Source organism: Cyprinus carpio, chromosome A21 (genome assembly GCF_018340385.1).
Source record: "Cyprinus carpio isolate SPL01 chromosome A21, ASM1834038v1, whole genome shotgun sequence".
Taxonomy (NCBI): domain Eukaryota; kingdom Metazoa; phylum Chordata; class Actinopteri; order Cypriniformes; family Cyprinidae; genus Cyprinus; species Cyprinus carpio.
This window is the reverse complement of record NC_056592.1, coordinates 11,553,338-11,681,670: the sequence shown is the minus strand read 5'-3', so window position 1 is coordinate 11,681,670 and position 128,333 is coordinate 11,553,338. Positions and strand designations below refer to the sequence as shown.

The 128,333-nt window shown below is 34.8% G+C and overlaps 14 protein-coding genes, 1 long non-coding RNA gene and 2 pseudogenes across 21 annotated transcripts; 10 read left to right on the top strand and 7 right to left on the bottom strand.

The window, feature by feature from the left end:
• Positions 1 to 716: 716 nt before the first annotated feature.
• Positions 717 to 5,336, bottom strand: alg8 (ALG8 alpha-1,3-glucosyltransferase). The gene is made up of 13 exons (XM_042710868.1): positions 5,204 to 5,336; positions 4,937 to 5,015; positions 4,663 to 4,856; positions 4,410 to 4,516; positions 4,237 to 4,304; positions 3,923 to 4,049; positions 3,200 to 3,303; positions 2,287 to 2,407; positions 1,985 to 2,124; positions 1,684 to 1,821; positions 1,509 to 1,608; positions 1,351 to 1,423; positions 717 to 1,259 (listed from the first exon to the last, which is right to left on the bottom strand). Exons 1-13 carry the CDS (start codon positions 5,290 to 5,292, stop codon positions 1,025 to 1,027), a joined length of 1,575 nt encoding a protein of 524 aa, XP_042566802.1. The 5' UTR covers positions 5,293 to 5,336; the 3' UTR covers positions 717 to 1,024.
• A 1,420-nt stretch (positions 5,337 to 6,756) lies between these two features.
• Positions 6,757 to 7,905, top strand: ccdc90b (coiled-coil domain containing 90B). The gene is given in 5 exon segments (XM_042711535.1): positions 6,757 to 6,854; positions 7,037 to 7,088; positions 7,199 to 7,269; positions 7,355 to 7,408; positions 7,565 to 7,905. Coding segments are annotated over 5 exon segments (474 nt in total). The 5' UTR covers positions 6,757 to 6,773; the 3' UTR covers positions 7,781 to 7,905.
• Positions 7,906 to 9,387: 1,482 nt separating this feature from the next.
• Positions 9,388 to 18,435, bottom strand: pcf11 (PCF11 cleavage and polyadenylation factor subunit). The gene is given in 18 exon segments (XM_042710866.1): positions 9,388 to 10,185; positions 10,357 to 10,392; positions 10,483 to 10,575; positions 10,667 to 10,822; positions 10,971 to 11,154; positions 11,284 to 11,398; positions 11,531 to 11,647; positions 11,773 to 11,824; positions 11,921 to 12,096; positions 12,099 to 12,799; positions 12,801 to 13,275; positions 13,478 to 13,712; positions 13,813 to 13,996; positions 14,090 to 15,093; positions 15,322 to 15,483; positions 15,597 to 15,779; positions 16,033 to 16,158; positions 18,067 to 18,435. Coding segments are annotated over 18 exon segments (4,380 nt in total). The 5' UTR covers positions 18,235 to 18,435; the 3' UTR covers positions 9,388 to 9,972.
• Positions 18,436 to 18,713: 278 nt separating this feature from the next.
• Positions 18,714 to 21,850, bottom strand: ddias (DNA damage-induced apoptosis suppressor). Its single transcript, XM_042710865.1, has 4 exons — positions 21,502 to 21,850; positions 21,149 to 21,310; positions 20,956 to 21,061; positions 18,714 to 20,864 (listed from the first exon to the last, which is right to left on the bottom strand). Exons 1-4 carry the CDS (start codon positions 21,612 to 21,614, stop codon positions 19,152 to 19,154), a joined length of 2,094 nt encoding a protein of 697 aa, XP_042566799.1. The 5' UTR covers positions 21,615 to 21,850; the 3' UTR covers positions 18,714 to 19,151.
• Positions 21,851 to 24,059: 2,209 nt separating this feature from the next.
• Positions 24,060 to 25,547, top strand: LOC109084579. Its single transcript, XR_006153086.1, has 3 exons — positions 24,060 to 24,603; positions 25,079 to 25,261; positions 25,460 to 25,547. It is a non-coding gene; the product is annotated as an uncharacterized LOC109084579 (long non-coding RNA).
• Positions 25,548 to 28,632: 3,085 nt separating this feature from the next.
• On the bottom strand, positions 28,633 to 31,761 carry birc2 (baculoviral IAP repeat containing 2). Its single transcript, XM_042710864.1, is given in 7 exon segments — positions 28,633 to 28,937; positions 29,079 to 29,120; positions 29,359 to 29,615; positions 29,703 to 29,943; positions 30,348 to 30,451; positions 30,528 to 30,627; positions 30,723 to 31,761. Coding segments are annotated over 7 exon segments (1,863 nt in total). The 5' UTR covers positions 31,648 to 31,761; the 3' UTR covers positions 28,633 to 28,743.
• Positions 31,762 to 36,122: 4,361 nt separating this feature from the next.
• On the bottom strand, positions 36,123 to 40,187 carry cfap300 (cilia and flagella associated protein 300). Its single transcript, XM_042711457.1, is given in 8 exon segments — positions 36,123 to 36,345; positions 36,574 to 36,613; positions 36,694 to 36,875; positions 36,982 to 37,135; positions 37,250 to 37,326; positions 37,404 to 37,485; positions 38,886 to 38,992; positions 40,167 to 40,187. Coding segments are annotated over 8 exon segments (771 nt in total). The 3' UTR covers positions 36,123 to 36,237.
• A 387-nt stretch (positions 40,188 to 40,574) lies between these two features.
• angptl5 (angiopoietin-like 5) lies at positions 40,575 to 44,127 on the top strand. The gene is made up of 9 exons (XM_042711456.1): positions 40,575 to 40,610; positions 41,045 to 41,205; positions 41,573 to 41,739; positions 41,873 to 41,976; positions 42,057 to 42,150; positions 42,236 to 42,339; positions 42,459 to 42,579; positions 42,958 to 43,143; positions 43,649 to 44,127. Exons 1-9 carry the CDS (start codon positions 40,575 to 40,577, stop codon positions 43,966 to 43,968), a joined length of 1,293 nt encoding a protein of 430 aa, XP_042567390.1. The 3' UTR covers positions 43,969 to 44,127.
• Positions 44,128 to 47,535: 3,408 nt separating this feature from the next.
• On the top strand, positions 47,536 to 55,275 carry trpc6a (transient receptor potential cation channel, subfamily C, member 6a). Its single transcript, XM_042710863.1, has 12 exons — positions 47,536 to 48,414; positions 49,550 to 50,297; positions 50,616 to 50,795; positions 50,884 to 51,048; positions 51,386 to 51,602; positions 51,753 to 51,980; positions 52,062 to 52,326; positions 52,744 to 52,939; positions 53,289 to 53,489; positions 53,600 to 53,656; positions 53,773 to 53,848; positions 54,893 to 55,275. The coding sequence occupies exons 1-12, from the start codon at positions 48,272 to 48,274 to the stop codon at positions 55,039 to 55,041; spliced, it is 2,625 nt and encodes an 874-aa protein (XP_042566797.1). The 5' UTR covers positions 47,536 to 48,271; the 3' UTR covers positions 55,042 to 55,275.
• A 1,742-nt stretch (positions 55,276 to 57,017) lies between these two features.
• Positions 57,018 to 81,975, bottom strand: arhgap42a (Rho GTPase activating protein 42a). The gene is given in 24 exon segments (XM_042710862.1): positions 57,018 to 58,024; positions 58,161 to 58,240; positions 58,951 to 59,014; positions 59,121 to 59,273; positions 59,983 to 60,378; positions 60,448 to 60,598; positions 61,646 to 61,805; positions 61,934 to 62,039; positions 62,141 to 62,199; positions 62,284 to 62,368; positions 63,478 to 63,552; positions 64,094 to 64,156; positions 64,317 to 64,356; positions 64,933 to 65,037; positions 66,667 to 66,771; positions 67,373 to 67,473; positions 67,862 to 67,991; positions 68,224 to 68,328; positions 68,620 to 68,730; positions 68,843 to 68,945; positions 72,492 to 72,562; positions 78,445 to 78,506; positions 80,627 to 80,722; positions 81,598 to 81,975. Coding segments are annotated over 24 exon segments (2,664 nt in total). The 5' UTR covers positions 81,752 to 81,975; the 3' UTR covers positions 57,018 to 57,935.
• Positions 81,976 to 84,478: 2,503 nt separating this feature from the next.
• LOC109069287 lies at positions 84,479 to 86,553 on the top strand (annotated as a pseudogene).
• Positions 86,554 to 87,139: 586 nt separating this feature from the next.
• Positions 87,140 to 90,101, top strand: LOC109069310 (annotated as a pseudogene).
• A 364-nt stretch (positions 90,102 to 90,465) lies between these two features.
• Positions 90,466 to 91,881, top strand: c1qa (complement component 1, q subcomponent, A chain). The gene is made up of 3 exons (XM_019085940.2): positions 90,466 to 90,624; positions 90,771 to 90,934; positions 91,082 to 91,881. Exons 2-3 carry the CDS (start codon positions 90,781 to 90,783, stop codon positions 91,666 to 91,668), a joined length of 741 nt encoding a protein of 246 aa, XP_018941485.1. The 5' UTR covers positions 90,466 to 90,624; positions 90,771 to 90,780; the 3' UTR covers positions 91,669 to 91,881.
• A 544-nt stretch (positions 91,882 to 92,425) lies between these two features.
• Positions 92,426 to 94,139, top strand: c1qc (complement component 1, q subcomponent, C chain). The gene is made up of 2 exons (XM_019085941.2): positions 92,426 to 92,703; positions 93,441 to 94,139. The coding sequence occupies exons 1-2, from the start codon at positions 92,535 to 92,537 to the stop codon at positions 94,004 to 94,006; spliced, it is 735 nt and encodes a 244-aa protein (XP_018941486.2). The 5' UTR covers positions 92,426 to 92,534; the 3' UTR covers positions 94,007 to 94,139.
• A 567-nt stretch (positions 94,140 to 94,706) lies between these two features.
• c1qb (complement component 1, q subcomponent, B chain) lies at positions 94,707 to 96,998 on the top strand. The gene is made up of 3 exons (XM_042710860.1): positions 94,707 to 94,862; positions 95,049 to 95,223; positions 96,337 to 96,998. The coding sequence occupies exons 1-3, from the start codon at positions 94,749 to 94,751 to the stop codon at positions 96,885 to 96,887; spliced, it is 840 nt and encodes a 279-aa protein (XP_042566794.1). The 5' UTR covers positions 94,707 to 94,748; the 3' UTR covers positions 96,888 to 96,998.
• A 2,263-nt stretch (positions 96,999 to 99,261) lies between these two features.
• On the top strand, positions 99,262 to 110,073 carry si:dkeyp-69c1.9. Of its 6 annotated transcripts, XM_042710856.1 has the most exons (6): positions 99,262 to 99,351; positions 99,584 to 99,765; positions 99,951 to 100,073; positions 100,715 to 100,940; positions 101,029 to 101,056; positions 109,592 to 110,073. In XM_042710856.1, exons 1-6 carry the CDS (start codon positions 99,347 to 99,349, stop codon positions 109,667 to 109,669), a joined length of 642 nt encoding a protein of 213 aa, XP_042566790.1. In that variant the 5' UTR covers positions 99,262 to 99,346; the 3' UTR covers positions 109,670 to 110,073. The 6 variants fall into 6 exon arrangements, with proteins under 6 accessions (XP_042566790.1, XP_018941478.2, XP_042566792.1 ...); XM_019085933.2 differs by lacking the exon at positions 109,592 to 110,073 and having other exon boundaries at positions 101,029 to 101,611; XM_042710857.1 differs by lacking the exon at positions 109,592 to 110,073 and having other exon boundaries at positions 99,267 to 99,351; positions 99,618 to 99,765; positions 101,029 to 101,611.
• bud13 (BUD13 homolog) lies at positions 103,574 to 116,712 on the bottom strand. 2 transcript variants are annotated; one of them, XM_019085942.2, is made up of 11 exons: positions 116,515 to 116,711; positions 116,195 to 116,285; positions 115,857 to 115,938; positions 114,089 to 114,137; positions 113,717 to 113,997; positions 113,349 to 113,638; positions 112,810 to 112,918; positions 112,571 to 112,709; positions 112,263 to 112,453; positions 112,062 to 112,143; positions 103,574 to 103,883 (listed from the first exon to the last, which is right to left on the bottom strand). In XM_019085942.2, the coding sequence occupies exons 1-11, from the start codon at positions 116,655 to 116,657 to the stop codon at positions 103,790 to 103,792; spliced, it is 1,551 nt and encodes a 516-aa protein (XP_018941487.2). In that variant the 5' UTR covers positions 116,658 to 116,711; the 3' UTR covers positions 103,574 to 103,789. The 2 variants fall into 2 exon arrangements, with proteins under 2 accessions (XP_018941487.2, XP_042566789.1); XM_042710855.1 differs by lacking the exon at positions 103,574 to 103,883 and adding an exon at positions 111,851 to 111,961 and having other exon boundaries at positions 116,515 to 116,712.
• Positions 116,713 to 128,333: the final 11,621 nt, after the last annotated feature.

The following is a 128,333-nucleotide window of genomic DNA, read 5'->3' as shown; positions in this document are numbered from 1 at the left end:
AAACATACACACAAAAAAGTGCATACACCTGTTTAGAACCTGAAGTGACACTAAGCACTTTTCCACATCAATGATCCATTTTATAAAATTTGAACGTTGGCATGGATTTTGTTTTATAAATGTGGCCCCAGAACTGAGGCAGTAGGATGGAATTTATTTAGCATGATGTGACTTCCACCACTGTTTTTGTAATGTTGAGTTGGACAAGTGTGAACTGTTTTTCATTTTTTTGTTTTCTAAATAATGTTTTTGATGGAAGACACAAATGCTCTATATGAAGCTTTGAGATTATTGTTTTCATACCCTGAACTGTAAACTTGCCTCCGGTGATGAATCTCTGTATTTGATGATTTTCACTCTAGAAATATTTCAGGAAAAACAATGAGGTATCCTACTCTACTTGGAATCAGCTAATATGTCAAGTGGTATGGAATATTTATGTTGCCTTATTAATAAAATGGTTTAAACAAACCAATGTTTAAAAGCAGGTCATTTTAGTTTTATTTGCATACTATTATTCTATTTATTAATATTTGAAATTAGCTTTAATTTTATATATTTATACAGTATTTTTTTTTAATGTTAATTAGTTTTGGTATGTGCTTTCATCATTTTTATTAGCTTTTGTAATTATATTTTTATTTCATTTTTAGTAATTGTAGTACTTACATTTATTTCAGCAATTTTTATTTATTTTTATGTTTTTCAGTCTAATATTCAGATTTACATTATTTCAGCTTTATTTCAAAATATGTTTTAACAGTTTCAGTTGATAATAACAACACTGCAGGCCATAGGCAGGTTTACTAAGAAACACCTTTAAAAATAAACATTTGTATCCATACACTACATTATATCATTATTTAAAGAAATGAACAACTGAGAACCAAAATACTCATATCCCACAAACCATCCCCAAACAAATCCCAAGATCTCTGCTACAAATCATTCATTTTGGTCCAGTGAAAATGTTTCTGTCCAACTCATCAGAAATGAGCAGTCTCCAGCACATGAATAACACGATTCACTGCGTTTTAATCTTTTTAGTGCTGTCTGAACATGTCAGCAATGAAATGTATAGTCTGATGAAGGCATATGTCACTCCCAGCGCACAGTAAACTGAGGTGAGCATGAGAGGGAGGAAGGGAAAAGTCTTCTGCCAGACTGTCAGCGGGTAAACAAACTCACAGATCAGCTCAAGAGGAATCAGGCCCAAGAGATACGTCGCTTCCAGCGGGTTCAACAAAGCACCGCCCTTCCTGAAAAAAACAAATGAAGAATCACATTACCAATACTGTGCTCAAACATAAAGACAATAATGGCCCAATAATCCCATTTTAATGTACAGACCTGAACAGCGTTTTTAGAGAAGTGAGACTGAAGATTGTAAATAGCAACAAGAGAAGTATTTTGATGGGCAACTCTGGAATTAAAAATGGAAATGTTTAAGAATTACAATCAGTGGTGATGCAAAACACTTGTTGTGAGTTTTTCTGAACGGAACGTACCTTGGGTTGTGAAGAGGAGTGGAAATAGGGAATAATGACCGGTTATACTGAGGATTAGAAAAATCCTGGCATCCTCTCTACTCTCTACAGCGAGCAAACTGAAAAACAAGAAACCGTGTTTAGTAGGCGGTGGGCAGAACGTGCTTATGTAAGAATACCATCAGATGAACACCTTCAAAGGAAGTATGGCCATCAGAATGGCTTTCTCATGCACATGCCAACCAAACATAAAGGATCCAAGGGCACAAATGACAAGGCAGCGCAAGAACCCTCTCGCTCCATTAGGTCGATGCCATATCCTGAAAAGTGCAGGCTGCAAGAGACAAAGTGACAAAAATGGTATATGCATCAGAGCTTTGTAAATCTAGAAATCAATTTTCTCTTTTTTTGTATTGATCATTATTCATGTCAATGAATGAAATTATGCCCATCTATTTTAATATTCAATTTAGCAATGCAAATCAAAAAGAACTCACCAGTATTGACAGTACCGTACAAACAAGGGTTGCTAAAGGAGAGACTGAAGGAAGCACAGAGTGCTGAAACTCCTGAACCAGGCCACCAGTCATTGAGGCCTTAGGAAGTTTGTTGATATCAAGCAGTTTGAATTTCACACCTAAAAAAGTGAATTAGCAATGATCAGGATTAAATCATTTGAACAGTGACATCATTATGTGACAACGCTCATAATAAGAACATACAATTAAATGATTCTATCTTTTTTTTTTCTATTTAACCTATAGCAACTCAACACAAATGTTTGAGTTATTGAACATACCCAGGATGGAAAAAGCTTTATCTGCTATATTGTAAAGTGCCCAGATGTTAGGTGCCCAGTACGCATGACACAGACCACGCTTGAAAGGGAAGAGTCGTGACAGGACTTGTGGAAGCTGACCCTTGATGAATAAAGATGAATAAAATTTATCAATGAATCTCTGTGATAGAATAAAACAAAAAAAAATTTTTTTACGTTTTTTATTTTAATATATTTTGTCAGCGGAATAATAATAATAATAATATTTATATATATATTTTAAAGGGATACTCCACCCCAAAATGAAAATTTTGTCATTAATCACTTACTCCCACTTACAGTGCATGCTTGTGGAGCAGATGACACAGAAAAGCATACAGTGATATGGAGAGACACAGAGGTGACCGTTGACAAAGGTATTATTGAATAAAGTCGTTATTTTTGTTTTCTTCGCTTATAAAAAGTGTTCCCGTCGCTTCATATAAACCAGTATTGCACGTCTGATGACAGATGGAGTATTCTGACGACGACTTTCATACCTTTTATGGACCTTGACACTGTTATGTACTTGGCAGTCTATGGGACAGTCACAAGCCTCCAGGTTTTCATCCAAAATATCTTAAATTGTGTTCCGAAGACGAATGAAGCTTTTACGGGTTTGTAACGACATGGGGGTAAGTGATTAATGACAAAATTTTAATTTTGGGGTGGAGTATCCCTTTAATGTTATTTATTTCTGTGATGGCAAAGCTGAATTTTCAGCAGCCATTACTCCAGTTCAGTCACATGATCCTTCAGAAATCATACTAATGCTTTACTCCCACTTTTGATCAATTTAATGCATCCTTGCTGAATAAAAATGTATTTAAACTGACTTTACAGTTGAACAGTATGTGATCATATAAAGAGCTTTGTTCATATATTGATAACAAACCAGTGCTATAAAGGGTCCAAATGACACTGAGAAAGTAGACAAGACAATAGTTCCTAGAGTTACAAGCCGCACAACACTGAAACTTCTCCACTGCAAAGATCCATCTGAAAAACAAGATTTTTATATAGAATTTTACACAAACAGACACATATACATACATACATATATACATGTATGTATGTATATACACACACACACATACATATATATATATATATGTGTGTGTGTGTGTGTGTATATATATATATTTTTTTTTATGTGACCCTGGACAACAAAACCAGTCTTAAGTCGCTGGGGTATATTTGTAACAATAGCCAAAAAACATTGTATGGGTCAAAATTATCGATTTTTCTTTTATGCCAAAAATCATTAGGATATTAAGTAAAAATCATGTCCCATGAAGATATTATGTAAATTTCCTACTGTAAATATATCAAAGCTTAATGTTTGATTAGTAATATGCATTACTAAGAACTTTCTTTGGACAACTTTAAAGGCGATTATCTCAATATTTAGATTTTTTGGTAACTTCGTATTCCAGATTTTCAAATAGTTGTAACTTGACCAAATATTGTCCTATCCTAACAAACCATACATCAATGGAAAGCTTATTTATTCTGCTTTCGGGTGATGCATAAATCTCAATTTTGAAAAAAACCTGACACTTAAGACTGGTTTTGTGGTCCAGGGTCACATACATTTATGTGATAAAGATTTTATTACCTGCATTGCTCTGGGTGAAACAAAAACATCTCAGCAGGTAGATACCGTATGCAGGTGCGATGTATAGATATATATGCTTCAAGTTTAAAAGTATTGAAAACAGCAAGGCCCCCTCAAAGTGTCTATTCTGTTAACACAAAATCATTTAAGATAGAAACTCATATTCCAACAAATTTTGCAGAAAGTCAAATAAAACTTAATATAATGAAATTCTATTTAAAAACATGTATAATACAAATGTATTTCAAATTTCAGAATATTAGTTATGTCTTAGTTATGAAACTCACTAAATAACAGAAATTACATCTTAATACCTGGAAATGTCTTGCTATTGATAAAAGAAGAACTCCAAAAAGGAATCCATTATACTGGAAATGAATATCTGCAGGAAGTCAGTCAAGCAAAATTAATTTCAGGTGTGTTGATGTTTATGTAAGCAGAATCAGGGCATGCATGACTTAGTAGCGTGCCAGATCTCCAAGGATACGATCAACAATTATAAGGCCAAAGTTCCACAGCAACAACACTGTCAGGATAAAAGATGGCTTTCCCAGGAGGTACTTTCCTTTGTCTTCTCGCAAACATTTGCAGCATCTAGAATAATACAAATGTTCTTCATCTCAGATTCAACATAAGCAAGCCTTTAACATTGTTTTTCCTTAAAAGTATCTTTCAAACCTAAAAAGACAAAGGCACAAAAACCACTTTGGATCAAATTGTGGCATGCAGAAGCTACATACTCTTTCACCGCATAAAAGAAGACCACATCAGCCACGATGACTGACAGTCTTTGGAACAGGATTGTGGCTGGACTTGCATAATTCAGGTTCTGAACAACCAGCATCTCCTTATCAAAAAAACTGGCAATATGAGAAAGTCCATATTCAAACCAAGCAAACAGGGGAGGATAATCCAGTGTCCACTCAGACGTAGCCTGAAAATATAAAAAACAACCACACAATGAAAACCTGTGTATGTAATTGTTTGAAAACTGTATGTAATCCACGTAACTACCTCATAATACCACTGTGCTGCTGGCAGACTGTGAGTCAGGGCAAGCCAGTTCCTATGCACTTCAAAGTCGGTAGAATGGCTGAAATACAATAAATGTTAAATTGCTTGGCATTAGGTGATGTGAAACAATCATTTCCTCTTCGTAAAAGGAAGACAGAATGAATGAGGCTCGAGTATTTGGTCGCTCTTCTAACATAGCAATGGGTTTTCCGTTTTAATGTGATCACATGAAAGAAAAACTATATTATGTGAGATAAATTCACTTACTAGGCATTTATCAAAAGACATTTGAGAAATGAAACTCCGAGAGCCAGAGCATAAAACCAGCTCTGATCGTTAGTCATGGGCGCAGCCATGACAGTTTCTTAGAGAAAGGAAAACTTTATTAATAAATGGCGAATTACAACTTTTGGCTGGCGCAATGTTGCTGATATAAACATGTTCTCCTGCCTGAGAATGTCGCTTGAGATAGCCTATTTGAACACAAAAACTGCATAATTTTCGAAATTTGAAAATTAAAAAGTTGGTTACTAATATGCAATAAGAAACCCGCACCAGAAATCCCTATAAATGGATGTTTGAACGCTTATACAGGCATCACAAACTGCTGTGATTGGTCATACAAAAGCGCTAAAGCAACATATATCACATCATATCGTCATTTTACGTGACTCTTCAGTAGCGCTCTGGAATGGATAATAATTAATTTATACATCAATTATCGCAATAATAAACTTTCATAAAATCGTCATTTTACGTGACTCTTCAGTAGCGCTCTGGAATGGATAATAATTAATTTATACATTCCCTGGGAATAGAGTGGTTTAGTTGTGACGACAAAACCTGACTAAAAAAAAACTAATTCTCCACGCTTCCCTCAAGATCTTTCCTATATTTTATCTAAATTACCATAATGAGGTAAAAAAATGTAAACAACTTGACGATGCTTGACATTTTGCTCTACAATGCAAATTACACACACCCATGCAGAAAACACAAATTTTTAAACAGTTATTTATTTTTTCATAAATGTTAATACATAGGAATGTTTGGGGTGTGAGCATTTTATGTTGTACAACAAAATTTCAAAGTATAGTTATGTTTACCACAGACCAGAATATGAGATGCTTAGCCTCAAAAAAAAATTCTATTAATCAAAATTAATAATCATTATTACAAAAACTGCACAACAATACTAAACAATGATTTTGTCATGATATTGAAGCTTGACTCACTAATGAGTTCCTGTGTTTTTCATTTCTAGGCTATTTACATTATGCAGTTTTTGTGTAAATACACATACAGTACATGATCAGCATTAAACAGCCTGTGTAAATCATTTTATAGTCTATATTATTGCGATTGACTGAAGAAACTGATTATATTTAAATATTTGACAACAACGACAGAAACATTTAATAAGGTAATTATATGAAATTATATAGTTATACAAATTACCCTTACAAAGGTAAAAAATGCTCTTCTGAAAAAAGAGAGAAACATTTAATAAGGTAATTATATGAAATTATATAGTTATACAAATTAATATAGATAACAGGCTTTCTTCAGCTTTCCTTGTCCTATTTTGCAATTAGCTATATAAAAAGGTTTAAATTAAGCTGTTTCATAATGCATAATGTGACCAGGGTTCCAGAGACAGGCAGTGCAATTAGCTAAAAAGGCTAATTAAGCTGTCAACATAATGCTTAAAATGACCAAAAACATCCAGAACCAACTGTTGTAGATTCTTTCTGTCAGGAGAAACGACTATTAATGAAACCCATTGAATCCAATATGGTTTCTTCATCTGGTGTAGGAAATAGCTCTACAGCAAATCATGGCTCATCTAGACGCTATCAGGAAAGACATGGTCATCCTGGAGAAGAGTGAATTTGCCAATTTACGCTCTGAAAATGCTGTAAGAATAAAGTTTAAACCTGTATTTCATCCTTTGTTTTTGGCTCCTTGATATGAAGACACAAAATAAAGTAAAAAACTGTTTGTCCACAAAGTGTTAATACATATTTAACACATATTGAAATGTGTCAGACAGTATGCCAGTTATTCAGTTCTTTATCTTCCTTATTATTTTACATGCAGAAAATGAAAACAGAGCTGGAGCAAATAAAGAACAGACTACTGGTGAGTAGAAGTAGATAGAAGAATTTTGTGTGAATTTCAGTAATCATTCTGCACATTACCATTGTTTCTATTTAACATACACTTTATTTGTCTTTTTATGTTTACATCGAAGGAAGAAAGCCAAATAAATCAGAGCAGATGCAAAGTTACACTTTAATTTGGAGCGAAGTAGAGTTACAGACATGTTTTGTGTACATTACTTGTTAACATTTTGTGTAAGTTTGTATTATTTAATTTTTTTTAACATTCAATTAATCCAATATTTTTTTATTGTAGTTTACAGAACAAGAGAAGAAACTTATGGAAGTTAGAACAGAGTTCCGAAAAATGGTAAGGTTTACAAATAGTTATTTCCAGCAACCCAATCATTTGAACTGTGATTACAAGAAAGATTTTCTAATTAGTGTAATTACATAATACTGCTTCATAATTCATGTAAAAAGTATAATATATTATTATAGTCAGGTTCTTTTTTTCTTTTCTCAGAATGCAGATATAGAAAGTGAAGCCGTGGAAACTTCAAAGAAAATAGACACAGTTGCCTCTTTGAAAACCCTCCTGGAATCACTAAAGCTAGAGAAGATTAGATATCTTGCAGGTATGTACTCAAGATGCTTTTCAAACAGATGTCATGTATCTCTAAATATATTTGACTTCACAGTGACTTGTTTGCAAGTCCTTCAGATAAGACTCCGAATTTGATAACACACAAATATCATTGTTAGTGGCTCTTCAGTTTGTTGATGCAATATCAATTTTGTTTTATGGGCGCTAAGAACATTGTCAAATGATCGTTTTTTGATTATTATTTTGTTTCACAGCGATGCAATATCAATTTTGTTTTATGGGCGCTAAGAACATTGTCAAATGATCGTTTTTTGATTATCAAGCGTTTTTTTATTTTGCCATGAAACAGGAGAGAAATTATGTCTAGCGTTTTTATTTTATTTTATTATATTTTTACATTTCAATATTGCGTTTTTTATGTGAGTAAAAAATGTTGTTTTAAGTTTTTTTTTTTTTATTATAGTGCCCAAAAAAAACAACAACAAAAAAACTTTTAACTATGAAGGGCCAAAAACTGAACTTGTTTGAAGTCAGTGGGTCGAAAAGTAAACGTTGCATTATGTCCAAATATATTATATTAAAATAAAAATAAAAGATTTATGTTCTCTACATTTAAATGCAATAATAGTATTAAAAAGGTTCAAACAAAAAGATCTATTAAAATGGAAAATATTGTTTAAAGGAATGAGTTTTTCCTTTATATATATATTTGTTATATATATATAATATATATCAGTTTGGGCATAAAAGACTAAATGCCACTTTTTCTGTCCTTTTTAATAATAGGGGTTATTCGACCTTAAAATAAAATAAAAAAAAATTTAAATGAAGATGTCTTTGTGTTAAAAGATTTTGTTATTTTTTTTTTATGAATTTGGACAATTATTTTTTATATTTTATATTATTGTTATTTATATTTGTGTTTTTGATGTTTCTGATGTATAGCAGTCATTTCACTTAATATGTTGAAAAACATAGCTTAGCATGTGAGAAGTATTATATTTTTAATTTATTAGGATAAACATTTTCTCCATGTGTTAAACTATATACTTACAAGGTAGCACAAACATAATTGCTTGAATTATTGTTGTAATCATCAGGTTTTAGCCGTGACGTGGTATGCATGAATGTTTTCTTTTTATTTGTATATGAATATGAATTGTGTATATTTTGGTTTTACTATAACAAGACTAATAATATTATTTTATTTTTTTATTTTTTTTGTTATATCCCTGTAGTATATCTTTCAAGAAAAGTCATGTGGAAGTATGAACAGCTGTTTACCATGTTAGTTGATGTTGGTTTTGCTTTTTTGTTTTTTTTAATTAATGTATTTTAGTTTGTTTAAGTTTTTTGACTAAGGAAATTATGCTTAATTTTAACATAATTAAGTTTTACATGTTTTATAAATATTACAAATATTAAAATACAGATGAACGAAAAATATGGTTGTAACTAATTTTATGGTACACCTGTTTGTTTTTTTATTAAAAATATATTTTTAACAAATTATTTGACAGAGAAGGTTCCACATTAGCACTGAAACTTTATTTAGGATTATGCATAAAACTGACAACTGTAAATCGGTCAAAAAGCACACAATAATCACTTTACACACAAGACACTATTTCTTCCTCAATTTTTTTTTATTGAATATTCTGAATAAACCAAAATTACTCTTTGAATCTCTGCAAAAAGAGAAAAAAACCCACCCTGATGTTTTTTTTTTATTTTTTCCCCCCATTTTCAACTGAACACATTACTCTGAATCAAATACAGTAGTAAACTGGAATAACTTTACATATTGAGGTCAGGGAAATTCTCATAGTAAATTATGTTCCATCAACTATTAATAATTTACAATCAGCCCCAAACCTGTATTTAGGGAATTATCAATGATCTTTTTTTTTTTTTTTTTTTTTGTAGGCAAAACAAAAAATCATTCATAAATTAGTATTCATTCACCATTCTCCAAAAGCCAGAACAAATGTCTCAAGAACAAAAAAACAACTTCAAATTCTTTTTTTTTCTTTTTTTTTTTTTTTATCAATACTACACAAAGAATACCAAAAATATCTTTATTTATAAATTAAATTATACATATACATTTACCCCAAACGTACATGTTTCACAGTACATTTCATTGGGCATTCACATGGCAAAAAATTACCTGAAATGTGCAGGCAAATACAAATACAAAAATGTATTTAAAGTGCTAGCTGAGGTCCCGGCCCCAGAGCTCTGCAATATAAAAAATATCCTTCTTTACAAAACACAAAAGACCAGCTAAAGTAACCACAAAAAGAGGTGGCTAAGGAGCAGCATAGTTAGAAAATAATTGCACTGGTTTGTGATTCTCCTTCTAACTTAACCTGAACCTCCTCTTTTACCGTTGGTGCATCCGTATTGTCCTCGGAGGGCTCTTCTTTAATACTGGAGCATGACACCTCATCACCCTGCTCTTGTTTTATGAAAGCTGTTAAAGGGTTTTCTGTAAGCATTTTATTGGGTGAGGGTGTGCAGTCCACAAAGGAGGATGTCTACGGAAAAAAGGGGAAGTATTTAAATTGACTAAAGGAAAATTAAGATGTAAAGTTTTTTCTTCACATCAGTCTTTACACAAGAGCAGATTACTAAATACAGCATGTTTCAGCCATGTGACTTCAATATGTGATGCATGATAAGATGCCATTATCCAAATCAACACTTACATTTTTGTAGTCTTCATAACATGAGGGATGATATGTCTAAAAGAGAAGGGGGAAACAATTTAAGCGTTTTATCAAACACCAAAGCCACAACATTTGATCTGCTCTTTTAATTAGTGGATTTCTTACCTTTTCTTCGACTCTGATAGCATTCTTCAGATGCCACTCTTCCTCTTCCTCCTCCCAGTACATCTCAAACTGCTCCTGGCAAATCTCACACAGCTGAGGAGAGAGAGAGAAAGAAATCTTTAATTTAGCATATAATTTTTTCTAATACTATGAATTATCACACAGTCTGTGTACATTGTCTAACCTCATGAACGACGTCTGCGGCAGCCTTTACGCTCTGGAACTCTTTCTCTTTGGCTGCTTCCTGAGTTTTTTGTACAACCTCCTCATGAACTTTTTCAAAGAACTGACTCTTTGCCCTCTCTTCAAGATCAGCGATTTCCTCAAATTCAATCCAATCCTAAAAAAAAGAAAGAAGAGAACTTCATGTTAGATTTTTAAAAGTCCTTTTTTTTTTTCTTCCATTTTCAAGTGGTCATTTACGCTTTCTGACAATATACAAAATGAAATAATAAAAAAGAAATGACATAGGATTGTTTCCAGCTTACCGTCAGACTGTAGTACCACCGACGGTGTGTAACTTTCTTACTGATGTCCTTCTCTGAACGATTCTGTCTGTAGTGCCAGTCCAAATGATCTGCATACACATCTGTCTGAGATGCAGTGAAACGCATGCCGCAGGAATAGCACTGGATTCCTGTATACAGTTTGGTGATAATGCTGTCGTGTCTCCTAAATTACACAAATTGCACAAAACATCTAATGTCATTAAGTCTATTTTAACTGTTACACAATAATAAAAGTATTTGTCAGATTCACTTGTGTCTTAATTCCAGAGAGTAAGATGCTAAATGTGCATACAGTTTCATGTCCTCCAAAACAAAGCCAGTCAGATCTGGGACATTTTCATCTTCCTCTTGTTCCTCCTCCTCTTCCTCTTCAGGCACAGTTAAAGTCTGACTTGCTGAGGTGGAGTCTAAAATAGATTTATAAATCTTTAATTAGGCTCATTTGAAATATAAGACTGCAACTGAAGCAAATCAATTGTCCAACAGTAAGAAATTAGTAATTAGAAATAAATATTATTAATATAATACAGTATGCATACCAGTCGTTGAGTCTGTTTGTGCAGGTTTTATTATTCCAGTGGATAAAAGTTTTGATAACAGATCGTTCACATCTATTTGCCTCAATGGCTCGGGCTCAGGCTGCTGAAACTGTGAACCTGAATCAATAATCAAATAAATTATTTTATTATAATTCTAATGAACCTGAATCAATAATCAATTAAATTATTGTATTATTATTCTTTAGTGGTTGTGTGAACAAATAAAATAAAGACATTCTTACCAGGCTGGAAAGATATTTGGTTTGGTGGCATGAAGGGTTGAGCTCCCATAATCTAAAAAAAAACACAAGACAAAAACTAAACTTTAAATTTCCATGCTTAACAAAAAAAAACCTCTTTAACTTTCAAAAGTGAGTAAGGAATACTTACAGGCTGAGGAACATTCCCAACACCTGGACCAGGGAATGGAGCAGGTCTAAATGAACCTTGGAAATCCGATGATGTAGGGACTGTCACACTGAAGTTAGATGCTTGAGAAACATTTTGCTGCATGGGAAACTGTTGGGCTGGGCCACCATACGTGTTCATGGGTGGAATGTTGAATTAGGTAGTGGTACAGCAGGGTTCATCACAGGAGCCTGACCTTGAGTTTGATCGTATATTGTTGGCTCCTGTGGTCTGAGCTGGTTTGGAATATTTGGACCGCAGTATCTTGGAGGACCTTGTGGGTCATATCTTGGCATGACGGGGGGTGCATCAAATCTTAAGGGTTCAGGCTGCACCGGGTTCTTAAAGCGCATCCCACCTGATGGACTATCAAATCTAACTGCACCCTGCTGTTTATCATAATTCATTAGTCTAGCTGGGAACCGTGGTTCCTCGTATCCTGGTGGACCGTGTTGCATGTGAGGATTATCGAACCTTGGTGGATTAGCAAATCTGTTTTGGTGGATTGGGTGGTCAAAATGAACTGGGGTTTGAGGGTCAAATCTCACCACGTTACGAGGCTCTGTGTACCTCATTGGCCTGTGTGATCCTGGTGGGTTGTTAAATCTCACAGGTCTTTCATGGGTTTTGGGAAATCTTTCAAACCGGTGAGGGGCATCGAAGCGATGTCCAGGATACCTTACAGGTCCACCAGACCCATCAAATCCCCCTGTGCTGCCTTCATACCGCGGAGGAGCAGCATAAGGTCTCGGAGGACCATCTAACCTTGGCTCTCTCATGTGGCTAGGTGGCTCATCAAAGGGAGCTTGAGAACTCTTATATCTATCAAATCGTTGAGGAATATTTGGTCCATCATGCCGTGGTGTTCACCAGTGCCATAGATCCTTCTGATGAGTGAGTCGGTGTATTTCCAGGAGATTCCCCATGGTTTTGTCCACTTGTTCCCTGTTCCAAGAAATTATTATGCCCTGGAAGAACTTCTACACTTACAGGACCATCATCTGGACCTGTGCCAGAGTGCACGCTGTTGGGACTTTCAAAACGTGGGCTGATGTCTCCTGGTTGTTGATCCATTTCAACTGGAGATGATGAGCGTTCAAATGGCGGTCCTGTGGATTTTCCACAGGTCCCGTCTAAGTTGACTGGGCTTGGTGAATTTCTGAATGTGGAACTTGTACATGATGGAGGCGTGTTGGTTCTTCTAGGATCTTCGTGGTCAGGCTTTATGGCATCACCAGACATTTTATGCACTTCTGAGATTTCACTGTATTGTTCTGTCATTTCGTGTTGAGGCTGATAGAACATTTCATGCAAAGGTGACTGGTCCTCTTTTTGCACTGTTGAGATAGAAAATAATTCAAATTTAGACTATCTATAAAATGCCAACAACATCAACAACCTAGCGCGCGTTTAAATATTACATGCCAAGGTGAAATTGTACAAATAAATAAGTAAAAAAATAAAAAATCTAAACCTTTAGTTAATATTTAAAATGTGTTACAACTCACATACAGTATTTACAAACAGGACAAATCTCACCTGGACGCTGAAGCTGAGTTCTTCTTAACTTAGATTTATGCTCAAGATAAGAAAGCTCTGCATCAGATATTCCTTGTTGTTTCTTTTTTGACTGATATACTCCCTCATCACACGATTCATCCCAAGAGTCAGACCGCTGTCTTTCCTCTTGATACTGAAAAAGTTGGTTTATTTGATGGGCTACATTGAGGAATTCGTCATTGGATATTTCACCATCAGCATGTCTTTTGCTAGCCTGAAATGAAAAAATGTCCAGTTTAGCAATATTTAAATTAATAATGTATTAGATTAAGAAAAATTGATTACAAAACAACAAAAATATGAAACGGCCATACCTTCCTTAAAAGATCCCGTTTACTTGCAGAGTTAAGTGCTTCTGGTATTTGTATGTTACTGTCAACACTCAAGCGATGCTGTTTAGGTGTACGAGGTGTGGATGGTCTTTGATTAGTGTTCCAAGTCTTGTGTCTCTGGTTGCCTAGTCGTCCGTGTGAGAGATCTGAATCTGACTGTTTGGGACTGTAAAGGCAGTTTATTAATTTGAATGTGGTTATAAGTTCAATAATAGAAAGACAAATGATGTTTAAGAATTGACATTTAAAAGTCACTTACTTTTTATTTTCTTCCCATCCACTCCTCCATCTCTTGCCATCTTTTGTGTCTTTATGCTCTGCAGGAGAAATTCTCAGCTGTGGTCCATCTTTCTGATCAGCAGCTCTATCAAGTGGCCTTTTTGATCGTCTTGGTTCTGGGGCACTTTTCTTGGTACTTCGTTCATCTCTTAGACTCGACTGTGGAAAAGCATCATCATTATGCAAATGTTTACTTATCCTAGCCTTTCCAGACTTGGGGGTTGGAGTAATACTCCTGGTTTTTCTCTTTGGAGGTGATTGCCTCTCTTTTCTTTTGGGAGAATGTAATGGTGGTGATTGTGATCTTGACCGAGACCTTTTTCTAACATTTGCTTTGTTCACTTTAATTTCTTGTTTCAGAAATGTCTCAAGTCTTTCGTGCTTGTTTAGAGAGCCATTTATAAGCTTTCCCCTGGTGCTGCTGGATTTCTGATGATCCAAGTTTTTGACACCTTCATCCCTATCTTTCTTCTCTGAACTTCTTTTCTTCTCTCTGACATCTTCATCTTTTGAATCTGTCCTGTCATGCATCTGCTTATGTAGCCTTGGGTCCTTCTTATTCAGCTCAACAGTCTTTGAATGTTCGGACTCCATTCCTCTGGGTCTGACAAGGATACCTTTTCCAGATGGTGACACCGACTTGGATTTAGGCTTTTCCTCAACTGCAGAGTTATCCTTTTTTGGAATCCTCAACTTCTCCAACTTACTCTGTCTTTCAGCTGAGACTTGTCCTCTTTTTTCTGATGTAGTCGGAAAGCTTGGTGTGACCTGACTCTCCTTCTTATGCATCACTTGTTCCTTTGCATTTACAGCCGTTGCACCAGGTCTGTTTAATCTAGGATCTCTGGTTGTCATTTTTTCTGATGTTGCTGGAAGCCAAGGTTTGGTCTGTGGTGCAGGAATTGTATGTGTGACTTTTGGTGAGATATTGAAACGTGTAGGAGCAGCGACATGGTGGTTTGAAGAAATAGCAGGACTGGAAGCTTGAGCATTAAAAAAAAAATAGCAATTCTGTTTTAGTTATATATCAAGCAGTATGAAGAATGTCGGTCAAACTGCATTAGACCAACTACAGGTCCTATGCACTGCTGTTACATCACTTGTGCTTGGCACATCACAGAAAACTAGTTTTATACTTCTAAAAACTGCAAATATTAACATACAGCGCTTACTAGTTTGTCTTGTTATAAAGCACCTGACTATTAAACTCACCAACTGAGCTTTTGTTTGTTCAAGTTCAAGCTCTATCTTCTTTTGCTGAAGTTCTAACAACTGCTTTTGCTTTGCAAGCAACTGTTGTCTTATTAGTTGTTCTTGTGTCAAGCTTGGAGCTGGAGGTTGTGGTGCAGGAGGCTTTGGAGATGTTTCTTCAGTCTACGCAAAGAGAAAAGCACACATTTCAGATAAACCATAGCTGTACATTTCTTGCCACCTCTAGAAAAAAGAAAAGAAAAAAAAATTATAGTTAGAACCCCTTAAATGCTTACCGGTTTTAAAAATTTTGGGTTGACATGTATGCTGGCATTCACATTTGGTGGCAATGGTTTTATAGGCCAGGCAGGATCTATTGAGTTCACACGCACATCTAGTGCATATAGTTTCTTCAAGGGGAAAATTTCATCCCATGTGGAACGCAATTTGAAGAGACTTTTTCTAGTGGCCTCATCCACCTAAAGTGAAGCAAAAAAAAAGGGGGAAAGAATATCTGACTCCTCTATTTATTCTCAAAGAACACTGACAAAACTAAATAGATGACCATTCAAAAAATGAACAAAAACTTAAAGTTATTACTGTTAAGGTATAAAATAAACTATTAAGGTAAAAGAATGAATTAGCACAATGCAGTATTTTTGATGAGGACAAAGAGCACATGACGTTTAATCAGAAGTAACACCATGGACACAATTTCAAAGAATTATGTACCTTCTCAAATACACAAATAAAGGAATTGACTAGGTTCTTAGCAAACACTTCAAGGTATTCCCCTCCAACATTCTTCACTATGGAATCCACTAAGTACAAAACTGGGAGCTTCTCACCAGCAGGTGCCTAAAGTGACAGAAAACTGACAAGTTTAGAGAACAACATGGGAGAAATGCACAACTACATAGAATTAGAGTTTGATGGTTGAGGTTATTAAATGGTTGAAGTTGGATTAAAAATACTGGCACAGAAAACAAAAATCAAGCTCTTAAGTGGAAGTCCATTGTTTGCAGTTAAAAAAAGATGACAATGGAAAAAGTTCTTCAAAAACCAGATCCATAAAAAGTTAGGTAAAAATTTATGGGATGGTTTGTAAGATGAAGTATTGACGTAAAATATCCACGCCCCAGGTATTAAAAAAAGAAAAAGAAAAATTCTTCAGTGTTCACTCTTCACCCAAGGCTCAGTCCATCAAGAAAATTGTTTTGTTAGGTTGTCAGTACAAATCAGTTTCAGTTATTGAAATTTTTTTTTTAGCAAGAAACCCAAGTCCTTTAAAGTTGAAAAAATAAAGGATTAAAGCTTTTTTTCACTTGTATTTTTTTGTACTTGACCAGGAATTCAACTCAGGGATCCATTTAAATTCAAGTTTAGGTTTTAGCTTCATACTGGGGGGAAAAAACACTTCTTGGTCTTTACATTTTACACAAGTCCATAAAAAGATTTTGACAAGTTGTAACCAACATGCCCCAGTGCAGAGAAAAGCACAGTTTTTGTAAAATCCTGTAAATATTTTAAGTTATTTTTAAACATTCAGCTTCGGAATGTTATTACAACGGACACTGCACCAATGCAAATGTCTTTGCATTAAAGAGCACTTAGATTAGCATGAAATCAATATATAAAACATTACCACAAAAAAATACACTGGGAAATAAAGAAAAATGCACATTTCACAGTTTATTGTCACAGTTGTATACCATTTATTAACATTGCAGTAAAGAATGGAAAATTACTCAGCAATCTAACACCCCAAACCCTTTATTGGTTCAAGTACACAGGAATTTAAATGGCGCACAGTTGTGTTAAGAACTTTAAATGCAGGCGTGCTCGTTTTCACGGAGCAGCCCAAACACGACTATCCGAACTAATGCAAGATTTCAAATAGGTTGCAAACATAAACAAGGATATGAAAAGTTTCCACGAATTTCCCCAATAATACCCATCCATCTACATACACAGGCGGCAAACCACGTGTACCAGCTGGTGACATGACATAACTACAGCCTTGAGCATGTAAAAACTTATTCCTGATTAACTGTTGTGTCTTGGCACCTTATCAATTCATATTTACAGAGTTGCTATCCAAAGTACACAATCATCTACACAACGACGATGACTCGGGTAACTAACGTCAGGTGGGCTGATTACATAATACGGAAATTTGGTATTTTTCCCTTCTAGGGTTCATATGGATAACATATGATTCATAAAACCATATACAATCAATTTAACGTAGATTGATATCTATATATTAACGCTAAACAATAAAACGTAAAGTTTACTGTAACACTGGTTTAAATTAATAAATATCGAATACTGTATCTGAAGCCACCGGGCTGTTATCATTATCCGATAAGCTTATTGACGAGTTATTATATGGTTTGCTTATTAATAGAAGTAAATGATTGATTATTAAGTTCGAATTTATTGTGAGTTTTGATTAAGTAAGAGTTTATTATTTATGCACGCTGCTGCTGCACCTGGCCTAATTTTGGAATGTGGAGCGTGTGACTTTAATTACTATTAAAAACACTGGCATGTGATAATAAACTCAGCAAGTTACTAGTTAACGATAATATAGCATCAAAAACATGTTTTACGTCTATTTATTCGAGGTGGTTAGCGAGCTAGTCGTGCAGCCGCCATCATGTTACAGGCCTCATGTCATGTCGTCATTTAACGAACTAGCCACGCTCGAGCTCAAAGACGATGACTGAAACGAAACAAAAATAAATCTATTTTCATAAAAACCTTGGCAATTTGTGCTTCAATTATTGCGACGATATCCTTGGTGAACTGGATGTTTTCTTCGGCTAGAATGGTGAGCATGTTGATGTGCGGTTTGCTGTTGAAAGTCAGATCTTCCAGCGAGGACTGATACTCGCGGCAGGCGTCCTCCCTCGCGCCTTCGTCCGACATCTTTAAGCCGTTGAGTCGCCACACAATTTAAACTAGTATACAAACATTACTTGCAACACAGTCCTATTAAACATCTGTATTTCCTCTCGGTTGTCTCTGTACGTCGAATGTCGTGCTGTAACTCCTCGCGTCTTGCGGTTAAATAACGATGTTTTCTGTTTGGATAGAGCGTTGCAAAATGTCCGTCGTACTTCAGCCGGAGACTGCTCAGCAGCGACCGCGCTTATTGTTGAACGCTTTTCTATTTTATCGTGATTGGCTGATTTGTGATTGTCTGGTTTGAATGGCTGGTGTTTGGATGTTTGATCAATGCCATTGGTCAAAACACAACTATTATTTTCAAGAAGAGCCTATCAGAATTAAATAATTCAATAAATCAACAGAAATCACAACAGAGAGAGTACAATGTCGTCATCACCTTGAAAATTAAATACACAGTTTAGGACAATTCGCATAGAGGAAAGGTTCAGCGGGTTCAAAACATATAGAGTATTTTTTTTTTCAATAAACAGTAACAGCAGACGTTTGGAAATAGGTTTACCTGTCTTGCATTTTAATCGTCTATTTTGAATACAACAAGGTTGCTGATGACACGGTGGACGTGACGCTGAGCAAAATGGACACGATTTTATTGGACAAACCTGTTTTTTTTCCCCTACCCTTTTTATTATATATTTTTAATTCAAAACTTTTATAATTAAACATGTTGAGTCTGTTTAATTATGATTACATAATATAAATGCATACGAATACACAATTCTGGGTATGTATTCATTATAATAATAAAAACTGTATTTTTTTCCATGGACATTTATAAATCATTAAACAGCAGTTTATTAACAATTATATTTACAAAACTGTTTATTTACAATTACTAAAAAGAACAAATATTGTAATTCATCTCACTTAATTTTAATTCAAAATGAATTTTCAAAAAGATCTTTGGACCACTCATTTACAGATAAATTACAGCTTGCTTCCTGCATGTCAGACTTGCCTGAGAAACTCTCAGCAGACTCAGCAATCAGCAACTGATCCATCTTTTGTCTTTTATCAGTTAACCTCAGATCTATGATCTTGCTTTTAAATTCACGTTCAGTTTTTCCGGAGCACAATGAGTCAACACGTTTTTGGCTTCGCCGGGTCTTCTGTCCCCATGAGCTGTTATAATAAGACACTGGAGTGGATTGCAAACATGGTGAAAAAAGCAGACCTGAACCTCCAGGCTCTGATGTGTTGACATTCCTTGGTTCATTGCCTTTAGAAATCTCTGTCACATCCGAAAGGTTCATGTTCATACTGCTCTGACCAGAAGCAAACAAGTCTACAGAGCAATTGTACTTTTCCTCATGGTCATCAAACACAGTATGTTCCTGCTTGACTTTGCAATTTACAGAATGGACCTCACTTTGTGCACAGTGCCTGAAATATTTGCCCTTTTCATTGTTTACTGAACAAAAAGCCACAGATGGTCTGCTCCCAGTTAATTTTTTTCTTTCTAAAGCGAGTTCTTTTTTGTTTGAAAAAGACAACCTGTCGTTTCTAGAGCGATTGAATGCACACGTAATGTCAGGACTGAAAGGAATCATCTTTTTTGAAGAATTGGTAATGCACAAAACAGTCTTACTGATCTCAGCATTGTCCATCTTAGTTTCAAGATTTTCTGGACAGTCATTTTCACTGTTCTCTTTCCAGCTTATGTTGTTCACATTGCACATTGGTGAGGACCATTTTGCACTAGAAAGAGGCATTTGTAGAGTTTTTGAGATGGTTGTGACCACTGAATTTCCAGTCAGAGAGCATCTCTTTTGCACTTGAATCATTTGATCACTTTTAGCTGAAATGCGCTCCTTTGTGTCAATTATCTCTGATATCTGAGGCTCAACGCTGACATAATCTTGTAAACTTTCAGATAAAGGTGCGTCCTCTAAATCAAAACATATATTCTGACCAGAATGACTATAAAGTGACTTCTCACATAAAGGTGCATCATATTTTCCCCCGGTTTTAAGGCGTTCGGATGTAATTATTTCAGAATTATTTCCACAGGACAAAGGGATCAGTGGATTTATAGTGTCACATGCAGTAGAGCTGTTAAAATGTGCTGATGATTCAAACATGTCACAGCTTGAGGAAAAAGATTTTCTGTGACTGTTCCGTGTTTCATTCTTCAGTTCATCCTGTATACAATTAACATGCTTTAACTGACTGGTGTTGCTTTGGCTAGTGCTTTTACATCTTCTTGTCTCTTCAGTCTTTGGTGAAAGATTATTATGATTACAGTCTCTGGACTGCTGTAACAAGTCATTACTTAATTCTTCCGGGGGGAAGCATAACCCAAGTGACTGCCATGCACTTGAGAGTGTGAATTCTTCACTGCTGGGTTGAGAATCCAACTTTGCACATGATGGAGGAGTATAATCAAAGCTGCTGAGCTCATTTCTTTGTGTACTTTGTGAGTCTTTCTGTTGTGATGGACAGATACTGTTGGCAAAATGAGAATTTGCCCGCAGGAGGTTTTTAAAATAAGCGATTACAGTACATCCCATCAAAGACTCACATGGAGAAATGATCTGGCAGGCCACTAACTGTCCAGACAGCGAAGAAGTTTTGGCAACATTATGAGGAACCTGTTAGGACGGAACAAGAAATGAGCAAAATTAATAAAAAGGGGATAACCTTGATGCCCCACCCCAAATTAAATGAAGAAATGCTCCATACCTTCAATCCAAAAATGACACATTTTCCTATAAAGCAGTCTTCCACAGCTTTAACAAGAAGTTGTTGAACAGTATGCGTGCCTTCAGTTTTCTCCAAATCAATACATCTGGAAACATCACACTTTATATCAGCAATGACTCAACAGAAATGTTTGGTCAAGATGTTTAAAATTTGTAAATGCTTTTAAACACACCTTTGAAGGCCACCGGCAGTAATGCCAAAGAAGGGATTTAAACAGCCCCCGAATATTGTCACACCAAATATGTCTTGGTTTCTGGACACTTTAAATGACGGTCTGTATCTGTAGTCAACGTTTTGTAAGTCACAAGTGAATCCACATCTTCCACATATAGCCCTAAAGATAATGATTTAGAAGTTATTCATGATGTTCAGCTTTTTAAAATTTAATTATGTTATAGCATCAATAATTACACATTATGATAAATTCACTAAATACATTTTAAGTACATTCAACATAATTCGTAATAGATAAAAGAAATTATAATAATAACTAAAAAAAAAATTGACTTCATTTTTACCACGTACCTTTTGCTTTCCTGAATTAATCTGGATAGACAGCCTTTGCAGCATGGATATACAAAACAAGAGTCTTGGAGAGAAAGTATTGTGCAACTCACCAGAGCCCGAGTGTTGCTCATGAGTGCTTAAAACACTTTACAAACTACCATACTACCATTCTCTACCAGGAAATACTATCAAAACAGAGGACTCCGATTTTAAATAACTTTAAAACAAATTAATTGAAATGTATATTATTAAAGACATACAGCAATAAAGAAAATTATTTAATGAAAAAAAAGATAAGGAACTGAAAAGCGAGCTACAAAGCTTGCATTTCAAAACAAGAGCGATTTTCTTCCTCGTTGGTTTTCTCCCTTAAGTCTCAAGGAGCACAGCTCCATCTACCGTACAATATTATAAATTATATGTTCTATGTGTAAAGATAAATTACGATCAATATACAATATCAAACCTTATAATTGTATTATAATTTCATGTAATATGAGTTAAAGAAATGTATTCGTGGTCCTTTGTGATCACGTTGATGTATTATGTCTTTACTCTGCGCTCGGTTCATACTGCAGGTGTCAGTGTTGCGGCGCGGATTTCAATTCATCCAAATAAATCGAATCTTTTGAATCCCCAAAAATATACTCAGTCCCTCGGATGGTATTTGCCATAGCTGCCAAGTCTGCGTTTTATACGCAACTTTGGGCTTCTTTTTTTGTAAAGTTGCGTGGGGATTTCAAGTAAAAACGGGTTGCGATTTTTTTTGGGCTTATTTTATAAAATATGGTTGCTTGTTAGGAAAACCTGACAAGCAACTTCGTTTCTTTTCATTTATGTTCACTGTATTAACCAATGCATACAGTTAATAGCCAATCAGTGCAAAAATATAAGTGCTGTAGGCTTATTGCCAAATATTCTGCCCCCTTCTCACACGCCTTTTTTAACGTGCCGAATGAGGGATTGGAGAAAACACACATTCAAAAAGATTAACGCTGTAATCCAAGTCTGAAGTATGTCAATCCAAGCAATGATAGTAGTATCTCTTTAATTTATAAGGCAGCCTATTTGTTTTTTGTTTTGTTTGCAGTGTTTGCTTTTTTTTTTTACAATGTTTTGTATCAATGTTTTATTATCACTGTAAAAAAAACAAGTACGCCTACAGTATATAGTAGGCCTATAGCCTACTAATACTAGATATATTTATTATTTATATATATATATTTGGCCTTTTCCATCTATCCAATCCTACTCTGCTCACAGGTGATTGGAGATGAGTTTTGTTCCTGATTTGTTGCAGTTTGCTGATTTTTGTAAAATAACTTATGTTTTGTTTTCATAATAAAAGGGTAATTTCAGTTATATATGTTTCAGGCTTAGTTATTGGAAATAAATAATTGTGAATAAATAATATTGATAATAAATTATCAAAAAATATTGGGCTTGTTTTGGGCTTGTTTTTGAAGCTGCGGTTGCTTATTTGTCTCGCGAGAGTTGGCAACTATGGTATTTGCTCGTGTTATTGTAACTCTATTAAGGCAGCAAAACAGTCATTTAAACGAGAGAGGTTCAGTGAACGAATCTAAAGATTTGTTAAAAAAATCTTTTTTTTAATCATTAAATGATTTTACACAAACAAATTTTGTAAGGCCGATAGGACCATTGAAATAACACTTATTCAAAGACTTCGCGATGGCTTCATGCCTGAAAATGTCAGAGGAAATATCAGTAATTTATTTTAATTCACTATGAGATTTTTTATGTGGAGCGAAGGGAGGTAGCAACACAGTAATATATATATATATATATATATAATACTATTTATGTATTTTACTATATATATATATTTTATATATTACTATTTATGTTTTTACTCAACAAAAGCATTGTATGTAAAGACATTACTAGTAGTCATTTGATTTCTATATGTGATGACTACTTCAACGACAAGAAAGATTTATTTGGGACAGCATCGGATTGTAAAGACAAAGGGGTAAGATTTGTTGGAAATCTGAAACTGTGCTGAGCTTCTGTTGATTGTGTACGTTTCCATGGTTTTGTTTACAAACTTGGTTGATATGGAGCTTTTAATGTTTCGCTGTTTAATAGTAACTACTTCCAGAACTTTGTTTTATGTACACAAATAAGTAAGCAAGACTTTTAATGAGTTCCCACTGAAAACAATAGAGTTGAAAACAGAGCTTTTTAATGTTGAGGCTATAATTAATATATTTTTCTCAGGGTGAGCTTATTTTAACAGCTTATTTTTACTTTTGTAGTTTGTTTTATATCAGATGTGAAATGTAAATATTGTTGTCACTAACTGGTAGTTTTTCATTTGTATAGCTTAGTTCTTGCAGATGAGAAACCACACAAACAATCAAGTCGCCTGCATCAAGCATCCTCTTCTGCAACAGATACTATATCTGAGAGCAGAAGATGTAATGAGACAAGAGTATGTTTTTTTATGTAGTTTATATAAGATTATGCCACTGATAAGCTTTGTTACACTAAGTAAAAAATTCATATTTTCTGTTTAAAGTAAAACCAGAATAAGCAATGGATGCCAGGAGACTCCACTCTGGCTATGGATGTGGAAATTTGACAAGCTATTGATGAACTGGGTCCAAAAACTTATAAAGAACAAGTGCAAAATGCAGAAAACATCAGCCCTTCAAGTCCATGCTCAGCGTGGTCACCATCAGAGCGCAGAAGAACCAGAACACAAGAAAAAAGAAACCGACTGGAGGGATTTGGCCCAGAAGCTTTTGTTCAGTGAAACCAAAAAGACTGAAGCAGGAGGACGGGCCCGTGGCCGTGAGATGAAATGTGACAAGGAATATTCTTCACCTTAAAAGATCATCAACTCCATGAAAAAAACACCTAAAGTAGCAAACAGCAAGCAAAATTTAAAGTTCAGAAGAGATACCAGCGTAAATGACTCTCTCAGTACCTCCAAGGATTAAATTCTGTTCAGTCCGGAGCATATGGCTGCTGCTAAAGAGCGATCCATTTTGCAGCAGCAGAAGAGATCAATAAAAAACCTGTCAGTTTCTGTGCTAACCCCTCCTCCTGGACTGGATCTCAGTGTCCTCGGTGATGCTACACTACCAGATGCAGGTAGATTTCCAACTGTTACATTTAAAGAAGTCAGAACTTGATTAAAGAACTGTCTAATTTCATCATTCATGTTATATTTATTCAGCTATTATTCCCATCTTTAATGTTATATTATCCTTCAGAAGTCATGCTGATTTGCTGCTCAAGAAACATTTCTTATTATTATCATCAGAGTTGTGTTGCATGATAATTTAGTGGAAACTTATGTAATACTTTTTTCAAGATTCTTTGTGAATATAATTTTCAAAAGATCAGCATTTATTTAAAAATATATATATATATAGTAATATTATGTATATTTACTGTATATATATAGATCAGTCAACGTAACATTAATGTCTTTACTGTCAATTTCTGACCCCCAAATTTTGAAATTTGTTTGTCATTTTTCTATTCAAAACAACAAGAAATGCTGGTAATATGAATTCAAAAAATTAGTTTTGCTAAGTTTTTGGCTGTTTGTTACGTGGAACAGCACAAAGCATCCACATGGGACGTCCTGCCGATCAGTCAGACAAGCTTTTGCTCTCCAGTTGGGGTCTCCCTAAGCCTGTTCTGGAGAAATACCAGAGTCTAGGTGTTCAGAGGATGTTTGAGTGGTAGGCTGAGTGTCTGATCTTGGGCAAAGTGTTGGAGGGCCAGAACCTGGTATATTCTGGTAAAGAGCTGTTTTTCTTTTTCTTGTTGACTGCAAATGTTTTGTTTGTACTTGGTCCTGTTTCCCTGAGAACCAGCACCAGATCAAATACTAAATATATAACTATAAATATATGACTTCTGTTTACATGATACTTTCTAAATATATGTAGTTATCTAATTTTTTCCCAGGCTAAAATTTTATATTTCCTTTTTTTAGCTCCAACCAGTGCAGGAAAAACTTTGGTATCAGAGTTGTTAATCTTGAAGAGAGTTTTGGAAACAAGACAAAAGGCCATGTTCATTCTGTGGCACGAGATTTTATTTATTTTTTTTATCTGCAAGTTGGCTCCCATTTCCTGAGTGAATATATAATTGTCAGTTATCTCAGTTGATCATTTATTTATTTATGTAAACTGTGAGTGCATAGTGCAGTGTACATATTTAATTGTTGATTTCTAAATTTAATATGTCTGTCAATATACATTTAAGAATTTTGTTGATGAGATTCTACTAATATTACGCTTGCCATTTTCACCCAGAATGTATTTCAGGAGGCAGGGGTCAGAGTGGAGGGGTATATGGGTAACACTTCAGCAGCTGGTGGGTTTTCAGCTCTGGATGTAGCTGTTTGCACAATAGAGAAAGCTAATGGACTCATCAACAGGCTCATTGAAGAAGACAAACTGGATTTACTTGGTAAAATAATGACATTTCCTTACCACTTAAGTTTACAGGTACTCTTATAAAACAACATTTTCACACAAATTGCAGAAATTGTTATGATCAATGAGCTGCACATGCTTGGGGACTCTGGTTATGGATATCTGTTAGAACTTTTGCTGACTAAAAATTATGATGCATTATATTATTGTTAATTGTTATTAATTATTATATTATGTAAACTGATGTTGGTGTGTGGTGATGCATTGTTGTGTTAAAAAGTGACAGTTAAGACTTGCATTGTTACAAAAAAAAAATATTTAAAATCATCAAATAATCCTTAATTTATGTTTGTGGTTTCCAAAATAATATTAAGAAGCACAATCTTCCTTTGAAAACATTAAAATTCTTACAGTTAATAGTGATGTAATGATCTGTGTTGACTTAGGTGAGAGCGTGTTGGTCTGTAAAGAGGCTGAACGTGCGAAGTGAAAGTGAAAGTCGTGAGTGACATTTGCCAAGTATGGTAACCCATACTCAGAACTGGTGCTCTGCATTTAACCCATCCAAGTGCACACAGACAGCAGTGAGAAGTGAACACACCCATGTTATCAGCAGCTGCCTGGTGAAGCGGGAGGGTGAGGGGTGTGAATGTCTTTCTTCTTATAGTATGTTGTATGATAGTGTATTGGGTGAGTATGTACAGGATTTATTTTCATTGTTTTGACTGAAAATCATCACTGGAGGAGCTCACCACAGGATGTGCTTATTGTGCTTTTCTGGATTCCGATAGATGTTGACATTTTGATAATTGTCTGTCTCACAGTGGAGAGGTACTGCCCCACACATCTGGGTTCTGTGACTCTGTCCTCATCTTTATCACCCCCAGAAGCCCTGGGGATTTTTGCAGATCTCCAGAGAGCAATGAAAGGATTTGTTTTGGGAAATGATCTCCATATCCTCTATCAGGTTGTCATAATGTTTAGTTTATCATGAGTAGCTGGGTTTGTTTATTTTTTTTTAGAATATGTTTTTTTTTTATATTTGTGTTATGGGTTTTTAAGATAATAGTTTTTTGTGTTTTTAGGATTACAATTGTGTGTTTGGACTGGACTACAAAATCTGCAATGAAACGGGTGGCTGAGATGGTGGGCATCCAAGAAGGTTTCCTGGCCCGCTCCGTTGGTGGCAAATTAATTGCTAAAACCGAAAAGCAACGCAGACAGATGGCCATTCACAAATGGTAGCATGTATTTTTCTGAATATAGAGTGCTTTAATTAATGTTCACATTTATGTAGCAGACAATTGAGGTGTATTTTTTGTGTGTGTGTGCAGTTTTTTCAAAACATTCTTGCGATCTTTAGTAACTCTCAAAATAAATGTTCCATATTTCCTGATGTATCACAATAGTGTGCTGCATATATTCACTTGTAGGATTTAAAATGACTGATTTTTGGTGTTTTTTTTTTCCCCGGAGCAAAGGGAAAATTACAATGCCTCTGATCATCAGCTAAAAACTGGAGTAGCAGTTTTCTGTTTGACAGTCTCTATGACAACTCAATCTTGGATGCCATGGAGGAGGCAGCAATGGATCAAGACAACAAAGAAGAACAGGTGGTTGAAGCACATGCTAATTCAAACGGCTCTCCTCTAGAACTCATTCCGGAGAGAAGAGATGCCGTGTCAACAGAGGATCAGGAAGCAATCCATTGGGGTGAATCATCTTTCAACCTTTTAGAATGGGGAGATTTACGACTTATTGGAGAGCAGTACCTTGATAAACATGATTGATAAAGCCTTAATAAAACTTTATGGTACATCCAAGTGCTCTTGAATCCCAAGCTTATCAGCTAGCAGGACACAGCTTCTCACTGACCAGTCCAGAGGATGTAGCAGAGGTTATCATTATCTCCATTCAAAATAATAATGGCCTTATACATTTATCCACATAGAAATCCATTATCCTGTATGAAAAACTTTATAATCCTCCATCTTAACTTTTGCAGGTGTTGTTTCTTGAGTTGAAGCTGCCTCCACAGCCACAGGTGTGGAGCATGAGAAATACATTTTAAACTTTATATATGCATCTTCTTCTTCGTGACAGTATTTGTTTTAATGATTCTCTCACATAGGGCGTGTGAGCTTCACTGAACCAAACATTCAAAATGTCCCAAAAGATTTTGAAATTCAGATGCCAACACTTATAGAAGAAAGTCAACCATCACAGAATAGTGCACAAAATGCATACATATCATATATGCTTAAAATTATATTTATTCATTTCAGGGGTAAACAGGGGAGTGGAATAGAAAAGTTCAGGGGTGTCAAGTCTTATTGTATTATTTTTAAAGGTGGCACAGATTGTGAAGCGAGAAATAGAGATAGTTGTGAAATTGTGTGTAAAGCTTAGAGTAAAAGTCTAAGTGGGTCCAAGCTGGGGTGACCTTCAAGGACATATAGAACAAATGTTTTCTTTACTCTTCTACTATTTACATGTAAAATACTGGGACTGATTATGAATTGAACTGTTAAAGCACCAAATGTGTGGATGTATTTCTTTAATATATGAAGTAAATGTTTTTAATCTGAAATAAAATTCAACATATGCTGTTAGTGTAAAGTGTGAAGAACTTGTGTGCAAAACTTGAAATGGAAATATTTCTATACATTGGATTTAAAAAAAAAAATGGTAGACAAGATGTTAATGAATTAAAAAGATCAAACATTTGTTCAGTTTCACTGTTTAATTTATTTCAGAAACACGTTGAATTTTAATTAAAGAACAAAATTTGTAAATCCAATCACTTATTTTGTAACTTGTCAAAGGATAACTATTCTTTTTATGATAGGAAAGTACGGACAGTGCCTTTGACCAGTCCTCTACATATGGGGCACTTGCGTAAGGAAGGTGCACACTCTTTGCATACCACTAGGTGACCACAGGGGATGAAGACAATGTTGACCTCCTTGTCCATGCAAACTTTGCATGTGCGCTCTTCTTGAAGTCTTCTCAACTGTTCCTCCATAGGCAAGTCTGTGAAAATGATGGACAGAGTCAATAACTTTACACAAACTCTTTGTTTCAGAGTGGGATCTAACTGATTCCCTTAGTGTGATGGCTAGAGATAAAAAGGGGTAAAATCAAAAGAAAACCTTTTCTCATGTTTGAATATACCTGAAAGATCTTGACTCGGTGATGCAGCTTCATTTGTCTGGGCTGAAATTGCAGTAAGAACAAAAAAATAAAATTTGTTGTCAATATTATGTAGTGATTATGTCTGTTGTGGATTTGTGCCTGCTCTTTTTAGGATCTTTACAAAAGGCATCACCTTTTTTTTTTTTTTCAAGTGTTCCTATCTACTGGCTGTGCAGTTTCACACTGACACAGACTAACAACATATAACACTGAAAATTTACAGACACTTTATCTCATATCTGATTCATATATTACATACCCATCAGTTCTCTCAGTAGGTACACATCATTCTTCTTGATCCAGTTGCGGAAAACCTCTGCTGCTGCGTTTCCTTTGGACAGGACTAAATCAATGAGCTGCCCTGTCTGCTGCTTGACTGAAGTGCAGTTACGAATAGTATCATACTCTTTCTGTGAGATGACATTCTCTTCCAGAAGATGATCCATTAAGCTCTGGACGCTTTTTAGACGCTGTGTCAAGGCAGCATGATGTTTCTTGAGGAAAGTAAAACCATCTGTAAAGAAACACAATGAGTGTTAGATTCAGTCGAGTCAAACTCTTTTATCATTTGACAAATATTGAATAATTTTTTTGGTGGTAGATGATGCATTTTGTTGAGATAGAAGATGTCGTTTCTTTTGTATGTTGTTATCTTTTGTCTTCTCTCTTCTCATCTTCTATTCTTGAACGGTTTTGTAATTCTCTCCACTTGTAAGAATTTTGCTCTGGACTGTTTGCTTCACCAGGCTACGCTCAAATCCCATCTCTAAAGCTGACTTCACCACGGGATTGTTCATCATCACTGCATCTTCTGAACGGTCTTCTCCAGGACCCAGGTGTACAACTACACATGGTATTAAAAAAAAATTTCGAGTACCATGTTTTACGATTACTTATAGTATTAAAAAAAAATCTTATTTAATCTACTTTAGTCAGAGTAAACTTGACTAAAATGAATGAATACAAATTCTCTTGAGTTGTTGATCAAAAAGATATGTAAACTATTAGATATCCACAGTGTGCATTGTAATGTCACGTGACATTCAATTGAATTAGTGCTCTTACCATCCGAAGTGAGCATGAAACACACACACAACTCTGACACTTGAGTTGTTGTCTCCCGGGGAGCCAAGAGCTGCCTTGCTAAAGGGCACCTAAGTCGTGTGAAGGTGGAGAGAGAACTGTACAGACTCCCCCCACCCATCAGCCCGGGCATCACAACCCTTCGATTGTAACCAACATGTAAACTAGGTTAAGATATCCATCAGCGTGCATCATATTATAGTCTTGGAAATCTTGCTTGAATCTGATGAACAAATTCTTGTCCCTTTTCTTGCAACAGGTATTCACATCTAGAAGAACATGCATACATAATTAATATTCACTTGATGTCATCATGGGACAGAAAATGATGCCACTTTTATTTACCTTGGAAACCACTTAGCATGTTCTACCCATGGGTCATCACCAGATTCCCAACATCTGAGTCCACCATCACAACAAAAGCACTTCACGTCATCGTTACGACCTACCCAAACAAACAGAAAGAAATAATTGTAAGCATGGGGATCTAAGCACAAAAGTTATACCTTGAATGACTTGTAATGTCATCAAGACTCTTACCAACATAGTAAAACCCAGCTTTAGCCAACTGATCTGGTCGAACAGGTATTCTTGAGGGCCAGTTGACAAACGTGAGCAGCCGTTCTTCACACTGTTGCATTGCCGAGTTGGATACATTGGAAAGGCCGCCGCCAGATAACGGCACGTTATCTGCACGGTCACCTCGAACAAAGCGGCAGTTGGGGTAATGCCTCAGGTGCTCAGACACCGCCCGGTCTCCTGGTTCCCAGTTGCTAAGCTGGCCGCCACAACTGAAGCAAGCCACCCTGTCGCCCTGGCCAAGGTAGTAGAAACCAGCTTTGGCGAGCTCAGCTGGAGTTACTGTAGCAAGAGTCCAATTCTGAAATGTGTCAAGGCGCTCCTGTTCCCGACGCATACTGGGATTATGACAAGCCGGTGTTCGCTGGTGAGTTATATCCTCCACTCCACGGGAGGTAATGGGACTGGAGGGTGCCAGGTTGCTGAATCCCATGTTTAGGTAACCCACCTGCTCCTCTGTTTGGCCTGAAGATGATGCCGCAGTGGTCAACGCTCCTGTGGTTGCAGGGGCGGACAGCTGCAGGATGGCTACGTTTCGGAGCGGGGAAAAGGCTGAGTGGGAGGATGACAGGAGGTTTGCGGTGGCAGGTAAACTCTGGATGAAGCTGCAGTTGGGAGACATCTGTTTGTGACGCTCGGCAGGGCAGTCGCCGGACTGCCAGTTGTCGGCGGTCGCATTGCAGCGGAAACACTGGACACGGTCGCCCACTCCGGTGTAATAAAAACCTGCTCGTGCGAGACTCCTCTCCGTCACTGGCGCAGTGGTGGGGAACTTAGCATATGTGGATATACGAAAGAGTTCTGATGAATTATCATACTGTAAATCTGCAGGGGCGCTATTGCGACACAAACCCCTCAGGAAAGCACTGTTTTTTATAATTTCCATTTAACAAAACTGGAGAAAGGGATGTCCAGCAGAGAGAAAGACTTGAATACCCTGTGTGCGTGCAGAAGATGAACTGTGTGAGCCAGAGAAATAAGATTACACAAACATCTCACCCCTTACGAAAAAAAAAAAAAAGTCCTTCTTATCAATCACGTCCTCACAACATGACTCAATTACACAACAGGGGCTTCACAGAAGGTGTTTTTTTTCACAAAACTGATGACACGTGCAGCGAACTAAAACTGCATGAACATAATGTGATATATAAAACACAAACAAACAAACAGCTTGTTTGGATGAACAAGATTTTATGAGATTCCAGCTCTTGAAGCTCATCCTGGATCACTAAGATATACACCACAGTTACACTGACCTAAACACATTTTTAAATGACAAATGGTGGTTTCTTTGGACCTTAACAAATAATCATTATAAAATCCAACATAAAAATGTGACCACAGGGTGTTTCCATTCAAGTCTTTCTCTCTGCTGGACATCCCATGACGGGTGTCTAGTCGTCCATGACAGAACACAAGATCTTATTAAAAAAATGAAATTAACTCTTGAACAGATAAACGGTCGATGTAGGAGGTATGGGATTCCTTCCCCTATGTTGCAGGAACCTGAAAATAACACAAAACCACATGTTTAATTTACAGGCCTATATTAAATGTCATGTTTTTCCCAATATCTTTTGGGTAAAGTAAAACTTGTATATCACACAACAGGAGAAAAAGAAAATCTTGAATGAAAATGTAATAATAAAATAAGTCAAAATCAGAAAGAAACGTTAGTTGCGATCATTCATTTGTCCCTACTGTGAGGAATAAATCTGAGCGAAACGGCTTAAAAAATAAAAAATTTAGGGCTGGACTTGCTTTTGTTCATTGTGAATGGAATGGATCATATTTTGCTGGTTGCTGGAAGGGAGGGATTATTGTCCTGCCCTCAGTGCACACATCATCAGAGAAGAGATGTTGTGAGATGAAGTTATATGAATAATATAATAATGTGCATGGATAAATCAGCTGTAACAAAAACTGAAATATTTCCATAATACATTTCAGGGTGATTTAAACATTAACATTTAATATTAAACTGAATAATTATAACAAAAAATAATTATACATTTACACAAATATGACATTGTACATGAATAATAATCTTATTTATGGCTTGGAAATGGAAGTTTAACATTCGCGGAAATAACGAGAAGAATAACAAAGCGCAATAAACGATTAAATTATTTGTGATCGATTAAATTTTTTTTTATAACTAAGACAATACATTAAAATAATATGGTAAAAAAAAAAAAAATAGCTGTAAGCGGGTGACATCGGAATTCTTGACATATTAAATTTAAAAAAGTCCGCGCCCACTCGAAAGGGAAAAATAAGGTGACGAATTTCCTGCTTTGTCAGTTCCTCATTCCTACAACCAATACTCATATTACAAGTAGAAAATGGGAGGTTCCTCTACATAGTTTCACTCTCTGAACTCGAATAACTTTTAAAACACTGAGCTATATCAAGAAGGTTTTTGCTTAACACGAAGTTACTGGAAAAAACGCGTTGTAGGTCTTAAGTTACTGGTTACGACTCGTTTCCACAGGATGATGATGATGATGATGATTCAGACGATCGGCATGAGTTTCCTTCTCTGTTCTGATATTTGTCTCTTTGACCAATTGAAAACGAACAGAATCTTGATATGAGTCATTCCACCTGCACAGACGCATTCATTCCTAAGTGGGAAGCCCTTGTGAAATCGGTTTTTATCGCTGTCAGCCTACAGCAGAGAGGCGTCGCTTTCGAGGCGCTGCCATTTTGGGTGTAATACCAAACAAACTCTTATTCTTTTTAAAGGCCAAAAACAAGAACAGCAATACTACAAAGGTAATCAAATGTTGACTTTGGCCAACGAAGGTTTACAAAAACACCAACTCACCGTTGGACAAAAACAGATTTTGTTCAACAGCACGAAACGTCCTTTGACTCCTTCCTTCGGTTCAGTACAGCTGGCTCTTCGCGGAAATGACGTCACAAGAACCGCCACGAATTTAACGTTTAAAATATTTACATATGGCATGATTTTATATAAATATACACAAACACACCTTATTTTCCCCTAATTTTATCTGTATGTGTATACACACACAAATAATGTAAGGGAAATGTTGCATGTGTGTGACTGTGAGGGGCGGAGAGACGATTTTTGAGCAAAATCTGCGCAGAACCGCATCACCGCAAGATGCATCAAAGTAGTGATGGGCGCTTTGAAGCTGCAGTAGGCGGTGTATGACATCAAAGTACCGCGATAGCAGTTCGAAAGCATGAATGCTGCGTCCCAATTCGCCTACTTATACTATGCCATAAAAGTATGTACTCTTTTTGTGAAGAAAAAGTACATACTTTTGAGTATGTAGAATAGCAGTCAAGCTACTTCATCATAACTGTGTCTTTAAAGGTGCTGTATGTAAGTTTTTGACTCTACTAAAACATAAAATACCATAATATGTTTGTAGATATTTAAGTTAACATACTTGTTTATTGGAAAAACAATGCTACAGTCAGTTATTCTCCTTTGAAAATGTGTGTTCCGGGCAGGAATGTCAGTCTCTGTTTTGGTTTGTGAAACCCGCCCACTGCCAGTTTACCCAATTGTATTTCGGCACCCGGGTTGCCAGTTGGCGCGAAACACAGCGTATTTCATTTCAATCATCGTCAAGTGCGCTCGTTCCTGTTAGTTGTGGTCAATCTGGCAACCTGCTTGTGCCTCAAGTCTGAGGAGGAGGGGTGAAAAAAAACCCTCTCCAATATTTTGAATTTGGACTGCAATTAAACCACTCGGTGTCAATCCTACACACAGCACCTCTAAAGTATCATTCTATTTTTTCTATCATTTCATATTTCTGTATTCCAAATTTTATATTTAAAACATTAATCTCATAATATTATTTTTACAATTGGTACGTTCATTGTAAAAGCATGTACAAGTTGCTACTGTATAGATCCCTGCGTGTTCAATTATTCTTGGCATAAATAAATAAATAAATAAATAAATAAAAATAAAGCCACGTATCCAATGTTACTTTTAAACATATATTTTTTTAAGTGTAGGCTATGCCCTGGATGTCTCTGGATATCCACTCAACCCTAGAAATGCCCCTGAAAATAGTATATAACAAATATTCTATGTCCCTCTACCATGATCATAATCAGTTACAAAACTTGCTACAGTACAAAACAATTTTTTTTTTTTTTTGTTGTTGTTGTTTTAAAATAACAATTATTTAACACTTGGGTGAAAATATTATATATAACATACTTTACCTAAGAGTGCTAAACGTCACCAAACCTGACCCAGCAGAACCTCCTTCATAGAATAATTACTGAATAGTTGTTCGTGATTTTACTTACCGACAAAGACGACGATAGAAAATCAGCAGCAAACAGCCAGGTGTTGGTCTAGTCAGTAGACAAAATCACCAAATTTTTTTTTTTTTTTGGGAAGTTACGGGACTTTCCAAAGCCACCACTCGTAAAGAATTGTGGGAAATGTAGTTTTGTCAGATATTTGCTTGTACTTCCTGTTGCGACGTTCCCTACTCTTGACTTTTCTTTAAAATAATATTTTTATCAAGGTAGATTTTACCTTGATAAAATATTGTTTTAAAGAAAAGTCAGAGTAGTATTGTTTAGTGTAAAACTCGTTGAAGATTGGTTGTCGATTCATTCAATTATAAGCTATTTTCTCAAAAAAAAAAAACAGTTTATTCAGCAAAATACGTACAAACGCCAGCATTCACAATTAAAACGTATTATGACGTAAAGATAACAATTTGTGTCCGCTATAAATCTATTATTCACACGTAAATTCTTTTTTTCTAATGTGTATTAAGAAATAATTTCATTTGAAAGTTTTACACATGTAATGTTCAGACAGACATGCATATGAGGTAACTATGGTCCAATTACCACATTTAGGCATACATGTGCTCGTCTGAATTTCACGTGTTAGAATTCATTGTTATCTGTTATTTTCAGCTGATAACCAAGGTTATAGGCTAGGGTACTTCCAGTGTACATGTATTATGTAAGGGGGCAGCACCATTACAGTAGATGATTTTGTAACATTTAAAAATAGCCCATTGTTGCTATTTTCCCAAACTCCTCAATCACCAACAGCAAGGTATGATAGATATGATAGATTTTATATTTCCTAAGTGATCAATTCCTTTATTGTGTAAAGGTTTATTGGCATGTAAGAGATATAAAAAGATAATAGGAATATGTCATATAAAAATATATATAAATATAAATGAATGACTTAAAAGAATTCAACAGCGTAAAACTGCATTCATTTTATTTATTTTACAGAAATGCTACATTATATTTTGAAACAATATAAGAGTTAGTAAAAGACAACAATTTGCATTTTAAGTTGAACTATTCATTTAATAAATGTTCCCCTACCACTTTATTGATTAATACATTAAAGGATACAGATGGAAAAGGTGTATTTCTTAAATATAATGTCATTATTTTATGTGGAGCTAGATCAAGGGCACTTCATTTCATTGAAACTCCCCTATGAATGGTATAGGACATACACATGCCTTTTAAATGGATCAATACAGAGGTAAGCAAATGTCTGCTCATTTTCTTTTGCAGATGGGTAGCACAATCCAATGTGATCCTAATAAACAAAAACAGCAATGTTAACTTATAGTTAATAAGGAAAAAATACTGAGCATACCTTTAAGGATAATGGTAATTCGATAATAATAATAATTCATTACATTAATATAGTGCTTTTCTAAGCGCTTTACATTGTGAGGGGAATCTCCTTATCCACCACCAGTGTGCAGCATCTACCTGGATGATGCGACAGCAGCCAGAGTGCACCAGAACACCCACCACACACCAGTTTATTGGTGGAGAGAAGACAGTGTTGAAGCCAATCACTATATGAGGATGGTTAGGAGGCCATGATGGTCAGGGGCAATAGGCAAATTTGGCCAGGATACCGAGGTCACACCTCTACTCTTTTTGAAAGACATCCTAGGATTTCTAATGACCACAGAGTGTCTCAATGTAGAGATCGATGGCATCCTCGTATTGGCAAAGTTCACCACCTAAGACATGCTTGAACAGTCTGAACAAAAACTCCTGACGATCACTTAGACTGATTATATGATAGTTGTTAGAATTTTCTTCAAGCAAAAGCTGTCAGAGAGCATGCCAAACAACAGAGGTTAAACATTCTGATACATTTTATGTAGTTATGTTTGAGAGCATCAGTGGTAATACTAAATGATAAAACAATCCGTACCGTCCTTAACTCATCAAAGTCTGGGTATATTTCATGGTAACATTTGACAATGTGGCCAGATGGACGCAAAATTCCATTTGAGTAAATCGGATCAAATAAATCCACAGACACTTTTGTGCATGGAACAACTTCAACATTTACACGTGTTATGTCTCTACCTGTGAATGGGTGAAAAGCCATGAGCCATTATTAGCCTTTATGAAAGGAGATATAAACATCAAATGACATAAAACATTGTGAATGAATTCCAGTAGCAATATGCCTTAACATATCCAGCAATGTCCATGATCCAGAGGTATCAAGTACCTTTAGATTGTTCTTCAAACAGGGATCTTGAAAGAAATCCTGAAAATAAATAAATAATGTTGATATACTAATGTTGCTGTGACATTGAAAGCTGAAATTAATGTGTGAATATTTACCCAGGCAAAGTCATTGCTCCTATAAGCCTGGAAAGATTCGTCGAAGTTAAAGGTCTGGATGGTAATTCGACCTAACATGGACCTTAAGGCAATTGGAAACCTAATTAACAAACATAATGTTTGATAGAAAATTGTGTAATTTTTTACTGTATGGCTGCATTTCCCAAAAGATACCATTAAAAGCTGATAAAATACTTTAAAATTATTAAGCTTCAGTACCATGTTACTTAAGTAATTAACAACATTTTACATTTTAAAACATTTTACCTTCTCTCAGTGAAATCCACGGGAAACTACCCAAAGAACCCACAGTGACAGTCTAACACCTGACATGCAAAAGGTCAGAAATGCAAACCGATTTACAAGAATCTGTTCATTTGGGATTGCCCCTAGATTTTATTTTGAACATTCATTTGCTCAGATTTTACGTATTTGATGTGATTTGATGTGTTGATGGTATCTGATGGGTCTTTTTACATCTTTACCTTTTTATAATGTTTAAAAAGTTTTTTTTCTTCTTCCATGGCATTATTATTTACTGTTCTTATTTTATTTATTTGTGATTTGGAGTGCAACCATATTTTATACAGCACTACTAGTAAATTTACAATAAAACAAAAAACAAAACAGAAAATACACATCTTTTTTTTTAAATTCATCAGTTTTTCTGTGCATTAATTCATAAAGGGTTGGTATGTCACTTCTAATACATTTACATTTGAATTAATTTAATATTGTCGCGAATTACTGTTAAATAGCCTACCCATTGCCATTTTAACCATAAATATGTTGACAGGCAAATAATTAGTGATGTGCCTCTTGTTCTTGTTCTAATCGGTAACTCGTCTGATTACGTTTACGTGCAATTAAATAATCCGTTAGTAATCGGATTGACGACTCAGTCGGACTGAAAAGCCTTCATGTAAACACCTTAATCGATCCGAATGAAATTTCTATCGGACTGAAAAGTGTGGATTATTACTTTTCTAATATGATTGAGTATATGTAAACACTTGATCGAATTGAAAACCGAAACTGAAAGGACTGAGCATGTGTTCTTCCTGTTTAATGAAATGTTGTATAAATGAGTGTCCCGGTAATATTAACCTCTCATTTCAGTGTCAGTGTAGTGGAGCAGGAAAACGTCCCACCAATCCTTGTTTTGGATTCTCATCCTCTCATAGACTACTGGTTGCGTCACAGACTGTCACCAATTTGACTAGAAATGTATAAACACTAAGTCTGCTGTTTAAAACAAATAAAGAAACAGGGTAAAATAATTTTTATTATGGACAGCGGGAAAGTGTGCATTTCAAAAAATCAATTCCGATTTTAAGCTTGTTTAGCGTTCACGTAAACACTAACTTACATTCAGATTCATCAGTCGGAATGAATTCAGTCCAATTGATACAAAAGTTCAGCATGTAAACATATTATTGTTACTGAATTCGGTAAAATTGTACCTATAGTGAATATCCTTACCATTTCATGAAGAGTTTTGATATCTTAGGATCTTGCTGAAACGCTTTTTTTTTTTTGGTAGAAAGCAAATTGAAGGTGAACACTTGTTCAAATGAATGTTTCACGCTCTATCATAGACTCCATGCCGCTTGTTGTCCACGGGTTACCATGACAACTGATGAGCGTCGCGCTCACGGAGGAAAATGAGCGCGCCTCCTCCCGAGAGGAGAATGAGCTTTAGTAAAAGTTTAGGTTTAGTAAGCTTTCTCGCTGTGGTCCTCAGACTATTTTCTCCAAGGGCCCCCTCCTCTCTAAATAAATACTGCAATGCCCCACAACCTTTTCTATTCACAAAAACCTTTGTATTGTAGTATTATTACTTTTCAATTTCATGTAGCCTAATTATATTAAACAAAACAAATATAAGATAGATTTACACATTCAAACAGAATGTTTTAGAGAACCAGTTTTATTTTTGAACATGAAAAATTTACAGACGTAGTATTATTACTGTTCTGTATGATCTGTTATATCATGTTCTTGATCTCAGCAATAAGAAGTAGTTTAGTTTGGCTGCAGACATAAAAAAATAAACACCCTGAAAAATATTCAATGGAGTAAAATGTCCAATAAAAATGTCCAAAGTAAAAAGTCTGTATAATTGAATTAGTTTTGTTATTTGAAGGACAGTGTATCACTCTGAGTTTGGTTTTGGGAGCGCAGAGATTTGGTAGCTGTGGTTTACTGCATTGTACTTTCGCCAAAGGGCGGACCCAGTCACTGTTGTCACTTGTGTATTTAAGTTTTTGTGTGTGATTTTATATATATATATATATATTACATTGACACTTAGCCTCTTTGTTGTAAATCTTAACTTGTAGATTGAAAACAAGCTAATGTATATTTCACAAATCTCAGCACTTTGGATAATAAAGGTAACCTATGAATAATTGTTTATGGAGCAGATGAAATGCCTATAATTTATGTTTTGATCCTTTTCAGTTAAAGACTGAAATGTGAAGATTATCATTTCATAAAACTTTTTTTTTTTTGGTCAAATCTTTAATAGAACACATAGAACATGTTAATAGATAACATGTTGTAAGTCTCCCAACCAAGATTTTATGTTTGTTTAAAATCCAGCCATCATTTTAAATATTTTTACACAAACAAAAAGTGCGTAGTGCTGCAAAATTGATTTGTTGTTTGTTGGTTTTCTACATAAAACTCATGATTTTATTGTGTGTAAGAGTACTTTTTTGAACAATTTCCATTTCCATTTCCAACACATTTTTACAATACCATGATAATATTGATAACCATGATCATGGTCATTTGTTCATTTATTGCTGTTTACTTGTCTTTATATAACATCATTTATTAAAATGCAAGGTTACATAATGTGTCAAAAAATTTAAACAATAACTTTTTTCTTTTTCCCTTAAATATGTTAATAATAATAATTTCCTGAAACATTATGTTCTTTGTGTTGTTTTTAATTTTGATAATCGATTGTATATTAAAATGGTTCTAAAACTGACTATTACCCAACACTCAGTTTTGGTCCCCTCACCTGTCAGATGCCCCTGAAATTTAGGAAATTGCAGATTGTTCTGCTATATATATAGCACACTCAACAGTACTGTCTAATGGCCAACAGATGTGTTACTTGAAGGGCACTGAAGGACAGTGCATGAAACCCTTGTGACTATGACCAAGAAGTTCTGCATAAATGCCAAGAGTAAAGTAAGAATTACATATACAGTCATGCATTTGGCATATGCTTTTGTATCAGTGTATCATATAAATCATTTGGAATCAAACTCATTACTTTGGCTTAGCTAGTTAGCTTCTGCCAGGAGTCACAGCACAAATTCGCTTTGAAGAAGCAACAAATGGCCTATTATAAAGAAAAATATATATTTACCAATCAGAGTGTTTTGAAGGTAATATAACTGAGGGTTTTGATTCTGTCGTGTTCAGTTTCTCACTGTGTTTCTTGAAGGAATGCATTTACGTATGCTGCTCTGGGTCCTGCTGATTCCCACATCAACAGAAAGAAGTGTCACATTTCAGCATCTGGTTTTTAATAGCCAATACAGGATGTTTTCAAAGTGCAATAAAGTAACAGCACTTTAGAATGAAACAGGATTGGTCTAAACACTTTTTGTTGAGGTCAGAACAAAACCTTTTTTCTGGCAAAGAGGCAGTCCAGCCAACAAGAGAACACTGGAGAAAACGCCATCTCACTGGAAGGTTCACATCTTCACACTTTCACATGTGGGACCGCGACATACACCAAAATGATCTGGATCCCTTTATTTCTGCATCTTCTTGCATCATCAGCTGTGGTGAGTGTTGTTGAGATCTCTTTTGTAGTTGATCTTTATTTATTGTTAATTTTTTAATAGATTTTAATTTGGGTTTTTTTAGTTTCTTGCAATATTTGCTAGAATGCTTTAGTATTTCATTCTTATTACAATAAAATACTTTAAGACAACATATGTTGCTTATATAACAACTGGTAAAGGCTACTTTTTTAAGAGAAATATTTTTTTGTGTTTTATGTTATATTATTGTTTAATTATTCTTTTTTTCATTTTAAATCATATTTTACAAATTATAGTGCAAATGAATAGTTTGTTGTATGATGCAACTTGTGAATATGTAATAATGTGTGGTATATTTTGTTTTTTTTAACAGAATACTTGCAGTACTAATCGCAATGATCCTGCTTTATTGACTGGGGAGTATGAGGACGTCTCTCTTCAAGGCCAAAAAGGGCATTATCACAGAGATGCAGACAAAGACAAATGCACTATGCCATGTGAAATGACTGCAAAGCTAATGCGTGATGAGAAACATTCCTTGTGCAGTAGGTGTTTCTTTTTTATTTTTGATTTGAGTTTGATGTTATTCTATTGTTTGATGATTATTTTTATTTGTTCTGTAGGTCTTCTAAACCCACTGCAGTTTTCACAGAGTTTAATGCAGGTTGTGTGTCTTAGGTAACCTCCAGCATACCATAGTGTCATATACAAGAAACACTAGGAAGTTGATCAGAGATCTCATTGATGAACAGCAGAAATCTTTGGAATTTCTCTCAAGTCAGGTATTTTAAAATTTCCAAACTTCCAAACGGCATATGCTCTTCTGCATTCTTCAACACATTGCTTTGATTTCTTTTTCTAGATAATCGAGCTTATGGCCAAAGTAAACACACTCAGTTCAGATGTGCAGAGAAGCAATAGTGACATCTTTTCTGTAAAGCCGATGGAGTCCCACGGTGAGATGATTAACATGCTGTCAAATTTTCTGCAAAATATTTATCATTTACAAATCCTCATAGTGAATTCCCTTTCATTCCACAGGGAAAGACTGTAGTGACATCCAAGAGACGCTAGGTGTCGTTTCTCCAAAAATCCCTAGTGGAATTTATATAATTCAGCCAGAAAACACAGATGTTTCCTTTGAGGAAAGTACATTCTTTTAGTTTTGTTTAAAAACTTCCAACCACAGTTATTTTAATCTAAAAGCAAATCAAACATGGTTTACACATGATGAATTCAGCGTCTTAAACTGGCCATCTAACAGGTGTTCTGTGAGATGGATTACATGGAGGGTGGATGGACAGTAATACAGAGACGGATGGATGGTCTCACTGACTTCAAACGAATGTGGTCACCGTACTTGGATGGATTTGGACACTTACCGGGTACAATAAATCAGTTAATGGGATAGTTCACTGAAAAATGAAAATTCTGTCATCATTTACTCACCCTCTTGTTGTTCCAATCTTGAAAGAGTTTCTTTCTTCTGTTGAACACAAAAGAAGATATTTTGAAGAATGTTGGTAACCAAACAGTACAATACAAAAGTTAGTGGCCACCAGCAACTGTTTGGTTACCAGCATTCTTCAAAATATATTCATCTGTGTTCAATAGAGGAAAGCAACTCATACAGGTTTGGAATAATATTAAGAAGGGTAATTAGTAAAATGTTCATTTTTGGGTGAAATATCCCTTTAACTTCTAAATGAGATAACATCTTAAATATGAATAAACAGGTATTGACTTTATCTATGTCTCTGAAGGTGAACACTGGTTGGGTTTGAGAAAAATCTTCAATATTGTGAATCAGAGAAACACACGTTTCCAGCTGCACGTGTCTCTGGTCTCACAAGATGACACCACTGCCTATGCTTCATACGACAACTTCTGGCTTGAAGACGAGACCAAATTCTTTGCAATACATCTTGGCAGATATGCTGGTAGTGCAGGTCAGCCAATAGCAAATATTATTCCTATAACACTGCTTTTTTCTTCAAATTTAGCATGGGAAATGCAAATAATGTCCACATAGTCCATGTGGGCCTGCTGATGATTAAAGGTATAGTTCACCCAATAATGAAAATTCTGTCATTAATTACGTACCGGAAGCGTCTGTATATTCTGGTTTGAATAAGTTAGGCTGGGCAAACAAAAAAAAAAACTCCTACTCAATTTCGAAATTTTCAGACATGATTACAAATATTACAGTAGTGCTCCTCTTCCTCTGCTTGCAAACAGTGCAACGCTTCCACTACGGGTTGTATCGTGATAGTCGTGCTCTCACGTCAACACAACACGCATGCGTCTTAGGGGATTGGAACAACTTGGGGGTGAGTAATTAATGACAGAATTTTCATTTTTGGGTGAACTATTCCTTTAATTTATGAGTTGCACAGTATAGAAACCTACTAACAATCCATATTAAATATGTCAATATGATTTCTCTTTCTGCAGGTGATGCTTTTCGAGGGTATGACCAAGAGCAGAACCAAGACACAGCCCCTTTCAGTACCTCTGACGTTGACAACGACGGTTGTTCTCCATTCTGCACTTTTGCTAATAAAGCTGTTGAGAGCTGCAGTGTGAACCAGAACAACACAGGATGGTGGTTTAACCAGTGTGGCAAGGCAAATTTGAATGGCTCACCATTGGATCAGGATATCTCCACCCAGTCACATATTCACTGGGACACCTGGACCAAAAATGGCATGCTTTTCAAAATCAAATCAGTGACTATGAAGATCAGAAGAGTTGAGATTTCGAATTTAAAATAAATCCCTGAAGCTTCTGAAGATTTTGTATTAAAATGGAACATCTTATCATTTGGAATCACTAAAAACTTGCACTTATGCCCTATGAGCTTTTCTAGAAAAAGCAATTTGTAGGAATAAACCTTTTGGCATTGTAATTTAGTCCACCATGTTTTTTAAATCCTGGGTCACAGCTAAAAATATTCATACTAATCTTTTCATTGTTATGAATAATGGGAATTGTGTCATTACTAAAATTTATTTATTTATTTTTTTTTTTTTTTTTTACATGGAACCACACTAAATGAAACCAAATAATCCAGTCTGAAAGAAACTGTCAAACAGTCAGCACTGGTAATTGCATGAGATTTAACTCTAATCAAAGCTTGTTTGCGCCAAATAAATAAAGGAGGTAATTGTTAGATAAAGTTTTTAAAATAAAGTAACACTATGAAATGAAAGTTACAGTTATGAGAAATACAGTCACAATTCCAAGATATGAAGTCAAAATCATGATAAAGTCCTGAGAGTTATGGAGTTTATAAAAGTTTATTGAAAATGAAACTAAAACTGAAATGAAATACCACAAAAAAAAAAAAACCTAGAAAAATGAAATAAAAACTTTTCCAAAAATTTCAAACAACCCCCCCCCCTCAAAAAAAGAAACTTAAATATAAATTGAAACTACCATGCATTGCTTCAAAACAGATTAAAATGAAATAGAAATTATCCTAAAATACTTTCAGTCTTCGATTTTTAATCTACAGTGGCATAACCAAATGGGTGGCATGAAGTGGCCCCAACCACTCCTAATATGTAATAGGCCACCCTAAAACAGAAGTGGGACCTTTTATCAAGCCATAACCTCTTAGATTTAAATCAAGCAGACAAGGATTGACAGTAAAGAGGTATTCAGTGACTGATGGAGAAATACCATTTTAGCATCTTATTTCTAAACTAAATGGGGGTTTTAACGAATGTCAATTTAGTTGCACTCTTTGTATGGAAGAATTAAAATATGATAGAAGCTCAACAAAGTCTGAAATACCATCAACGAGTAAAGCCACCAAGCATTAGAGATCATCAGACGACACACACATTTGTCCATAAATCCATAAAATGTGGGCAAAGTTGTTATATTTTAAGTAATCTGGACTGAATATGAGATAATTTTATTGGAATAAGTAAGGGTTTTTTTTTGAAAGTTAATTTAATTTTTTGGGATATAAAATAGAAATAAAAACTAAAAAAAGAAAATATGAACTAACGTAACTAACAAAACTAAACCGACAGACTTGGTGCAATAACTGAAACGGAACTAACAAATAATTTGAAATTTAAATAAAAACATAAACTATAGTATCTTGAGTAATAGTCACAATTCCAAGATCCAATCACGATGCGACATATAAAGCCAATATGGGAGATTTAATGTGGGAAATACAGAAACAAAGTTAGTTGCATGATATAAATTTGCATTTTTGGCTATATAGTAGAAACAGGTAATGTGTTCCTAGAAATATTTACTAAGCTCTCTCTTAGACTCCATACATTAAGATTAATAAAAAAGTTTTTATTATGTTCTGACAACGAAAAGCTTAAAGGTGACCAGGCACTTTGTAATAAGGGTTAACAGCAGTGTTGCTATTGACGTGGGTGGCCTATTGTTTGTCCTGATTCATTGGAAGGACAGAGATAATTAACAATCTTTAAATAAGCTGCGTAGTGTGTGGGCCACTATTAGCATCACTGTCCTTGGGTAAATATGTCAGTTGTTATGTGTGTATATGTTAAACCATCTGTACTATGTCTGTTTAGAGCAAAGAATTCTGCCAAATTTTGTCCTGCCAAAGACTAAACAAAAAGTCCGGTTCTGCTGAAGTGTTTTGTGAGCAGGAACTTTCTGTGGGTTTATGTGGGAGTCACCGTGAGAGAGTGGAGGGAAACCAGATAACACTGAACACCATGCTTTCAGCATGAGAATTGGGGATTTAGTGCACAAAAGGGATAATTATTTTAAAGGAGACATGGACAATGCTAATGTCTTCACTCAGACCCTACACTATAAAAATTTATTTTTCAAATAAATGTTTTTATTCTTAAATCATTGTAATGATTTCACAAACATGAACACATTCTGGGGCATCCTGCACCTATTTTTTGCACTTGTCAGAGTTTTGCTTTACCTCTTTATGTAAATAAAATGTAATACATTTTTAAATAAGTTTAAAATAATTTTAACTTTTTCTTTTTTTTTTTTTTTTTTTTTTTTTGTATTTATTTAAAAATATATATATATAAAGAAACTGACCTAGAAAGTCAGACTTGATTGAACTGATTCAATTTAGACATGGGAATGGTTAATGTGTCTTTTATAACTATTTATAATATTAATATACACAATGTATTAATATCTAATTAAAGTTCATTCAAAAGTTTGTGGTTGGTAAGACATTTTTTATGTTTTTGAAAGAAATCTTTCAAGGCTCATCAAGGCTGCATTTATTTGATGAAAACAGTAAAATCAGTAATATTATATACAGTCTTTTGTCACAGGATCCTTTAGAAATTATTTCTATTATTATTATGCTTTTATAATTTAAATTGCATTTAAATCCACTTGACTCAGTTTTGAATGGACATGACTGTATAACATGACCACATTAATACATATATTTCAGCCACTCAGCAAACTCTGATGGATGACACTGTGAACAATGCAGGTACATGGAGGTTTGCCAATTTATATTTTGGACAATGAGGGTACTTTGATGTTTGTCAATGTTTACTGTTTATTTATTATGTATATATAAATAAACACACATACAGTATATATTTTAAAAAGATTTACATGTATATACATTTATATTATTTATATTATTTTTCTTAAATATATACATGCATGTGTTTTTATTTATATATACTTAAACATACACAGTACACTCTCATATATTATGTAAACAAAACTTTTATTTTGGATTAGATTAATCGCAATTAATCGTTTGACAGCACTACTAAAAAAAATTACAACTGCTTTGGCGCAAGGACCTTGTGTATAAGTTGACTTCATTGGGGAAGATGCTACAAAATATTGTATAATATGGCCCTTTTCAGATGATTTACACACACACACACACCCACACACACACACACACACACACACACACCCACACACACACACACACCCACACATAGTATATATGTAAAATTAAAACACACACAAAAAAAAACATTTGAGACAACCATTTACTAGAGGAAAACTTTGAAATTCCTGGTGCAGTAACTATATAAAGTTGCAGTGCAAAAAGCATGGGCAGTTGGTTAGCTTGTCACTGGAAATAATAAAAAAGTCTAAAAATAGTCACTCTGATAGTCATCAGTATCAGGGCCTATCAACATGAGAATAGAAACAAGACAGTGGCTTCCCATGATCCACTGTGTGGGTTTCCTTTTGACCCATTTGTTTGGCTCACATACTCAGTTAAGATTTCTGTGGGCAGTAAACTGACCACTACAGCACGTACACATTTAGTCATGTGGGTATATTACACACATATACACACACACACACAGATGTGGGACTGTGGGAGAAAAAATGCCAGAGAGAGGCAAAATAAAGAGAATCAAATGTGTGATGCTGCCGCTGAATGTACATTGACGATTGGACAGTCTGGAATACCATTGAAGCGGTTTCCCACAGTTTACAGAGAGCTGGGTGCTCGTAATGAACACACAGGATGTAGAGGTTTATTGGGAACGCTGAAATAGACCCAGAGGAATTCTACATCTGCACTCCGTCACTGGGTTTTGATTTTGGAAGCTGAAAGCAGATTTTAATCACCGTTCCCAATACAAACAGAGAGGAATATAAAATGAAAGACTTATTTTGAAAGGTGAGGGAGCTGCATGTGGCATTTCTGCGATTTCTTCAGTGATTCTTCATATTTGAAAATGTTACTAATCAAGAATGTCAGTGGATTCTGTTATCTGTCTAATGCTGAAATTAGGACTAAATGCTTTAAGCTACATTCAGTTTGATCAAATAAGACGAGAAAGAAAGAAAACAATTCATTTTTAGATTTCGTAAACCAGCAGGAAGATTGCTATCTTCCTCATTCATTGCCAATGAGTGGAAAAAAACATTCAGAATTCCTCAGTGCTCTGCACTATATCTCAAGACTTAAATGGGAACATAACAAAGGATTGTAGAAGATGGAGACTTGCCAGTGTGCGCACACTCAGTCTCTCACAGCTGGGTGTTTGGATAACAGGATGTGTTAGCTTTTCTGTATTCACATTTCGGACGTGAACTGCCTCAGTTGGAAGCATGAATCAAAGGAGACCTGTTCTGGAGGATGGAAATCCTCCGAAGTATCACACAATTGAAAAGAGGAACAGAAGTAAAGACAATCTACTGATGAACGAAGACTTTGGAGAGGACAGTTATGGCAGTTATGGACACTACCATGGGTGAGTTGGTCAAGGTTTTGTATGTAATTTATTTTTTTTTTACATTTGTTTAATTGATATTGTGTAGTTCAATGTCCTGACCTGAAACTGTCACTCAATATTCAATGAAATATCTGTGAACCGGTTTGCTCATTTAAAAAGTCAGGTTTCATTAAGAAGGCATCAGAAACTACTAACGGAAGTTTGAAATCTTATCATGCATAAGTAATTAGCATTAATGTATTTAAAAAAAACATTGTTTAGTAAAACTAGATGGCTATCAACCAAGTTTTGTATTTATTTGTATGAATAAATTAACAATTTTAGTGGAAACAATAATAAAAATAATTTTATGTAGACCTTATATGTATTATTCAACAACGTATTAATCATGTAAATTATATGTGTGTGTGTGTATACATATACTGTATATATATATATATATATATATATATATATATATACACACACACACACACACACACACACACACACATACACACATACTATTTAAATACTTAATAATTATTACAAATTAAATACATAATATTTTAAAATAACATTATGAATATATAATGTATAATATAATACAATCAATAATCACAATTATAATAATATGATATTAATATAATATTTAACATAATGATGTTTCATTCTCTCTCTATATATAAATTATTAACTTTTCAAAAATTATTAACATTGTATTTTTAAATACATAATTTGTTTATGTAACATTACACATTACAAGCATTAATAAATATTGTGATAATATTATTACAATAATATAACATTTATATATTAAATATGGTAATATTTTATTATACAGCTTAATAATTAAAGTTTTATATAAAATATTTCTATAGTTGTTTTTTAAATAAAAATACACAAAATGATGTACAATGATACAAATGATATTCATATGGCATTGAATATTTACATACTTTTTATGTCTGGAAAAAAACTGATATTAATAAGAAAACACGTGCTGATCAGTAATAACAAAAGGGTCTACTTTTTAAATGAATTGCATACAGTCTTTGGTAGATTGGTAATTGGTTGATTTCCAAGTAGCTTAAGTGGTGTGAATAGCAACATTTCAAAAAATTTTGTGAAATTGCGGTTATAGTACACATTCTTGGTCTGTTTTTAACCGCAGTGAGAGCCTGGCCCGACAAGCGTTACCCAAGAGCAGAAGGCAGGCGGTGCGAGGGGCAGCCTACATGTTCAATGCCCATCCTAACAGCCTAACCCCTGTAGAGGAACGTTTCCTTGATGCCGCAGAGTATGGAAACATACCTGTGGTGCGCCGAATGCTTGAGGAGATCCCGGAGCTGGACGTTAACTGTGTGGACTACATGGGCCAGAATGCATTGCAGTTGGCGGTGGCAAATGAGCACTTAGAAGTAACAGAGCTCTTGTTGAAAAAAGACAACCTGTCACGTATTGGGGATGCACTTTTGTTGGCCATCAGCAAAGGTTACACCAGGATTGTCGAGGCCATTTTGAGCCACAAAGCTTTTGCCGACTCCAAGAGACTTACAGCAAGCCCTAGTCAGGCTCCAATGCATGATGACTTTTTTGCGTACGATGAAGATGGCACGCGCTTTTCTCATGACGTCACTCCAATCATTCTAGCATCTCATTGTCACGAATATGAAATCGTGCACATTCTTCTGGGAAAGGGTGCTCGCATTGAGCAGCCACATGACTACTTTTGTACCTGTGACACCTGTAATTACCATCAAAAGTATGATTCTTTCTCCCACTCTCGCTCGCGTATCAATGCCTACAGGGGACTGGCCAGTCCAGCGTACCTCTCTCTATCCAATGAGGATCCTGTGTTGGCAGCCCTTGAGCTCAGCAATGAGTTGGCTTCCTTGGCCAATATTGAAAAAGAATTTAAGGTACAGCAGTGGCAACTAGGCCTGTTTGTCATTTAAAAAGATATAAACTATAAAACTGTAAAACTGCACGATATATGACAACTAAGTAGTTGGAAGATTATAAGTGAATAGCCAATTAAATTTGTTATCATAAATTGTATGGGCTCATTTCATGATCGTCATTTACTGTCATTTTTGAGCATGATGACCAGTACATTCTTCAATACTTCTCTTTTTGTGTTCCACACAAGAATTCACACAGAATTTTCATTTTGGTTGAACTATTTCTTTAAAAATGTAATAAGATTGCATGTCCTTTGTAATGATTATCTTCCTCAGAATGAATATAGGAAACTTTCTATGCAATGCAAAGACTTTGTTGTGGGACTTCTGGACCTATGTCGGAGCACAGAGGAAGTGGAAGCCATTCTGAGCGGTGAAGATGATGAGACTTTAGAAGTGCCTGGACGACCAAGTCTCATTCGCTTAAAACTCGCAATAAAGTACGAACTGAAAAAGGTAAATATAAAAAAAAAAACAGAAATCTGATAATCTGCCCTCAAATTCACTCTCAAAATGCTTCTTTTAATTTATTTGTCCCAAACAGTTTGTGGCCCATCCTAACTGTCAGCAACAGCTCTTATCAATATGGTACGAAAACCTGCCCGGACTCAGGCAGCAGACCACTGCCATTAAGTTCCTGGTGGTTTTAGGTGTTGCAGTCGGACTTCCCTTTCTAGCAATGTTGTATTGGGTTGCACCATGCAGCAAGGTAAGTATGTTCACACAAAGGTATGCTGTTTACTTTCTAACACTGGCGAAAACCAGATGTATCACATTTCGAACATACAGTACATGTCTAAAGTATTGAGCAATGGCTTTAACATGAATCATTCAATGAAACCTTTGCTCCGTAAGACTGTTCCCTTGGTTGTAAATTATAGCAGTGCTTAAAATATCCACCATATCCTATAAACCACAATAATGCTGATAAGCATATCAGGCTGATAAGCAGTAATGTACAAATATACAATAGAAGAATGTATCCACAGCACATGAAATCTTTTGTTAATCACACCACAATCAGTAAAAAATGCTGTTATCAACAGATGGGAAAGATTATGCGTGGCCCTTTCCTTAAGTTTGTGGCACACGCGGCCTCCTTCACTATTTTCCTTGGCCTTTTGGTCATGAATGCTGCAGACCGCTTTGATGGGACAAAGCTGCTTCCAAATATGACCATTCATGACTATCCGACGCAGCTGTTTCGTATGAAAACAACTCCCTTTACATGGATGGAGATGCTCATCATTTTCTGGGTCATAGGTTTGTTTCTGACTGATTTTTAACTTGTCAGAGGTTACTTCTCTACTACAGTCTGTATTTAGAGAACAAAATGTACAGTTAATTTGCATGTCCTCAGGACAAACTGCATGTTGCAACATTCATTTCTGTTTTTTAATGTCCTTCGCTTAGGGATGATTTGGGCAGAGTGCAAGGAGATCTGGTCCCAAGGTCCAAGAGAATATCTGGTTGAGCCTTGGAATTTGCTAGACTTTGGAATGTTGGCCATTTTTGTGGCATCCTTCATCTCAAGGATAATGGCTTTCTGGCATGCATGTGTAGCACAATGCTATGTTGATGAGCACTACACTGATTTGACCAATGTTACTTTGCCTTTTGAGGTGGGATACTTCCAGTTGGGTGAGTGATTGTCCTGCCAATTAAGGAAAAATTTAGTTTTAACAATTAAATCTATCTGGATAAATATCTTTTATGTTCCAGCTCGGATCGACTGGTTCCCGTCTGATCCTCAGTTAGTTTCTGAGGGCTTGTATGCCATTGCAGTGGTCCTGAGCTTTTCGCGAATTGCGTACATCCTGCCGGCGAATGAGAGCTTTGGTCCATTGCAGATATCTTTGGGACGAACTGTGAAGGACATCTTCAAGTTCATGGTTATCTTCATTTTAGTGTTTCTGGCCTTCATGATTGGAATGTTCAACCTCTACTCATATTATCGGGGCGCTAAACAGAATGAAGCTTTCACAACGTGAGTAGAAATACAGTATTTTTTTTCATCTTGGGTATATTTATGGTATTTTCAACCTCTACATTAATTAGGGGTAACGTAAATTTCGGCCGATAATAAATACAGTCATGGTGATTTTGCCAATTAAAGGCAGGGTAGGTCATTTCGGAAAGGCTAGCAATAGCAAACTAGCTCCCACCCTCCCTGCTCAGATTTTAAACAATGTGAGGATTCGATTTGTAATTTTGTTTTTGGAGGCTGTCAGGATTCAAATTCTAATTTTCTGAACAGTAGTTTAAATACACAGTGAACTGATCTATGAACATGTTGCAGTTGGCAAATAAATGCACTTCCTATGAGAAAAGGAAGTGTTTCTCAATTTTAATAAATATATGTCTATTTTTAATTAATATATATCTTCTCCCTATGTCTCTGTAGTGTAGAGGAAAGCTTCAAAACATTGTTTTGGGCAATATTTGGCCTTTCTGAGGTCAAATCAGTAGTCGTGAACAATGGACACAAGTTCATCGAGAACATTGGCTATGTTCTCTATGGAGTTTATAATGTCACAGTGGTCATCGTCCTGCTCAACATGCTCATTGCTATGATCAACAGTTCCTTTCAGGAGATTGAGGTACTTGATCTCTTCTTAGTTAATGTCTTGATATTGCTTTTGAAGAGCTGCTGACATGATAAATCTGCTGACATGGAATCTGTAAATCTGTATTTTTTAATTTTTTGTGCTGATGAAGCACTGTGTTTTGTTTTTTTTTATTATTGTGGGAAAAAAAAAATTATATAATAAGTTTTGTATTATGAATGGCCTTAATTAGTTTGACTGCTTACCCCAGTGTAGAGTTTTGATTGGTTTTATTTGTTTTAATTGATTTTAATTTTTTTTTTTGTTATTTTGTTTCTCTGTGTATTTATTCATTTATTATTTTATGTTTTTAAGTATTTAGTGTTTTATTGTTGTCTTGCAGGATGATGCAGATGTGGAGTGGAAGTTTGCCCGGGCCAAGCTTTGGTTCACTTACTTTGAGGAGGGCCGGACTCTCCCTGTGCCTTTTAACTTGGTTCCCAGTCCCAAATCTGTTCTGGGTTTGGTTATGGGGGTTAAGGGTCTTTTGCAGGAGATTTTCAATAGACACAAAGCCATTGTGAAGGGGTCTGAGCTCAGTGAGGTAAGGAAAATCCCCTCTAATTCTACATTATATTAAGAAAATTCAGTGTGACACTCATAATAAATGAATTCATTTATATTGCGCTTGTGATTTGTTGGCTCATAATTCAGTTGGGACAGAGCAAAACTTGCCAGGTCAAACCTCTTCCTAGCCCCAGTCGATATCAGGCATGTTTACTTCCATTTTTTTTATGTTGCACCTAATGTTTATCATATATCTGAATATGGTTCATATTTGCTTGTTTGTGATTTGACATTGAACTTACTGCATTTAATCTGTACAGAAAATTATGAAGCGTCTTGTTAAGCGATACATCATCAAAGCCCAAAATGACAAAGAATGTGATGAAGTCAATGAAGGTGGGTGTATTTAAGCTTTCATTAAAGGGATAATTCACAAAATATATTGTGTTGTGGTCAATGTTGTTGGGTGTATTTAAGGTTTTGTTAATATTGACCTTTTTTTGTCTCCAAAACATGATTTCATTTCATAATGTTCATGAAACATGCAGATGGTTGTTCTGAGCACAACAAATATCAGAGTCGTACTGTTTTTATAGAATTTTAAATGTAATATTTGGTATGTCCACCTTTTGCAGCAATAATAGCAGTACATCTCTCTGGCATAGTGTCAGTATATTTCCTGAGAACTTCAACACTAATGTTATCCCATGTCTTCCGCTACTCAAGCCAAAGGCTTTCCTTTGAATGCACAATAGATCTGTCCAGTTTATTTTCCACTCGCCCCAAATTTGCTCAGTATGGTTGAGGTCTGGAATTTGAGGGGGCCAGTCCATCATTTTCAATATTCTAGTAGATTCCTTCCATCGCAGGTAGTTTTGGCAATAGTTCGTTTTATGGGTATCGTAATGACCAATTCAACAAAAACAACTGAAAGCTCTTAAATATGCCAAGTGTTCTAACAATTTTGGCCACCACTGTATATATTTTCAGAGTCATTAATGGAAAGAGTCGTGTCAAAAAATAACAAATAAAAATTCCATTGTGTGTCCAACTGAAAAAATAAAAGCAAATGGGTCTGAAACAGCTTCTGTTGTGTTTAAGGCTGATGGGTTTGAAGCAGATGGGTCTGAAACAGCACAAGTGTGAATTTTTGGTTGATTTTGGGTTTTTGTTTTTATTTTTTATAACTGGAATATACTCAAAGGAAGTTTTATGATTAATTTATTGGTTACACTTTATTTTATTTTATTTTTTATTGTTTTTATTTGTTATATAATCAACTACATTAAGGTAAGGATTAGAATTAGGGTTTGGTTTAGGGTTACTTCCATGTAATTATGCATAATTATTTTGTTATTGTAATAGTAAGTACATGTGCAACAAGGACACCTTAAAATAAAGTGCTGCCAATATATTTCATAAATGGCTGCTGTGTTACAGGTGAACTGAAGGAGATTAAGCAGGACATTTCAAGCCTTCGCTATGAGCTGCTGGAGGAAAAGTCACACAACATGGAGGAGCTGGCAAAGCTAGTGAGGACACTTGAAAAAAATCTCTCTCAGGAATGCTTGATGCTGAAGTCTAATTAAAGAAGTCAGGCGACTGCGTTTTTTATTTTACAGAAGCATATAATTAACATATTTATCAAGCAAGACAATTTGCACTAGGACTACATGTGGTTTCACATGCTTCTCTGCCTTGGCCTGCTGGGTTAACAGAACAAAAAAACAGCTGTTGAGCTTTCCATGACTGTGAAGAAACATTCTGTGTTTCTGTTTTGGTGATACATTGTTTTTTGTTTTTTTATAAATATGATAAATATGCACAATTTACTGTTAAGATTTTTTTGTAGGTAAGTACTCTAATAATTCACATACAACAAAAATGTAACTTGAGGAGATTAAAATTTATAGCATAAATTTATAAAAAACAAATGTTTTAGTTTGCATGTAGTAAATGTAAAATTTTTAGTGAAACAAATTACAAATTACAAATCTTAATTCTTTTAAATTTAGTTCTTCATTATCTTTTTTAGTAACTATTTTATGCATGTAGTAAATGTAAAATTATTAGTGAAACAAATTACAAAATATAGAAAAAATGCTAAACCTACAGATTAAAGACGGGTTAGGTAATATTGCTGTTGCTGTAAAACGAACACTTTTCTGTTGCTGGAAATGTTTATTCTGATGTTTATTGTAAAGTGTCCTTGAGCTCTGGAAAGACACTAAATAAAACCTATTATTATTATTATTATTTAACGTCAAATGTCATGATCACATTATCATATATATCATCCCTCAATTACATAAAGTTCTGTTCGAACACAAGATTTTTCTTTGTTCGAGATCAACTTTGCGACAGCCTGTTTTTTCAGCATGTCAAATTCCTTTTTCTCCACAGGCACTCTTTATGTAATATGCTTAATTTCTTCATTTCGTAAGAAGAGAAGTTTTGTTCAAAAGGTTGCAGTAAAGCTGAACTGAGCATGAGAGGAACTCACAGACTTACAGTATAACAGTCACAGTGTTTGAAATCCATCACAAAACACTCCAGAGAGAATGGAAAATACGAATGCAGTGTTTCCAGAATCAGAGCCACGTTGTTTGACTGCTGACACAGTAACACGTGCTGCTGAGTTGGCAAAGCATGGTATAACCAGCACAAGCCTTTTAATAAAGCCTGTCCAGGTCTAAAAAATAAACTTCAACAACGCCGTTTGTACTGCGCTCTTTCGTTACTTGATATTGATTTTGGTGTGTCAATCTGTTAAGTTATATAATATAAGAAGTTGTTCACATGTTGCAGTGTCTATTACAGCCATGAAACTATTTTAATTCTGGAAATTACTTCACTGGTCACCATTGGAATTTCCCTTCTATGGACATCGAGGTTAAAGGTTCCTATGATGCTGTCAGAAATAAGCCTCTCATTAACTGTCCAAAGTAAAAGCAAACATCCATGCAAATGACAACAAAAGGGAAGTAAGGGGAATTACAGTCAGATACTATTATCAATAACACTCTGTGTGTCATGCTTTGGCACTGACGGCTTGTACGCAATGTACTGTACTAAGACAAAGTGACGTTGTGTTTAGTAATTTTGTGTTAGTGTTTAATGATTTCATGTTCCATCTCTAAATAGATTCTATACAACTTTCTAAAGAAAGCCTTTTAGATTTGAACTGAGGTGTCAAATTTCTTAGGATAGATTTTTAGATTTTAGATGGGGAGATAGATAGATAGATAGATAGATAGATATAGATAGATGAAAACAGATCAAAACACAACCAAAGAACCCAATCAGTAAATACACTGACATTTTAATAGTTTAACAGTTTAACAGAAAATTACCAAACATTAAATTACTTTGTAAATGATGTTAATAATAAGTATTATAATCTGTATAAGATAGCCTATATATTTTTTCAACATACAGAAATGCTAAACCAGTGTAAAATAAAATACAGCAGAACCATTACTTGAACAACTGCATTTTTGTAAGCACAAACTAGAACTAATTGCAACTAAGACAAACTTTACAAAATTTAACACTGCCAGAAGTATTTTCTTGTTTTATTTCTTTTATTGTACTTTACTAAGAAAAAAATCCACTATATTACACTCAACAAATATATTCAGTATAAGCTAAAACATCTGAACAACACTTTTAGTAACATCGTTTTACCAAATGCCACAAAACTGACAGTACATTAGTATAATAAAACAAGTTTGCAGTATATAAGAAACATATTCGGCTCATAAAGTCAGTTCATTCAAGACGCTTATTGTTTAATTTGGAGGACAAATGTTAAGGACATGAAAAGATTCTTCTTAAAAACATTCACTACTGCGAGGTTCCAATTTATATAACCTTTTGAAATTGCATGGAAAAACAATGAGCGCTAACTCATTTTGAAAATTATTTCACCAAACAGATTTCGCAATTACTGAAATGAAAGATGACCTGCATCTACCAAACATGATTCACCTTTTGGCCTCACTGAAAAAAAAAAAAAATGTATGTTCAAGAATTTCACAAATGTCACACTGGGCAATACATTATCTCCTGCTACTTAATATGGTCACTAATTATTGCATATGGTACAGGGTACAATTCTTCATCTATATAATACAAATCCATAGTTTCCTTCAGAGCCGTACCGCAATAATGATCAGAGTATTATGAGCTCATGTCTAGAGTTTTGAAATATTAGAGCCCATCATGCCGGGCCACATATAAATACAGAAATGTGTTAAGACAGTCAACTGCATGTACCTAGATGGTACTAAAATCTACAATACATTTAGGACAAAGATGATATTTACATCATGAATAAACGTTATCATATGCAACAGTTTATGACCTGGTTATAATGTTGCACAAAAACTATTTACATACAGTAAAGCTTATAATGATCCCTTTTTTGCAGAAATGAATACCATGGATACCATGGACTTTGCTTTTGCCTGTTCTGGTGCCATTAGAGAAATGCCACATAATTCTCTGGGATGAGTCCGGTTTTGCCATCGTATGTCGCTTGGAGCCAGCCAGGTTCCACTGAGGGATACACTGCATGGACATGAAAAGTCAAATACAGCAGAACTGAGTACACAACATTCTACAGCGCCTTTCATGTTTCTGTCTTTCCAGTTCAAATGAGTGATAAAATTCATTGATATGAAATGTATAATTCATGAAACATTACCATTGGAGAAGTGCGCCCCCTGTGGGAAGCTCAGCTCATGACTGTGCTCCGCTTGACAGGAATACAAGGCTTCAGCCTCTCTGTAAAACAAACACCAGAGTTAAGAGACAAGACAACTGCGGAAACTTACTAATATCACTGGCAACATAAAACAAACAAAAAAAAAACACCCTTATCTTTTGGCCCTGTTGGCTGTTCTTAGTTGGTTATTTGTATATTAAGTTGTATTTCAGTAATTTTGAATGAATGTCTTTTTGAATTTTATTTAAAAGTTTATTCGCACATTTACTTGATTATGCTTTCTCTGCCTTTTTATATCAAATTTGATTAAAAAAAATTGTGAATAATATATTATTATTTGGAATTATTTGCAAAAAATAACCAACAACACCTGAACTATACAGAGCAAAAGTTTGGGGTGAGAATTTTTGTTAAACAAAATTGTATTCATTTTGTTTCATTAAATATAAAGTGTCAAAAACTTTTATAAGGCTACAAAACATGTCTATTTCAAATAAATGCTGTTCTTTTGAAATTTCCATACTTCCATACATAATACTTCACAATATTAAACATTTTAAAAATCTTATCGACCCCAAACTTTTGAACAGTGGCATAGAACAGACCTTAGAAATAAGATACAAAAGAGCATAAATGACATCTGATCACAACTGTATTGTATTTCTCAGCTAGACACTGTAAAAAAAAAAAAAAGGAAGATTCAATTTAGGCCTGGAAATATGTATTAAGACTTACTAAACCAGAAAATATTCTCAGTCTGACTCATTACCTTCCCGTTTTGGGCTGGAAAATCACAGGACTTTCAAAGATTGCTGCCCGGGAGGCCACACTGGGAGAAGAAAAAGCATGGCGTAGTTGATAATGATAAAGTTGGATCGTTGTATGAGATTGGTTTTACAAATTGTTTTTAGATTATTAAGGAGGTTTTTTGTTAAGGTGATCCCGGTCTCTGGTAACCATTGCTGGCTGAGGAGTCAGCTCTGTATCTCACCGTCTCTTTAGGAGGAAGCTCTGGCAGATGGAGAGACTTGAGACTGTCTCTCTGACTGCGTGACACCAGGCTCTGAATAGAGCCGTGACAACTTCTGAAACCTGAGCGTAACCAAAAAAAAAAAAAAAAAACATTACAAATTGTCAGAAACACTTTATTCATACTTGAGAAGAAACAAAGTGCAAAAATGCAGGAAGAATGAGATCTGCTGATGCCGTTGTTTATTTGCACACGTGGTTTGTGTGGTTCTAGTTTGTAACAAATTGCTTATGTTCCTCTATTGTACATCGTTTTGGATAAAAAGCATCTGCTAAATGCACAGCTGTAAATGTAAATGTTTAGTCAGTGGATGGGTTAGTGGATAAAATGCAGGATTTTGTGCTGTGTTTTGAGGCCATGAAACAGCAAACTGACATCAAAGAACTAGAGCCGATAAAAGCCTACTGTGTTGTCGCATCACCTTGCATTCATCTGGTCTAAAAAGTTGCACTTGAACACATTGCAAAGACTACAGCTATTGGTCAACTAGCATGTATGTTATGTGCCTGCATTAGAGAAAATAGGCCAGTAGGTGGCAGTAGTCTATACTAGTCATTCATAAAGTGTGCGCTTGCATGAGAGAAAACAACTATCTACACCAGTAGGTGGCAGCAGTCTATACTCGTCATTCAAAATTATTCATAGTGTGCAATATTGTTTGCTGGAAAACTGAATTCACACCAATCAGAGTGATCTGTCTCACCAATTCCCATGTCACGCCCTTTAGTGAATTCGCCCCACAAAAATGAATCGAAACGTATTCGTTCTTACCCTCAGAAATGTGGAGTGAAGTGAGAGAAGAGCAGGTGGACAGACTGTGTCGTTCTTCCCCATGATCCTCCAGAGTCTCTCCTAGGGTTGTCTGGTGGAGCTCTGAAGCCGGAGAGCTTCGATCACCTGGACTCGTACTCAGCGCTTCTTCCCATTCTCCATCAGTCTTGTTGGCATCCTCTTTGGAGCTGGAATCAGGGCTGGTGGTGCAAGCGGGGCTTTTGGGCCCGTTGGAGGAGGGAGATGGAGTGGCCCAGCACAGGTTCCCTGAGGCCTTGTGTTTGGTACATGATGGGGAGCCCGTCTTGGAGCAGCTGTTCTGCTCTGAAGAGTGAGACGAGAGAGACTCCATGCTGCCCATGGGAGTGCTACTCGGACTGCTGCTGAACGTGTCACCTGATGGAGAGAAGGGGTTAGGTTGACACTCTAATAGAGGGACTAATGTCTGTTTCTGGAGACACTCACTGTCAGCATCAGCCAGGCACAGGGTGGGAGGGTACAGGCCTCTGGATTTGCGGGACCCTGAGGACAGGCAGATGGCTTTGCTGCGGCGGGCACTGGCACGAGACTGAGGCTGTGGCAGAGGGATGTTAGGGTCTGGGGCTTGATGAAATATCTAAGAAAAAAAGACAATAAGGTACTAAGCGTGTCTTTGATCCAACCAAAGAACATTAGATGAACAAAATTATAAAAAGACAGATATGTGGAGTTGAAAAGTAGGGATGCACAATCTATCTGTAACATGTTGTGATATTATAAAAGGACATTAGATGAACAAAATTATAAAAAGACAGATATGTGAGAGTCCAATAAGCTCATTAAGTTTTTGTGATTATTCGTTTTGAAAAAAAAAAAAATACGGCTGTGATTATTGGTTCAGTCAAAAAATAATAATCTATTTAAATTTATTTTGAAGTGTTATTGATTCCTACGATAGCAAAGGTGAATTTTCAGCAGCCATTTCTGTTTTTAGATTGTCATTTGAGATGTGTTTTCAGATGATTATCTTTTGTTTCTTAGTAAAATTTATTTTTTTTTTTTTTATCTGAGTTAATGCTGGTTAAAGTTTTTTGTGCTTTTGGTTCTTTTTACAGGATTCTTTGATGATTATAAAGTTCAAAAGAACAGCATTTATTTGAAATAGAAATCTTTTGTAACATTATAAATACCTTTACTGTCACTTTTGATCAATTCAGTGGTCCTTGCTGTATTAATTTCTTTCAAAACAAATGCTTCTATTTTATTTTACATTATTATTTATTTTATTATTTGTTTTGTTTGTATTTATTCTTTTTTTTTTATTTAATTCTTTTGTTTTTTTTTTATTTCTTAAAGAAAAAACAGCTATAATTTAGTAACACTTAAATGGAATCTTTAGCTAATCTCAAAATGAATATCTGATGCTGTCCGTTATAATGTTGCGATGCCTAAATTCACTTATAGCATATAGCTTTTGTTTTGGTGGCTAAATTCTCTTACAGCATTAAAAATTATTGATTTTATTATTAAGCATTATGTGTCTATTTTTTTTTTGTATTGGTGCATCCCTTTTGAAAAGCCCTGTATGGGTATTCAGATAAGCAATTCTCATCCTTTATTTGATCATTTGTTCCTCTATCGGCATGCTTTCCATTAAAAGATCATTGCTTGCTTAAACAATCACCTTGTCATAGTTTTCTATGAGGATCTCTACCACAATATTCTGAAACTTGATGTTCATCATTGCAGCAACTGTCTCTTCTTGAGAGCGCATGAGTGTTGGGCCAAAAATCACACCCAGGTTAGACACGGTCATCAGATTCTTCTGACTATGTGTGGAAACCCTGTCAAAATCAGCAGAAAAATTGTTTCACGAACACCTTGGTTAGCATCACCATGTGAAATTCAAAGTGCGCTCATGAACAAATGTACTAGACGTGCCATTTCTACTTCATGAACCAGAGTGACGTACACATGTAGATGTTTAATCAGAATATCCAGCATCTCTTTATTCTTGTCGGGGAGCTTGTGGACGAGGGCATGAACAGCACAAACCCTGTAGTTCTGATCATCAGACTCTAGAGGGAAAAAACAACAACCCAAAGGCATCCAGTTAATAAGTAAGTCACATTTGGACGTGATGAGGAGTTCAAAGAGCAAAGAACATGCTAGAACTCACTGACTGCCATGATGAAATCTTTGTGGAGTCTGTAAGTCATGAGGGGTTCTGCCAGACACCTGCAGGGAACAGAATGACTTCCTGTTTTTCCTTGATAACATGCCATTTTAAGAAATGAAAGATTGTGGGGATTATTTATAAACCTGAGGTAATTTTTCAGGCCGCTGGTGATGGTCTTGTTATCCCAGGTGTCTGGGTCAAGGTCCATATCTGCAGGAGCTTTGGCCGCTGGAAGAGTCAAATGAACTTGTGTTAAATGGAATTTAGCTTCAAACACACATCTGGTAAGGGTTACTGTACTAAATAGTGTGTATTTCTAACAGACAAACTATTTTTTTAAACAATACAATAAAATTGTACTATGTTAAAGTCTTCATGTATATAAATTTATCAGGTTTCTGTAAGCAAAAAAAAAAAACTCTGTCATTAAATACTCACACTCATGTCGTTCTAAACCCGTAAGACCTTCGTTCATTGAAGAACAAAAATTAAGAACTTTAAGATCTTTTTAATGGTGCTGTAAGCAGGATTGACACCGAGTGGTTGAACTAGGTATTGCAGTCCAAATTCACAATATTGGAGAGGGTTTTTTTCACTTGGCAACCTCCTCCTCAGACTTGAGGCACAGACAGGTTGCCAGATTGAGACACCAAAAGGAACGAGCCCACTTGACGATGGATAAAATGAAATGTGCTGTGTATTCCGCCAACTGGCAACGGGGGGTGGGCGGGTTTCACAAACCAAAACAAAGACAGACATTCCTGCCCGGAACGCACATTTTCAAAGGAGAATAACTGACTGTAGCATTGTTTTTCAGATAAACAAGTATGTTAGCTTAGCATGTTTCTTAAATATCTGCAAACATATTATGGTATTTTTATGCTTTAGTACAGTCAAAAACTTACATACAAGACTTTTAAGAAATTAAGATCTTTCAGAGCTCTCTGACCCTGCATAGACAGCAATGCAACTGAAACGTTCCCAGGCCCAGAAAGGTAGTAAGGACATTGTTAAAATACTCCATGTGACATCAGTGGTTCAACCATAGTTATGAAGCTATGAGAATATTTTATGTGCGCAAAGAAAACAAAAATAATAACATAACATTACGGTTGAAACACTGATGTCACATGGAGTATTTTAACAATGTCCTTACTACATTTTCTGGGCCTTGAGCATTTCAGTTGCATTGCTGACTATGCAGGGTCAGAAAGCTCTCAGATTTCCAAAGTTCCAAAGATGATCGAAGGTCTTATGGGTTTGGAACGACATGAGGGTGAGTAATTAATGACAGAATTTTCATTTTTGAGTGAATTATCCCTTTAAGATTACTGTACCAAATACTGAGGTCATCAGTCGCTGGACTTTAGAGTTAACTCCACCTATTCTGTACAGCCCCATTGTGTTAATGCCTAAAAGAAAAAGACAGTTTGGTAACACATTATTTTACAGACCAGTTTTCACCTTTAATTAGTTGTTTATTAGCATGCATTTCACTAGCATATTGCAGTTTATTAGTATTTACAAAGCACATATTAATGCCTTATTATTCTGCATGACCATATTTTAAATCCTTTAATCTTACCCCACACCTACACTTAACAACTACATTACTAACTATTAATAAACAGCAAATTAGTAGTTTATTAAGGCAAAGGTTGTAGTTAATAGTTGGGACCTTAAAATAAAGTGTGACTGATAAATTCATTAAATGCAATAAAACAGAAACAAAATTTGAAATGGAATTATTCTTCTAACATTGTAAAAGTCTTTACTGTCACTTTTGGTCAATTCAATGTGTCTTTGTTGAATAAAAGTATCTTTCTTAAATTTCTTGAAAATGATCTTATCTTACTGACTCCAAATTTTTTTAATCGAAGTATATACATAAGTGTACATAATACATATGTCATATACTGCATGAAAAAAAGGTGAAGATAAAAGTAGACTCACCTCTTGTTTCCACAAGCTCTATACACTTCCTTACAAAATTAAAGCCTGCTTCATTTAGGAATGCTGTGGACACAAAGCGTTTATGTTATAATTTTGAGGCCAATTCAGGTGAACTATTTTTGAATATTCTTATGAATTAGCATGCACATGGCCAAATGAAACAGTTCATCTCACTGTATATACACCTAAATGACAATTAAATAAATGGGAGGCATAAACTTACTTTCCTCTTTCTTGCTCAAAAGTGCTGGAAGGGTGTAAATCTAGAAGAAATCAGCATGTGTTTATAACACACTAAAGATAAATGCCATTTAAAGCATATACATCAATGCATTATATTGCATAATCCATATATCTTTACAGAAACTAAATAGGGACGAATATACAAAATACAATTTATAGTTTCACAATATAAACATACATGCACTAATAATCCTTTGTATATAAGAATTCACAAACTCAGCTAGATAATAACAGTGTAATGAGGGTCAAATGAGTTTAAGCCAATCAACTATAACTGACAGCATGAGAGTCAAAACATTATAGTTTGAGAAGTGTAGTTTATATTCTGTGATCTTTTTCCTGTCCATGTGTACACTATCCACTGCCTGGATTTTTAGGGGAGTGTGTATTATTAGTTGTATTTTTTTTATTTTAAATGTGTTGTGTATCAATTGTTTGGTGTTTAGAGTGCAAAGAGGGAGTCAGTGGTGTGAGTCATTGTTATGATTTCTTGTAGTTATTTAAATGAGTGTGTTAAAAAATGAGTGTACTGTGAACCGACATATATTAATCAAACTGAGAACAGAATCTCATTTAGGCTGGGCGGTGGCTCTTACCGGCTCTTTTCCATCCATGGCCTCCATCCACAGTCTTCTGTTGGATTCAGAGAGAGCCTGAAGGGTGATGATACCATGTCTGTGGGACACACTGATGAATGTTAACTCTCAACTACTAGTGTAAGGTGTCAGTATTCTGCATTTTGTTTTATTTATTTATCTGTTTAAAACAAGTTCTCAGCATCATGCCAACAAATAATGAAATGTTTCCAAAGCCTGCAAACCAAATCCATATGCTGCAGTATAGCAAAAAGGAAACAGAGTTATGCAAGCTGTATTATGCAGCAGTTTTTCCTTCACTGCAATTCACCAACTCCGCCACAGCATAGGAAATAAGATTTTACATGAGCTGCGAAGTTGCAGACCGAATGAATGAAATAAGTTAAAGGGCCAGATACCACAGAATGAAACAAACACACACCTTTCTTTTGTGTTATCATCACTAGCTGTACTCAAAACCAGGCATACAGTACTAGTTTGAATAACAAACCATAACTCTTAAGAACAGACTTATTTTAAGGAATAGTTCACCCAAATACTGAAAATGTACTACCCCCTTCAAGCCATCCAAGATTTAGGTGAGTTTGTCCTCTGCAGTGAATGGGTGCCGTCAGAATGACAGTGCAAACAGCTCATAAAATCACAATAATCCACAAGTACTCCAAAGTCTATAGTACATCAATTAACATCTTGTGAAGTGAAAAGCTGTGTGTGTAAGAAACAAACCCATCATCAAGATGTTTTAACTTTAAACCATCACTTCTGACCAAAATGTGAGTCTGTACTTCCTCCATTGGAAAAGTCCATCCCCTGTCGTCTTTTCACATTAAAATCCACCAAAATATTTGTTTAGAACTGTTTTGAACTGTTTTTGCTTGTGGTCGATCTGTGCATATTTCTCTTCTGATTCAGATGAGATGACTTCACTGGAAAAAGCAATAATATGGATAGAGGACAAAAGTTTGAAGTTAAAAGCATCTTGATGGATTTCTTACAAACACGCAGCTTTTTACTTCGCAAGACATTAATTGATGGACTGGAGTTGTGTGGATATCTTGTGAATTATTGTAATATTTTTATCAATTGTTTAAATTCTCTTTCTGATGGCACCCATTCACTGCAGAGGATCAGTTGGTGAACAACTGAGTTAACTTATTTACATCTTGGATGGCATCAGGTGAGTAAATTTTCAGCTATTTTTTTAAATGATCAGTCAAACAGACTGATTAACTAGTTTCAATAACTCAAAAGCTTAAATGCAGTTATTTAATTAACATATTCACTTATTAAACAACATGTCTGAATTGAAATTAAGTTTAAGAAGTTAGGTTTTTTTGTATATAGTGATAGAAAAAAAGGTACAATGTCACAAAAATGTTTAAGTATGTTTAGAGCAGTGTTATATAGCATTAAAAAGTAACTTAAATGCTCCAAATTCAGGAAAAGGGAGCTTGTTTTTATTAAGATATTTTTTTTATTATTAGAACACACCAGCAGTTTAGGATAAAAGTGCAACATACCGATGGACTTTATAGAAACATTGCAGATAATTGAACAGAAGCCCTTCACAGGGGTTACCTCTTCAGTTATGAGGAGAGAAAAGAAGAAATGGATGGAAGGAGAGTGTTGAAAATGACAGACTGAAGAAAGAACTAAACACAATACATCTCTCGTCTCCTGCAGCTCTCAAATTTCTCTCAATGTCATGCAAGAAAGAACTAAACACAACGTAACTCTCATCTCCTGCAACTCTCAAATTTCATGTTTAATGGAGTCAGTCCTCCGTCTGATGCAGGACTTCAGCTTAAACATCTCAGCGGGGCTCATGATCAGTCCATTCTAAACAATACAAAACAACACAAAACAAAAGATATCTTAATATGGGATATCTTAATATGGTGATGAGCATTTAAAGGGGTCATCAGATTGTTGTTGGATGTAATAATGAACATAGCAGTCGTCATTTACTCCCGACATCTGAGCCGCTGAAGACACAGTGGATTGCATTTGTTTTTGATGGGAATGCACCTTCGATCTACCTAAATGTGTTTATCTTCGCTGATCCAGTTTCACCTACAGAAGAAGTGAGTATAATTTTTTTTATGAATCCTTGCAAATCGCCTTTCCTAATAATGTGCTACTTAGCATATTCCACGATGAATGCGGATTAAGTTAACAGTCTCAGAGAACTGCTTGTCACTCCACGGAAGAGAGGGGCGGGGTCAGCAGTAGCTCATTAACATTTAAAGTGCATGGCACTGAAACGGGTCGTTGTGAACGGAGCTCTTTTTGACAAGGTAAAAAGGTTGTTGTTTTACACTACCACTGAGAAATTTTAACCAAAGTATGTAATAGACGTTTCATTAAGACCCTAAAGAATTATATCAGCTTGTGGAAAATGGGCATCCGATGACCCCTTTAAATTCTGAACATCTAATACCTGTTTGCCTCCAGACTTGAATTCAGAGTTGCTCATCGTAAACATTTTGGTCCCTTTCTCATATGTGCAATAATGTCGACTCCATGTGCACCCCAAGGGTCCTTCAACAGAATACAGGTGATCATAAGTGGATTTCAATTGTTCCAGTGAACAAAAATTTATATTTATTACACATCTATTTTTTTTTCAAGAAATTAATGACACTGAAGAATGTAGTAATGGCTGCTGAAAGTTCAGCTTTGCCATCACAGGAATAAATTACATTTTAAATATATTGAAACAGAAAGCATTTATTTTAAACTGTGATAATATTTCACAATATTACTGTTCTTATGGCATTTTTAGTCAAATAAATCCAGCCTTGGAGAGCATTACGTCAAAAAAATACATATATTTTCCAAAATTATTAATTAAAAAGCTATACAAAAATCTTTAAATATATGATTTGACTATTAGTTGTGACCCGGACATGTTTAGGGGGATACTCACGCTTCTCCTGCACATAGAGGAAGCCCTCCATGGTCCACTGTCCTGGAGCTTTAAAGTCCTGCTCTGCAGACCTTATCCTTCTCATCAAATTCTCAACTTCCTGTCTTGTGCTCTCGAAATTATTTCTTGTCTTTAAAGAACAGTATATTGGTTCTAGAGGGACATTACTGGTTTCCAAAGTACAATTCCTTCCATATGCAACAATAAATACTGGATATTCTATTATACAGATTGTGTTATTCACACAATCAACAATTTTATGATATGTTTAGCACTACACAATGGCCTTTATACAAGCATAATATTTTTATTGGCTTACTGTCAGATCGATATGTCATGTAACGTTATCTGAAGGCTCTTACATTCTGGAGGTTGAACTGTAGCTGTTGCTTGTATGGGTCAAACTCATGTGCCAGTTCATAACCCTCGTGGTAGAAGGTGAATAATCCCTGGAGGAAGGCCAGCAGCTGTGAGAAAGACAGTGGTAGTTTGAACAGTGGTATAAAAGCAATAACACTCATAATCATGCAGTATATTCAGAGGTCGATAAAGCTGCAGGATGTGGCTGTTATCATAATTTTCTTTCTGATAGGCATGTGCTCCAGAGAAACAGCACTGCTGATGTTACAAGATGTAACAGATTAAAAAGCAGTGTAGCAATTTTCTCTCAGTAAGAGGAAGCCTTCTTCGTATTTCTCATCTCCCCAAACAAAAGTCGCATTCATAGTACTGCTGAAATGGAAATAGGTGTGTCTTACCGGCTCTACAAACTCAAATTTTTTCCTTTCTTGCACTTCTTGGATTTTGAAAACATATTCCAGGGAGGCGTCATAGAAAATCTGTCTTTCTTTATTTATTTGGGTGTCTGCCTATGAGGTATAATCAAAGCATTCAGTGAAGGAAAAAGAAATCATCTGAAAATAATGTTATATTCTGTGTGTTCCGGATATTTTATATCAATAAATGATTATTCAAAGTTACCTCCTGCAAAAGTGACTCTTTCTTTCTTGAAGACAGGCTTAAGTGCTTCTCCAAAACTGTGTAATACTTCTCTGTCTCCTTGTCAAATTTCTTCTTCCCTTCTCAAAAAACAAAAAAACAAAAGGTGACATGAGTTGGAATTTCCTGAACTGTAATTATAACGATAAATGCCTTTTGCAGAGATATAAAACGTTAGACTTATCCACAAAGAGTCTCATGAAAACAGTGGGAAAGTTTTAATTTGTTTATTTTCATTCGACAGGCCAAAAACTAATCCTGAAATGTTATAACCAGTAGATGGCAGACTCACATTTGACTTTCCAGTAACCTGAATTCAAGTTTACATTTAATGTTCAGCTGAAAGCCTGGCCTAAATATTTCTGACCAAAACAATGTAAATGGACATTTTTTATTATATACATATTAATTATAAAAAAATTTATGATTTACGTCTTATATATTTGCCTAATTATTATTTATTTTACATATACATTGCCCGTCCAAAAATATTTCGTTGGACTGCCTTTAACTTTGATTATGGCATGCATTCGCTGTGGCATCATTTCAAAAAGCTTCTGCAATGTCACAACATTTTTTCTGTCCAGAGTTGCATTAATTTTTTGCCAGGATCTTGTACTGATGATGGGAGAGTTGGACCGCTGTGCAAAGTCTTCTCCAGCACATCCAAAAGATTCTCACTGGGGTAAAGGTCTGACTCTTTCACAATTTGAGCCTGATGAATCCTGGCACTGTCATCTTGGAATATGCTCGTGCCATCAGGGAAGAAAAAAATTAATTGATGGAATAACCTGGTCATTCAGTATATTCAGGTAGTCAGCTGATCTCATTCTTTGGGCCAGATAACATTATCATCCATGCAGTAACTATCCAATGGGAGGATCTTAAATATTTGCTTAGTTAAATCCAGGTGGTGACTTTTTTTTTTGGACGGGCAGTGTATATTTTGTTTCATATATTTAATTGTATTAAATAAAACAGACAAAAAATGTAATAGACTACATAAATATTATTTCAATAAAATTCTACTTATCCCCATAACCAACAAGTTTTTTTTTTTTTTTTTTGGATTTCTTTATTATAACTGAAACCATTTGAAGAAGGTTTTTGGATGCAGATGCTGCAGAGCTGTTTAAAAGAATTCACCGTATTAAATCCATTCCATAAAATTTCACAGATTTACACCCAAAGTCAGACCAAAAAAAAGTTAGAGAAAAAGTGGAGAAAAACATACGGTCACCAACTAAAGTACAACAAACTTATTGGCATTATACAGTATATATTTAACAGGGGATTATTTTTAAGCAGAAATTATGCTAAGCTGAACTATGTTACGAGCTGAATCATGTTAAACTGAACAACTATTTATTGTGGATAATTTGAGAGTCTAGTATGATCCAGCAAACACAGGGAACAAGGAACTAAATGAGTGACTCAAGAGCTCAGCTGAACAGGAGTAGAGTGTCACTTCAGGACGTGTGGCATACACACGCTTCCTTAATCACTGAGGTACCATCAGTGATGAGTGTGATAAAGCAGTACCCATGTAACCACAGATAAAACAACAAACACAGCGTGTATTTTCAATCCTAGGGGACATTCTATGGCTCTAACTGAGGCTCAGTAAAGTTGTTTACAGTAGAAAAGCCCCCCCCCCACTGATAGCACCTATTTACGTTGGACCAAGCACTAATATGCTGCAGACCTCCAGCAATGAGAACCTTTTTTTTTTTTTTTTTTTTTTGAGACTGCGACTGAAACCAGTTTGGAGCTGTTTGTTTTTCCTGTTTGACATCAGCCCAACCTTTCCCATGACCCTTTAATGGACACGTCGTCTAAACCACAGACTGGATTGCCAAACATCAAACTGAAGGAATCTCATTTTTGACATGCTTAGTCCAGTTTCTGGGCCCATCTGCTGGCTAGCAATGACATCACTCTCTTTAGGAATGTATGCTTTCTGTTTAAGGTTTTTAAAAAGACATGTATATAGGGAATTTTTAAGAAAAATATTATCTTTGCATGAAAGAAACACTTCCAAAAGTATCATAGGAGAGGCAGCCAAACATTTTTTAAGTGGATCTGGTAACACTTTACGTATAGCCTTTATGTATTATACATTATAAAAGAAGTTTTAATGCATTAATTATGTCTTGAAATGCATTGTACAATCTCATGAATAATCACAGTTAATACACTATAACACTAATTAATTAATTGTTACACAATGCATTTTGGAAACACTACAGGGGAACAATTCTCACTATTAAGTTGTTGCTCATTAACATGCATATTACTAACATATTGGCTGTTTAGTAGTTCTTATAAAGCACATATTCTCCATTACCATCTTCTACATCCCTAATCCTACCCACTACCTAAACTTAACAACCTCCTTACTAACTATTAATATGCAGCAAATTAGGAGTTTATTGAGGCAAAAGTCATAGTTCATGGTTTGTTAATAGTGAGAATTGGAGCTTAAAATAAAGTGTGACCTGCTTTTTAAATTCAGTTATAATTATTTATGACAAGATATAATGTATTACAACACACAATATAAATAATTATAATGCATTATACCATGTTATAACCCTTAATAATGCATTATAAATAAAAGCTTTAAGTAAAGTGTTACCGTAAACCTGATAGAAAGAAATAATATGCATGTACACTTTTATTAAAAATTTTGGGGTCAGTTTTGTAAAAGAAATTTAATTGATCAAAAGTGTCACAGTGTAGAAGTTTTTTATTTTATCTTTTGTGTGTCAGTTAAAGATTTCTGTACTTTAACACTTTTTTACTCGAACCTTGCCATGGTTTCCACAAAAATATTAAGCTGCACAACTGTTTTCAATGTTATTAATAAGAAGAAATGTTTCTTGAACAGCAAATCAGCATATTAGTTTTTTTTTTATTATTCATTTTTTATAGAGATAATTATAGATTATGAGAGTGTTATTTTTATTATTTTAAAATATCTTAACAAATGTAAATATTTTTATGAAATATTATAATATTTACAATGTCTAAATATCTAGCTATCATTCAGCCGTTTGTTCCAATTCTGACATAATATTTATGCATCTAAGTCAGGAATACATTGTGTGTGACAGTGTTTTGGTTTGAATATGTGCACACATCTGCGGGAGGTTGAACAGCCGGGCTGCCGTTCCCTTTGGCCTCTATCATGTCTCAATGTCTAAGTTGAGCGAGTTCCTTCGCAGCTCTCGCTTAAGAGCATTGGGCCAAAACGCCCAAATAAGGCATCAAGAGTTTTTGCTCTGGATCCTTGAGCTCAACAGGCAGTGCTCCAGCTCCTCTAATACTTGTTGGTGTGGTTACTTTTGATAGATAGGCAGTGCTAGATCACCTGTTATAGTTTTAGAGGGTTTATATTTAGCTTTCACGTGTGCTTCGCACAGGCAGTTTCATGTTGGTCAATGTGGCATTACAGTATCTGGCCATAATTTTACTGTACTTGTCTTCAACAGGTGTTTGCAATTTCCCCCCTTCCTGCAGGGTTTCACATACCTATATTGACCGTATAGGATCCTGTCAGATTGTAGGTGAAAATTACTTTCTGCTGACATGTAGTACATTAACTCACAATGGGGTTTAACAACTTACTTTGGCCGCTCCGATCTGCTCTTTGCGAAACTTCTCCAGCGGTGTGATCAAGACGTCGTCAGCGTTCTGTATCTAAATAATAGAAAAATCAACAACAATCTTCAAGCATTCAAGTATGACAAACCAACACTAATGAATCATCTATCAAAAACCTTTAACTATATAATAAAACATTACAAAATAATCAATAGTCACTGATGGAAATGTTTGCGTTGTACTTAACAGCCTCGAGACTGTCTAAATTAGCCATTCATCCAACCCGCATTCATTAGTATAAGGTTTAATATGGATAAAATAGATGAGAATTTCACAAACCTACAATAAAATAATAGTTAGTCTGGATGGAAAAAGAATGGAAACTGATACTTGCAAAAAAAAAAAAAAAAAAACTTTTGATATATATCAAAAGAACACTTGCAATATTTGTAAATAAATTTCAAGTTTTTCCATCTTATAAGTTATAGCACAACATTAAAAGAATGATATGTTTGATTAAAAGTGGTTGGGGTATTTATTTTATTAAAATTTGAAAGTTTTTATTGTAAAAAAACCCCCACATTCAACACTGTAGTTCTCTTAATGTGTGAACTCATCGACGTCACAGTCCGTTAATAGTTAACAGCCGGCACAGTGCGTGAACGTATCCAGGGAAAATACTTTTATTTACTGTAAAATATCGGTGCTATAATTAGTACCATTTTCATGTAGGCACTCCGATTGGAAAAACACACAATTACATACACTAGTTCCTTTTATACACTTTCCCAGGCGCAGCACGGAGGACTTCATGTCTCGCTGGAGAATTGGTCAAAATAAGTTCCACATGCTTGCCTTTGCTCAGCCGGTGGCAGCACTGACCGTCCATCTCTACAGGCTCCATCCACCCACATCAACATTAATGGAATTTGCACTTACAAATAATAGAAATGTACAGACTCCAAGCAAGTCCAGATGTACTCTATAGGCTTTAAAAGGATGTAAGTGACAACTTCATTTTTAAGATATGAGTGCGTTTCCTGTTCGGCTCATGGTGCACAGCTGAGTCTGTCCCTGTAGTGTGAACCAACAGCATATTTATACTACATTTCAGTTCGGTTTACTACATATATGTTTAAGCTACATAAAATGCTGAACTTTAATTTTAAACTTTTTAAACAAGTCAAACAAGCTTGCCTTACACAAACATCCATGACAGGCTTATAAGCATCAGACAGATGAGCTGCGCATGGGACATATAAGAGTGTCCACAATAAAGAAAAGGGAAAATCTTTTAAAAAACAACTTTAAACACATTTAGCAAGATCTTAGAAATGGACTCTTTGTATTCATGTATGGTTTTGAAAAATGTTTCTACCATTTTCAAATAAATAATACATTCAAATAATCGTACGTGTCTTTATTTTTTTCAAAAATGTTTTTAAATTATATTTTTCTAATGTTTAATTGTTTTTGTTTACACAAATATAAAGAATTATAAATTTAGAACTGTCATTTGATTTTTGGGGAGTTGAATAAGTTTTTGTTTGTTTTACTAATATAAAGTTTTATTTTCATCACATGATATTTCACAACCTGAACTAACCTTGATTCACTGATCTTGACACACAGTCATGAGGGTCTACGCAGGGTATGATATCACTTCCTGTTATATGTCTCTACATGTTGGGCACACAACATGAATTTAATTTTTGCAGACAAAAGTTTTAAAATATTAAAAAGCTATGAAGCATTTATGCTAAATAAAATAGTAACATCTTAAATAGTAATAATAATAATAATAAATTACACCAAACTACTTACATTTGCATCAACCTGACAATTAATGTCTCCCCAAAATGATCAAAATACCTTTTAATGCATACCTTTAAAAGAATATTCATAATAGCAGAGGTGTATTCAAGTTAAAGCATGTATGAATTGTTTTTTTAAATGCATTTATAAATAAATGAATAAAAAAGCATCACGTCATTGACCCACATTGAACTAAACTGAAGTCAACAACAAGCACTCATCTCATTAAAGCAAGAGGCCTTTCAGCACTTCAGATACTGCAGAGCGCCGAACGCTGAGCGCAGACAGTCGCTCTGTTTGCTCAAGAGATTCTCCCGTCAAAACTTCCCATGGCCCTTTTTAGCCAGAGAGGAAACTCACTTCTTACATCAGTCTGATCCGTCATGTGGGAAAATGCCTCCCACTTAAAGCTGAGCATGTTGGCAGTGTGCCTAAGATGAAAGTACCTCTGGATATGAGACGGTCTACTAATCTGGCAGAACACGATGGCAGAAGTTCAATAAAACACTACTACAGTTGTGTTTACATAATGATTCACTGTTACGTGAGACACAGCCTCTAGACCTGACCGTCTCGGCACCACGCTCCAGTACACAGAGTACTTCCCATCTGTACCCCTGTGGGAGGGCAATGCATTTACTGGGAGTTATTCACCCCTTGGCTCTGTTATTGTGCATCTATGAATGAAAAAGCCCTTGGGGACTTTCTCAGCTTGACGGAGGTGTTTGTCATCCTGAGAGGCCCGGGGCAGGAGCCTGTGAGACTGAAGCGTAACACAGCCACGGTCTACAGGAAGTAAAGAAACTGTAGGAGGCTGCTGGGTAATTCTTCCCCTGGGGCTCATCGCACAGCTCCGCTGACCCACTGTCCCTTTTCCAGCAAACAATGGATGGGACTGAAACTGCAGCCTGGGTGCATGCGGACTGGGGCTGTCCAGGCAAATGCAACATATTTCAATCCACTTTTAGGGTCATTTCCTTTACAAATCTTTTGAACTTTGTACATTGTAAACACAGTTATTACTTTTCGTGTTGTAATTTAAGTATTTCCATGAAAGGTTAAACCAGACTTTCAGGAATAGCTCAAAACCCTTAAAGCAACACTAAGTAAATTTTGGCGCTCTAGCAGTTAATAAACAGAACTGCACGCATCCCGCGGAAGGACATTCTAACCAGAGCTACTTCTCCTAGTTTATGTCTATGGCGATTCACGCAGGTATGTGTTACTCTGCAGCGGTGACGACCCGAACAGGCTACAATAGTATAAAAATAATCACTTATTATAAATGTACCGTAGTGATTTGGGATAAGACAAAGAAAATCAAACCAACTGACACCACAAAATACCACAGAAGCAACCACACCAAAAATGCTTATGTCACTGATGACGTCACTAGATGATTTCACTTGAGTATTTCTTAGTAAAGGTATATTACAAAACTAACAAGATGGAAAGTGAAACTGAAGACAATGGACAAACCAATAAACTGGTCACCGATTAAAACTATATTAACAAGAAAACTTCAATTATAGCTAAAAAAAGAAGAAGAAGAAGAAGAAGAAAAATCTGTAATAACTTCTTAATAACTGTTCAATTCACTAAGACATGGTAATAAAAGAAAAATATCAATTTTTCTAATTGAGAAATATAATGAGGACATGAATATGTGGAGCAGGAATGACTCACTTATATGATATTTATGGCACAGGAAAGCATTACTCAGGTCTCTCACTGAGAAAGGAAACAATGTTGTGATCTACAGACTGGAAAAGCAATCATCTGAAGGTATGAGCCAATAACACAAAGTGTCATGAGTGGATGACCTCAGGTTTGACTTCAGCTTTTTTTATTAGACATCCAAACACAAGCCCAGAAGCAACAATAGAGATGTTTGTCTTGGTTACAATAGAGGCTGCTGTCTTACAGTCACACCATTACAGCTAATAACTTGGGTTGCGTTTACAAGACTTTAGTTTAGATGTGGGCAGAAGTCATTCTGTTCTATAAAACGATGACTAATAAAATCATGACATGTTATCACAAAAAAATGTTTGTTCAGAAGAAAAAGAAAATATTCAAACAGGTCACTTAAACATTATGTGTACGAACATAAATATCAAATATGGCTGATCGCAGCTATATGTAAGAACTATGAAAGACCTTATTAAGGGGATACCCCAAAATGAAAATTTTGTCATTAATCACTTACCCTCATGTCGTTCCAAACCTGTAAAAGCTTCGTTTGTCTTTGGAACACAATTTAAGATATTTTGGATGAAAACCGGGAGGCCTATGACTGTCCCATAGACTGCCAAGTAAATTACAGTGTCAAGGTCCATAAAGTCCATATCACCGTATGCTGTGTATGCTCTTCTGTATCATCCGCGCCACAAGGATGCGTTGTTTCTACATGTATTTAGCTTTGATTTGAAAGAAAACAGCGCATTATTGTGGCGTGGATGATACAGAAGAGCAAACGCAGCATACAGTGATATGGAGAGACACCGAGGAGACTGTTGACAAAGGAATTGTTGAATAAAGTCATTATTTTTTGTTTTCTTCACTTACAAAAAGTGTTCCCGTCGCTTCATATAACCCAGATTGCAACCTTGACCTTGACACTGTTATTTACTTGGCAGTCTATGGGACAGCCACAGGCCTCCTGGTTTTCATCCAAAATATCTTAAATTGTGGTCCGAAGACAGACAAAGCTTTTATGGGTTTGGAACGACATGGGGGGCAAGTGATTAATGACAAAATTTTCATTTTGGGGTGGAGTATCCCTTTAAAGGATAAAATTGATCAAAAGTCACAGTAACGACATTTCTAATTTTACAAAAGATTTCTATTTCAAAGCAATTCAAATACATTTTTAATTTTCTATTCATCAAAGTGTCTTGAAAAAATATATCACCATTTTCACAAAAATATTAAGCAGCAAAACTGTTAACAACATTGATATTATTTTTGAGCACAGAATCAGTATATTATAGAATGATATCCGAAGTATCATGTGACATTGAAGACTGGAGTAATGACTGCTGAAAATTCAGCTTTGCCATAAATTACATTTTAAAATTAAAACAGAAATAAAAAGTAATAATATTTCACATTATTACTGTATTTTTGACCAAATAAATACAGCCTCTGTGTGAGCATAAGAGATTTGCCAATAAAATTATCCCAAATTTTTGAACTGTAGTGTATTCAAACTATATTATCAATAAAAGAAATGTACAGAAAAGTGTCTCTTGAATCTCAAAGAAAGCTTCATGTTTGTTAACATGTGGGTAGGGTCAGCAGTGAAGCACAGAGGAGCATTGTTTTCCTGGTGAGGTCTTTCGCTGCTGTACTATGACTAATGATCCACCAGCTGCAGCAGTGAATGGCTGTAATATTCCTAGCAACACGCTGCCTCTTGCATAATGCCCATAAATGTGCCTATTAGCAGATGCAGCTGCATGGCAATGAAGATGCTACGCTATCCTGTTGGCACTGATGTTGCCACTGATATTTAAGAGAAACAGTACAAGAGATATATTTTATTATCATCTGCACTTGCAGATCAATGCCGTTTACCTTCCCTCCTCAAAGAGTCATGACCTACAGAAAGCATGTTTTTGGTAGACGGCCTGTTTCTCATAACACACCAACTTGACTGCGGAACTCACAAAAACTTCTGTTTCTAATTAGACTAAGAACTTATTGTGGTAGATCACTAGTATAGTATTGCTCAAAATAGCACACACTTATGGTGCTAAACCACTAGGCTAGAAGTGTGCTATGAGACAACTACTAGAAATCAAACGATCATTATGGCTACTTCATTTATGAGGTTTGCGGTACTTTTGAAGTAGACCACATCGTGTGGTGTGTTTATGGCATTACTGAGATGTTAAACCCACATAACTTAAAGGAATAGTCCTTTTGAACTTTCTATTGATCAAACAATCCTGAAAACATTAATCATGCTTTTTACTAAAACAATAAGCAGCACAGTTGTTTTCAACACTGATAAAAATATGAAATGTTTCCCGAGCACCAAATTAGAATGATTTCTGAGGATCATGTGACACTGAAGACTGGCTAATGAAAATTCAGCTTTGCCATCACAGTAATAAATGACATTTTAATATATATTCAAATACAACAAAGCAACTTACAAGTCGTCGTCTTTCCTCCTCCACTGTGTTCAGCAGCTGGGAGAATTCTTTGAATGACTGGGCTGTGATAAGAGAGAAAGAATTTCAATCATGAATCATCAGCTCTGGATCTGTAATTACTCTATCAGCACATCTGATTTTTCCCTTTTATCCTTTGGCATAAAGGAAATACAGAAAACCTGCATATAATATTAGCTATGCAGAAAATATGATGTTTGCTTTTGGACCCTTGACATGTTGTAAATGGGGGTATTGGTGTTAAAGAAGAAGAAGTGTTCATGTTGTAGAAATGTGAGAGCAACATAAAACATGTTTCCTGTATGAGCCGTGCATGTGTGCAACATGGTCAGTTGTAGAAAAGAAGAAAAAAAGGAACATAAATAATTTCAAAAGCTGATTTGCATGTTTTACAGTGATCCATTACATTTCTGACAGTGTGATTGTTAATGTTAGTTCCTGAATATGCCTTTTTGTAATGTTTACAGAACATGATACTTAAAATATAATCCAGACGCAGGCTAAAACCAGCACCAGAAAAAAGATTTAAAACAGAAATGTGGGAGAAAACAACAGTGATCTAAAATAAACTACTGTTGATATTATGTCATGCTACTAATATCACACAATGTTGTGGTTCTCAGATTGTGCTTTTTTTCCCTTATCAAAATACGCGTTGGCCACATCACTTCCTGTCCTGGGATATACAACATTCTTCTGTTTTGCGATAAGCAGGGTCCCACCTCTCAGTACCCTTTGTCATTCTCGGGGGATTTAATCACGTCCAGATATCCAATTAGAAACTCAGATAAGAACTACCTTCAACTACTTTCTATTAGGAGCTCAGACCTGCAGATAAACACACCCTCGGTCATTTATAAATCATGTTACACCAAGACAAATCTGCTTTGATGCGTAGCAGGAGAACCACAAATCTGCAGGGACGCACTTAAAAGGCCATGCCAGGCATGCATGAAACAATACTTATCCTGTTGAGATATTCATATCACATTCAAAGAACTGGCGTTATGATTTATCCCAAACATAATCTACTGTTTAAAAGTTTAGGGTAATTATTTTTTTTTTTTACTGTTTTTGAAAGAAGTCTGTTTTGCTCACTGCATTTATTTGATCAGAAAGTTAGTAAAGAGTATTTATTATTATTTATTAATCTTACTACTCCAAACTTTTGAATGGTAGTATATGGCCATTATTACTGGCCGCTTATTTAGTTTTCAATCAGTACAATCAAAACCAGTATCGCCAATACTCATAACCCTATTAAATGAAAGATTTTTGAACATTTTGAGGATAAAACGGGTAACTTTATAAGTTTTATCATTAAAATGTCATTATTAACATTATCAGAGTCTCAGCAGTCTAAATATCTAAAATTGTTATGACCAATATAGACAGCCAGGGTCAGAAGGGAACATTCTCATTCCTTGCAGACGGTTGTTTGGGTTCATGGTTTTCTAAATGCCAGGCAGCAATTGTCTCAGTCTGACAAAGAGCCATCACTGTTGTGTTTGATACTATGGGGCTGTGGTACTAAGGCAACATGCAGAGTTCTCAGCTTTATTTTTTTTTTTTTTTTTATTGTTTATTTAGGATGGGTGTTTCAAGTAATTATTTGTTATTGTTGAATGAGGGTTTTAGATGCTGTTTAAAAGTTTGCATGTTAAAGGGACAGTTCACACAACAAATGAATGTTCTGCCATTATTTACACACTCTCCTGTCCTTCCAAACCTGTATGACTTTCTTTCTTTCTGTGAGACAAAAGAGTTATTATAGCTGAATGACCAAGTTGATTATCTCATACAATGAATGTGATCAACCTGAAGGCAAGATTCTTAGTGAATAATGCATTCAATTTCAATCTGTTTCTCAAACAAAGCTGTTATATGCTTTCAGAAGTCATATGGACTCATCATTTTTGGGCTTGACTACTTGTCCCCATCTTCTATTATTGTATGGATGAGAGCAGCTTCAACATTCTGTTAAACTTCTTTCGGGTTGCATGAAATAAAGAGGGTCATACTGGTTCAGAAAGACTTAAGTGTAAGTAAATGATGACAGAAACTACATTTTAAGGTAAATTATCCATGTAAGAAATTGTATTATTAACTAAAATCACATGAATGTTTATATAATTTTCTTCTTGATCATTTGCCAATCGCTTACCAATGTTAATCTCATCATCTGTCTCTGCATCTCCGATGCATTCAAACTGGAAATCCTGTAGGGACTGGGAAAATTTCTGCACAGCTGCAGATAGATCTGTCAAAGAGACAACAAACAGAGTTATGTGATGGAGCTTCCTTATCATTTGAGCATATATTATATAAGCAGTGATTTGTTCAAACTAAAAGGAAGGAGATGACATCTCAAATACTTAGTCAATTAAAGCATTAGTGCAAAACAAGATTTAGGTCTTTTTGGGAAGACATTCACTGCCTTTTGTTTGGTACAAAAGTCTGGAAGACATTCTGCCAGAATGAGTTTTGTGTGAGAATGAATTGTGGATTTGTGTAAGGGAGTAATTTTGAAAATTACAAGTTATGGTAGAAGCTGATTGGACCTAAACCTTCAAAGACTAAGACTAGTGCAAATCAGATATATCTAGAGAAAGGCTGGTGAAGTGGCTGATAACAGCATATCTAGCAAAGATTTTGTCTCCTTTGTGATATCAAATCAGATACCAGCTGAATAAACAAGTATTATATGATGGAATACAACAACCCTGTACATGCTCACTTCCTCTTCAACCTGTTTGATATTAGAGTGATTAAATATGTGTGTAATGATTTGCTCTTTGAGATTAAATATTTAATAAGTCTATGAAGACCCTTTACATATAAAGCTGTAGTTTCAAGGAACGTTAGTTACATGAAATGTCTTTAACACACACACACACACACACACACACACACACACACACACACACACAAACACAAATACATACATACATATATATATATATATATATATATATATATATATATATATATATATATATATATATATACACTAAGAAGCCTGATATATTTACATAGCAAAGCAAATCTGAGTTTTCTCGCTTATTAACCTCAAGATATCATAGATTATCTTACATTTAAAAATGATCTTACATTTACACACGACCTGTAACTTACTTTTAAGCGCACTGATTAGCATATTTCCATCTTTGATTAGCTCCTTGATGAATTTATTAGTACGCTCCAGCTCAATTTCGTGGCATTTGAGTCGCTCCCTGAAGTCAGGACTGTCCAGAAAAGAATCACTGAATTCCAGCGCCGGGAGCCCCATTGTGAAAAGGCGGATGAATGAAACAGTGAAACAAAACCTGAAGAACAGCTTTAATCCTCGGGAAAAGTAGATTTCTTAATAGAGTACACTTTCCACGCTTACGAGTCCCGAAACTCCGTCTCCCGAAAACCCACTTCCGGCATTTTGTTTCCCTGCTCAATCACAGAGAGGCTCAGCAGAGCGAGAGAGCGAGTGTAGCGGTGACTCCTACTGGTCTGATCCCGCTCACCTACAGTAAAACATCAGGACATGATTAAACGACTGTGCTGTGTTTGCTATGTAGGCTACTACACCCTCCTGAGGTGACTCTAGAAGTTGTATGTCTCTGTAAACAAATATGAAGGATTTACAGGACAATATATATATATATATATAAAATATTAAGAAAAAATTCTATTCTGAATATACTGTGGTAAAGTTTACTATACGATAGCATACAATTGCATTGCACACAAAACTACACATGCATTTTTCTGTAGAATTACATGATGTCCAACTTGTAAAAAGTTATATTAGTTAACTGCATCAATTTAAATGTTTAATTTAACTTGTTTTTGAGCCAGCACTGCCATGGCCGGAGATCTTGGGATAGACTCCAGAATCCCCGCAACCTTACAGCGGACAAGCAGTTTGGAAAAAGGATAGATGGATGGATGGATGGATGGATGTTCCTGAGCCTCCTGATCATAAAGCAACTACATCAGAAACATCAAATGACAAAGCTCATTCGTGAAAAAAGGAAAGGGTAAAGATGGAGAAGAACACAAAATATGTTTGGGTTTCTTGAATAATACACTGTGTCTTTAGGGAGCCCAGTCCCATAAACCAAAAGGAAAGACTGCCATCTAGTGACCCACTGGTGAAACCATAAAAACCAAACAGGTTTAAACTCTTTCTGCCTGTCTGTTCTGTCTTCTGTTCGCCCTCTGTAGGTAGTAAAGAGTTTTAATTATAGCAAGAAAAGCAACAAAAATAGTAGACAATGCTTGTCATGTGTTTGTCAGTTTTTCCTCAGCATCTTCAAGTCATGTAACTTGCTTCTGACAGCTGAGGCAACTATTTTTAACATGACTCACAATCCTGTTCTTTAGAAAGGACTCTTGGAACAAGCTGGGGAACTTCTTGAGACATGCTGTTGTCAGTGCTGTCCTCAACCGCTTGCCCTTAAGTATACAGCAAGGTCTTACAAAACCAGGTACTTTTATAAGGAAAGTGTGTGTTTTAGCACAATGTAATATATAAATGCATACAGATAATTATGTTATAATTGATCAATATGTGTATACATATATATTAATTAGTAAAATACTACCTTTTTTCCCCCCAGAAGCTGCTGTAGCTCACTGACACTGCTTCAGGTAATAATGGTATGTTCATTTAATATTGTCATTATTAAAATATTGGTTACACAGTGATATTTTGTTTGTAAAAGTATATGTCATAATACAAATTTGAATTACAGAATCTGGTGGTAACATTATATTATGGAGCATTATGGTGTAATGAGAACTACAATGCAGTTATTTTTATAATTAATTGAGCAAAGATCAAGATTATATAAATTTATATAATAGCTCAAGATTGGTGTTTTGTGGCTTTTAGTCTAAATATTTTAGATTTGATGCTGTCATAATCTCAGCCTGTGTTCCCCGTCTTGTGTTTTGTACTCTTATTTTGAAATGTATTTCCGCAGTGTTTCTGTACTCTTATTTTGAAATGTATTTCCGCAGTGTTTCTGTGCTCTATTCCTGTGTTCTGTGTTTGCCTTGTTAATCTCCATGACAAGTATTCACCCACACCTGTCCCTTGTTAACCATGGTTAACTTGTGCATATATACCCCTGTGTTTCCTTTGTTTGTTGGTCAGTCGTTGTTTCTTGTAGATGCTTGTGTTCTATGTTTCTGATCTGCTCCTGTTCCATGTTATCTTGGTTTACCCATGTTTCGTTTAATTTTATTTAGTAAATAAACCTTCTCTGCGATTAGATCCACCTCATCTCTCTTTTGGCCCCAGCATTACAGAGGCCATTCATATGCTATTGTATTCATAAAAGTTCACTCAAAATCAGACAGCTCTATATTGTTTATGATTTACTCACCCTCAAGCCATCCGAGGTGTATATGACTTTCTTCTTTCAGACGAATACAATCAGAGTTATATTAAAAAGAATATCCTAACTCTTCAAAGCTTTATAATGGCAGTGAATGGGTGTTGATATTCAATAGTCCAATAGAAGTCTAATAAAGTGCACCATCCATCATAAAAAATATTTGAATTGATGTGTTTGAGTAAGAAAAATATCCATATTTAAAACTTTATAAACAGTGTATGCATTCACGAGAGAGTAGAATGTAGGATGATGTAGGCATAGCGTAAACTCCCGTGAGAATATGCTAGTCTCGCGAGAACCAAATTTTGTTTACAGGAGCAAAGGAAAACCATTTTCCTCTTGGCTTATATCAAAGTCCTCCAACATTTTTCCTTACAAATCCTTGTTTTGTACTTCTAATTGTCCTTCTAATCGTGACCGGTGTTTTGTTTTGTTCTCTCCTCTGTGCTTCGTCACTTCTCACCGGAGCTAATTTTCACTTTTGGGTGAACTATCCCTTTAATCCAAATTTTTGTCCAATTGAAATGTGCTTTCAAATGAGAGAGCCCCTGTTTCTATTGGAGATAAAACAATATAGAATTAATTCTGTGCTAGTCTTTTTGAAATTCCAATTTGGAACCAGTGCAAGCTGCTTTGTTGTGCTTGTCTATTGTGTTTTTCAACAGAGCCGCTGTAGGAGATCCGGTCCGAGGCTGCACAGACATTGTGAGACCTGTTTCAGTCGCCGCTGCAAAGCCTCCATAGAAGTGTCCATGTCATGCATGGCCTCCTTCCACTTGTGTAAGGAGGATGAACACTCTCTGCTGTGTCCCAATGAGAAGGTGCCTTGTCTCAATGCTCACTATGGCTGCCCTTTCATCATGTGTCGCTCTCGGCTGGCCAAACACCTTGAGGTGTGTCCCGCGAGCGTCGTCTGCTGCTCGATGGAGTGGAATCGTTGGCCTCTTGAGAACCCAGATGCACCCTTGTATACGAACCTTCTGAAAGAGCTCCACGAGCAAGAATCACTGGACCTTTCCATGGCACTGATGATCTGATGATCTATGGTGTGGGGCTGAAAATGAGGAGCTGCTTTCCTGAGTTAATGGTGTGACAGGATGAGGATGATGAGCTGGTTTAGTGAGTTAATGTGTGCCAGGCTGAAAATGAGGAAATGCTTTCCTGAGTTAATGGAGGAACAAGAAGAAAAGCTTGTCAGAAAGTCTGAAAGAGGAGAAGTATGGTCCTGTTTCAGAATATTTTGTGATTGATGTTAATGTTGATGTGGTGATCAATGGTCCTGTTGACAAGGACAAGTACAATCTTTTCGAGACGTCTAAAGGAGCTTCTGTAGAGCCTGAGAAAAAAGAAGCAAACATATCCCATGTGGATATCTCCAAAACTGGACTGGCACCTTGGCAGGATGGTGTCCTGGAGCGACTCGGACAGGAAATGAGGATGGGGTAATTGAGAGTGTTCATGAGCTTCTGTAGAGCCCTCAAATGGATGCTTGTACGGCCAAAGAGAGAGATTTTGTTTATGGGAGTTTGCCTTACACTTTAAGAATGTGCATTTGGATATCCAGTCCTCTCTGAGTGGCTGGTTTGAGCAGAGGTTTCCTCTGGCCTACCTTGGTTGCACCTTCAGTCAGAGAAGATTGCAGCCATCCACACACAGGGCCAAAGTCTCCTATAACCAAGACCTCAGTATTTTCACCCTCACACCTGAGGTTCCCGCCTCTCTTAGGAGCGATTCACAGACCGTTCCACTAAAGGCAGTAAATATGAAGATTCTCTCAGTAACCTTCCATTTGAGGTGCTTTGCTACATCGCTAGTTACCTGGATAGTTTTACCTTGTCCCAGCTAGCCTTGGTCTCCTGATTTTTCAGGGATATATGTGCCACGCTTCTGCAGGAGAGAGGAATGGTGGGCTTTAAGTGGCGTAAGAAGTCATACTCTAATGGAGGAACCAGCTGGAAATCTATCAAAGACATTTAAGCATTTGTTTAAATAATTGCTTTAAAAACATATTTTAAATGTTTTTTTTTTTTTTTTTTTTTATAAATTATTGTATTTTTTTTTTTTTTTTTTTTTTTTTTATTTCTAAAAAGATGTCAAAAACAACTCAAAATCTGCATTGATTTATTGATTTTAACTATATTATTTCCTTTATATTTTGTTTATAATTTTTAATAGTCATTATTGATTTATTGATTTGAATTAGTAAAGTTGGTAACTGGTGCATCGGCGACACACCATCAGTGGCTGAGCACCTGAAACACTGTCCATTCTACCAAACTGAACTGAAAACTGAGCCTTTTGCTCTGGCCAGTATGAAAGGAAAGGAGAGGGACAGTTTGGTTTCTTTGATTATGGGATGCAGATAATACTGTATCTGGAACTTTTATTTGGAATTTCTGGCTTAAACGTAAGATGGTTACAATGAGATTCAAATGTCCACTAGTGAAAAAGATTCTATTTCTATTATACTAATATTTACTACTATTAAATTAATATTCTACATAATTACACGGGTGTAAAAATTTATTTAAAAATGATCATTTCAGAATGTTTTCTTTTATGACAGTAGTTGTTTCCACTTTATCAGAGTCACAGAATTGCTCATTTATTAAGCTGTCTAGAATGCAGAATTATTTATGGTTATTTATTAATAATTTTATTTTTTAAGTTTAAATTAAATGTTGAATCCCAGATGTTCAGTTCTTAATAGCACTTCTTGTGTGTTTGATTTCTAACTGAATTTTGCCTCTCCCTGTAAAACTCAAATTTAGTTAATTTAGCTTTTTATTTTCTCTCTGTTAAAGTAGAATGTGTTTTTTCTCTACACTCTAGATTTCCATAGCTCGTCATGTTTTGTTTTTTGTTCAAACATGCAAGCATCAATGGGCATAATGATCCCATAGTGTAAAATGTATTATAATTGTGCGCACCATATAATTAGAAATGATTTTTTGTGTTTATAGAAGTAATGTTGAATTTTTAATAATTAATAATGAATGTAAATACATATACACCATATGTGCATGAATTAATTATTGCATTCAAACAGACAAATGCAGCACAAAGAAAAGCTTAAGAAAAGTTAAAGATGACATGTCAAATTTAAAACATCTTTAAACTTGACACACATGGTGTTAAAAACTTTTTTTTTTTAAATCAACTACATGCTGTGCAGCAGTCAAAGAGAAATAATTAAAATGCAGGGCAGTGGAATGCAAAAACGCATTCTGTTTGAACTGCCACTAAGTTTGGATGTCTTGAAAACACTGGGTACCTAGAGCAGCTATGGTTACAGAACATGTAACTCGACTCTTGAATGCCAAAGCCCTAGTCACACTCCCAGTATATAAAAAGTGTCTATTTTTAACTAGTGTGCAGACACAGATATAGTCTCACTCACTTAAGTTTTAGTGACTGAGCTGAACACCAGCGTGGAGCTCCCAGTAAAAACACTATGGTAGGTCAATTTTTCTTTGCTTTTTTTAGTGTCAGTCTAAATATCTGCCATGTTTCTGCAAAAAGCATTAAGGTTTTTACCATTAGCTTAGGATTAGGATATTTCTGAAATACATTTCAGGTTTTAGAACTAAGAGAAGGAATATGCAAAAACGTGTATATTATGTACATACAGCATATGTATTAATTCCAAGACTATAACGCTGTACATCTAAATCTGAGATTTGACATTGACATGTCATTGACATTCACTTGTAGTAATGGTAATACACAAAGTTTCTGTTCAGTCTAAAACATTGTAAAAACTCAGTTTTCTTGCATTTCTTCACAGGGTAGACTAAAGGCACAAACATCGAAGCTTCATCGCCACTGCGAGAGCTGCCACAGCCGGCGCTGCAAGACGCCGATTGAGATTTCTGTGTCATGTGCGATCATGAGCTGCCGTTTGCTGTGCGGTGCTGTGTTTCACCTGTGCAAGGAAGAAGAACACATGCTCTTGTGCCCCAACGACAGGGTGCCTTGTCTCAATGTTGAATACGGCTGCCCGTTCATCATGTGCCGCTCAAACGTGGCTAAGCATTTGACGGTGTGTCCTGCCAGTGTCGTCTCCTGCTCAATGGAGTGGAACCGTTGGATATGGATGAATTTTAAGAATGTTGTGTTCTACGAGAACATTTTGAAGGAGAACTACACTCAGGAACCTCTGGATCTCTCGATGGCTCTGAGGGACCAGCAGCATCTGTTTCATTCTCTTAAAATGAAGACTCTCTTTCCTGAACTTATTGAAAAGGTGGCTGAGGAGCCTTCGGAGGGGGCCGTGGGAGGGGTACCGCTCTCGAATGGAGTTGATGAAGCGTTTGGGTCTTCAAGCGCAGAAATTGAAGAAGATGGGCTGACTCAGGAGGAACAAGAGGAATTGGCGAGGAATCCTAATGTGGTTAATCTCGAAAGCTATAATATTTGGGAAAAAATGTTCAGCATGGAATTGAGCGGTTGCAAGCATACAATAAAATCTTTTGGGAAAAATCCTGAAACCTCTCGCAAAGAAATAAAGCCACAAGCCAACCTGAGCAGGTTGGAAGTCTTACAGGAAGAGCTGCCAATGAAGAATGAATGTATTGACGAGGCTACTTGAGTAGGTTGGTAGTATGCATGCGAAATGGACGAAGACAAATTCCTCATAGCCTCATCCCTGTTTGCATGTGACACGAGGCCCAGGAAGAAACTTGTCTATGAACATTTGGAGCCCATGTAGATCAAAACAGTCCGCACTTTCAAAGTCCCAACCAGCTTCAAAGCCAAACAAAGTTGCATTTGAAACCCCTCGCATAAAAAGAAGGTGAATTCAAGCGTAGACACATCTGACCTAGGTGTTGAAATGGATGACATTCCAAAATGGGATGAAGTTCAAGCTACTCTGTTGTGCTCTTTGGAGAGGGAACTACGGGGGCATCTCATAGCTGAATCCGGGTCCACAGATGCCCTTCTTGTGGACATTGGAACACAGACGTATGATTTCTACTTGGCACCTTTCAAAGCAGAGACTTCACTGGCCGACATCACTGCTGACCGGGCTTTGAAACTTCACGTCCAGATTCAGGCCGAGAGCGTCACCAGAAGACACAACAAATCCAGCTCTGCGTTTACCTACCTCTGCAACCACATATTCAGACGGGATGAGTTTCATACACACTACAAGAACGTTCACTCTGACATCCAGAGTTGCGTCAGTGGATGGTTTGAACAGCGATGCCCTCTCGCCTACCTTGGTTGCACTTTTATTCAAAGAAGGTTTCAGCCCAGCTCTCACAGAGCGATAGTTTTCTATGACAGAGAGCTCAGCACTTTCTGCCTCCGACCGGAGGTTTCAGATAAAACTGTATGGATGTTTAAGATAATTGAATTTGGTAAGAAAGCATGCACGCAATACAGTTTCTGTTAGAGGGATGATTTTTGAGGTTCTAGTCCATGTTGCTGGATTTCTTGATAGCTTCACCCTGTCCCAGCTGGCTCTGGTCTCTCGTCTAATGAGGGAGGTATGCAGAACCTTGCTTCATGATAGAGGAATGGTCTCACTGAAGTGGGAGAAGAAGATCTACTCTCATAGCGGATGGTGCTGGAGAGCTAGAAAGAGGGTGAGTTTCTACAGCAATTAAATAATACTAATTAAAGAATTGCAATCTTGTGTAGAGAACAGTCCTATCGTTTGGAGTCTGAAGTCACAATAAGCCTTTTTTTGGAGAAATGCAATTTAGAAAGCAGAGACTTCAGTTAATTCAGTGCATAAATCTCAAAATTTGTTTCTCAAAACTCTCAAGACTCAGAATACTCAGAATGATTGAGCTGTTTATTTGTATGGTAGATTAATATAAGGAGTATTTGAATTATGATTATGATTTTTGACTTTTTGAACTTCATATGGTTTTGATGTTTAGCAGTCTGTTCTTCACTGTGGACAGCTGCTGCTTTGACAAACTGCCTCCAATTTGACAAACTGAACATCTGAAGGTTTGTCCATACTACCAGAAGGAGAATAAGACAGCACCTTTTCCTTTAACTGGTGTTCATGAGTGCCACGAGATAAAACCACACAGGAATCAGAGTCTAGTCTCCATGTTCGTGAAAAAAGAGTAGCATTTGTATTATAACAATCAAATTAAATGTTTTTGTGTGACACACTCACACAGTCATTCATCTATACTGAAATTCTGTTATTTTGTGCTATTCTGTTTGGAATTTTATTTTGTCATATGTGCAAAAATAAATAAATCAGTTTTTTCAGTTTTGGCATGGAATTCTTTTTTGTGTTGAATTTATACCCTGTCCTTTCACCCATAAATGAAAATTCTGTCATCATTTAATCACTCTCTGTATGCCTTACTTTCTTCTGCAGATCACAAAAGAAGATATTTTAAAGAATGTTGGTAACCAGACCATTTTGATTACCATCGACTTGATTATTGTCCACATCAAATTGATTATTATTTGGTAATCTTATTATTGTTGACCTGTGTAGTTAAAAGGGTTAAGTTGGGTTAAGTTGTTGTGACAGTTTTAAGAAGTAAAACAGATTTTTGACCTTTTATCATGTCAATAAATGTTTTATGAGAAAAAAAACAGAATGTTCATGGGAATGGGGAAGGAAAAAAAACACATGTGTTGGCAATTTCAAAAGATGTTCAATATAGTTCAAATTTTGGAGAAATGAAACAATAACTTTTTTTTTTCTCAGCAGCAGCCTTTTTTTTAACCCCATTTTACCACCCACAATCAGGAACAGAAGTGTAAAATTTACAGCGGGACACTGGTAAGACAGAATTTTTTAACTGCTAAGGATTTTAGAATCATAGTAATATGACATTATATCGTCTTGTAGTTGATTCTAGTATAGTACGTTAATTCAAAATGCCTGTGCAGTTGTGAAGCTCATTTGTTCTTTGTGATTTATCTTAGATGTTTTAGGATGCAGCCGCTGGCTTTATTTGCTTTTCTTTGGGTGCTGCTTCCCTTTACTTTCTGTAAGGATGATACATGTGCGTTAGATGGTAGAGATGGCGTGAATGGAGTCCCTGGCAGGGACGGCTTAACAGGAGCAAAGGGAGAGAAAGGAGCACCAGGTGAGAAAGTAATGTGTGATATGAATCCCATATTCATGGGTAGCTGAAAACGATCAGTTAAAAATATCTCCTTTTTATTTTGAGCTTGCAATTGTTAGTATGAAGGAACTGAAATGATAGTTTTTGAATAATAGTATACTCTCTCAGCATTGCAGGATGAGCTGAACAGTATCACCATGCAGGAACTCAAAGGAGAGACGGGCATCAGAGGCCTTCCAGGAGAACCTGGTCCAAAGGGTTTTATGGGTGCACAGGGTCCAAAGGGTTTTCTTGGTCCTAAGGGTCCTAGAGGATTGAGTGGCGGCATTGATGGCAGTGGAGGCCCTGCCAGTAAGAAGCCAGCTTTCTCTGTGCTGCGAAACCAAGCTGATTATGCTTCATATGGCCGACCTGTGATCTTTGATAGTCAGCTTAGCAATGTCGATAATGATTTCAACCTTAAAACTGGGTATTTCACTTGCAAGGTTCCTGGGGTGTATTACTTTGTGTTTCATGCATCGTCTGAAGGACAATTATGTCTCAGATTTAAGAGTGACAGGAAATCAATCAGCCTGAATTTCTGTGACTTAAACCCACGATCACTATCTGCTGTTGTGTCAGGTGGAGCCGTACTTCAGCTATTTAAAAATGACAAAGTATGGATCGAGCCTCTCTCAAAAAGTGCTGCTGGCAACAAAATGACCAAAAGCATGTCGGCTGTATTCAATGGATTTTTAATCTATCACAACACATAGGACTTAACAGTCTACATATTAAACACACTGTGATAGTGATGTATAGCAGTGATGTAACCATTTCAAAAACATGAATTAAAAAAATCTAATCTGATCTACTACATGCTGTATTCAAATCTTGTATTCTTGTATCTTGTCTTGTATTAAAACTGCTTTGTTGTATTTGATGAATGTCTCCAATTAACTAAATAAAAGCATAAGAACATGATTATACAAAAAATGATTAGCTTTCACTTTATTTTAATTCTGAGTTCTACAATCCATTAACAATGAAATATGTATCTAATGAAAATAAAAGTTGTCTGATTACAAAAATAAAAAGTTAAAAAATAATCTCTTATTTGCAATGTTTATTATTTTATATAATATATGTACTGTATATTACGATTTTTTACACAGAAAAAAAATTAAACCGCTTTTTTTTCTTATCAGAAATCACTAGTAAATTTCACAAACAATTACAGAGAAAGGCAAGTAACACACAGAATCCAGTAAAAAAAAAAAGAAAAAAAAAGAAAATTAACAATCCAGTACAAGTAACACATCTGAAATAGTATTTTCTTATGAAATGTAGGCTACTACAATAATCTTTGTTTTATTTACAATTTGGAAAAGTCATTTTTGCAGTGTTGTCAGTAGGGCCTATAAACTTAGACTGTAAGAAAAAAGTCAAATGCTATACTACGTATAAATATTTGTTTGAATGCTGTTTCATGAAAGATCCATGGATAAGAGCAACACGTGCAGAGCAAAAGAGGAACTGTGATTGTCATTAAGTTCACTTGGACTCGTGTGTATGTGTACGATTATAGAGCTCACCATTTCAAGTTGTGTGGGTCCGGTTATCTCCTCGCTCCACAGCAAAAATGTTTGGTGGTCACCTCATTTTTAGAACCCTTTTAGTGGGTTTCCTTTGCCTCTCTCTGGTCTCTACGGACACTTGCTTATCTGGACGGATGCCTGGTTTTCCAGGTATCCCTGGATTTCCTGGACGTGATGGAAGGGAAGGGATAAAGGGAGAGAAAGGAGAGCCTGGTAAGTTTTCCTTTTTTAATTTTTTATTTGAAATAAATAATTCAGAGTGTTTTAGTCTGTGGGAACCAACCAGTTCTTAATAAGAACTTGTTCTATATTTTAAATATGCAGAAACGTATCCGAGTCTCTCACAAATTAGATCCCCGAACAAATGACTATAATGAGTCGGTTCCTTTTAGTGAATCAAAATCGTACAGCGCAACCAGTGTTACGCAATTCCCAAATGACTCTATTAAGGCTGGTTCTTTTAATGAATCAATCAACACAAAGATATGCATTATTATATAATGAATTAAATATTGTTTTTATTATTTTTATCATTTATATATTTTATATTGTTTACTATAGCCAATAATTAAGGCTATAATTAAGAACTGAATTGCATTTTAGACACCTGCAGCAAAAAAAATAAAAATAAAAAAAATGTTGTGAACTATAGCTTCTTACCAAAGCTCAGATCAAATAAGTAGCAAAACAACAAATTAAATTTAAGAAAAGTGTGTTGTATGTGTTTATGTGTAAGTTTTTTTTTCTTATTTGTATTTGATTGAGAGTGTTTTAGTATTTTAGGTTTATTTGTAGATTGGAAACATTGTGGGGATATTTGGGTGAGCCAATTAAGTAAAAAAAAAAATGCAACAATTTTTTTTTAGAATTTAATAGATGTTGAGACAGTGTTAGGCTGTAGCAGTGCTGTACTTCTAACATGACATAAATACAACTATGTATCTCAACAGGGATGCCTCTTAAACCTGATGAAACCAGGAAAAGGGGGGAGAAAGGAGAACCTGGATACAAAGGAATTCCTGGAAAGAGGGGTCTCCAGGGGGATTTCGGCATAATGGGACCACCCGGCCCCATAGGAGAGCCAGGGGACTCAGGCCATTTGGACACTCCCAGATCTCATCTGCAGTCTGCTTTCAGTGTTGCCCGTGCCACAAGAGCCCATCCTGATCCAAACTCTCTGATACGCTTCAGTACTGTTATCACCAATATCAATGAAAATTTCAATACTGGAGAGAGCAAATTTGTATGCAAAATTCCTGGCACTTATTATTTTGTGTTTCATACATCATCCTATGAAAAACATCTGTGTGTAAACCTAATTCATGATGATAAGAAGCTAGCTGTTTTCTGTGATCACATGCAAAAGGGCAACCAGCAGGTGAGCTCTGGTGGGCTAGCAGTTTATCTGAAAGAGAATGAGAAAGTCTGGCTGATGACAGGTGGCTATAATGGCCTGTTTGCAGAAGGGGAGAACGCAGACAGTGTTTTCTCAGGTTTCCTGATTCATGCACACTGATTGATTGTTGCACTTTTTTGAACAATAAAGTTGAATGAAGTTGATGCTTGTTAAACATGCTGTATGTCTTACTCATGGAAAATGTTTTAAAAAGCTATTGATCAAATAAAATAAAAAATAATGCTTCAGTAAATTGTCTCAATTTTTATGAATACACAGTATCATTCCTTTTAAAAGATCTGACACATAATATTTTCACAACCTGACCATAGGGATTGTTAATTGTGTTTAGTAATAAGCACAATTTTAGCAAATAATTCTAAACATTATCTGATGATAGCAATTCAGTGTCTATGTAAGTTATCTACATGTCCTATATCATGAAAAAAGGTTTTATGATTCATACACATTCAATTATTCATTTATTATCAGACTTGAAAACAGTTGTGCTGCTTAATATTTTGTGGAAACCATGATAGATTTTTCCCAGGATTCTCTGATGAATAGAAAGTTTAAAAGAACAGCATTTATTTTAAATAGAAATCTTTTGTAACATCATGAATATGCACTGTCACTTTTGATCAAATTAATGCATCCTTGCTAAGAAAGTAAAAATTTCTATCCGATATGCATAATTTTGCTTCCCTTTTCAGTTTCTCAGAAAAGGGATATGGAACTTGCAAACATTAGCAAAATAAAATGTCAATAACATTAATGAAATGGGTTTATCTAAATCTAAATTATGATGAATATGTGTTTTGTTACTTCCCTTTATTATGCAACACTGCACTTCTTCTCTGAAATGTGGAAATCAAATCAGAGCTTTTCATGCAGGCGGGAGAAAATCGTTCAATGTAACACTCATCTTCAAGGCCATCCATCTGTATTTCCAACAGCTTTCTTGGAAGATAAGATGGTAAGATAAATTGTATTAAATCTGTATTTGGCTTTTATTTTCAAAAATTCTTATTGAAGTACATTTTAATTAAAGGAATATTTACATGCCTGCTTAAATCAGTCACTGTAGCAGAACGGAATTGTCCAATGAGTTTTCCTTGAAATAGCACTTATTTTTAAATAAGTTTTTTTTTTTTTTTAACAGGCATTTATCATCATGTCTACACGTATGGTGCTGTGGCTTACTATTATGTTGTTGCTGGTGGCTTCCTCTGAGTCAGAGACATGTGATGGCAGAGGTTTCCCTGGAAGACCAGGTATTCCAGGAGTTCCTGGTACCGATGGGAAGGATGGTGCAAAAGGAGAAAAAGGAGATAAAGGTATAGTGATAGCACTTATTTTCTATGTAAAAAAAAAACGCAAATTGAAAGTCAAAAATGTGCCTTCTGTTTACCTCAACTGTCCTCAATAAAGGCAAAGAAGCTGATAAATAAAATAAAAAGTCTGCATTTTAACCCTTGTGCTGAAAATCTTATGCTTAACCCTTGCGCTGGTGTTCATGGTAAAAAAATGAACAGCCTTTTACAAATGGCTTGTAAATCTCCCATTATGCTATATTATTATTATTATTAAATCCTGGATTCACTCTTTTTTGTCATGATTGAACATGATTTTTTTTTGTAAGGGATTATTCATATGCATGCACTTATCTGAGCTTATGGACCTATTGAGTGAAAAAAATGCTTTATTTGTGGATAATTTGGGGAATATTCACTCAAAAACTATAAGCTCAGATCAATGAGGCCTCTTTGACCTATTAGTTCTAAATAGAAGTACAAAACTTGTGCTAACTGAAAAAAAAAAGGCTGATAAAAAGATTTTATCCAATATTTGGAAATAATATCTCATGAAAAAGTAATTAATAAGCAATTATTTTTTAGGCCAGTCATTTTTAACCAGGAACACCAGAAGTTTTTACAAGGTTTAAGAAGTAAAAAAAAAAGTACACTATTTATTTATTGTTTCTGTTTGTTTGTTTGTCATCATACACTGTGTGAGCAAAGTTGGTAAATGGATAGTTCACCTTAAAATTAAAATTCTGAATGTAAATGAAAAAATCATATACTCACCCTCAAGTTATTCCAAACTTGTATGAGTATCTCTCCTCTCGGAACACAGAAGAACATATTTTTGAAGAATGTTGGTAACCAAACAGTTTCTGGTACCCATTGATTTCTATTGTATTTTCTGTCCATATTTGGGAAGTAGAGAGATACTCACACAGGTTTGGAACAACTTGAGGGTGAGTAAATGATAACAGTTTTTATTAATTATTTTATTTTTTATTATTTATTTTTTGTGGATTATCCCTTAAGTTTTAGTCTAATGCAAGAACATTAACTAGCATTTTCTGTAATAGAAAATCCTGCCTGAGTCAAATTGACAACATGCATGTTAAACTCACTTTTCCCCGGCTGTGTGCATGATTGCAGGTGAGGATGCAGTGCCGATAATTGGGCCAAAAGGGGACCATGGAATTCCTGGACTCCCAGGCAGGCCTGGTGAGAAGGGGGACACGGGACTACAAGGTCCACCAGGCCCAGTGGGACCGAAGGGAGATAGGGGGGATTTTACGGGGGTAGATACTCCCAACCAGTATTTTGTTTTCTCTTACAAAAAAAGTTCTCGGTCACAGAGAGTTCTTCCAGACAAATTAATTGTCTTTGACATCCCACTGATCTCTGGGACAGGTGATGTCTTAAATAGTGATGGTTTCTTTGAGGTGGGAAAAGCTGGCATGTATTACATCAGTTACCACATTTCATCCAGTCAATCTGCCTGCCTAAGGATTCAGGTAGGGGAGGAAGAGAAGGTCAAGTTCTGCGATGCACCTGGAATGATTATGGTAACTGCAGGATCTGTGGTACTGCCACTGAAAACAGGTGATAAAGTGTCTGTACAGACAACTGCGTTGAGCTCTATCTTCAGCAGAGACACTGACTGCACCTTTACAGGCTTCATGCTCTTCCCAATGATTGGATAAAATGATTTTGATTAGCCACACCCTTGTTTTTACTCTTCCTTATTACAATTTGCAGCCATTGCTTGGGAATATCTACTGTTATTGCTGATTAAAATTGTTGATGCTATCTTATATCGTTTCTTGACTTCTTTCACTATACATATAATAAAGTGCATTGTTTTATATTTATATAAGATATATATTTATTCATGAAAGACAAAATGTATCAGTTTCCACAAAAATCAGCACTAAATCAGCATATTAGAATAATTTCTGAACACTAAAGACTGTAATAACGAATGCTGAAAATTCAGCTTTGCCGTCACAAGAATAAATTACATTTTAAAGTATATTACAATAGAAAATAGCTCATTTAAATAGTAATAATATTATGTCTTTAGTATTTTTATTATGTATTTTGTATTTTTGTTAAGCATTTAATAGTAACTTCTTTTATTATCATAAAAATTATTTAGAAGGCAATAAAAAGGAAAATATACAAACACAAATTATATGTGAACATACAGTATATTATATATATATATATATAAATATATATATATATAATATATATATAATATATATATTATATATATATATATATATATACAGACAGTGTTGGGGGTTACTAGTTACATATAAATGTAACTGTAATCTGTTAGAGTTACTGAGAAAAAATGTGTAGTAAAATAACATTTATTTATGAAAATGTTAACGATTACAGAGGGGTTTAGATTTTATTGAGGGCATTGCATATACTGTTGATTTTCTGTGAGGTTAATGTTATTTTCTATCAGTTAACCCCTACCCCTAAACCTACCCCTCACAGAAACATGTACAAAACAATAGATATAAATAAAAACATATTTTGGCTTATTTATAAGACTTTTTAACTGAGGACCAGTAAAATGTCCTCACTGGTGGATTGTCATGATCTTTCACAATATAAGTGAGGACATTTGTTTAAACCAGTACACACACACACACACACACACACACACACACACACACACACACACACACACACACACACACAGAGATTTCTTATTTCTATCCCAAAATGCTTTGACTGCTCTAAAATTTTTGACACCACTGGTCAAAAATTTGGGATCAGAACGATTTTTAATGTTTTTTACAGGAGTTTCTTATGCTCATCAAGGCTGCATTTATTTGGTCAAAAATACAGGGAAAAAATTAATATTGTAAAATATTATTGTGATGTAAAATAACATTTTTCTATTTTAATATACATTTAAATCTAATTTATTCCTGTGATGCAAAGCTGAATATACAGCATCATTACTCCAGTCTTCGGTGTCACATGATCCTTTTATTTATTATCAGTGCTGGTAACTGTTGTGCTTCTTACTATTTTTTTGGAGCCTGTGATACTTTTTTTTTCAAGATTCTTTGATGAATAAAAATTTAAAAAGTAGAACATTTATTAAAAATAGATTTTTTTCCTAACAATATACATTACAGTTAAAAAGTTTGGGGTCAGTACATTTTTATTATTTCTTTCTTTTTTTTTTTATTAAAACTTTTATTCAGCAAGGATGTGTTAAATTGTTAAGAAGTGATAGCAAAGATTTATATTGTTAGAAAAAAATATATATTTTGAATAAATGCTGTTTTTTTTTTTTTACTTTTTATTCATCAAAGAATCCTGAAAAAAATGCAGTTTCCAAAAAATATTTAACAGCACAACTGTTGCCAACACTGATAATTCTAATAATAAATCAGCATATTACAATGATTTCTGAAGGATCATGTGACACTTTAGACTGGAGTAAATGGCTGATGAAATTCAGCTTTGCATCACAGAATGTATTAAAATAGAAACCATTATTTTATATATATTAATATAGTTTCAATTGTTTTATGTGTTTTTTTTTCTGTATTTTTGATCAAATAAATGCAGCCTTGATGAGCATAAGAGACTTCTTTAAAAAACATTACAAGTCTTACTGATCCCAAACGGCAGTGTGCGTAATATAACAAACTAAATAAATAAATAAATAATTAAATCAATATATAATAAATATATAAATGTAACTAGTTTACCCAGCTAATAATGTCCCAGAATGTTCTAAGGACTGTCAGATAACCAAACCATACAATAACATTAGGAGAATAATAACAATATGTTTTCTTGGTTATCATCCATTAATAAATTGAGCTTTTTTAAAGCATAAATATCGAGATACTGAAACCAGCAGTTTTTATTCAGGTTTGATTAAACTAAAAGTCTCATGCTGAGCACAAGTGCAACGTCTTGTCAGTCATCAGTCTGTGGTATTTATTATAGATGAATCGTTACTTCTTTATATGGTTTTTTTTACATTAAGGTTTTTTTTATTGAGTTTGGGTGCTTCACAAATAGAGCAGCCATGGCATGAGACTGTGATGGAGTGATGTAAAAAATCAGCAGCTACTAAACTGCTCAGAAATCAAATCCACGGGAAGAAAATGTGCCATGCATGAGGTGAGTTCACTTCTTTTAATTGGAAGACAAAGAGGACAAGGTAAAATCATTTTAAATTCTATAGGTTTTGAAATCAGGCAATAATTACTCTGAATATATATAGTGCACAAGTAAACATAGAAAGTATCTCATTAGAAAATATTTAAGTGTGATTAAAATTACTGATCGAAAAATTTAAACCAGCATAACCTTTAAACCTTATAATATTTTTTACAAGTTTAAATATATTCAGTCTCACCAGTAACTCAAATATGACTACTCATAAGAAGACAATCAGCAAGCAACAGAGACCAGCTCTAAGAATCCCATTTGGTCACCGACGTAGAACAGATATATTGCTCCTCAAAAATGGTCAAATGACGTTGAAACACCCACAAGCCTTTCCAATGCTGGGAGAACTTCCTTCTTTGGCAGGTAAGCAGTGAAACAAACAGATCTGCATTTGTCCTTAGCTTTCATTCAGAATTCCCAAAAACGTATGACTGCAGACAGGTCTGTAAGAGTCAGCAAATGGCACACGGCATTTAGATAATAAACTAAAACATATTTGAATGAATGTCACTTACAAAAAGACAAATGCTGACAAATATTCTCTTCAGGCTTACTGCTGCACCCTGGTAAGCGGGAAAAGATGGTAACCACAACAGAAACTGAATTTGGACCCAAAACCTGCCCAAAAGTAGAGCCAAAGAAGATCCTACAGTGCAGCCTAACTCTAGATGGTATGAATCTCATTGGAAATTGGGAAAATAATTAACTAGCAATTACTACAAACCATCTGTTGTAAACTTACCTATATTGCAGATCTATGAGTCAAATATTAGCTATCACTACATAACTGCTGTTTTATTAAGTTCATTATTAAATAACTGATTTCCTTGGCAGACAAGATATTTACATAAAATGTTATATAGTATTATTTATATACACTACTGTTTAAAAGCTTGGGGTCAATATTTTTAAAAACATCAAAACAGAAATAAGTTTATTGAGTAAGGAGACATTACATTGATCAAAAAATGTATTTACATTTATGTTATCAAAGAATTTCATGGTTTCCATAAATTTGCAAATTTTTTCATTATAATAATTCTAAACAAATTCTTTAATAATAAGAAATGTTTCTTGAGTATACCTAGGACTGGAGTACTGGCAGCTGAAAAAACTAAAAAAACTTAACTTTGCCATCACAGGAATAAATTACATTTAAAAAATATATTACAGTGCAGCCTAACTCTAGATGGAATGGAACTCATTGAAATTCTGGAAAATAATGAATTGGAAATCGATTTGGAAAGCTATAAGCTTTCTTACCTTACCTATTTTGTAGATCTCTGTGGCAAATATCTCTATGTAATTGCAGGTGACAGGAGTTTCAACACAACAAATAGAGAGGATTACCCTTATTACAAACCAGATGGCACTCCAATCGTGTGGCAGGGAAAAGCCCCCGCAAGAGAAAACAGGACTGGCCAAGCACAGAGAGGTTCTCTTTACCAGCAGGACTTCCCTGCTCCAAAGAAAATCTACATCAGGAGAAATCAGGTTGTACCTCATCCTGACAACCTGGCGATCAACACTTCAATGAGGCAAGACCACTGAACTTACATTCAGTTTTACTTAAAATCTTAAGAGGATATATATTAAATGTAATGAATTGAAATCTGTGTTGTACAGAGCTGAATACAAAACAGTGCAGAAAGAGGCTTTTCCAGGCTGGGATGTGTCTGTGCACGCGCGTCCAACACCTGCCCGTCTCAAAAGAACAGCTGTAGCTGACAGTTAAAGGCCAGAAAAAACCGTCAAAGTGCATTTATACAATGGATGCATAAATAACAGAAAAAGCTTCTTTAAACCACACATTTATGTTAGTCAGCTTTACTTTTGTGTCTTTCAACTGTACTACATGTAGGGTGTCCATACGGGCCATTTTTATGGGACGCACCCTTGCCAGGATTTCAATATTGCCTAAAATATCCAGGTTTTGGCTGTTAGCACTATGCAGATTAATTGATCGTTGTATGACATTATTTCATGAGAGCTACAGAGAGCAGAGCAGATGGCTCCTTATGCTTTCAAATCGCTGGTGTTGGTGTTATTCAATGATCAGCAGCTTTAACCCTTATGGGGTCTTCGGGGTCTTTCTGACCCGCAAATGACATTTGCTAAAATTAAAAATAGGTTTTTATACAAAAACAGGTTTTTATGTAAAATGCACTTTATAAAAGTCCCACATTTCTAACTTTGATTCATGGGGATAACAAGGATAATTTGACATGGTTTAGTGTAAGATTTTTGCCAATCTTTAAGAAAAAATTATCACTTTTACCACTAGATGGCTGCAGAGCTCCACTATTTGCTACTTGCTATTTGATTAACTAAAAGTTATCTTTTCTCAAGTTTTTTCAGTTGGATTCATATCTACATATTCTGAAATCACAATAATAACAATCAAAATGAATTCTTGTCAAAGTTTAGACCTTTTAACCATTTTTTGTACTGAAAAAAAAATTATTAATATCAATAATGTTAGAGTATGATTATAGAATCAAACCTGAACAAGATGTTAAAGAGAAAAGTTGGAGTCTTTAGAGTTTATCATTTATTTCAATCATCTATTTTTTATATAATTCTGCAAATTTAATCTACACTTCAGTTACTAACTGTAAAAGAACAAAAATTAACAGTTATATATTACATATCGAGTACCAATACATAACATGAACATCAGAGGGCATCCTTTCATCTCTCTCTCTCTCTCTCTCTCTGTGTGTGTGTGTGTGTACGTACATCGTTGATGTGTTAGTGTCACCAATTTATTTTTGTGGTGGTTCTGCATTTTGGATTATTTTATTTGACAAATTATAAGAACAGTTTTTTTAGTCTCACAAATGTATTCCTGTGTGTGTGTGTGTGTGTGCTCGTAAGCATGATCATTTTGCATTGTGGATGTTTTTTGCATTGTTGGATGTGGCACACACAGACAGAGAGAGAGAGATGAAAGGATGCATTCTTATGATTATGCTGTGTATTGGAACTCAATATGTATAATATGTATAATAACTGCTAATTTCTGTTAATTTTTATTGGAACTCAATATGGTAGTAACTGAAGTGTAGATTAAATTTGTAGGGAATTATAGTGAAAAATAGAATGATGTGAAATCAAATAAATGATAAACTCTAAAGACTCCAACTTTTCTCTTTGTAACATCTTGTTCAGGTTTGATTCTATAATCATAATGTAACATTATTAAAAAAAAAATTCAGAACAAAAAATGCTTAACTTTGACAAAAAGTATTTTTTATTGTTATAATTGTGATTTCAGAATATGTAGATATGAATCCAACTGAAAAAAAAACTTGAGAAAAGATAACTTAGTCAAACAGCAAAAAATGGAGCTCTGCAGCCATCTAGTGGTTAAAGTGATAATTTTTTTATTTTTAAAACTCAGTTTTCCAAAAGATGGGCAAAAATCTTACACTAAACCATGTCAAATTATCCATGTTATCCCCATGAATCAAAGTTAGAAATGTGGCTCTTTTATAAAGTGAATTTTACATAAAAACCTGTTTTTGTATAAAAATTATGTATTAATTTTTTTATTTATATAAATTAAAAAAAATATACCATAAATCCTTCAAAAACTGCACAAATGTGGAGTAAAAACATTAATAAACAGAGTAAAATTAAAAAAATTTGTTACAAAATTACATTTAGTTTGTCTGGGGTCTCTAGAGACCCCAATGACCATGAGTGTACACCCCAAACGAAGACCACATAAGGGTGAAGTCGAACTAACGAACAAACACCTGCGCGTATTTGCATTGCTTTGATCGTTCACAATGTTATTGGTCAAACTGGATGTTTTAGGCAATATAAAAATCATGGCCAGGACGTGTCCCGTATAAATGGCACATGTCCACCCCAACTACGACATTTAAAATCTTTAGAAACTCAAAGAAAATTGATTTCTGTTTCCTGTTACATTTGAAAATGTCTTATACAGTACCTAAAAGTTTGGTGTCAGTAATATAAACGTACAAGCAAAAAAAATTAAAATAAAAATAAAAAAAATTTTCACATTATGAAATAAATGTTTTCTCCAAAATAAAACAACATTGTGTGTGGCATCCTCAATTCTGTCTCTAAATTTCTGTTAAAAAAAAAAAAAAAAAAAAAAATTATGAAATGGCACTGATGAAAATCAGGACGAAACAGATTTGTTAAAAAAGTAGCATTTAATAAGGAAAGTATGTTTCTTGTACACAGTAGGACTGATAACTGCACACATACATCTTACTTTTTGATGAACATCCCGATTCTTGATGGCACACACAGTAGTTCCGCTTTGCAGTGTGTGCAGGTGCAGTGGGAACTGTACTAATGCCAGTCATTTCAGTTTTTAAATCATGGATCTCTACACACTCTTCTGGATTTACATGTCCTCCACACTCCACTTGTACGCCATCTCCTGGACAGCTTTCTTATCGGCTATCCTGCTGTACCGCTTCTGCTCAAAACCATTGGACCTAAAAGATCATATGAACAGTCATTTAAACCAATTTCTGGGGTTTGCATTAGTGTGCTTATGATATTTCAAACCAGATATTCTTCAAAACCTCTTACCGGTCAAACTCCATCCCAGCGATACCCTGGCATAAGGTTTTAAACGATTCGGAGGTGGGGGGGTGGACCTTTTTTTTTATGGAAACGAGGTTTTTCCTGGGTTTGAAAAAACATTCAAACACAAATTTATAATGATTAGTACTGTGGTATTATTATAAAAGTAAACAGTCAAACAACAGGGATCAAGTGTGGAGACTTGGCATATTTTTTTTAAAAAATTTTTTTTTTTAAAGGGAAATTTTATCAACATTCACCGTTGATGGGTTTTTGGGGGAAAATTTTTGGGGGTTTTCCCCTTTCAAAAACATGTGATAAAAGAGGTTTTTAAAAACCATTTGGGGTTTTGGTCCCAAAATTGTAAAAAAGGAAAAAAAGGAAAAAAGGGTTTTATCCCACTTTTTAAAAAAAAAAAAAATTTTAACCCAAAAAATTTTTTGGCCTTCTTTTAAACCCAAACCCGGTTTTTAAAGGAAAGAAGTTAAAAAAAAATAAAATTTGATTTTCCCTTTTTTGGGGTTTTATCTTCCCCATTTGGGTGGGAAACTTGGGAAAAAAATGGAAAGTCCCTTTTTAAAAAAAAAAAATTCGAATGTAATAAAAAAACCCTTATTCCCCCTTTTTTAAAGTTAAAATTTTTTCCAAAATTTTTTTGAAATGATTTTTCTCTCCAATCTCCGGAAAAAAAAGAATATTTTTTGAAAATTTGGGGGAACCCAAAATTTTTTAACCAGTTTTCAAGGGAATTTTTGCCTATTTTGGGTAAGAGAACCCAAAATTTGGAAAATTTTGAAAAAAAAATGATAACTTTTTTAAATAATTTTTTAAAATTTTTATTTTTAAAATTTTTGGGATTATTTTTAAGTATTTTTAAAAAAAAAACCCAGGAAAAAAAACCCAAAATTTTTTAAAGGAAAATGATTTTAAAAAAAAAAACCCCCCTTTATTTTTTTTCCCGGTTTTTTTTGTCCATGTTGAGGTGTAAAATTGATGGCCCGAAAAAAATTGGGGGCCCAAAAGGGGCCCATGGATTTTCCCCTTTTGGACCCGGAAGGACTTTTTAAAGAAGGGGGAACCAAGCGGAACTTACAAGGTACCGGCCCATTGGGAAAGGGAGAAAAATTTTTTTAAAAGGGGGTGAAAAAGTAATTTTTTATTTTTTTTTTTAAAAAAAATTTTTTTTTTGGGGTTCCCCCAAGGATTTCTTAAAGAAAATTAATTGTTTTTGAATAAAAAAACCCTCCTGGAAAAATAAAATGCTTTAAAAATTTTTGGTTTTCTTTGAGGGGGAAAAGGGGCCGAAAATTCCTTAAAATTTCCATAAGTCCTCTCCCCAAGGCAGTTGGGAAAAGGGCCCGGAAAAGGTAAATTTCCCAGGGGGACCGGGGGGGAGGGGGGGGAACGGGGGCTTTTGGGTATTTTGCCTTTTAAAAAAAATTTCTTTTCCCCAAAAACCTCCGGACCTTAAAATTTCCGGAACCCCCAAGACCTGGCCCGGGACCTTTAAGGTTTTTTTAAATGTGGGAAAAAGGGGATTATTACAAAAACCCTTTTTACCCCCTCCTTTAAAATTTCGGGTTGGGGGAAAATTAAAATTTTTGCGATTTTAAAAATTGTTATGTATTTTAAATCTTTGGTTTTTTCACTAAAAACATTAAAAGGGTTGAAAAAGGGGTTTTAATTATTTGAAAAAGGATTTAAAAGGGTTAGTTCCCCCAATGAGGAAAAAATGAATTGTTTCCACAAAAACTCCCAATAAATTTTCCAGCCATTTTTGGGAAAAATTTTAAATTTGGAGGTTGAAAAATTTTGACAATTCGCCTTGTTTTTTTTTCACAACCATAAAATTCTTGTTTTATTTTTAAAAAAGAAATAGTTTATTTAAAGGGAAAAAATTATATTTTAAAAAAATTGAGTAAAAATCAAATTTTTTTAAACATTTGAAGAAAAATTCCCTTTCAAAAAATAAAAAAAAAAAGAAAAAAGAAAAGAAAATAGAAAAAAACTTTTATTAAAAAGACCGGAAAATTTTATAATTTTTAAACTAAAAAAAAAAAGGAAAAAAATTAAAAAAATTATATTAAATTAAAATATTTATATATTAAATAATACAGACATTTTTGGGGTTTATTTTCCCTTAAATGAAACCTGAAACTGTTAGATTTACGGGAAGAAAAATGTTTAATAAAATAACATTTATTTTGAAAATTTTAAAACGATTCCAGGGGGGGTTTTTAGATTTTTTGAGGGCATTGAAATTATACGTTGATTTTCTGTGGGGTTTAATTTTTATTTTCTATCATTAACCCCTCCCCCTAAACCAAACCCCCTCACAAAAACATTTACAAAAAATAAATAAAAAAACATTTTTTGGCTTTTTAAAAGGGCCCTTTTTAACTGAGGACCAGAAAAATTGTCCTCACTGGGGATTGTCATGATTTTTTCAAAATTTAAAAGTAAAGGACTTTTGTTTAAACCCAGTACACACAACACACACACCCACACAACACACAAAAAACCACCCCAACACACACCACACACACAGTTTCTTTTTTCTACCCCCAAAATGCTTTGATTGTCAAAAAATTTTTGACCCCAAAGGGGTAAAAAATTTTGGGACAAAAACGATTTTAATGTTTTTTACAGGATTTTTATGCTCATCAAGGCGCATTTATTTGGTAAAAATTTACGGGGAAAAAATTTAATATTGAAAAAATTTTATTGTGATGTAAAATAACATTTTTCTTTTTTAATATCCCTTTAAACAATTTATTCCTGTGATGCAAGTGAATTTTACAGCATCTTACTCCAGTTTCCCCCGGGTCCACTGACCCTTTTTTTATTAAGGGGGGAAACCCGGGTTGGGTTTTTACTTTTTTTTTTGGGGAACCCCTGTGATATTTTTTTTTCAAGATTTTTTGATGAAAAAAAATTTTAAAAAAGAAAAAAACATTTTTTTAAAAAATAGATTTTTTTCCTAAAAATATACATTCCATTTAAAAAAATTTTGGGGGAAATACTTTTTTATTATTTCTTTCTTTTTTTTAATTCGAAACTTTTTTTATTCAGCAGGATGTGTTAAAAGTGATGAAAAATTTATATTGTTAGAAAAAAAAATATATTTTGAATAAATGCTGTTTTTTTTTTTAATTTTTATTCATCAAAGAATCCTGAAAAAAATGCAGTTTCCAAAATATTTAACAGCACAACTGTTTATAACACTGATAATTCTAATAATGAAATCAGCATATTAGAATGATTTCTGAAGGATCATGTGAAAAGCGTATAAAATAGAACCCATTAGTTTATATTGAAATAAACAGTTTCGCAAGATTACATTTTTTTTTTTCTGTAGTTTTGATCAACTAAATGCAGCCTTGATAGCATAGAAGACTTTCTTTAAAAAACATATACAAGTCTTACTGATCCCCCCACGGCAGCTGTGCGAATATCACACCCTAAATAATAATAAATATTAAATCAATATATAATAGATCTAAAATGTAACTACTTTACCCAGGCTAATAATGTCCAGAATTTCATAAGGGACTGTCGGAGATAACCAATACCATAGCAATAAATTGAGGAGAATAATAACAAATATGTTTTCTTGGGTTTACATCCATTAATAAATTGAAGCTTTTTTAAGCAATAAAATAGTCGTAGATACTGAAACCAGCACGAAGCAGAGTTTTTTTCAGCTAAACATGCCACTGTGCTGCAAGAATGTAAAATAATCAGCAGCTACTAAACTGCTCAGGAATCAGATTCATGGGGAAAAAACTGCCATGCTTGAGGTGAGTTCACTTCAATTGCAGGACAAAGAGGACAAGGTAAAATCATTTTAAATTCTATAAAGGTTTAGTAATCAGCCAATAACTACTCTGAACACAAATACATGGGAAGTATCTCATTAGAAAATATGGTCCCACCTTATATTAAGTGGCCTTAACATTGTACTTATTTTTTGATGTAAGTGTACAGTCGTTAAGGCCACTTAATATAAAATGGGACAAAAAATATTGAAGTGTGATTAAAATGAAAATATGGAACCATCATAACCTTGAAATCAATTTATTAAATTATTGTTGCATGTTCATAACCTTGAAATCAACAGTAACTCAAAGATGGCCACTCATGAGAAGACAATCAGCAAGCAACAGAGACCATCTCTAAGAATCCCATTTGGTCATTGATGTAGAACAGATATATTGCTCCTCAAAAACGGTCAAATGGCATCGAAACACCCACGAGCCTTTTCAATGCTGGGAGAACTTCCTTCTTTGGCAGGTAAGCAGTGAAACAAGGAGATTTTGATTTGTCCTTTAACTTTGATTCTGAATTCACACAGATATATGACTATAGTTAAGTCTGTAACAGTCAGGAAATGGCTTCTCATTCAGATATTAGACTAAAGTATATTTGAATAAGTAAAAAAATGACAAATGCTAACAAATCTTCTCTTCAGGGTTACTGCTCTACCCTGGTAAGCGGGAAAAGATGGTAACCACAACAGAAACTGAATTCGGACCCAAAACCTGCCCAAAGGTAGAGCCAAAGAGGATCCTACAGTGCAACCTAACTCTAGATGGTATGAATTTCAGTGGAATTTGGGAAAATAATGAATTAGTATTAATTAGTAAAGCTACCAAAAATCTGTTGTTAACGTACCTATTTTGCAGATGAGTCAAATATTAGTTCTTCTTATTATTATTATCACTACATAACTGCTGTTTCTACACTAAAAGTTCAATTAAGTTCATTATTAAATAACTGATTTCCTTAGGAGAAAAGATTAGAAGTCTGAAAATAAAGAAATGTTTACATTATATATTGTATATAATGTTCAAAAGTTTGGGGTCAACATTTTCAACAGCAACTTAAAAAAGAAAACAGAAATATGTTTATTCAGCAAGGGGACATTACAATGTATTTACATTCATGTTACCAAGGATTTCAGTTTCCATAAAATTTGATTTTCATTTTCACTTTAATAATTACAACCAAGTGACAAGAAATGTTTCTTGAGTACACTGAAGACTGGAGTAATTGCTGCTCAAAAATACTCAACATTGCCATCACAGGAATAGTTTACAGTGCATTTAAAAATATATTACAGTGCAGCCTCTCTCTATATGGAGCGGAATTTATTGAAATTCTGGAAAATAAGTAGTTAGTATTAGTATTGATTTGGAAAGTTATTTATATCTATGGTAAACTTACCTAACCTGTTTAATAGATCTATGAGCCAAATATCTCTACGTAATTGCAGGTGACAGGAGTTTCAGCACAACAAATAGAGAGGATTTCCCTTATTACAAACCAGATGGCACTCCGATTGTGTGGCATGGAAGAATCCCCGCAAGAGAAAACAGGACTGGCCAGAGATGTTCTCTTTACCAGCAGGACTTCCCTGCTCCAAAAAGAATCTATGTCCGGAGAAATCAGGTCGTCCCTCACCCTGACAACCTGGCGATCAACACTTCAATGAGGTAAGTGTACTACGACTGAACCTGCATTCAGTTTTACTTCAAATCTTATGAGGATATATATTAAATGTAATGAATTCTTCAAATCTTTACAGAATATGTCGAAAGTGATGAACTTGCAAGAGGCTTTCCCAGGCTGGGATGTCTCTGTGCACACACGCCCAACGCCTGTCCGACTCAAAAGAACAGCTGCAGATGACTGATGAAGGCCAGAGAAAACCATCAAAGTGCATTTATACACTGGATGCATAAATAACACAAAAAGCTTCTTTAAACCACACATTTATGTTAGTCAGCTTTACTTTTGTGTCTTTCAACTGTACTACATGTAGGGTGACCATACGGGCCATTTTTATGGGACGCACCCTTGCCAGGATTTCAATATTGCCCTAAAATATCCAGGTTTTGGCTGTTAGCACTATGCAGATTAATTGATCGTTGTATGACATTATTTCACGAGAGCTACAGAGAGCAGAGCAGATGGCTCCTTATGCTTTCAAATCGCTGGTGTTGGTGTTATTCAATGATCAGTGCACAGCTTTAACCCTTATGGGGTCTTCGGGGCCTTTCTGACCCGCAAATGACATTTGCTAAAATTAAAAATAGGTTTTTATACAAAAACAGGTTTTATGTAAAATGCATTTTATAAAAGTCCCACATTTCTAACTTTGATTCCATGGGGATAACATGGATAATTTGACATGGTTTAGTGTAAGATTTTTGCCCATCTTTTGGTGAAAATTATCACTTTTACCACTAGATGGCTTGAGAGTTTTTTTCACTTTTACCACTAGATGGCTGCAGAGCTAATATATATAACTCAAGTTTTTTCAGTTGGATTCATACCTACATATTCTGAAATCACAATAATAACAATCAAAATGAATTCTTGTCAAAGTTTAGACCTTTTAACCATTTTTTGTACTGAAAAAAAAAATTATTAATATCAATAATGTTAGAGTATGATTATAGAATCAAACCTGAACAAGTTGTTAAAGAGAAAAGTTGGAGTCTTTAGAGTTTATCATTTATTTCAATCATCTATTTTTCATATAGTTCTACAAATTTAATCTACACTTCGGTTACTAAATGTAAGAGAACAGTAACTGAAGTGCAGATTGAAATTTTGTAGAATTATATGAAAATTAAAAAAAAAAAAAAAAAGTGATAAACTCTAAAGACTCCAACCTTTCTCTTTGTAACATCTTGTTCGGGTTTGATTATATAATCATACTGTAACATTATTGAAAAAATGATTTTTTTCAGTACAAAAAAAAAAAGCTAAATTTTGACAAAAAGTAATTTTTATTGTTATAATTGTGATTTCAGAATATGTAGATATGAATCCAACTGAAAAAAACTTGGGAAAAGATAACTTTTAGTTAGTCAAATAGCAAGTAGCAAATAGTGGAGCTCCGCAGCCATCTAGTGGTGAAACTGAGAATTTTTTTATTTTTTAAAACTCAGTTTTTCCGAAAGATGGGCAAAAATCTTACACTAAACCATGTCAAATTACCCATGTTATCCCCATTAATCAAAGTTAGAAATGTGGGTCTTTCATAAAGTGAATTTTACATAAAAACCTATTTGAAAAAATATGGATGTAAAAATGTGGAGTAAAAACATTAATAAACAGAGTAAAATGAAAAAAAATCTTTAAATAATTATTTTGTTAAAAAATTACATTTTGCTCTAGAGACCCCAATGACCATGAGTGTACAGCCGAAATGAAGACCGCATAAGGGGTGAAGTTGAACGAACGAACAAACACATGCGCGTATTTGCATTGCTTTGATTGTTCACCTTCTCATGTACAATACCTGCATGTTATTGGTCAAACTGGATGTTTTAGGCAATATAAAAATCATGGCCAGGACGTGTCCCATATAAATAGCACACATGTCCACCCCTAACTACATGACATTTAAAATCTTTAGAAACTCAAAGAAAATTGATTTCTGTTTCCTGTTACATTTGAAAATGTCTTATACAGTACCTAAAAGTTTGGTGTCAGTAATATAAACGTACAAGTAAAACAATTGAAAGTGTGGCAAAAAAAATTTTTAAAATAAAAAAAAAAAAAAATTTCTCCAAAATAAAACAACATTGTGTGTGGCATCCTCAATTCTGTCTCTAAATTTCTGTTAAATAAAATGATTGGTTTATGAAATGGCACTGATGAAAATCAGGACGAAACAGATTTGTTAAAAAAGTAGCATTTAATAAGGAAAGTATGTTTTATGTACACAGTAGAACTGATAACTTGAAAATTAGATCTTAATTTTTTTTTTAAATAAGTATTATTTATTAAACAAACATTTTTTCTTTTTTGGAGTGTGTGGAGGTTCAGTTTTTGCTGTGTTTGTGGGTGTCATTTCAGCTTTTAAATCATAATCTCTATACACGCATCTGGATCTACATGTCTTCCACACTCCACTTGTATGCCATCTCTTGGACAGCTTTCTTATCGGCTATCCTGCTCAAAACCATTGGACCTAAAGGATCATATGAACAGTCATTTAAACCAATTTCTGGGGTTTGCATTAGTGTGCTTATGATATTTCAAACCAGATATCATTCTTCAAAACCTCTTACCGGTCAACTCCATCCCAGCGATACCCTGGCATAAGGTTAAAACGATTCGGAGGTGGGGGTGGACCTTTGTAACGAGGTTTTTCTGGTGAAAAACATTCAAACACAAATTATAATGATTAGTACTGTGGTATTATTATTAAAAGTAACAGTCAAACAACAGGGATCAAGTGTGGAGACTTGGGCATTATTCCACATATTTACCTTTGATTCCTTTTAATTGAGCGTTTTTTTCTTTCTTCTTGCGAAGCATGGCAGCCATTGGGTCTCCGTCCCTCTCTTGCTCCCTCAGCATCCGATCGAGGTCTTCATCGTCAATGTGTCTCGCTAGTGGCTTCTGAGCCTCCCGCATGGCATCTGTCAAGTTCTGCTGCTGCATTTCACCCTGAGCAAGCCTGAATGAGGACAGTACAGATGTCAAAGCTAGTGACAAGTCACAGACTGAAAATAATAATATGTGACAAAATCACAATAATAATATCTGCACTTGAACACCATAAAATAAACCTCACCCTTTTCCCCATTGTGCATATTTTTCTTCCTTTTCTGCCTTTTCTCCTGCTTTCTTGCTAAGCTCAGCTCTTTCTGACTCCAGGTGGTGTTTTCTTTCCGACTTGTCTCGAAATATTGTCTCTGCATTTCTTGATGCCTCTGAAAAAGTAAAAACATTAATAACGCTCTTAATAATTAATGTTAGGAAATAAAACAACACTTTTGAATACACAACATTATCAGTTGCTTTTCAAGATACCTTCAAGAGGCTGGTTGCGTTTTTCCTTTTTGCGAATTTCTTCCTGTTCTTTCCTCAAAATGTCAACAGAGACGAGCCCTGCAGCTCCACCAGACAGCATTCGAGGGGCCTGAAAATGAAAATGGTATTATCCATGCTTCAATTTCAATTTTATACACAAAAGGGACATTTCTTAAAGCCACAACAACAAAAAAGACCATTGGTCATAAATGCTTGTTTTCAAACTAATTTAGTAACACAAACTGGATGATTAAATAATATTAAATAAATCAACCACAAATAATTCTGCGATTCTAGAAGATTAAAAATATGTGTATTCTTCAATAAAAAATGTTGTTGAAAAGAAATATAATTGCAGTTAAAATTTTTAAGCATTTTTATTCAGTCAGATTAATTAATTATTTGTAAAACTAATTTGTTTAATTAATCTGAAATCATCCTGCACCTCCTTTAAAGTTTGCTAGGGCCCCCAGACGGCCCCAGCCCCTGGTTGAGAACAAATGACTTAAAGGATCCTCAAGCATGAACCCTGAACTTACTGCCTGTCCATCAGGAGAGTGTGTCCTCCGTGGTGGGGACAGGTCTGAATCTGACCCACGTCCCCCCTGTGATCTCTTCCTGGGAGGAGAGAGATCAGAATCTGAACCTCTTCCACTCTGGCCTCTCTTTCGGGGTGGAGATAGATCCGAGTTTGAGCCCCGTCGTCCATGAGGACGTCTGCGTGGTTGGGACTGATCGGAGTCTGAGCCTTTGCCTGTTCGAACTCGTCTCCTAGGCGGCGAAAGGTCATCTGTGGCGGCAGCTTTTGTCTTTTTTCTGTGCGGAGACTCTGAAAGAACAAATCATTTTTGAGCTACATAACTCACTGTATAAATGCTGTTTCTGATTTGTGGATATATTTTTATACCTTTATCATGCAGCCTTTGAGGTCTGGAGGGTGAGCGCTTGTGGCTCAATCTTGGAGAGGAAGGTGATGAGGAATCATGCCGTCTGGTTTTGTTCTCGGCTCTGTGTCTCTGAGGTGAAAGATCTGGTGAGTCATGACGGCCTCTTCTCTGGGGTGAGAGATCCGGTGAGTCGTGTCGAGCCCTCTTAGGTGAGAGGTCAGGGGAATCGTGCCGCACCCTCCGCACAGGAGAAGTCTCCGGCGAGTCGTGTCGAACTCTAATACCTCTGTCAGGGTCCGAGCTAAACAAAGAAACATTTATTAGACTCTCTATGCTGCTGTAATGATAATAAAAAGAATGAGAGCTAAAGAGGAAGGACAGTTTCTTTATACATTTTATCTGATGCAGAGTCCTGGGTTTCCTGGGGATCGCTCTCTGTTGCTACAACATAAGACAAATTTTATTAGATGCATTATTTTTAACAAGAAGTTCAATTGTCAAAATGAAACATTATAAATGTCTTCACAGTCGCAAAACATTTCCATTTCAAATAAATGCTGTTCTTTCTATTCATCAAAACACTCATAATAATAAGAAATATTTATTGAGCGTCAAATCAGCATATTAGAAGAATGATTTCTGAAGGATTACGTGACACTGAAGACTGGGGTAATGATGCTGAAATTTCAGCTTTGCCTTAATAGGAAAAAATTACATTTTAATACATTAAAAGATATTTTAAATTGTAATAATATTTCACCATATTAATTTTCTACTGTAGGCCTATTCCTGAAAAAAAAATGCAGCCTTGGGGAGACCTCTTTTAAAAATATTATAAGTTGTCAGCTTCCTCTTGAGGTACACACAATTTCGAGCAATCCAGTAGTTATTAACACTATTAAGATTTGGTTTGCACAAGCCTTTGATTTACATGCCAATTTAATATAATCACTTTCCCCACCCCGTCCCTTTCAAACAGTGTCTTCGATATTTGGGCAAGTAAGGGCCTTTCTGCTTTGAACAACTTTCATGAAAAAGAAATCTTCTCCTCTTTCTCTTCTTTATCATTTAAATTCAGTCTTCCTAATAGCCATCTTTTTCATTTTTTTCAAGTGAGGCACTTTATTTAATAGTTATTTCCCCATCTTCCCAATCAGCCCCCTGAATCAGAACCTGAATTAAGTCTCACCCTTGACCCTGGTCAAAGACGACTGATATCCACCATCTATGGTAAAATCATCTGTGCAAGACATGCACTAATACAATGCAAAGTGCTTCACGGAGCTCACTTCACTAATGCTAAACTGGTTAAAATATTTCCTATCAGAAGAGATGCATGCAACAGATGCAAACAATCTCCAGCCGATCATCTCCATATGTTCTGGTCTTGCCTGATGCTAATGGCCTACTGGTTGGACATTTTTAGAACACTTTCGCAGGCCCTTAACACCACCATTGCCCCTAACGCACTGACTGTCCCGTTTGGCCTTCCCCCAGCATCAGCTGTACCATCTACAGTGCACCGTGTCATTGCCTTTACAAGTTTGATAGCTAGGCATGCCATCATCCTTAAATGGAAGGATCACATGAGGATTGGATACGAGAGATATTGCAATGCATCCATCTTGAAAAAATTAAGACACTCTTCCAAAGGATCACTGAAATCCTTTTACAAAAACCGGAGGCCTTTACTGGGTACTGTTGAGAATGTAAACATTACACCTGGACCTTCTGATTAGAGTCTTTTTGGGAGACCATGTGACTAGACGTCATTGGATTTTTTTCCTTCCTATTTTGATTTTTATTTATTTATGTTGTGGGTGGGGGATTGTTGTTGGGTGGATTTGTTTTGTTTCTTGTTTTCTCTCATCAGACATTGTTTCATTATGGAACTGATGTAATATATTCTGTCACCAAAAAAACAAAACAAATAAACATTATAAAAACTTATCAAACTTAAACCTTTTAACGGTAGTGTGTCAAAAACACTATTTTGCACAATTTTACTATTCATAATATATTTTGTCCCATTAAAAGCAGATGATTTATTTATAGATAAAAGAAAAAAACACCCTAAGTACACAAACTTAGACATTTTTTTAAGACATACAACCACAAGCAAGTACAAGAATTCAGAAAGTATACACGTCTTGGTCTTACCTCCGATCACCTTCCACTTGCCGGTCCCGAATGCCTCGAGCTGCTTGATCTCATCTGGGCGTTCATCTATCACTTCTGCAATCTAAAAAAAGAATTTCCAAAAGAAGAAGACATTCAAAACTGCTGCATAACCATGCATTAAACCCATTTTCCAAAACCAAAGTAGTACCAAAATACTTTTTTTTTTATTTAAATGAACACTAATGATCAGACTGCAATTCGGTATTTATGAAAATATGGAAGTCTTACAAAAGCACCTGGTATGCATACTCAGTAGGATTTACACAATTAAATTGCCGTTTGTAGTATCTGAAAAAGTTAAGCATGCTTTTACACACCACAGGCGCCTCTTCTTCGTCGTCTTCTTTTTCTTCTTCATTCTGAGCTGCCAGTTGCCTCCAATCAATGTCGTCATCCACAATTTTCATCCTGTAGTTTATAATAAATTAAATTGATGGAATTTAGCTCCTTGTACACTTTTCTAACACTTAAGCAACCTTGTTTTCTACTTTCTAAAATGCTGTGCATGTAGGCAACTCTGTAAGTAACTTAGTTGAGGTTCAGCCATAATAATGTCATCTTGTTCTGTGGTAACGTTAGCTCTGGATGCAGCGAGCTAAAATCTGCATTTCTGTTACGTGTGTCCGGTTATATTTACCCTCTTCCCGTGGGTTTCGGCCGTTTCTTCTTAAGCTTCTTTTCTTTCGACTTCTTGCCAGCTTCTTCACCTGATAAATACCGTTTAAGGTAATCTGCTTTAGAGAGTGCAGCATTTTTGCTTAAGCCAGTGGAAGTAGCCATCTTGATTATGTATTACGTCACTGAACGGACGCTGCTAAGGGACAAAAAGCGCAACGCAAATTAGAAATTGAAATGCTTTACATGTCTGTATACCAGGGCAGGGGTAGTGACGTTCGGTACCGAGGCTTCGAAGCTTGTATCAAAAAAGACGAAACGTCTCACAGTGAAGCACTGTAGAGGAGCTTTATTCATTTTGCCACAACCACTTGATCTGTGACATCCGAAGTTTAGTTTTCGCACACAACCACGTGACTGCTTCAGTTTTCAAGTGCCATTCACTTCTGTAATAAGAATAAATCATAATACGAATAAAAATGTACATGTGTAGTTTTGTGCATGTTCAGATTGTACAGAAACACTTCAACTGACCATTCCACTTTAACCTTCATTTATTTTGATCATAGGCCTATGCCCACATGAGCCATGCCTATTTTTTCACAAATTTATTCACATACCCATTTATTCCTACTTTGTGTAAGTACAATGACAATTTATTTTTTATTGCTTTATATGGTTTTTGTCATTTTAAAGAAAAAAAAATACTCACTTATTGTGGAATTGTGTTTTGCAAAAGTGTTTTGGGTTGACTTTTCTAATTTTGTAAAAAAAAAAAAAAAAAAAAAAACTCTTTGAGAATCGACCCTATAGGCCTATGTTTATAATGATTTTATTAGCCTACTATAACTTGCAATTATAATTATTTGAGGAATATTCATTGGTGTAAAACATATAATATGATTTAGTTCATTTCAGAATTTTGTATGTAAACCTCTTACAATATTATGTTCATTATCTTTTTTTGCTTGTTATTGCTGTATTCTTTCGCACTATTGCAAAAATATGTTTTGCTTTGTAGTTTGCCAAGTGACATTCTCAGCTTTCTGCATTAATTGTGTCAACTTTTTGCATTACGAATCAGCAGACAATTAAGTTAATACATTTAGCCTAAATATTAAAAACCTATATATTAAAAGAGAGAGAGAGCTTAAGAACTTGTTATAGCATTTATGCCACACACATGGTAACTAACATTTCCAATAAATCTAACCAGTGAATACCTTTTAGATCTACATGATTTGAATTAGGTACCATTAGTATTTGTTGTTAAAATTAGTTTGAATAGTTCCAAATGTCAGTGTGTTTATCTCTAAATAGGTTCAGCTCATTATTTTTTAATGTTGTGAAGAATATCTGTCTCCTCTAAGAAATAAACTCTGTCAATCTTTCCAATAGTTGTTTAACTGCAAGGTCACAGCTTTTTCATAGAAAATAAAATCATGTATACCACCCTACTGATGAATCAGGAATTATATTTGGGTTAGTCTAGGAATTTTCTTAATAAAGACAGCAAAACAGGACTTGGTTTAGCATCAGAAGAAAGTGGTTTGTCCAGAAGAGAACTCTCAAAACAACATCTTAAAATATTTGTGTCATTCAAACAAAGTCTTTCCACTCATATGCCAACTTCTCTGATTTGTTACTTTTTGTGCCACAGATCTGTCTCACCTCCCATATATTTACATTTAAACTTGTGTCTCTGTGTTTGATTCTCCTCAAGGTTATAAAACATATTCACATTCCGGGCAGCTAACTTAGATCTTAACACGCTTTAATCCTTTTTAGCTCTGATTATGTACAAAAATAAAAAAAATAAAAATAAAATTTTTATTTTTTTTTTTGATTTTTTTATATTTTGTTTAATGTTATTGGAATTTTAATTTTTATTGTTTATAATCTAAAATATATTATTTTGTTTCTCATTATGAAATTAAAAATTATTGAAGTTATATTAGTAAACAACACCAGATATTTCTAGTTCTTCGGTCATTTCCTCCCAGAGTTTTATTTTCAAGTTCCCACATTCCAATTTATATTTGGCTTGTTGGATTAAAATTAAGATGACTGCTTATTTGAATCGCTTTGTCAGTCCTTTTTGTCCGTTTTTTTTAGCCTTAAATTAATTATAATTAAATATAAAATCAATGAATTCATATTGGACTGAAAAACAGTTTCCCATCCCAGATAAGAAACACACCGCCAATGTTGCAATTAGTATCAGAGCAAACAAATTGAGCAGGTTTTAATTTTTATTAATTTTTTTTTTTTTACTTGGTTTTGTACTGATTGGCTGCGGCGGTGTGGTGACGTCTCTTTATAATGATGATTGACAGCGTGGCTGGCCAATGGCGATTATCTAAGAAAGTGAAAGTAAAAGAAACCGCAACCCGTGAGTTTAAAGAGAGTCACTTTATCTTTTATTTTTTACTTTCAATAAGTGCTAAAATTTGAAATATGCCTGGTCAAATGACAGCACGATGTATTTTTATGCACGCCCTCGGTTACACTGTTTAAGGCAATATTGTAATGTTTTAACAGGTCTATAGGGGCTAAATGTTTGTTGAAGTTCCGTGATAATGTAAAGGATATACTGTAGGAACAAATATCACGCAAATAGCTTGTTTGAATTTGAGGTTTGGTAAGTGAAATTTCTCTATATAAGACAGATTATAATAAGCACACATAACATTACGTAAATATTGAATTTTGTGTTTGTTATTTGGAATTTGATAATTTAAAATGTAAAAGTTTTGTTTACATAATATATGTATGTGTACAGGGTATATTTATTATGTATATATAAATACACACACATAAATTATATATTTAGAAAAATATTTACATGTATATACATTTATATATTTATATTCTTATATTTTTATATTATATATAAATATATTTAATATATAAACACTAACATATTCTTCTTAAATATATACATGCATGTGTGTGTATTTATATATACATAATAAATATACACAGTATACACACATAGATTATGTAAACAAAACTTTTATTTTGGATGTGATTAATCGTGATTAATCATTTTGACAGCCCGATTATAATAAGCACACATAACATTACGTAAATATCAAATTATTTTTGATCTTTTAGTATAAATCTTCGTATTATTTGTTTATTGTTTACATGCATGTTTTTTTGATTTGTACAGGTGGGGATTTTTTTGGTTTGAAAGGGTGGAAATGATTCAACTTTCCTCCAAGGAAGCATGCTTGTTTTTATTATGTGTTGGACTGTGTTGAATAGTATGTACCATATCTGCAAGGTATGGACTTGATATTTGTATTCTGTGAACTAGACAATGACACTACAGAGTTATCTGTAGACAGACTAAGCATTTATAGGGATGCATGGGCTGAGATTGAAATGATTTTATTTGCTATTTTTATATGAGTACTGTATATGTCACAAAGTCAAAACATTTTTTAAAATATATAATTCTGCCAAGATCAATGAGGAGATCTGTTGATTTGTTTTTCATAGAACCAACATATTTTATGTATTTGATTGTGTTGATTCATGTTAAGTGGAAGGCGATGAAAAAACACACTCTGCACACATTCATTTTCTGTTTTGCTGCCTGTTTTATACCAGTACTAAAGAAGCAATATGCAAAGTAAACAGTGTGTGATATTTGGCATTACTGTGAAAATTACCCTTGAGACTTAATGCCTTTAAAATACTGTACTTTATAGAAAACACCAGGTGCAAAGAGTGAATGGTAATGCAAAATGATGCACACCTGTAAATACATACAAATATGAACAACTGAATTTGTGGGCTATAAATACACAGGGAAACTAAATGAGAAAATTAACTAGACATGGGTGTAACATGAGGGGAAATCAAAAACCATGGCAATGAATGAACGGAAAAGGAAATATGAACAATCACAGGATACAGTGCAAATCTCAGTCCAGCTCAAAACAGAACTCAAATACAGATGTTTATGGACTTGGAGAATCATAGTACTAGTCTCTTTGCTTTTGGGGGTTAGAGAAAACAAAGAAGCAACTTGCTTATACCAAATGATCCCACAGACTTCACAGCACTATCCTTTACAAAATCCATAAATTTGTAATCTTTTCATTAAAGTTTATCAAGATAAAGAGAAACAAAGCAGAAACTCTTGTTGTCAAGACTTCCTTACAGTTAAAGGTAGATTGGCCCAATTTAAATCAGAAAAGTACTACTGACTACATCTTGGCCTACTACTAGTTGGTGAAACTTGTTCTTATGACACAATCTTAACATAGTGGCTATGTTTATACAACTGGCAACTGGTGCTTGTTTATAAAGCTTAAAACTCTTATAAAGTCTGTATATCTTTTTATAATTGTAAGACCATTTTTATTACTGCGGTACTTTATAAATTAATTAGTTGTTTCCTTATCATCTCTCTCTCTGTTTTTGTATGTTTGCTCACTCATGGATATCTTCTGTTATGGCACATCCATTACTTTGTCATTTTAAGGTAATATGACATTTTGATGCCTAACCTAAAAATACTCTTTGACTTCATCCATATACTGTACCACCTGACATGCATTCGTCCTTTTGCATATACCTCATATATATTCCAACCAGTGTTAATTTATTCATCAACAAAAAAATTTCACATAGGAAAATGAGAAGATAATGAAATAAAAACTCATTTTGAATGACAAAAAATATGTCAAAAATCAATTGACATTTTTGTCAATTAATTAAAACAAGACGAAAATGTTAGGGAAGGATGATTTGGTAAGAGATCCATCCAGTCAGATCTCTTAAGTGGTTAGGAGGTCAGAGGTGGCGTGTTAAATCTCGCATTCTCGCATCTGCAGCGCTTATTTTGATCTTAAGATCTAAGAGCTTTCCTATTCTTGGAACAAAATTAATGCTTAAGGTTGATTCAGTATTACTCTTAATGAAAAAAAAAATCCCACACACAACATCAGCAATGCTACAATGACAAAGTAGCTTATATTTAACATAAAACTTTTATTAACAGAACGAATAATTAAAAGGTTTTGGGATTTTAAATAATCTGTGTCTATATTGCATGATAAAACCTTAATATCAAACTTATAATGAGTTTGGAAATTTTAGAGAAATGCTTAATAAATGCATTACACTAACTAAACCCATTAGATTTTAGTCGACTAAATTTACTGTCGATTTAGTCGACTAAAATCTTATGACTTTATAGTTGACTAAAACTGGACTAAAACTAAAACAATTCAGATAACTAAAATATGACTAAAGCTAAATGGCATTTTGGTCAAAAGACTTTGACTAAGACTAAATAAAAATTTGCTGTCAAAATTAACATTGATTCCAACACGCAAATAGGCTTTTTATTGAGCACAAAATGCAAAGTAAATAGAAGAGCAAAAACTGAGAAAGTTCTACAATGTTAGTAAACAGTGTTATTCAGTGGTGGCACTGGAGGATAAATATGTTAAACCAGTCTCCATGTCGCTTTACATTGTCTGCTTGAATTTGAAAATACCCAATACAATATATTGTATTTGCTGGTCTAGAGCAAGTTTCTATTGATATTGATCACAGTTTGTTTGCTTGTTTATTTGTTTTTGCAATCTTTGTACGCTTTTTCTGTAAATAAAAATAAATAAATAATTTCATGTGTTGATCTTATCTCTTTAAATCTTATCAGGTTAGTTGTATTTATTGTTCTTTAACCTGCCCTCTTCAAATATGTTTTGTCACAGCTGTGTAAATACTGATTAAGTTATGAATTTCCAGGGGAAATAGTCCTCAAAATCAGAAACAAAACTTAAATGACACTTAAACTTGGATTTAAAGGAAAATTGTGTAAGCTGTAGTTCTTATTTTCATTGCACTATTGCATTTTGAATTAATTAGAATTATTCAAATCATATCACTTGGAAGTTCACATATTTTATAAAGTCAATGCAAAACTGAAATCAGTGCAGTTCCTGCTTGACTTTCATTGTTGATTTTCAAAAGGTTTCATTGTATTCTGTTTACTGTATATTTATCAATATTTTGTATTAGAGTCTTTCTGCTATTGGATGTTGGAATAAGCCAAAAAATAACATGGTTTTACCAAAAAGCCTTCTAATCAGTTTCATAATTGTATAGTCTTTTAATTTCATAAAATTAAAATCAAATAATCAATAAACTTTACAGCAAAACTTAACAAATTCTATACATAAATTGTTCTTGCAATCAATAATAGACCTGGCATGATCACGGGTACAACGCTTCCTGGTGTCCTCCAAACTGTGGCATGGCGCCATGTGGTCTTGAAAAAAACTGTGTTTGGGATCCAAAACGTATCACAGTCATTGATTTAATTTATCCAGTGAAGGAGGAGCAAAGTGCTTGTAGAATCCTCTGGAGATGTTGAACAGGTTAAACCAATAAAACTCTTTGAAACATTATTTTTTTATGGACTCAATGTTTTATCCCAGTACACAATAGTGTGTTGAATACAAAGTGTGCATTCAGGATCAAAACACATATTTGTACATACAAATTTGTGCATTATACAATGAAGTGGTTATTGGGAAAAGTTTAAGTGTACTTGGAATAAACCAGCAAAAATGCGAGATTTATTCTGTTACATAAACACTTTTATTGTACTATATGCATGTGATTGAAATGAAGAAATAATATAAAATAAATGACAGATTAAAAATGAACCCTAAAAATTAGTAAAATAACATTTTAAAATTCTACGTTTTCTGACGCTCTCCCTGGCACACCACCGGGAGTCTCAGTCTCCACTGGGTCTCCATGCGGAGGGCTTAGACAGGAATCGTTTTATCCACCGGCACTTTCTGGAACCGGTATGAGAGTGGATTATTCCCTTCATTCCATCTCCAGCAGCTCCATTCTCTGGTTATTGCTCTCCATGCTTTCACCGAATCTAGTCCCCTGCAGTGTTAGCCAATTTTAGACCTATCTCAAATTTGTCTTTTATCACTAAGATTCTGGAGAAAATTGTCTTACAGCAGTTGCAAGGTTTTCTAGCTGATAACATGATTTTTGAAAATTTTCAATCTGGTTTTAAAAAATATCACTCTACTAAGACTGCACTGCACTGTTGAAAGTTTTAAATGATGTTTTATTAATCTGTGATTCTGGCAAATTATGCTGTGGCTTGTTCTCTTAGATTTGACTGCTGCATTTGATACAGTGGATCATGATGTTTTTATTGCCTTGTTGGAGCACTGTGCAGGCATTAAAAGTAGAGCCCTGAATTGGTTTAAAACTTATTTTTCTAACAGAAGTTTTTCACTTAACATCGGAGAGCTTTTTTCTAGTGATTCTTTTTTATCATGTGGGGTTCCTCAGGGATCCATTTTGGCTCCCATTCTTTTTTCTTTTCATTCTGCCACTTTGTTCTATTTTTAGGAAATATGGGCTTTCATTCCACTGTTATGCTGATGACACCCAAGTTTACCTGCCCTTAAAAAGAAATTCAGACCATCTGGACACTCCCATGGACTGCTTTGTCAAATGTAAAGGTCTGGCTGTCTCTAAACATTCTGAATTTCAATGAGAGTAAAACAGAAATTATTGTATTTGGACCAGTGGTGGACAGTAATGTATTTTTACTTTTTACTGTAGCCTACTTAGCTAAGTACATTTTTCAAGTATCTGTACTTTACTGGTGTAGTTTTATTTAGAGTAACGTTTACTTTACTCCACTACATTTCGTAAAAACATATTGTTACTCTTTATTTTGAAATGAAGAAATCATCACATGCTCAGAGACGCAGAAGTGGTGTCCGATTCATGAATTAACTGATTCTTTTCAATGAACCTGATAAACACCAAACGTTTCATTGGCGAATTGGACTGATCCGACTGCGGCTGTTCTCAAGTAAACAATTCACTGATTCACATATTTATTGTATTATTTCAGTAAAACACTGTCTAACTGTTCTGTCCCTTCTTTAGTCATTTTATAATCAATGACATAGGCTCACACTTTATAATTAGGAACTTAATGATAGCTGGCACATCTACAAACCTTTGAACTCAAATTAATTGTAAATATGTAATGAGAGAAACAACAAAAACTACAGTACATTTTAATCACTATTGCTGCTACAGGTGATTGCAATTTTTCTTTATGGCCTCATAAAACCTTTACTACTGTGTCATAGGCTTTACCTCAGTGGTTAAAGGTCTGTCCAAGATTAGACTGAATCAGACTGAATTTGTCATCATAGATGTAATCAGACTATTTGTGATTGTTAAAACTTGAGCAAGACTGTGTTAGGGATCTAAGACAAATCACTATCATTGATGTAATTCGTCCAAATTAAGGAGTATTTGCTGTTTGTTATGAGCAATGAAAAACCCAATATATGTTTTATAATGAAATATAATGTTTTGTTGAGAATGATCATTATACTGTGCTGACAATTTCTTACAAGCATTTTTAGGGCTGAAGTTAAAATCATTAAAAATAGGCCTCTACTGTTCAAATTTTTAGTTGCTTTGTAATTTTGAGTCATATACATACCTTTTTTACTTTTTCACTCCTTGTTCATTGATGGCAAAAATAAACATGTACAAGCTTTTTTATTAGATTTAAATAGTCTTTTAGGCACTTAAAATTTTTAGATTGTAAAAATAAACATTCAAAATCTATAACAATGTAAGACTACTTATAAATAATGTTTCATTCATTTACAATTCTTTTAATATCATTTGCTGTGAGTTGAATTATTCTTGTCTTTTGTTTGTATTGTATAATTGTCACTTGTGATCCCTCATGAAAAATCACTCTCCTCTGTGTGCAAAAAGATGAACATAGACTTTAAAACTCTGATTGGTATTTGCCTGATTAACTCAACATGTGTTGATTTGATCTTTTTGAGCATCTCATCTGTGTTTAGTGTTCTTTACCGTGACCGCTTTAGACTCAAACAGTTACAGCTAGTTTCCGGTTTCCACTAGTTTAGAGCATTTATAGGAAAACAGACCTGTAAAGTAAAAATGAAACTAAAACTTGTTGTACAGTACACTTGATTTAGATCTCTCTTTTTTTCTCAAGTGTAATAAACTGGTAGAGAAAATTTCTTTTCAATTTGATTTTTTTTAAGTAATTTGAATTAAACATAGTCTAAAATAAATAATTATTGTATTTATTCTAATGTAATATTTCCTATGTGCAGAGATACCAAAAAAATATCATATAAGTCAATGCAGTTTCTGCTTGATTTGATTTCAGTTTGATAATTATCATTAAACCTCTAACAGGGACACAAATCACACCCTGTTTACTTCAGACTTATCAATATATTGGGCTTGGATAATAATAGTATGGGTCTCTTTGCTTTTGAAAAATACAAAGAAACATAACACTTTTACCAAATGGTTAAATGGAATTACTAAATCTTATAGAATTTACAGCAGTAAAGTCCTTATATATCCATATATAACTGTAATCATTCATATTAGAGCTTACCGAGATAAAGAGAAAGTGAAAGCTTATTTTTTCGCTCAAGTATTATTTCCATTGTGGACACCCCCAGAAAAAGCCTGCTGTTCATAATTCTGCTTTCAGAGGGTGTTCAGAAGCAAAGATCAGCAGTAAGTTACTTTTTGTCAAAATATATGTGGTGCTTAATTATAAAACCTCTATTCCATCAAATATATATTACTTTTCTATATATTTATTTAGACATGCCCCACATTTGATAATTATTTTCTCCCATTTTTGTTTTCACTAATATCTTACGTATACTAAGATTATTTGTGGTTCAGGTGCAAAAATGTGGGCAGAAGATGACTTGGGCCCAGGTTCTCCACCATGCCTCCAGAGTTATACAGCTCCAGAAGAAGGCAAAGTCTATATAATGTATCATGGCACATCCATACAGGCTGCGCTAAATATTTCCACAGAGGGTTTTCAGCAGTCTGCTGATGGCATGCTTGAACGTGGTATCTACCTCAGCCGAGATCTAAAGAAAGCTGCCAGATACCCTTTACATCTACCGGAGTAGATTGTGAGAGTAAAAGTCAATGTTGGGAGAGTGAAGAAGATTGACAAACAAGGTCATCCACTGCAGAAAACCTGACATGATCACAGGTACGACACTGCATGGTGTCCTCCAAAATGTGGCATGGTGCCAAGTGGTCTTGAAGAAGACTGTGTCTGGGATCCAAAACGAATCACTGATATTGATTTAATTAGTCCAGTGCAAGAGGAGCAAAGTTCTTGTAGAATCCTATGAAAATGCTGAATAGATTAAACCAATATTTTTCAAATTTTTCAAAATTAAGGGAGTTTATGTTTAAAAAAAAAAAGATCTGCCACTGGGGTAAAAAAACTTAACTCAAAGGGAAATAAGATAATTATTTTTATCCCACTGGTATATATTTTTCTTGCTTCAGGCAATATTGTAACTAATTTTCCTTCTCAATAAATGCATCTTGATTTTGGAACATTTAGATAACTGGACAAGTCAAAAATGCTGAGTGAGAAATAATTTTTTGCCATGTGGGACATTTCTAAGACCCAGTGCTTCTTTGAAAAACTACAATAATTTTGACTTGAATAAAATTGCTCAATTTATGTTTGCTACAACATGATAAACTATTTTAGATTACCATTTTTGTACCAGCATGTGTCCCCACATATCCTTCAGTGTACAGATATATAGCCAAAACAGCTGTTCATTTTTAACTATTAAAACTTCTAGTTTTCTAAGACTATGTTTAAAAGTTTTTATGGCTTAAAGTCTGGTGATTTCCACTGCAATCAAAATCAGGCTAGACTGGGAATTTCCTCAGGATCAACAACACATAAACATCCTTTCATTTAAATTCAGTCTGCATTTGTCCTTGGAAAGGTAAAAGCATACAAGCATACTTTATAAGTGCTTATCTCTGATTATTAAGAATATTTTCATAGACCGATCAAAATAATGAACCAGAAAAGATATTACATTATAGATAATATTATGTCAACTAGTTACATTTCTGTTTAATTGTAAAAATTTCAAAATTGATGCTTACTGTTTTTGTGGTCCAGTTACATGAAAGCTGCAAATACATTTAAAAAACAGGGGTTTCATCTGTTTTTCAGGCCTCCAAATATCCAAATGATACTAACACAAATAATAATTTCTGTGCCTAAACATATTTCATTGTAGACCACTGTACATAATATTTATACTAAATGTACTGAGGTTCAATACATTTTATGGTAATATGTATCACATTGCTGTCATCTATGACCCCATATGCACTTCATTCTTAAAGCTGCCTCTTGTTAGTTTTTACTCAGTGTTGACTCCTCGTGTTGATCATGATCATTGAACATAACATTGATTACATATACATAACATTTATAAGATTTTTAAAGAATATATTTAAAATATCTTTGCAAATAAACATACAATCCTTTTTCAATATAAAGAACTTACCTTTATACATACCTTTCATGGGTCTTTTTAGTTGTTGTTGTTGTTTTTAAGATTTTTTTAACATTTTATTAAGTTTTGGTGTGTAACAATTGAAATACAAAAAAACATCTGAGTTGAAGGCCATAGAGCTTCCTGATATAAACTGAAGAAGAAAAAAAAAACAATATATGACTCCACCCATATACCACCATAAGACCATTTATTTTTATACCTCATGTATATTCTATTAACATGCAAATATTTATATTCTGGGCACAAAAATGCAAAGCAGTAAGATGAGACTTGAGAAAAAGTTGTACAAAGTTAATAATGATTTTTATATTTCATTATATAATAAACATTTATTTTATAAGGGCATAATTTTACCCTGGTATTTCCTCCAAAAAGAAAAAAAAAAGTT

Bases quoted from the DNA above. Each gene is read 5' to 3' on its own strand.
- c1qb (XM_042710860.1), top strand. From the start codon at position 94,749: ATGTGGAAATCAAATCAGAGCTTTTCATGCAGGCGGGAGAAAATCGTT. The intron at 94,863-95,048 runs GTAAGATAAATT...TTTTTTTAACAG, and splicing joins CTTTCTTGGAAGATAAGATG to GCATTTATCATCATGTCTAC. The intron at 95,224-96,336 runs GTATAGTGATAG...GCATGATTGCAG, and splicing joins AGGAGAAAAAGGAGATAAAG to GTGAGGATGCAGTGCCGATA.
- c1qa (XM_019085940.2), top strand. From the start codon at position 90,781: ATGCAGCCGCTGGCTTTATTTGCTTTTCTTTGGGTGCTGCTTCCCTTT. The intron at 90,935-91,081 runs GTGAGAAAGTAA...ATACTCTCTCAG, and splicing joins GGGAGAGAAAGGAGCACCAG to CATTGCAGGATGAGCTGAAC.
- si:dkeyp-69c1.9 (XM_019085933.2), top strand. The intron at 100,074-100,714 runs GTATGAATCTCA...ATGTAATTGCAG, and splicing joins GTGCAGCCTAACTCTAGATG to GTGACAGGAGTTTCAACACA. The intron at 100,941-101,028 runs GCAAGACCACTG...TGTGTTGTACAG, and splicing joins GCGATCAACACTTCAATGAG to AGCTGAATACAAAACAGTGC.
- angptl5 (XM_042711456.1), top strand. From the start codon at position 40,575: ATGACCAAGAAGTTCTGCATAAATGCCAAGAGTAAA. The intron at 41,977-42,056 runs GTATTTTAAAAT...TTCTTTTTCTAG, and splicing joins TGGAATTTCTCTCAAGTCAG to ATAATCGAGCTTATGGCCAA. The intron at 42,580-42,957 runs GTACAATAAATC...ATGTCTCTGAAG, and splicing joins TGGATTTGGACACTTACCGG to GTGAACACTGGTTGGGTTTG.
- trpc6a (XM_042710863.1), top strand. From the start codon at position 48,272: ATGAATCAAAGGAGACCTGTTCTGGAGGATGGAAATCCTCCGAAGTAT. The intron at 48,415-49,549 runs GTGAGTTGGTCA...TTTTAACCGCAG, and splicing joins AGTTATGGACACTACCATGG to TGAGAGCCTGGCCCGACAAG. The intron at 53,849-54,892 runs GTGGGTGTATTT...GCTGTGTTACAG, and splicing joins ATGTGATGAAGTCAATGAAG to GTGAACTGAAGGAGATTAAG.
- c1qc (XM_019085941.2), top strand. From the start codon at position 92,535: ATGTTTGGTGGTCACCTCATTTTTAGAACCCTTTTAGTGGGTTTCCTT. The intron at 92,704-93,440 runs GTAAGTTTTCCT...GTATCTCAACAG, and splicing joins GGGAGAGAAAGGAGAGCCTG to GGATGCCTCTTAAACCTGAT.
- alg8 (XM_042710868.1), bottom strand. From the start codon at position 5,292: ATGGCTGCGCCCATGACTAACGATCAGAGCTGGTTTTATGCTCTGGCT. The intron at 4,517-4,662 runs GTATGTAGCTTC...GTATTATTCTAG, and splicing joins TTCTTTTATGCGGTGAAAGA to ATGCTGCAAATGTTTGCGAG. The intron at 1,424-1,508 runs GTACGTTCCGTT...TTTTAATTCCAG, and splicing joins ACTCCTCTTCACAACCCAAG to AGTTGCCCATCAAAATACTT.
- bud13 (XM_019085942.2), bottom strand. From the start codon at position 116,657: ATGGCTACTTCCACTGGCTTAAGCAAAAATGCTGCACTCTCTAAAGCA. The intron at 115,939-116,194 runs GTGTGTAAAAGC...TTCTTTTTTTAG, and splicing joins ACGAAGAAGAGGCGCCTGTG to ATTGCAGAAGTGATAGATGA. The intron at 112,710-112,809 runs GTATCTTGAAAA...TTACTTTTTCAG, and splicing joins ACGCAACCAGCCTCTTGAAG to AGGCATCAAGAAATGCAGAG.
- ddias (XM_042710865.1), bottom strand. From the start codon at position 21,614: ATGAGCAACACTCGGGCTCTGGTGAGTTGCACAATACTTTCTCTCCAA. The intron at 21,311-21,501 runs GTACGTGGTAAA...CATTATCTTTAG, and splicing joins TTAATTCAGGAAAGCAAAAG to GGCTATATGTGGAAGATGTG. The intron at 21,062-21,148 runs GTGTGTTTAAAA...TGATGTTTCCAG, and splicing joins ACTGCCGGTGGCCTTCAAAG to ATGTATTGATTTGGAGAAAA.